Source organism: Podarcis bocagei (genome assembly GCF_964188305.1).
Source record: "Podarcis bocagei genome assembly, chromosome: 3".
Lineage (NCBI taxonomy): Eukaryota > Metazoa > Chordata > Lepidosauria > Squamata > Lacertidae > Podarcis > Podarcis bocagei.
Window position 1 is genome coordinate 79,865,759 of NC_138127.1, and position 144,179 is coordinate 80,009,937.

The 144,179-nt window shown below is 44.3% G+C and overlaps 1 protein-coding gene and 1 pseudogene across 3 annotated transcripts; both read left to right on the plus strand.

Annotated features, from left to right (window-relative positions):
• The first annotated feature begins 4,554 nt into the window (after nt 1-4,554).
• On the plus strand, nt 4,555-5,024 carry LOC308582955 (U6 snRNA-associated Sm-like protein LSm8 pseudogene; annotated as a pseudogene). Its single transcript has one exon. The product of its transcript is annotated as a U6 snRNA-associated Sm-like protein LSm8 pseudogene (transcript).
• A 46,723-nt stretch (nt 5,025-51,747) lies between these two features.
• DUSP10 (dual specificity phosphatase 10) lies at nt 51,748-102,947 on the plus strand. 2 transcript variants are annotated; one of them, XM_081186061.1, is made up of 4 exons: nt 51,748-51,766; nt 54,656-55,495; nt 93,670-94,050; nt 99,537-102,947. In XM_081186061.1, the coding sequence occupies exons 2-4, from the start codon at nt 54,697-54,699 to the stop codon at nt 99,800-99,802; spliced, it is 1,446 nt and encodes a 481-aa protein (XP_081042187.1). In that variant the 5' UTR covers nt 51,748-51,766; nt 54,656-54,696; the 3' UTR covers nt 99,803-102,947. The 2 variants fall into 2 exon arrangements, with proteins under 2 accessions (XP_081042187.1, XP_081042186.1); XM_081186060.1 differs by having other exon boundaries at nt 51,755-51,877.
• The last annotated feature ends 41,232 nt before the right edge of the window (nt 102,948-144,179 follow it).

Genomic DNA, 144,179 nt, shown 5'->3' on the forward strand with positions numbered 1-144,179 from the left:
TCCAAAATATAAGATAAAAACCAAACCAAACATACATACAGCAACAGTGTTTTGTGTGGTGTAGGCTCCTGTGATTTAAGTAATGGGCCCCACCTGCTAGCCTGCTCCCTAAAATATCACTGGTTTGCTCATTTCTGTATATAGGGTGCCTTCATTCTGCATGGACTAGTTGCATAGCGTATATTTCACTATTAATATCTTTTTTCTTAATTGTATTTCAGTTCAACAATTACTTTGATAAAATACATATTTTGTTATGAGCAAATGGCTTCAGATATCCATTAGGTCCATAAATTACTATATAGCATATATTCAACACAAAAAACAGTGACAATTTGTTGTTGTTGTTGTTGTTGTTGTTGTTTTTTAACTTTTATTTTGCATTAAACAGGTACATATAAATATAGACAACCAAACTTACAAAGAAAAATTCCTTAATAGTGATGAAAAAAAACACTACAAAAAAATATCGAAGTACATGACATAGAACATAAGCAACTATGGGAAAGATAAAAGAAAAGAAAAATAGAAAAATAGAAAAAAAAAGAAAAAGAAAAAGGAAGATGAGCCAAAGCAGGAAAGCTCATCTATGTACACTTCCATCAAACTCACAACAGATCATTATTCTTATCAATTATCTCTACCTGCATTCCAAAGGAATCCCTCATCTTGGTATCAGGGAACATTTCTCTATACGGTATCATTCTAAACATAGCCAGATCTTTCTTGTTGAGCCCTTGTCCCCTAAATAATGATTTAAACATTCCCATTCTTCTTTCACCAATTTTTTAGGTTTATCTCTTATTGCATCTGTCAGCTTTGCGAGCTCCAAGTACTCGCACAATTTGACTACCCATTTGACTACCCAATTTGTTGTTGACAAGACAGCTGGACATATAAAGGGCCCCATTACCTTCAGTAGCTTAGGGCTTCATCAAACCTAAATCCGGCCCTGGATGCCCCCATACTGCCCTGACTACATCATTGCTGTGTCCCACTCCTGGACCAGATCAATAGGCAGTAGCGATGCTCCTTCCAAGAGGCCAGGTGCATGGGGCTGCCCTTCCCCACCAGTTGCTCCTGCTTTGAGCCTTGTTGGATCAGCATCTGCAAAATCTCGGAGCCCTCCCAGATCTTGCACGACCTGTTTCTTGTTGTCTTGCTCAAGTTCAGTTCTCCCCAGGCCTTGCCTAGTACCTGATAAGCTCACAGCCTGCCTAGAAGAAGACAGTGATTCACTCCAGCACTGTCCCTGTGTGGATCTAACTTGGCTGTCAGCTTGATGGCAGCTCTGTCCACTGCTAAAGCAATCAAACAGAGGAGTAAACCCGGGCGTGGACCAGGCTTAAACTTAAGAGCTGAAATTGTGGTGTTTTACAGAGTGTTAATTTTTTTACTCCAACTTGTGCCTGAATGCAGTCTTGTATTGTGGCCATCATCCTAAGCTGTTTGGCAACAACTCCTGTTTTTGCTGCCCTAAGTAAGTGACGAAAAACAGGAGGTGGTTTATCAAACTGCAATAAATGATTTGGTGAACCATATTTTGCCGAATGTAGACTGGCCTTTCTCCACCTGGTGCCCCCCCCATATATTGCAGGATTCCAGTTCCCATCAGCCTTAGCTAGTATTGCCAAGGTCCGAGATTACAGGAGCTTGGAGTCCAGCAACATATAAAGGCTACCAGATGCAGCAAGACCAGTGTTGACCATATTCGATTATTCATACTTCCACCTGCAGGGTTACAATGACAACCATTGACTTGGTTTGTATACAGTTCACATTAACTCCTGACTATTAATTGAGTCAGTGACTATGAGATGACGTTCACACTTCTCTGATGTTATACAGTCATACCTCTAGTTACGTACCACTCTGGTTACGTAACTTTCAGGTTATGAACGTGGCAAACCCAGAAGTGTTTACTTCCGGGTTTGCCCCGCGTGCATGCACAGAAGCAACATGCGCGCTTTGCACACGTGCAGTAGCAGCACTCTACTTACAGACTTTTCGGGGTGCAAACAGCACCCCGGAACGGATCGCGTTCGTAAGTAGAGGTACCACTGTAATTAGTATTTAAGGCAGGACAAAAATCCAACCGTCAGAGCAACTCAGTGGCTCATTTTTGCATCTTTAAAGACATCCTATTAAGACATGACTCAGCCAAAGCCCATTTGTGGGTGGGTGGGGGCCTTGGGCAAGGTGCAGTCAGTGAGTCCCCTTCATGACTGGGCTCACCAGCTGTCCCTGCAACCCATTCACTTGCAAAGTCCGTATAACTTCCCAGAGCAGAAGACATTAAATGGAAGATGTTGCTCTGTCTCCTCATTTTATCACTGAGAGGACAGGTGAGCAGGAAATGACAGGAAGGAAGAGGAACAGGAGGAGGAGAAAGAGGGCAGGGCCAAGGGACAATAATAGATCACCTGCTTGTTTGGGGTGGGAGCACAGCTGTCCAATGATGTCTGCTCCTCTTGGCTCAGCATTCACAGCTATCAGAATCAAGACATATGACAAATAATTGAACAAATTCGCAAAAGACATGAATTCCTAATAGCCATGATGGTTTTGCTTTGCCTCAATAGTCGGAGGCGGTAATGCCTCTGAATATCAGTTTCTGGAAATCACAGGAAGATGCGAGGGCTCTTGTGGTTTGGTCCTGCTTGGAGGTTTGACTCAGGCACCTGGTTGGCCTCTGTGAGAGCAGGATGCTGGCCTGGCCTAGTCCAGCACGCTCTTCTTACGTTCTTATGATGGTACTGCAGAGAGAAGGTACACTTAACTGTTCAACGATGTTCACAGCTGCCACGAAATGTTGAAGAAGGGGTTTTGAGATGCTAATTCTCAGCGAGGGCAGAGGGTTTTTGTGTGATTGCAATCAGCACCCATTACATAATCCCCATTGAAGTGTTTTCTTTGGAGGGAAGGAGGGCAATTCAGACTGGGGGGAGGAATACATTGCTGTGGGAACATCAGAAATAAACAAACCATTTGAAAGGTTTGGAGTGCCACAATATTTATAAAATTAGAACGTCCCACTCCTTGGACGCAGCTTAGCTTATGTGGGCAGACATGGTGAATGATGTCAACTGGTATTTATAGCTCCTGCGGCATCTCTGGAGTCCTTGGTGTCATAACATTGGCTTATTAGCCACAAGGTCCTTTATGCAAATCCCACAAGCCGCTTGTCTTACACCCAAAAGATCAACACAACTTTTAAAAGAAAAGAAGAACGTTTCTATGTTTATTTCACAAGTCCTCCAAAAGCATTTGTGAAGCACGAATGCTTATACCTTTCTCCAGCTGGAACATAACAGTGAATCATGACTCATATAGCAGAGAATTTGCTATACCACCGGCTAGAAACATAGGCTTGGTTAGTACATTAACTTAGAGCAGTCACTTTGCAGCTCTGGTGGGGAAGCATCAATACAGATGGACTCCAACCATTACCACAATGTAATGAGTGAAGATGATATGATATTCTGTATCCCCAGCCTTGTTAAATAAATGTTAAGGCTATTCAGGCATTCAAGTGAAGTCATGTGATCTCGGCATGATTAGTAGGGCAGGGTCATTCCTGACTGGAGAGTCTAACCATATTCAGTTGAATGTAGCTAGAAGCTTCCCAGAGACAGTGATACTACAGGGAGCATGACCATGTTGATCCTCCTGGATCTCTTGGTAGTGCCTGATAATATCAAGCACTGACATTCTTCTGGGGCAACTGAAAAGGATGGGACCAGGAAGTACCTTTTTGGGGGGCTCATATCCCTTCTGAAGGGACGTGGGTGGCGCTGTGGGTTAAACCACAGAGCCTAGGACTTGCCGATCAGAAGATTGGTGGTTCGAATCCCCGCAACGAGGTGAGCTCTCATTGCTTGGTCCCTGCTCCTGCCAACCTAGCAGTTCGAAAGCACGTCAAAGTGCAAGTAGATAAATAGGTACCGCTCCAGCAGGAAGGTAAACGGTGTTTCCGTGTGCTGCTCTGGTTTGCCAGAAGCGGCTTAGTCATGCTGGCCACATGACCCAGAAGCTGTACGCCGGCTCCCTCGGTCAGTAAAGCGAGATGAGCGCCGCAACCCCAGAGTTGGTCATGACTGGATCTAATGGTCAGGGGTCCCTTTACCTTTTTACCTTAATCCCTTCTGAAAAGCAATCTCAGAAGGTTGTGGTAGGCTGCTGTCGGTTATAGCTGCCTGGTTCATTTATTTCATAAAATTTATAGATTGCTTGATTGTAAAAACAAACAAACCTTAAAAGCAGTTTACAAAAGATGAAATAAGAAAAAAAAATCACAATCCCACTTTATAATATGCAAAATTTAAAATACTAAAACAGATTAAAATTACCTCAACTTTCTAATCATCTGGGTAGGTCTGTCTGAACAGGAATGTTTTTAGCAGGGACCAAAAGGCACCTGCTTGAGCTCAAAAGGCAGGGAGTTCCAAAGTGTAGATGCAGCCGTACTAAATGATCTTTTTTTTTTTTTTACAAATGTGGAACAGGTATTCTGTTGCATCTGTAGTGGTGTCAATTCCACCGATCAAGGGATTCAGTGGGAGCCGGGAAGGGTTGCCGCCATGACCTCCGCTTTGGAGAACTACATTAACCGTACTGTTGCTGTAATTACTTCAGACGGCCGAATGATCGTGGGAACTCTCAAGGGTTTTGATCAGACCATCAACTTGATTTTGGATGAAAGCCATGAAAGAGTGTTCAGTTCTTCGCAAGGAGTGGAACAAGTAGTATTGGGATTGTACATTGTAAGAGGTGATAACGTGGCTGTAATTGGAGAAATTGATGGAGAGACGGATTCAGCCCTTGACTTGGGGAATATCTGAGCAGAACCTCTGAACTCAGTTGTACACTGAAGAAAGAAGTGTGTATAAAAGGACTTCAGAAATATCTGGCTGTACAAAACTATTTATAGGACGGCACGGCTACTTTTCTTACAAGTTGAGAGTAATTTTGTGTGTTATGGTTTGATATGTATAATAAAGTCTACATTTTATTGGAAAAAAAAATTCCACCGGTCAAAGCACTCGAGTGGGCACAATCTCGCAGATAAACTGGTCCCAAGTTTTAAAAGGCATTATATCTAGAAAGAGGTGCCAGAACTCACCACGAACACCTCCCTTGTTCTCCTGTAATGGCAATGGTGCCCACCTGAGAGGTTCCAGAACTGAGTTCCTGTGAGTTCCGGCTGGAAAATAGCCTTGCTAATAGTAACACCTTGAACCTGACTCGATAGCAAATTGGCAACCCATGTGCATCTCCAAGAACAGAAATTGGCAACCCATGTGCATCTCCCATACCATTTGCCTCGTTGGCTGCCATTATGTCAGGAATTCCTCTACCTGGGCTATAATGTGCATTTGACATTGCCCGAAAGCCCCAGTCTCAGGACAGTTGAAGATATTCCACCCTCCACAACCTTTTAATGGATTTGGCCTTAATTATAGAGAAAATATCTAGTCGCCTCCCCCACATCACGTCAGCGCCAACGAAATCTGATGGCTGACACAGGGGGAGGCTGACGAGACCTGACAGGCCTGTTAGTGTTATAATGATAGGATCTCATTAGGGTCCAGATGATCGTAAAAACAGCCATGTTTTCTGATGGGGGCGCCATGTCAAATTTAGCAGCCACAGCAGCAAGGTTCGTACAGAGAGTACTTTTCAGGCCCAGTATTCTTCGTGCCATATAGTGGCTGACAGGCTGTCAGGATTGTCAGTCACATCATGTTATTGATTCCAAAAAGCCTGTTGTCGCTACAGCCACACTGACACGATGTGTGATATTGAAGCACAGCCTAGCCCACTCGGGTTGGCAGCTTGTACTGCTGTGCTAGTTTTGGGTAGGAGAAGAGAGAGAGAGAGAGAGAGAGAGAGAGAGAGAGAGAGAGAGTTGAAGGACATGAGATGGAAACATGATCCATAAAGATGGACTTGTGTCGCCCTGCTTTCCTGTTGTAATCATGCTTGCTACATAAGATCTTGTTAACAAAGTTTTAGCTATGCTCTGGTGCAACTTCACATCAAAAGCTGAAAAGCTGCCCTCTAATACATGTTGCTACCTCGTCAGTTTCGGCACAATCAATACAAATAAAGTTCAACAGCAGACAGAGCCAAAGGTAGGATCTGCAAGCATAAATCAATAAGATGTTTAGGAGATAAATGGCATGTGTTATAACTCTCTGAAATCCTTTATTTCTGCTTCCCAGAGACCACATCATGACGCCAAAAAATCAATTCAGAAATCTCCTTACTTCACCCCAACTTGGTTCAATGTTCTCTAGAGAGAAACTTTGTGCAAGCTTTAAAAAAAACAACCACAAGGACGATCGCCCCAATCCAGCGAAAGTCCATGAGCATCATTGAAGCTTTCTTCTGGCATGAGTTATCTGAAATTGGATGGGGAATTGTATGTGAAAATTGCCACTTCACACCCATTTCTTTAGCCTCACCCATCAGAGCTGGTGTGGTGTTGTGGCTAGAATGTCAGCCTAGGACCTTGGAGATGGAAAAACAAAACAAAACACGTTTTTAAAACATTTATTTATTTAAATATTTGCGGCACACAACATACAAAGCTACAGTAAGATCAAGAAAAACATCAGTAAATACTGGTTGGGAAAAAGAAATTCACATTTCAATGGCATGTCTGAATTAACACAGTTTCCCCATGGCATCTAAAAGAAGACAGGAATGATTCCTGCCAAGCCTCTACTGCCAGGGAGTTCCACAGAGCAGGGCCTACCACACTAAAGGGTTGGTCCTTAGTAAATGATGACCATACCTCAGGGACATGGGGAACATGAAGTGTCCCATCAGAGGATCTCAGTGCCTGTGCACACTTCATAAATTTAAAGCACATGACTTCCCCCAAGGAATGCTGGGAGCTGCAGTTCCTAGCACCCTTAACAAACTAGATTCCTCAGGATTCTTTGGGGAAAGTCAGGTGTGTTAAATGGATTGTGTGTACAGAACCAGTGATGGAGGTGGAGCATAAGGAATCATAAAGTACTCCAAGCTCAAGTTGTTTAGGGCTTTGTGAATGAACACAAAAAAACCCATGTGAACCTGGCCCAGTAGCAAACTGGCAACCAGTGCAGCTCCGCCAGCAGGCGGTAAGGTGTTGCCAGTAACTTATGAACAGTTAGGCCGCTGCCTTCTGTACCAGTTGCAGCTTCTGGACCAGATATAAGGGCAGCCCCACATATATAAAATGTGTTGCAGACAATCAAATTTATCATAACAAAATTCCTTCCAGTAGAACCTTAGAGACCAACTAAGTTTGTTATTGGTAGGAGCTTTCGTGAGCATGCACACAAAAGCTCATACCAATAACAAACTTAGTTGGTCTCTAGGGTGCTACTGAAAGGAATTTTTTTATTTTGTTTCGACTACAGCAGACCAACATGGCTACCTATCTGTAACTAAATTTATCATAAATAGAGTCTGAGCATAAATAGAGTCTGTTGCCCACTGACAATCCCCCTGGCAAGGGGGTTCCTCACTCAGTGCAACAACACAATTCACGGGCAACAACTTATTCTGCAGCTTCACCTACAAACAAAACAAAACACGGTCAGTTGGCTGATCTCACTCACATAGGGCATTGGCTGGCCACAATTAAATGACTCTAAATCCCATTGCTTTTCATGGGGAACTTAAGCATGTGCTCAGGTTCCTCCCATTGAAATCTGGGAGACTGAAAGTGCTTCGTTTTGGCTGGATTCTGCCCATGCACCATTTGCTGTTTGCTATGAGTTCAGCTGCTCACAAGTCACTCTTCCCTATTCTCTAAAGGTTACAGCACAAACCATTAAGCATGTTTCCAGGATGTGTTGCAAAACTATATACATTTTGTTCTGCTCCCTGAAGATAGACTTCAGGGGACAAACTGCTGCACTGATGATATGTTTGGGAAGTCATTTCAATGCCGGGCTCTTAGAAACCAGCTATTTTCTCTGGATAGAAGTGAATAGCTTAGAAGCTGGACTGAGCAACTGCTAAAGTAATTCCCATCCAGTTCTTTTGTTTCCCGTGCTGCTGCTCTCTCTGTAACAGTGATCTGTAATCTCCGATCCCACTGGGATGCACCAGACTACGGCTTCCTTGGCACTTTTCTCAAATGGCTCTTGCACATTTTGGGGGGAGGAATTAGCGCTGTCCACGGTCAATGGCAAAAGTCAGCAGGGTTGGCCACTTCCTGAGGTTGACACCCTGGTAGGAATTCCCACTGCTGAAAACCGTCACCCCATCTGCCTTCTCCTCTTCCCTGTTGTGGGGCAGTGATGGCAGCAAGAATGGGGACAGTGATGGACCTCAGTGTCTGGGCTCAACGATGGGGGTGGAGTTGCTCCTTCAGGTACACTGGGCTGAGGCCATTTAGGGCTTTAAAGGTCAGCACCAACACTTTGAATTGTGCTCAGAAACGTACTGGGAGCCAATGTAGGTCTTTCAGGACTGGTGTTATATGGTCTTGGCGGCCGCTTCCAGTCTAGCTGTTGCTGGACACCATCATATTTAAGTTATGGAATCTCTCCCATAGGAGGCAGTGATGGCCACCAACTTGGGTGGCTTCAAAAGAGGATTGGACAAATTCATGGAGGAAAGGGCTATTGATGGCTACTAACCATGATGGCTGAGCTCTCCCTCCACAGCTGGAGGCAGCAAGGCTTCTGAATACCAGTTTCTGGAGGCTACAGGATAGGAGAGTGCCCTTGTGCCTGGCTCCTGCTTGCGGTCCTAAGATGGGCCATTGGCCTGATCCAGCAAGCTCTTCTTATGCCCTTATGTTCTCCGATCAGCCCCAGCCAGCATGGAGGGGCACCACTGCCCCATCCTTTTATTAGAAATAATGGTAAAAGATCTTAAAAGCATATTCTCCCAATTAATCTGGGGTGTCAGTGAAAATGGTTTTTTATTTCACCAGTTTAACTGATGAATTAATTAAATACCCTGCCCCAGGGAAAAGTGAATCTCTGTGTGATGTAGTTCACATGGGGAAGTGAAAGAAAATGAGCACACAAACGAGACATAGATTTAAAAGTTCCTTGCCTGCTAGAATCAGGGCTATGGCACCTAAGCAATGAGATCTGAGCTTGGTGCGAATATGATGGTCACCTGTAACTGCACCAGGGCACAATGTGTAATTCCAAGGGTAATCACAGCAAAATGATAGTAATGCAAGTGTCTTCACGATAGAAAGCAGGTGGTTGACAAGGTGAAAGAACCCTCCATTTCTTAGCACTAAATATTAGCTTTCAGGCAACGTTTCTGGCGCACCATTGAAGCATGACCGACATAGGGAAGTGCTGAACAGCTTTCTAGCTATTTGATAGAATTGTTATCATCATAGCTAAACAAAAAACACCCAACCCACATTGAGATGCATGTTCGTACAAAGCAGCTGACATGCTGAGTCAGGCGACTGTTAATCTAGCATATCATTCTCATTTCCATATTGGCCATGTAGATGCTCTGGGGAAGTTAGGCAAGATGACAAAATTAAGCCCCCTGTTTTGTTTTGTTTTTCTAATTCCCAGAACCTGGTACTCACAGATGCATTGTCCCTGAACATCGGAGAGTTTATTTCTAGCTGCTATGGCTGGTAGTGGCCAATAGAACTATTATTTCATCCTTCTTTATAGCAAGCATTTATGAGAATCAATGAGCTGTGTCAATGAATTCCATAGATAGCCAGTGCTGTTTTTAAGAAAGTAGCTGCATAAGAGTGAGATCTGTTCTGAGAAAGCAAACATAATTTCTTATTTACTCTGAATTTTCTTTTCTCTCCCCCTCCCTCTCCTGTATATGTACATTAGTGTGCATTCATATGTGTGTGCATATATAAATCGCTCACCAGTTGTCTTTTTCACATGAGCTATCCTAGCCTCCCCCCACATAAGCCAATGCATTTATTTATTTAATGCATTAATAACCTGCTCTTAAGACAAAAGGGACGCGGGTGGCGCTGTGGGTAAAAACCTCAGCGCCTAGGACTTGCTGATCACATGGTCGACGGTTCGAATCCCCGCGGCGGGGTGCGCTCCCGCTGCTCGGTCCCAGCACCTGCCAACCTAGCAGTTCGAAAGCACCCCCCGGGTGCAAGAAGATAAATAGGGACCACTTACTAGCGGAAAGGTAAACAGCGTTTCCGTGTGCTGCTCTGGCTCGCCAGAGCAGCTTCGTCACACTGGCCACGTGACCCGGAAGTGTCTGCGGACAGCGCTGGCTCCCGGCCTCTAGAATGAGATGAGCGCACAACCCTAGAGTCTGTCAAGACTGGCCCGTACAGACAGGGGTACCTTTACCTTTACCTTTAAGACAAAAGGATTCCCTAAGTGGCTTACAGATAATTAAAAAATTACAGCAAACTAAATATGACATAATAGGCATCACTGAAACCTGGTGGGATAAGTCCCACGATTGGAATGTAATAATGGAGGGATACAATCTATTTCGGAGAAACAGACCAGACAAGAAAGGAGGAGGAGTGGCGTTATATGTCAGGGATGTGTATACCTGTGAAGAGATCCAAGATTTAGAACCTCAAAGCCAAATTGAAAGCATTTGGGTCAAAATTAAGGAAGAGAAGAATAACAGAGACCTCATTATGGGAGTTTACTATAGATCCCCAAGCCAAACGGAGGACATAGATGATGCCTTCCTGGAACAGATGGCCAAGCATTCCAAAGGAAGGGAGATAGTAGTAATGGGGGACTTCAATTACCCGGATATTTGTTGGATGTCAAACTCAGCCAAGAGCATAAGGTCAAACAGATTCCTCACTGGCCTTGCAGACAACTTCATTGTCCAGAAAGTGGGAGAAGCAACAAGAGGAACAGCCATTTTAGATCTGGTCCTAACCAATGTTGATGACCTGGTTAGTGGGGTAGAAGTGGAAGGATCATTAGGCGCGAGTGATCATGCTCTTCTGAAGTTTACTATACAGCGGAAAGGAGCAGCCAAGCATACTAGGACTCAATTTCTTGACTTTAAGAAAGCCGACTTCATAAAACTTAGGGAAGTGCTGGGTGAGATCCCATGGACAGTAATACTAAAAGGAAAGGGAGTTCATGATGGCTGGGAGTTTGTTAAGAGGGAGATAGTAAAAGCACAACGTCAGGCAATACCAATGAGACGGAAACATGGAAGGTGCCTAAAGAAGCCAGGGTGGCTATCTAAAGAACTTTTAACTGAGTTAAGATTAAAAAAGGATGTGTACAAAAAATGGAAAATGGGGGAAACCACCAAAGAGGAATTCAAACAAATAGCCAGCACGTGTAGACACAAAGTCAGAAAAGCTAAAGCACAGAATGAACTCAGGCTTGCTAGAGAGGTTAAAAGCAACAAAAAAGGCTTTTATGGGTATGTTCGTAGCAAAAGGAAGAACAAAGAAACAGTGGGGTCACTCAGAGGAGAAGACGGTGAAATGCAAACAGGGGACACAGAAAGGGCTGAACTCCTCAATGCCTTCTTTGCCTCAGTCTTCTCCGATAAAGAAAACAATGCCCGACCTGAAGAATTTGGAGCAAATGATTCAGCAAAGGAAACACAGCCCAGAATAACTAAGGAGATAGTACAAGAATACTTGGCTAGTTTAGATGTATTCAAGTCTCCAGGGCCAGATGAACTGCATCCAAGAGTATTAAAAGAACTGGCAGATGTGATCTCAGAACCACTGGCAGTCATCTTTGAGAATTCCTGGAGAACAGGCGAAGTCCCGGCAGACTGGAGGAGGGCAAATGTTGTCCCTATTTTCAAAAAGGGGAAAAGAGAGGACCCAAATAATTACCGCCCAGTCAGTCTGACATCAATACCAGGGAAGATTCTGGAGCAGATCATTAAGAAAACAGTCTGTGAGCACCTAGAAAGGAATGCTGTGATCACCAATAGTCAGCATGGATTTCTGAAAAATAAGTCATGTCAGACTAACCTGATCTCGTTTTTTGACAGAATTACAAGCCTGGTAGATGAAGGGAACTCAGTGGATATAGCCTACCTTGATTTCAGTAAGGCATTTGACAAGGTGCCCCATGATATTCTTGTAAAGAAGCTGGTAAAATGCGGTCTTGACTATGCTACCACTCAGTGGATTTGTAACTGGCTGACTGACCGAACCCAAAGGGTGCTCATCAATGGTTCCTCTTCATCCTGGAGAAGAGTGACTAGTGGGGTGCCACAGGGTTCTGTCTTGGGCCCGGTCTTATTCAACATCTTTATCAACGACTTGGATGATGGACTCAAGGGCATCCTGATCAAATTTGCAGATGACACTAAACTGGGAGGGGTGGCTAACACCCCAGAGGACAGGAACACACTTCAAAACGACCTTGACAGATTAGAGAACTGGGCCAAAACAAACAAGATGAATTTTAACAGGGAGAAATGTAAAGTATTGCACTTGGGCAAAAAAAATGAGAGGCACAAATACAAGATGGGTGACACCTGGCTTGAGAGCAGTACATGTGAAAAGGATCTAGGAGTCTTGGTTGACCACAAACTTGACATGAGCCAACAGTGTGACGCGGCAGCTAAAAAAGCCAATGCAATTCTGGGCCTCATCAATAGGAGTATAGCATCTAGATCAAGGGAAGTAATAGTGCCACTGTATTCTTGGTCAGACCTCACCTGGAGTACTGTGTCCAGTTCTGGGCACCACAATTCAAGAAGGACACTGACAAACTGGAACGTGTCCAGAAGAGGGCAACCAAAATGGTCAAAGGCCTGGAAACGATGCCTTATGAGGAACGGTTAAGGGAGCTGGGCATGTTTAGCCTGGAGAAGAGGAGGTTAAGGGGTGATATGATAGCCATGTTCAAATATATAAAAGGATGTCACATAGAGGAGGGAGAAAGGTTGTTTTCTGCTGCTCCAGAGAAGCGGACACGGAGCAATGGATCCAAACTACAAGAAAGAAGATTCCACCTAAACATTAGGAAGAACTTCCTGACAGTAAGAGCTGTTCGACAGTGGAATTTGCTGCCAAGGAGTGTGGTGGAGTCTCCTACTTTGGAGGTCTTTAAGCAGAGGCTTGACAACCATATGTCAGGAGTGCTCTGATGGTGTTTCCTGCTTGGCAGGGGGTTGGACTCGATGGCCCTTGTGGTCTCTTCCAACTCTATGATTCTATGATTCTATGAAAAATCAGGGTTACAATATAAAAAGACACAACACAAACCGAAAAGGAGATAGGGAGGGAGGAGAAAACAAACAAACCTGGACACCAGTTCTAAAAGTTACAAATAATAATGATGCTACCAATAATAAGTGACTGAGATGGAAATAGTTCAGAGTTGTGTGTGAAGCTGGACTCTCAGCTGAGTTGATGGAGTGCCACTGCTTTTTGGTGGTGGAGGCTGGTCCATTAGGCTGAATGAGGCATTGCCCCACAACCTCTGTTTGCCCTCATCTGCCTGCCCTCTTACATCCATTCCAGGGGGCCACTGCCCGTTAGCTCTATCTTCTTTAGTCTCATTTTTGCCCCTGCAGAACTAAGCAAGGAGAGGGATGAGGGCAAAACTTGAATTAGTTTGCTCTGCTCATCACTGGTTCTGGCTCTGCCTGTCATTGACTCTCACTCTTACTACTGTTGGTCTCCCTGCCTTCCACGCTATCAGTGCCTATCCAAAGGGCACCAGACACTGCTGTTTCTCCTTCCCATCCTCCCCTCCCCTGCTGTCTTGCCTCCAGCCTGATGGAAGGCCTGCTGCCAGGTTACAGCTGAGGGAGGGAGGATCCCAATGGTGTTGATCTCTCAGCAGAGCCAAAGGAGTGACCCTGCTTCCCATCGCTCCCTCTATTCATCCATCCTCATGATCATTTCATTGCCCATCCCTAAATTCATCTCAAAACTCATCTTAGAGCCAGAGCTTAGAGAGTTGGAGGAACTGGTCATGGGGAAGGAGTTCTATTATTTCATGAGTACAAATCACCCTATGGATGAGATAACAGGTTCAAGGTCAGCCAAGCCAGTTGCTATGGCAATGACCCAATCGTGACTATATAAGCGATTAAGGCATGTCAGCTCCTTCGGTCTGGGACCTCATGCTGTCTGAGTGTTGGGATCAGACTTGTGAAGTGAGTCGGAGTCTGTGTTGTCTTGATTTGCTGGAGCAACAGATATATTTTGTACTTGTACAAAACTGTATCTGTATCTGCAACTCCTACAAGCTGAATGTCTGGAACCGTATTGCTGAAGCCTTATCTTCTGCAGCAGGAAACTATGTTGGACCTTAAGCTGCCTCTGTGTGGTAACTGGAACTGGGGGCAACTTCTGCTATGTGAGTACCACACCTCAGATTCCCTGCAGACCTGGGAGACCAGGGTTCAAAGCCCTGCCCAGCCATGAAACTCACTGGGTGATCTTGCACCAGGCACAGTCTCTCAGCCTAAGCTACCACATAAGGTTGTTGTGGAGGATTTAATGAGTAGTGGGAGAGCCATGCACATCACTTTGTGCTCCTTGGAGTTGAAGGTGGGATATAAACCCAACAAATGAAATAAATAAATAAAGCATGTATGGGGAAAAATAAAGAGACACAAAGAGCCCCATGCTGAGGCTCTTGAAATAGAAACAGAAGCAGAACAAGAGAGGCAAGCTTCTTCTTCTGAATTAGTGAGCAGAGAGGTGAAACTGAAATAAGGTGGAATGTGGGCTGGGCCAGTGGAGCTGAAGGCATTTCTTCCACACCAAAGGGGGCTTTGCCTAAAGCAAGCCCTCTGCAACCTGTGCATCCTGCCTGTTGACAGGTGACGAAACCTGACTATTGAGAAAGAAGACTGAAAATGCCAGAAGACAAAATCTCACACCACAGAAGGTTAGATTCAGCAGAGATAGGAGGAAAAAGAAACACCACAGGGAAAGCAGCAAGGAGCTATGTCAAGTTACAGATAAAAATAGCTGGTATGGCCATTTCTTCAGCACAGGGCATGAGAGCCAGTGTGCTAAGCTGTTCACTGAGAGTTGGATTTGGAAAGCGAAAATCTTGGGCTTGAGTCCTTGCTTGCTACTGTATAAGAATGTTAGAAGAGCCTGCTGGATCAGGCCAATGGCCCATTTAGTCCAGCATCCCATTCTCACAGTGCCCCCCCCTGAACTTAGGGTCATGGTTTATCTTCCCACTTGCAGGGCCTTGACTGAGGGTCTGTGTGAGTAGGTAGTCCAAAAGGATTCCTTAGGCTTTCTGAAAACTTAATGAACACATCTAATGTAATTGTGGAAATCTGTTGCGCCACTGATATTCAAGTCCCAAACTCCCAAAATTCAAGCTAAAGTCTTCCTCTGAATGTCATTCTTTCGGAGCCCAGAACATTTCCCACAATTTGACTGGATTTTTTTTAGAAGTGATACCTTCTCACAAAGTCTGTTCATATTAGGCTAGTTGCAAAGGCTGCCCTTCGATTCCTTCATCTTACCAGGGAGATAAAGGAACATTCGTCAGTATCAAGCCCTAATGAATGTGACAGACCCTTTTCCAAAGGAGCAGTGACTGTAAATGTAAGATAGGGACATGTTGGCAGGAGGAGATAGCCAAGCTAACACCAAAGGAGTTCCAAAAGTTCTGAAGTCATCTTGTCTGGTTTTAGAACTAAGCATGTTGTAGAATGGCTTTTTTCTGGATGCAATGCAGCTCAGCTTGTTTTTCATAACCTTGCCCTAATCATCGTACACCTGCATGTGTCAAAATAGCTCTCCTCCCAAAGGCTGCAATTGTTCAAAGCAGAATAACCTGCACTCTGAGTGAACAATCTTTCCCTTGGAATTAGCTGAGATGCGTAATGTGGGAGCAAATGTCTCCAGTAGCAAGTTTTGTCTGCCCTTTAAGAAGAGCATGGTCTCATTCTTGAAAAAAAATCTGTTTCCCTTCTAATACCAATGGGACACCTGAAAGCCCTGTGGTTCCTTCCTTGATCATTCTTATCAGACTTCTAGCCAGTTTGACTGATATTCCTGTAAAGAAAGATGAACATGGAGAATCAAAGTTCTGTACCCAAAGGCTGTCAGCAACTGGCAAAGCTGGGGACCCATTTCTGTTCCATTATCTTTGCTGCAGAGATGGAGAATTTGGGCTTGCCCTCAGCTCAGGAAGAGCCTTCATAGGCCTGTGATAGTATGTGCACTACCACCACATACCCTCCAACTGCCCTGAAAATGCTGGGACCATCCCGAAAAACCACCACAGCTTCTCACAATGAGTCCCAATTTCCCAAGGAGTCTTCCATTCAGTACAGCATTTCAACAAGTTACTGAAGGTTCAGATCAGTGTGTCCCTCGACCACATTTCTTAGACCTCTGCCTCCCGCTCTCTCCCCTCTACTCAATATGGCGTTGCTTCCTGCTTCCTGTTTCACTTCATGCCCTTCGGGGACCTAACCTTGCTCACTGCCTTTTCATGGAACTGGGCAAGCAGCAGCAGCAGGGGTGGGCTGGCAGCTGTACACTGGGAGAAAGGCTGCTGCTGCCATCTGTGCTCAGACCCATGCACCTTCTCTTAAGTAGGTGCTTTGGATCTGAGCCATACAGATCCTGAAATCCTGAACAGAGCCATGTTTCAGCAGAAGGAAACCTGGATAATTTCAAGAGACTTCATTCCAGGAAAGTGTGCTGAGGCTGAAGCACTACTGCAGCGAGCAAACTATTGCCATGGCCCTACGAATATCCAAGTTTTGCTTGAACGGTATAGAGAAGGCAATCTCTGTTATAACTCAAAATGCACCTTCTTTATTTTGAGAAACTGGGACTTGTTTACAGCAACCTTGAGATGCATGTATGAGAACGGCTGATCACATTTACTTGGTCATCCTCTGCACCGTGATTCAGAGGAAAAAGTTAACCAGCACCAATAGGGACAGCGATGCGAACGAGGCCATGTCCTTGGCATTTGCAGTCATGCTAAGGCTGAAAGCATGAGAAAGGTGGTTTAGTCTCTGGGGGAAGGACATAGATGGCATTTGCTCTATGTCTCTTGGTGACTTGCCAATGAGCGCTATTAACATCAGCGTCTCCAAAAAGGTCAATCAATCAACCTGTATATTTGTGGGATGCCCTTTATGCCAAGCGCCTCCAGGGGACTTGCTAAAAATACAGACATCCAGCAGGGCCACTTAAAAACAAAGATAGCCAAAAAAGATTAAATGCAAAACACACATACGCATTAAGAGCTGGGTGAAGAAGACCCAGCAATAACCAGCAATTATCTCAATGACTCATTCAACTATATGGCCATATGTGGCTGAATGAGGCTAGAGTCAGATGCCCTTTAAATGTTACCCCAGCTACATGAGAGCTACATTTCCAGGCCAGCCCTACCATTAGGGAGAGTAAGGCAGCTGCCTCAGGCTGGGGCGGGCAGGGAGCAGCAACAAGGTTGGGGGGCAGAGCTGGGTGTGTCATACAGACCTTCAGGTGCAGTGAAGGATGTTGTTCCATTGCCAGTGCTGAAGTAAGAGTCAGCTGCCAGTTCAGTTGACATCCATGTGTGGAAATGACGCTGATGTGTGAGCCATCTTGTCCTTTGTCTTGAGCACAGCCGGTCTTGGACCAGCCGTGTTGCTCTTTTGTCAGTGGCTCTAATGCAGGTATTTGAAAGGCCAGGCACCCTTGTCTATGGTGCAATTTGTTTGTAATGCTAAGCCATAATGCCAAGTGAGTATTCACTTGGGATGGTCGTTATATCTCTCTTTTAATTTTTCTCAGTTTCTCGTTTTCCCAGTTTTCCAATCTTCAGTTCTCCCCATTTCCACATCAGTTTGCAATTGGGGTCAAGATAGAAGAGAGGCCTATAGAGAAGGAAAGGCAGACGAGAGGGGTAACATAGAGGTGGGAGAAAGGAGAAGGGAAAGGAAAAGGAGAGACCACAGAGTTTGTGAATGGGATTCCTAGAGAAGAAGGACAGAAGGAGAGGCTAGCTGGACACAAACAAGGAGCAGGTGGTAGAGAGATGAGAGGCAGCGGGAAACCCTGAGTGGAAGAATCAAGAAACAGAGAGGGAATGGATTTCAGAGTATAACACAAAGATGGAAGGGGGGAAAGGCACTTGGAGCCCTAGGAAAATGAGTGAAGAGACCCAAATCCTAATTCCCCAGCTCGATCACATAGATCATCTGTAGGAACATCACTGGTTGCCCCCCAGATCGGTGAGGCTAATCTGATGTCAACAAGAAACTGAGCCTCCAGGGTCATCAGCCCAGCAAAGTGGAATGCACTCCCAATAGAGATTCAGCAGGTGTATTCTGTGCTTACTTCTAAATGTTTGCTGAACACTTTTTTATGCTTCCAGGTTGTGCAGACAATTAAGGGGGGGGATATCTTTCTGTAATAGTTAGCTGGTGATCTGTGTTTTTAGTTTTTATTATATGTATATAATTGTTGCAGACTGCTTTGACTTTTTAATGAAATTGTGTTCCTGAGCCATTTAAGGCTTTATAGGTCAAAGCCTGCATTTTGAATGACCATGGCTGATTTCTCTGTTCTGAAACCCAAGTCTGCTGTGCCTATGGGAGAAGCAAGACATTCTCTTGGAATGTGAATGCTCTGAACTCTGTCCATCTAGAATCAGGTTGTATATATGTGCAAATAAACCACATATCATAAAGACACCACAGTCTCCTCTGTGCCTCATTGTCCAAAGGGAAACACAGACCCTGGTAAGTGTGCCTGGTACCTCTGGATTCTTGCACTGCTCAGCAGAAATTGGGGTGGCGTGTAACACAACTAAGTCTGTAAAGTGCAAATGCATAATGGAGGGGAGAATTTAATAAGCCCTAGGATATATTTTTTAATTTATTGGATTTATAGCCCCCCTCCCTTTCTCCAAGGTGGTGTACATGGTTCTCCCTCTCCTCATTTAATCTCCCCAAACAAAATAGGTTAGGCTGAGAGGCAATGGCTGGCTGGCCCAGGGTCACCCAGTCAGCTTCATGGCCAAGTGGGGATTTGAACCCGGGTCTAGCACTCTAACCACTACAGTATGTTATACTGGCTTTCTTAGTAACATAGCAAAGCATAAATGACTATATTGCTTTACCCACATGAATAATTTTTCCATGCAATAACTTGCTTGTTTATTATATTAAACAGCCATCATTCATTCATTCTCCCATTCATTCACTCACTCGTTCATTCATGACCACTGCTTTATCACATCTTCTGAATGTTGCCAGGCAACCACAAGATATTACTAGCGCATCTGCTGCTGGCATTGCGTTGTTCCACCTGACCATGTACACATACGTCGCTTGAAGAGGGAAATGTATGTTTCAGTTGAACACATTCAGCTGGAAATGCTTCTGATCTGTATCTCAGTAAAGTCTTTGGCACATTTCCCCCAATTCTGCCTTACCTCTTTCTCGATCCTTTTGAATAACAGCGCTTGCAGATAGACATCCAGACAATATCACAAGACTATACATCAGTCCCTTTTAGATAAAGTTCAGTGGGGGGAATCAAAACTGCTCCCAGGGAAACTTAAATTAGCCGCAAAGCAATTACTTTAAGTGATTGAAAAAATGGTTCCATAAAATCTTATTTAAATGAGTTTTTAAGTGGTCGGTTAATTACAAGGTGGCTGCGCTAGCGATGAGTAAAACTCACGAATCTGAGAATAAGAGAAAGAAACACAAGAGTATTGTCTAAAACATTAGTGGCTCACATTGACTATAACTAAGCTGTAGAAAGGGCTCTGTGAACTGAAAGCAGAAACACTGTATGTATTTATGTAACCCAAGAAAATCTTTAATAAAAACAGTAAAAAACAGTGGATGCATGTTCAAGCTGCCCAACTTTCTGACTAGTGTAGTGATGCCCTGGGCATCTGCAGTAGCTTTTCAAACGCCACTTGAATTCTTGGCCAAGCCTCAATGACGTGCTGGGTCTTTGCCTCATGATTCTGAAAATAAAAAATGGAGATGGTGCTACCAAAACAATGTCCAACAAAGGTCTCACTTTTGGTACTTGCATGCATTAACCTGAGTATTCTCAGGGATCCATTGTTAGATTACGCAAGCTTGTGTTCAGGGCACCAGCAAAGGAGGGGCATTAAAAAATTGACTGGCGATTTTTGGGGGGGAGGGTGACATTTGATATTTCAAAAAGAACCTCAAAATAGTCATAGAATTGTAGATTGCGAAGGGACACCCCCCAAAAAAAAGTTCATCTAGTTCCTTTCACTGCAATGAAGTCATCATGGGGGAAAAAAAACCTTTGTTAGACTTCCTTACACTCCACTACACTTGCATCTCCCATTTTTCTGGTTATTTTTATTACTTATCCCCAGCAAAACAAGAGGTGTCCTACTAACATAGATAAAATTATTATTATTATTATTATTATTATTATTATTATTATTATTATTATTATTATTATTATAATATTAAACTTGTATACCGCCCTATAGCTGTAGACCTCAGGGCAGTTCACAGTTTAAGATTACAATATAAAAAACACAAAATACACAATAAAAATAAGAACAAAGACCACCCAATAATCTCCTTCTACAGCTCATTTAAAAGGACATCAGATGTCAATCAGCCCAAGGCCTGGTGCGTAAAGGTGTATAGTGAAAGCGCCAGCCAAACCTTCCTGGGGAGAGCATTCCACAAACAGGAATAATGTGAGGAAGTCAAATTTTGTCAAGAGGTGCAATAAATCTTTGTTATATTTTTATGATCATTGATAGAATACCATATCAAGGAGTTACATGTAGTTGATTTGTTTTGATTTGTACACTGCTCACATCCAGTAGGAACACCCTCAAAGGGAAGGGAAGAAATAGCCAGTCTGATTATTTTCCTCATTCCCTGCTATGCTAAAGTGACGCAAACAAACTGGTTAGCCTTCTCCTCACCTCATTCACTCCCCAGAGCAAGGAGGGTCTGTCAACTACCCTGGCAGTGCTCTGGGAGATGATGTCATTGCTTTTGCTTTGAAACCAGTCCCGGAGCCACACTCCCCTGCATTCTCCCTCCACTGCACCACCAATAAGGAGGCATCTTCTCATGTAAACTATGCACAAGTGCCTTTCTTGATTAGTGTTTAATCTAGCAATTGCTTTGTGTATTGAGCAGTCTAGGGACAAATTACACGTGACACTAAATGCACCATCAGAAAGCATGTCAGTTTTTAAAAATTGTTGAACAATAGGCATGGGACTCCGATTTTCATCTGGACTGCACCGCATGGAGAGGTTTAACCCTTCCTTCCCCAGCCACAATTCTGATGAAAATTCTCTCCCTTCTCAATGGTGCTCTTAGCCATTGCGAGAAGGGGGCCAGAGCTGCCATTGGTGTCCATGCCAGTTATTTTCTGGGGTGTTTTCTCACTGGGATCATGACTGGGAAGGAAAAGGTTAAGCCTCCCTTCCCCTTGTGCTGTGGTCTTCATGCCTGGGTACTGAAGAATCAAAAATCCCTGACATGCTTTTGGATGACACATTTAGTGACATACACAAGGGACCACGAAAATCACTTTGGCGTAGTTTGACATTTGAGGTTTTGATGTCGATGTGCTGATATAGATGCTGATAAAACTGTGGCAAACGCTTGTAGCAACATACCGGAAAGGAAGTGGCTTTTTGTATGAAACGTGATCTTGCAACTGACTTAATTCCAAATCCCCCAAATATGTACAACTGGCAGTAAGCAGCAACTCAGTGTTGCTTGTGAAACAACAACTCCCAACCCCCTACTGTCCATTTGCTTGTTCCCCTTCCATATGTGTTCTTTCAGGGTAGCCAACAAGTGCATTCTTACCAGTGGTGGGCAAGACTATTTGTCCGCGAAGACAGATGGTACAGTGACAGTCTAATACAGTGACAAGCAAGGGGTTGCATGTGCTCAAAAACATCCAGTAGAAATGATGATGCAGAGGAAATGATGAGAAAGCGCACGAGGAAGTTGCCCTCTTCTTATGTGATAAGGCTCCACAGAAGATCTGATGACCTGTTGGTGTTATGAAGCAGGTCCAGAGCCAGCCCAGGATATTTTGCTGCCTGAGGGGGAAGGATGAGATAGTTCTCCCCATACCTCAAGCTCCATCCCTGTTGAGAAGCCAAGCACACCGGCACTTGAGTCTTATTGCAACAGTGTCAAAGGAATGGTGTCCTCCAATCAATACTGACTCCAGTTTTTGGAGGGTCCTTGAGCAAGAGTCTCTGAGTCAACCTCCTTGCTGCAGCTGTTCCAGGGTCTCTTGTTAGTCCCCCACCCCAAGCATGGTGCCTGGAAGACAATACTGAGCCTTGATGCCATTCCTGCCTTGCAGCAGGCTAGCTTAGGGGGAGCAGGATAGGCTGTGTGGCATACAAAGCTCTGCTCTGCCTCACTGCCACTCCTCATCCTCAGCAACTGCTATGGTAGGACTGGCTCTGGGAAGCCCCCCAACAGGCATGGATACAGGTATTTGCCATGCTTGCTGGGGCTGACGGGAGTCAAAGTTCACCAATACCTGGTGTGCCCAAAGCCCCCCACACCTACACTAATATCAGAAGATGGGAATCTACAGAGTTACTCCAGATAAAACAGGTCTCAATGGTGATCATGAACCTGAAAATGATCCATGAGTACCAAAGTCTTCCCCCACTTCCTCTCTCTGACATTTACGGTATCAAGCACGTTGGACCTTCAGGTCCCAAGAACATAGCACCTCAGATCCACCATGAAGTAGATCACTCACCTCACCCCATGAATTCAGTCCCATTCACCATGAGCATACTCCCAAGAACCCCCTACTCTTGAAGCATCTGACATGCAGTGAACCCTGGCAGAAACAGCACAAGGTTATCCAAGTGTAGCGCAGGCCTTGGACTTTGAAGAAAACAGCTCCCAGCTCTCATCAGCCTCAGCCAGCCTGGGCAATGGTCAGGGAGGAAGGGAGTTGGAGCAGCAATGCCTAGAGGGCCACAGACACAAAACTCACCTGTTCAAATTGCCATTCTATAACTAACACAACTGTCCTTCACTCATTCATCAGCTAGGCTTTATCCTAGGGTTGCCATATTTCAAAAAGTAAAAACCAGGAAACCACTGAAATTGGTGAGCTTTTTCAATTGACTTGCCTAAGCCCACCTTTCAGAAATTCCCCCTGGACGTCAATTCTGCCTTAGAAATCCCAGTAACTCCCCCTGGACATATGGCACCCCTACTTTGTCCAGTGATTGATTCAAGAAATCCTGGCTTTCAACATGGGGCCAGCACTTCCAGGCAACAGGGAGAAGCAACTCCATTCAGGTGGTACAGCAAGGAGGAAGCAGATGAAGGCAAGAAGTCATGTCAGAGAAAAAAATGAGAGCTATCATTTGTGAAGGGTGCCGAGAGATGTTGGGAGACCCTTATTTTCCTCAGAGAGGTACAGTTCCTAGAGTGGCTTAACAATTAATCCCTCTTCCCAGGGAACTCTGGGAATTGTAACTCTGTGAGAGGAATAGAGGTCTCCTAACACCTTTCAGTGCCCTTCACAAATGGCACTTCCCATGATTCTCTGGGGGAAGTCATGAAGCCATAAAGTGGTATTACAGTGCATTAAATATGTAGTATTTGTGGGACCTTATTTAGCATATGTTTAATTTACTCTGAATTTTATATGGATTTTTGTATGCAACCAAGTCTTCTCATCAAGGCAGTTTAGAAGTCTGAATGGAATAAGGTAAAAATGAAACAACAGAACAATGGCTAAATAGCAAGCCAGATTACAGTTATACATATTTTAAAAATACAGGAGCCATGTAATATAAACCTTGCAAGGCAATTTTCAGTGTTATGAAGGATACAAGCTAGACAAAATAACCGAGTTAAGTGCCAGTCATGAAGCAGAGTTTTGGCTTCCTGTTCCCTATTTCCTTACAGCCTTTAACCACGTATAGAATATTGTAAAGAAAATGACTTATGGTTCCTCATCGCTGTTTTGCCTGATAGTTTGCTGTGTTCTCTTACAGTTGGCCATTTGTTATCCATACAAAACAGCTGCACTCTCCTCCCGCCGGCGACTGGCTTACTGTGTCATTATAAACAGAATTGGTGTATTTGTTTTGCTATTCCGAAACGCATTCTGCACTTCACTCACAGTCTCCACAATTGAGAAATCTGTCACTTTGGTGGGAGGCCAAAGAGAAGGGTTTCACAAACTGCAGCTATTTCTTGTTGCCAAAGTTTTGCAGAGAGTCTGTAATCAAAAAAAGGCAACATTTATACACCATTGTCGTGCTCTGATACTTGATACAGTAAATGACAGTTGTTTCCTGCCGCCTTATGTTTTGCCTCATGCATAAAGATCAGAAGAGAGATTCAGTTCATGCGGCTGTGGCTTTTGCAGAGAAACAAACAGAACAAGAAAAGAAAAAAAGTCAGAGATTGCTCTGGATGAGCATTTTTTGTATACTAGGATTGTTTTATTGAATATTTTGTTATCAGTAGTATTTCTGTATTTTTGTAAGTTGCTTCAGGACTCCTTTCAATGTGGGAAGCAATGAACAAGTTTAATAAGCTAAACTATAAACTAAATTGCATAAACCCCTCCCCTAACACTCAATACATAATCTTATTTTATAATAGCATGTTTTAACATGCATACATATATTGCCTGCAAACAATGCATCATGTTGTCTAGGGTATGCTGCCTTCAAGAGAAACCCCACAAGCATTTTGCATTTGTCCTTATTTTGGTATTTATGAGAGATGGAGAAAACCATCTCTCTAACATCCTGATGATGCTCCAATAGGACCGAACCCTAACTTGAGCCTAGCTCAATTGACTGCAGATTGGGAGAAAATCCTAAGAGCCAAGAAAGCTCTGGGTTGTCTTGTGACCTTTGTCCACGATGGAAGGTCCATAGCTCAGTGGCAGAGCATGTTTTAGAAACAGGCATTCAGACACTCAGGAATATTGCCCAAGGATCAAGGGTGAAGAGCCAATGATCTGGCAAGGATTCCTTGTGCCTAGAGAAAACCTCTCTCAATTTTAAGTTGTGGACAAGCATGGCAGAAAACAGGGCAGGGGAGTGATAATCGTTTCCATATTCTGTGAACTGTTCACACCTAAAACAAACAGAGCAGTTGCTGATCTGTGCTTACCTGGATGTGCACGAATGAATGCCTTAATGAAAGGCTGCTGTGAATTGAGGCATGAAGGACAAATGATTTGCACGTTTTTGCCAGTTGGCTGTACCTGGTTGTAAAACTAGTGCAAGGAGACAGGCAATTCAAAGTAAACATCAATTAGAAAGCCAACCACAAGTGCAGTGCTTTATAAATGCAACCAATAATCTTTAATATAATTATAAATATGACATATAAATCATAGAGAGCATGAACTGTTGACTCGTATAGATTTATTCTTGCTTTGCATCTTCTTTACAGATCTGTATGGGGGACAATGAAACCTCAAGATCTTTTTTTTTGGGGGGGGGGGTTCTCTGCAGCACCTGAATTATTCTGTGCTGGAGCTGAAACTACTTACTGGGGAGTGTGTGTATGTTGGTGAATATTTCCCATATGAGGGTGAAAGAGGAGAGCACAAAATGTGGTCTGAAGCTCAACATCAAAAAAATGAAGATCATGGCCACTGGGCCCATCACCTTCTGGCAAATAGAAGGGGAAGAAATGGAGGCAGTGAGAGATTTTACTTTCTTGGGCTCCATGATCACTGCAGATGGTGACAGCAGTCACAAAATTAAAAGACGCCTGCTCCTTGGGAGAAAGGCGATGGCAAACCTAGACAGCATCTTAAGAAGCAGAGACATCACCTTGCCAACAAAGGTCCGTATAGTTAAAGCCATGGTTTACCAGTAGTGATGTATGGATGTGAGACCTGGACCATAAAGAAAGCTGATTGCCAAAGAATTGATGCTTTTGAATTATGGTGCTGGAGGAGACTCTTGAGAGTCCCATGGACTGCAAGAAGATCAAACCTATCCATTCTTAAGGAAATCAGCCCTGAGTGCTCACTGGAAGGACAGGTCGTGAAGCTGAGGCTCCAATACTTTGGCCACCTCATGAGAAGAGAAGACTCCTTGGAAAAGACCCTGATATTGGGAAAGATTGGGGGCCCAAGGAGAAGGGGACGACAGAGGATGAGATGGTTGGACAGTGTTCTCGAAGCTACCAGCATGAGTTTGACCAAACTGCGGGAGGCAGTGGAAGACAGGAGTGCCTGGCGTGCTCTGGGCCATGGGGTCACGAAGAGTCGGACATGACTAAATGACTAAACAACAACAACAACAGAAATAAAAGGTGAACCAAATGAGGTCAATTGAGAGTGAAAGCAGGAAAAAGGAAATGAAAAAGCACCAAGAGTAACAAGATGAAAACCAAGGAACAGGTTGCTTTCTTTGTCGGCGTTGGTTGCCTGTAGATGGAAAAATGTAGACGTAAAATTCACAAGGTTAAAATAGTTCAAACCAAAACCAGGGTTTAAAGGTGCTGAGTTGGAGTCAACTCCCTGCAAAGCAGAATTCACTGCTGAGGAATCCCTGGGAAATTGCCCAACTTCAGAGCTCAGAGAACTCTATCAGTAGCAAGACTTTCTTTGCAAGCAACAGAAATAATGACTTGGCTGTGGACTGCAACTCAGCAAGGACTTTGAAACAATGAACCTTCTCTGGGCTCAGAGAGAGAAGACTACTTGTACCATCTGTAAATAGCGTGCATACTGTATTTTTCGCACCATAGGGCGCACCGGACCATAGGGCGCACCTAGTTTTGGGAGGCGGAAAACAAGAAAAAATTATTCTGAACCCCAGAAGCCAGAACAGCAAGAGGGATCTGGCTTCTGGGATACCGTGTGGCTGTTCTGGCTTCTGGGGTAACCCCGCCAAGCCTCTTCAGGACAGCGGGATGAAGGCTCCCCCTGCCCAAAGAGGCTGCGCAAGGGCTAAAGCAGAAGCTAGGACAGACGCGTCGCTGAAGGGGCACTGCGCCTTCTCTCTCTCTGTGCAGCGCCCCTCCTTCACAGGAAAGGTGCTGCGCAGAGAGGGAGAAGGCGCAGCACCCTTCAGCAAAGCTGGAGAAGGAACAGAAGGAGACCCTTCTGTTCCTCCTCGGGCTTCGCTGGACAGGCGCGTCGCTGCGATGCGGGAGGAGGAACAGAAGGAGTCCCTTCTCTCTCTCTGCGCAGCGCCTCTCCTCGGGCTTCGCTGGACAGGCGCGTCGCTGCGAAGCGGGAGGAGGAACAGAAGGGTCTCCTTCTGTTCCTTCTCCAGCTTTGCTGAAGGGTGCTGCGCCTTCTCCCTCTCTGTGCAGCATGACAGGCGCGTCGTTCAAGGGGCGCTGCGCCATCTCTCTCTCTCTGCGCAGCGCCTCTCCTTCACAGGAGACCCTTCTGTTCCTCCTCCGGCTTCGCTTGACAGGCGCGTCGCTGCGATGCGGGAGGAGGAACAGAAGGAGTCCCTTCTGTTCCTCCTCCGGCTTCACATGATAGGCGCGTCGTTCAAGGGGCGCTGCGCCTTCTCTCTCTCTCTGCGCAGCGCCTCTCCTTCACAGGAGAGGCGCTGTGCAGAGAGGGAGAGGGCGCAGCGCCCCTTCAGCGAAGCTGGAGAAGGAACAGAAGGAGTCCCTTCTGTTCCTCCTCCGGCTTCGCATGATAGGCGCGTCGTTCAAGGGGCGCTGCGCCTTCTCTCTCTCTCTGCGCAGCGCCTCTCCTTCACAGGAGAGGCGCTGTGCAGAGAGGGAGAAGGCGCAGCGCCCTTCAGCGAAGCTGGAGAAGGAACAGAAGGAGACCCTTCTGTTCCTCCTTCGGCTTCCAGGACAGGCGCGTCGCTGCGATGCGGGGGGAGGAACAGAAGGAGTCCCTTCTGTTCCTCCTCCGGCTTCGCATGACAGGCGCGTCGTTCAAGGGGCGCTGCGCCTTCTCTCTCTCTCTCTGCGCAGCGCCTCTCCTTCACAGGAGAGGCACTGTGCAGAGAGGGAGAGGGCGCAGCGCCCCTTCAGCGAAGCTGGACAGGCGCGTCGCTGCGAAGCGGGAGGAGGAACAGGAGGAGACCCTTCTGTTCCTCCTCCAGCTTCCAGGGCAGGCGCGTCGCCGTGAAGCCAAGGAGCCTGCATTCGCTCCATAGGACGCACACACATTTCCCCTTCATTTTTGGAGGGGAAAAAGTGCGTCCTATAGAGCGAAAAATACGGTATGTATGAAATGCAGTGTACGGTGGTGTTGGCCTAATAAAGACAACTCTGCCAAATGGCTGTTTTCTGTGGTGAGCTTAACCACCTGACAAAACTTCCGCAGTGCATACACCCAACAACCCCAACAAAGGCAGCAGGAGCTCAGTGTGGCACATCCACAGCATGGATACAGTGTCAGGAGCATTGGATTGGCTCAGCCACAGCTCCCACCTGCCCCATACAGGAGAGCTGCACAGCCCCACTAGCCGCTGCTGGCCTCATGGCTTTGATCTGAATGCAGTGGGCAGCAAAGGAATGACAGCAGCGTTGAAAAGTTATGGCTTGCCTTCTCATTAATGCCTTTTAATAATCTGACCGTGGCAAAGGCACTGGAGTGGATATGATGCCTGACTTCCCTAATAATAATTAGGAATGTACCGTATTTTTCGCTCTATAACACGCACCTGACCATAACACGCACATCGTTTTTAGAGGAGGAAAACAAGGGGAAAAATATTCTGAATGAAACAGTGGACGTATCATTTTTGTGCTTCATGCTGTGGCCACAGACATGTGATCTGATGGTGAATTTGGGGTGACCCAATGCAAAAATCCTGAGAATCCCTGTGGATCCATGCTTTGTAACCACGTTTTTGCACCATTGCAGCCCCAGGCAACAGTGGGTGCGTGATTTTTTTGGGGGGGGACAGGCTGTAGCCATGGGCATGCTGTGTGCTCTGATGGTGAATTTTGGCTGACCCAATGCAAAGATCCTGAGGATCCATGTGGATCCATGCTTTGTAACCACATTTTAAGTGGGGAGGGAAGGAAAAACACAGAAGGCTAAGAATGCAGGAGAGGGCTATAACGTGAGGAAAGGAAGGCAAAAGTTTCCCCCCACCCACCCACACAAGCCAGCCAGCGTGCGCTCTCTCTCTCTCTCTCTCTCTCCCTCTTTAAATGGAAGAAAGCATATTTGAATGCTGTGTGTCCCCAAAAACAAAAAGCAGGAAGTCAAATCAGAATTTTAAGCCGAACCTGTAGTCTCTCTTCCCTTCACAAACATTGTTCCTCCGGAGCAGGGACAGGATAGAAGGACGGACGCTCTGCTTTCCCTCTCTACTTGCCTGGAGGGGAGGGGCTTTCCCTGCTCTTTGTTCGGACGCTCTGCTTTCCCTCTCTACTTGCCTGGAGGGGAGGGGCTTTCCCTGCTCTTTGTTCGGACGCTCTGCTTTCCCTCTCTACTTGCCTGGAGGGGAGGGGCTTTCCCTGCTCTTTGTTCGGACGCTCTGCTTTCCCTCTCTACTTGCCTGGAGGGGAGGGGCTTTCCCTGCTCTTTGTTCGGACGCTCTGCTTTCCCTCTCTACTTGCCTGGAGGGGAGGGGCTTTCCCTGCTCTTTGTTCCGTTTGAGCAAACACAGCAAGGAAACAGAGAGGGCGGGCAGTAAGACCCTGAGGCAGAATGCAGGAAAGCTGCCACTTGCTCTCTTCAGGCTTCCCTTCTCCCTGAAGCGCGGTTTGATTTTTGCCTCATTTTTCGGCTCCAGGGACCACACATTCGCTCCATAACACGCACAGACATTTCCCCTTCCTTTTTAGGAGAAAAAATCTGCGTGTTATAGAGCGAAAAATACGGTAATCTCCAGCATTTAAGCTGATTGAACTTCATTGTTCTGTACTGAAAACCAGAAGAGGAGAGACAGACAATGTCTTGCTGGGGGCTTGGAGTTCTTCACCAGAAGCTGAACGTGAGAAACACAGAAGGGAAAAGGAATTGTTTCCACTCGCTAGCAGAATGCCTGGAATGAAGCTCAGTGACTAGATCCAGCTCAGTAAAGGCCCTCTGTATATAGAAGAGTGGTTTCTTTTCATGCAAGCCTACAAAATTGGCATATGCATTCCTTATGGCTTAGCAACTTGCTATATGGGGATGAGGCTAGATCCACAAATTTAGGTGTGATGCTAGGAGGAACTTGATTTGGGCCAGATCAGGTATCCTGCCTGAATCCTTACATGCACCTACATAAACAGGCCAAAAACAGACAAAGTTAATGGATGTTATTAATGGAAATAGCTCTATAATATCCCACAGTAATTTATAAAAACACATGTGAAATAGGCTCATGTTGTAGTCCCACCCCACAAAAAAGCCACTGACTGAACTTACAATGCAAAATTCCTCTGTGAAACTGAATCTTCTATAAGTCTATTATGAACTACAAGATAGCGATAGGTGAATTTGTCATGGGTGACTCTGTCAATGTTGGCTTCTTTCCATTCTTCATTTTTCCATTCTTAAGTTCAGACCCCTGCATTTCCACATCTGCTTGTGATTTTTTTTTTAAGTGCTCATGAAAATTCATCAGCAACCAAGTGCACATTTCTCCAAATATGCACTTAAAAAGGTAAAGGGACCCCTGACCATTAGGTCCAGTCATGGTTGACTCTGGGGTTGCGGCGCTCATCTCGCTTTATTGGCCGAGGGAGCCGGCGTACAGCTTCTGGGTCATGTGGCCAGCATGACTAAGCCGCTTCTGGCGAACCAGAGCAGCACACAGAAACGCCGTTTACCTTCCCGCTGGAGCGGTACCTATTTATCTACTTGCACTTTGACATGCTTTCGAACTGCTAGGTTGGCAGGAGCAGGGACCGAGCAACTGGAGCTCACCCCGTCGCGGGGATTCAAACTGCTGACCTTCTGATCGGCAAGTCCTAGGCTCTGTGGTTTAACCCGCAGCGCCACCCGCGTCCCTTACTTGCACACAATTTTCTCCAGTAACCACACTTTTGCAAAGCAGTGTTTCCTAACATAATGAATGTTATTTTCACTAATATGTGCATTTTTAGACACACTTTTAGACATATGCATTTTTGTACACATTACTTGGCTGGAGAACTACATAGAAAATTCAAACAACTGCAAATTTTGAAGGATGGGTGTGTTTTGATGCATGTGTTATTTCAGAAAGTGTGAATTGGATAGGTTCCCCTTTAAATGTGAACCAAATCAAATTTCTCTCCCATCTGTACTATGAGATCTCCATCTGTAGCATGAGATCTACAGATTTATTGTATTTTGTGAGCCATTTGGAAGGTCGAAAAGCACTCTGTAAATACACATATAAATGAATGAATAAAATATGAACCATATTCTTGACATTCTAGAATATATTCTTGGCTGTTTAGAAAATGAAAATGTTGTAAAACCACTTCTAACGAAGATTAAATAAGTATTTTTCTTCTGTATGGTTTACACATGCTGTTTCTGTCTGCTATGAGCCAAACAACCACGCCAATCAACCTGAGGTTGGTCAGTATCAACACATCATTAAAGATCAAACATGTCTACATGTATGAAACTGAAGTAAAGGAAAAGGGAAAGTTCAGATATCACAGAGAGTGGATTTCAAATTAGGAACATTAACAAGATTTCCAATTTAAAAATATTTCACAGGCTGAGAAGCAATTCTACAGATATAGATATATTTAAAAGAGAAAGAAGTGGATTATTTCACTGCCAAAATTAATGTGGGATTAAATTAGTAAGTAAGTAAGTAAGTAAGTAAGTAAGTAAGTAAGTAAGTAAGTACATTTTTATTTATACCCCGCCCTCCCCAGCCTAGACCAGGCTCAGGGCAGCTAACATCAAATATCAAATACATTAAAACACAATCAAACTATTGATTAAAATACAGCATAAAAATTAGAATCAGGATAAAATTAAATGACTGCCCATGAATTATAACCATAGGGGTCGGGAACCTCAAGTATTCATCAGGGCCAGCTTCCCATGTTGGTCCCACATGAGCTGATAAAAGGGCCAAAGAGGTAACTTGCAGGGTCCCATAGAGGGGGGTAAAACTGGGCCCGGACCGGAGGCCAGGTGGAACAGCTCTATCTTCCAAGCCCTGCGGAAGGATGTCAAGTCCTGCAGGGCCCTGGTCTTCTGCAATAGAGTGTTCCACCAGGCTGGGGCCAAAGCAGAAAAGGCCTTGGCCCTGGTTGAGGCCAGTTTAACCTCCTTGAGGCCTGGGACCTTCAAGATATTATTATTTACAGACAGTAAGGTCCTCTGTGGGGCATACCAGGAGAGGCGGTCCCGTAAGTACGAGGGTCCTAGGCCGTATAGGGCTTTAAAAGTTAAAACCAGCACCTTAAACCTGACGCTGTACTCCACCAGGAGCCAGTGCAGCTGGTATAGCACTGGATGAATGTGGTCCTGCAGTAAGGACCCTGTAAGGAGCCTCGCAGCAGTGTTCTGCACCCGCTGGAGTTTCTGGGTCAGCTTCAAGGGCAGCCCCGCATAGAGCAAGTTACAACAATCGAGCCTGGAGGTGACTATCACATGGATCACTGTGGCTAGATCAGCGTGAGAAAGGTGCTTGGCACTGTGAAGGTGAAAAAATGCTTTTTGCTGTAGCTGCAACCTGCGCCTCCATAGAGAGGGAGGCGTCAAAGGTTACACCCAAACTGCTGACGGATGGCGCTGGCACTAATTGAGCTCCCACAAGAGCTGGGAGTTGGCCCCCCAACCCCATGTCGTCCCGACCCAGCCAAAGGACCTCTGTCTTCAAAGGATTTAACTTCAACCGGCTCCCATGCAGCCATCCAGCCACAGCTTCCAAGCATCTGGTCAGTGTGTCCTGGATGGCTGTCCACCAACAGATAAAGCTGGGTGTCATCAGCATATTGTTGGCAACCCAGCCCAAAATTCCGGACAAGCTGGGCAAGGGGGCACATAAAAATGTTAAAAAGCATCGGAGAGAGGATTGCACCCTGCAGCGCTCCACACTCCAAGGGGTGCCACGATGACAACTCCTCCCCTAGTGCCACCCTCTGTCCCCAACCTGAAAGGAAAGAGTGCAGCCATTGTAAAACTGTGCCCTGAATCCTCACATCGATAAGGCGGTGGTCCCAAAGTTCATGGTCAACCATGTCGAAGGCTGCTGACAAATCTAAAAGAATCAGCAGTCCCGACCTGCCTCAATCCAGCTGTCTACGGAGCCCATCTGTTAGGGTGACCAGAGCCGTCTTGGTCTCATAACCAGGATGGAAGCCAGACTGAAATGGATCCAAAGCCAAATTACTGTTGTTTGTAGAGGTATGTGGATGTCCAGACCATGCTGATGCCTTAGGACTTAAGGGCAGCAGGTGTGAATTTGCACTGATTTAGCAAATGTCTAATTCCATTGCTAGCTCCATTCATTTAGCCCAGTCCTTCCCTCTTGCTTCATCAAGGGAGAAACCAAGGAATGCCAACAAATCATAATGCGCTTTCTGAAGCTCCAGCAAGAAGCCCTGCTGCTTCACTGCAAGTTACTTAGGGCAGCACTAATTTATGACAGCTGGAGATGATCCCTCCAGGACTACAGTGCCAGCTGAGAATGGCAATGGGGAAATGCCAACGTCCTTTCCTTTCTCCTGAGATCTGCTCGCTGCACAGAGCAGGAGGAGAACATTTGCTGTAGCTGCCAGCTAGTGCCCGGGTGAGGGCAACTGGGGCCTCACTTTTGCTGGGGACTGCAGCTAGATCCAAAATATTCAACTCTCTCTTCCTCATGGAGGAACTAAATATTTTGACGCATTACAAATTGTTAAGTTGAATGCAGAAGCAACAAATTTCAAGACAGAGCTCGGTTGACAAATATAAACTGGCCAATTAAAAAAAATGTTTTAAAGATCAGGAGAGAACAGCAGGAGAGTAAGTGGGTGTGGGGCAAATGTTCTAGCAGGAATATAGCAGCTCATTAAAAGTTTAGAGATTTTTTTTAAATGAATCCTATCCACATTTATCTTGGAGTAAGGCCCATTGAAATTGTGTGGTCTTACTTCTGAGGAAACAGGAATAAGAGTAAGCTATGTGTTGCATTGGCAGAAAATAATGACCAGACCATATGCTGCAGGAATTAGCCAACATCCCACCCTCCTGATGTTGTTGGACTCCAGTTCCCATCAGCCCCAGTCAGCATTGCCAATAGTCTGCAATGATGAGAATTATGTTGTTGGTCGGCATCCATTTGTCTCAAGAAACAATGGAGTGCACTTCCAGGGGTGAAGTCAAACCGCTGCATTAGTGACCTCCCTGGGACACAAGCCCAGACAGTGTGTATGGAGGTGCTGGGCTGCTCAGATAACAAAACCCCCCTGATGTGGTCCAAAGGAAAGCAGAGCAATATGTTTGGCACCAGCTTAGATGCAGGAGTTGCCGGAAGGAGATGTATAAGGCACTATCTGCTCCAGATTTGTGTTGGGTTTACTCCTTAGCTTTTTCTTCTCCTAAAGATATACCACAAGGCAGAGGAGGCTTAGGATCAGAGGTTTCTTTCTCTGGGATAGGCTACCTTCTCAGGTTGACAAGCCCTATCTTGCAGAAACTGCCTTCTTGACCATTGGACCCGTTCTTGGTCTTGTCCACTCAATTCACTGGAGCCTATCTTCACATGCAGGGGAGGTCCCTAATTCACCAAGGGTTTGAGACTCATAGGCTACCCTCACCTGGTTTAGCCAGCCGCTTGAAGCTGTTTCCTGGAGTGTGGCCGCTATAACATGCTGACAGCTTCTAGGAGTCACAGGTGAGAGCTGAGAGCAGGGTGGGGACCAAAGGTGAACAAACTACAGTAGAATGAGCATGACATGTCCCCCACCGGAGGTACTACCCCTCCCCTAACACCCCATATACCCCATGGGTATTATAGTCCGACAGTACCCCATGTTGGCCAACTCTGCCATATGGTGTGATATATTGTCCAGTATGAGCAAGTCTCACATTTTCTTCTAGTCACATTTAAATAGATATTACCTTTATGATTGCCCATACAGCTGCCTTCTGAAGTTTAATTGCTATAATATATTAGACTTACTGAGAGGTGGGTACAGATGGAAATCAACTGCCGCAGGGTAGAGCAAAGGTCTTGAAGCTTGAAGTGTGATGAAGCATGTGTGTTGGTTCTTTGCCCTCAACATCCCTTTCACAGTTTCTCTCTCTCTTTCTCAGTGGAGATCAGCCTGCAAATGTTGTACCTTGCCCAACAAATTATACTGGTAGTCATTAATCTCCTCGGACCAGATTAATGCTATATTTTACTCAAGGATAGTCCAAAAATGTTACTGTCAAGATGACACACCTATAAACTCATTCAATTGTTTGTTTATTTTACAAAGTGATGAATGGGGTGATGACATCATAAATCCAAGATGGCATGCTAATCTAGAGCTCATCCCCACAAAAATTAATTATATCTCATCGCTGCTATAAACAGTCATGACTCCAGGATTAAGCAGGGAATAAATCATGGATTTTGGGGACCAAAGGAACAGGACCTAAGATACCTAACACAGTCCCTGAGTTTTGTAACACAGTAAGGTAAAGGTAAAGGGACCCCTGACCATTAGGTCCAGTCAGGGACGACTGGGATTGCGGCGCTCATCTCACTTTACTGGCTGAGGGAGCCGGCGTACAGCTTCCAGGTCATGTGGCCAGCATGACTAAGCCACTTCTGGCTATAGCTGTCAAAGTTTTCCCTTTTTTAAAGGGAAATTCCCTTATTCCGAATAGGATTCCTCGCAAGAAAAATGAAAAGTTGACAGCTATGCTTCTGGCGAACCAAAGTAGCGCACAGAAACGCTGTTTACCTTCCTGCCAGAGCGGTACCTATTTATCTACTTGCACTTTGATGTGCTTTCGAACTGCTAGGTTGGCAGGAGCAGGGACCAAGCAACGGGAGCTCACCCCATTGCGGGGATTTGAACCGCCGACCTTCTGATCAGCAAGTCCAAGAGGCTCAGTGGTTTAGACCACAGCACCACCCACGTCCCATCAATGCCTAAGCACAATGGTGGACATATGGGAAATCAGTTTTGAAAAGACCTCTCTGAAGAATGGCCATATGCAGTTAAATCTTTGAAGGGATGGGTTGGTGGCAATGTCTGCAAAATTGACAGCCCTGACAATTCCATATTAGGATCAAGCACAAAACAGCCGTACTAGTTCTGATGAGATCACAAATGGATCTCTGCTTTCAAATGCAGGATTTAAAGGATCAGGACATCGTGGAATCTTTTAGGACCCATGACTTACCAGTTAAATAAATGGAGTGGATGAATGAGCTTTTCCTGATCTAAATATGGTATTGAGAGATGTAGAACGGGTGCATAGATTGCTCCACCCAATACCTCCCCCTGTTGGGAAGCCATAGGATATAATGTCAAAATTTCCCAAATATTTTGTGAAATAATCAATAACACAAAAAGCAAAGGCCCTGGATAAATCAGAGTGTGAGGAAGCCTACATTTTACTCTTTCAGGGTATAAGCGTTAAAATGTCTTGCAGTTGGAGGGAATTCAAATCCTGCACATAGCAGTTAAAATAAGGTGGGGATCTGCTACGTTGCGGTTATCCCTTTCAGCTTATTATTAGCCGTGGCAATAAAACTGAAACTGTCTTCTCATGCTGAGAGGCAAGAAAAACCCCAAAATCATTGGGGCTGGAACAAGGAGAGACTGGAACCAGCACAGCGGGTGAGGAGGATAACAAGTAGGATTGATCCAGAGATCCTTATGACTGGCACCAAAAGAAGAGAAAACCTAAAAGCAACAGCTCCTGAGCTGAAATTGGAGCTCAGGCTACAAATCTGGAACAAGACTTCAGCTACACTCATTTGCGCACGAGTGGAGTTGTCACTTAAAATTAATAACACAGCAGTTCAGACTTGTAAGATATGAGGAGTGGGATAGTATGCTTGGTGACCTCAGATAGCTTCATTCAACTGAGTTTTAGTTTCTCCTACTTTTCTCCAGAGGCTTCTAAAGCAGACAAATACCTGGAGACAATACCTTAGGGATAATGTAGTGCTGTCATGGCCTTGGGCCAGAACTCCTCAGAGGCAGAGTCTTTCAGCAAGTGCAGCTCCAAAGAAGAGATGGATAAACTACCTGGAGTGTTTTGTATTGGCCTGTAGCACAGGGGCCTTCCCCCCCTTCCCTCACTGACCCCCAGAAAATTGATCCTCCACAAATTTCCTTCCCCCTCAAAAAAATACCAATATTGATGGAAAGAGATTAGCTAAAATGTTGGCTGAAAAATCTTCTACATTTTATTCATAAGGACAAGAAATTCAGAATTAATAACATTAGAACACCTTAGGTTATAACTGACATTAACTTCTATTGAGATCCTGATTTCTCAGAAGAGCTTGGCGGAACAGGGACAGATGTCTCAGCTATACAAAATACTTTTGAAAGAAATGATGGGGTCCCAGAAATATTTGAAAATAGCATAGGAGCAGGACTTAGGAAGTGTAATTGACAGAAAACATTGGGACAGATGGTGGGAAACATCCCTGATTTAAATCAGTGTCAGCACAGGTCTGAGAAAATGCTGCTGTCAGGAGCCAGAGTTGGGGGCTGGTCAGCAATAAAACACCCAGTGTCAGTGAATTTAATTCTTTATTCAAAGAAACAAAAGCTGTATAGACCTAGTGATCACAGCAAATCTTCTTAATAGGCCTTGCCCAAGTGAGGCAGTCATGAGGACAGAAGGTCCCTGTCTTCCCAGTGCTCTCAAAGACTCCTCCCCTGGGTTCTTCCCCAGCAAGCTGAGTCTCCACCCTCTTCATTTCTCTGTGTGTTCTGGGACACCAAAAGGGAGGGGAGCTAGTCACAGCAGGAGGGGGAGATTCCCTGGGTTCTTTAGCATCCTGCTTGCTGTCTGCCTCTTGACTGCCCTCTGCTTCTGCCTCTGATTCTGGACTGCTCTCTTCCACATCCTCTTCCTGCTCACTAAACCCTGTTGCCTCTTCAGCTTCCAACACCACCTCCTTCTCCCAGCCTGCTCCCTCTTCTCTCTCTGACCACTCATTGTCATCCCACCACCAGTACCCTGGCTCTGAGCCTTCTTCCCCTGGAGGCTCCCTTGGGGGTTTCCCAGCAGGTGCCTCCCACCACTCCTCTACAGACAGCTATAAAGGCTACACATAGTCTGTACCTTTCTTACTATGTCCTTAGTAAGATAACAAAAAACACTAGCCTACTGCAATGGAGAAGCACATTCCCACATGTGGGGTGTGTGTGACGTGTGAAGATTTTGGGTGACGGTGACCAAGGAAGCAGGCATGATCATTGCTCAAACAGTACCGATGGACCCCAAGATAGCATTGGTATCAATTTATGAGGGTGAGACCAGGGCATTTGTGTACAAAGAGCTGGAGACAATTCATTTTGTAGTGGCTAAACTTCTTCTAGCCCGACACTGGAGACCATTCAGTATAAACTTGCTGGGGGAGTGGTACTAGCAAATTTGGAGTCCCACTCTGATGGGGAAACTGACAAGACATTAAAGGCACGGAGAACTCAAACAATGCATGAGGATATTGTCTCAAACGAAGACAATGACAGCCACCTGCAACAGATACCCTGTTGTGGAAAGACACATAGGGATGTGGGCACAGTAATAGAGCTTAATTTCTTTGTGGACAACATTGTTATGATCTGGTTTTGTTCTCATTGTTATGTTCATCTGAAAAGGCAATAAAACTTTTTAAAAAACAAAACTGTGATAGGTATTGAAAGACAGCCTAACCTGAGAGTACATTTCATTCTCTGATAAACAATACCAAAAATGACTAAATTCTGTATGAGTCAACAACAAATGTTCAAGATTACAAATGAAATAGATGAAGAACACGTCGTTTTTAAAGGCACAAGCGATATCTGCATGCATTTTCAAAATATGCCCCCTTAATAATTTGTATTTCATGAACGTTAACTGTGAGTTTAATGGGGTGTGTATGTTTGTTTGAATAGTGTTGTAGAATGATTTTGGCCCTGCCCACTCTTTGGCCCCACTTACTTTGATTTTTGGCCCCACCCACCACTGGCATGGCGTGCTAGAATGATGTCTACAAGAGGGAAGGTTTCCTATTCCTGTTTTAGGAGTCTACAGTCAACAGTTGATGCAGACTTAATAATCATTACTAGAACACATAATATGATTGTTTTGATTCACATATATTTTGCATTGACCTCCCCCTGCATTTGTCACCAAACTATCTGCAGAGTCAAATAATCCAATATCCAGAGTCCCAATATGCAAACCAATGAAATTGAGGGTGGTGGAATTTTATGGTTACCAGTCCATGATCTACCAGGTGCATCATTAGGTTAAAATGTAGCTGTCCCAATCCAGGTTGGAGGTTGATAGGTGATGGGTGGTGGACTCAGCAGAAGATAACTATACTTACTGGAGTATCAATAATCAATTGATTTTTACACCACCCAAATGCATTTCAACCCCACTCCTTGCTGAAATGACTGTGGATGAGAGGGGAGAAATCCAAGATTTGCCTGGTTACCATTTCTTTGAAAAACTGTAAATTTATATTCTAATTCATTTTCCCACCTCAATATTCCATGTTACAGATGTTGCTATATCTAAGAATGTTGCGGCTAAATAATCTAAATACAAAAGTATTGAAATCAGCAACCTGATACTGGGCATGTGATTGTGACTGGTAAAATTAGTGCTCAAGCCACATTTTAAAATTAATTGAAAACATTTGGTGGAATTTAATATACTGCTAAGTGGGGTATGCATGTGGGGAATGAGGTCCACACACAATGGGACTTTCCTCTTCTTGTTTCCCTGAGCCCAACACAGGCCCTAAATTTATTCTGGTGATTCCCTAACTCTCTAGAACGGGTTAGGGGAAGGGGAGAATCTGTGGTGAGGAAAGATGGAAAAGTCCCATGGCACAAGCGGACAACTTGGTTGAGTTCAGCCCATTGAAAACACCAAATTATTAAATGTGAACACTTTTGCAAAATTTCATCTCAGACTTTGAGTTTCACTGAACACCTTTGTTTCTAATTAATACCTCAGCCCAAAGGGAAATGAAATGGCTACCAGCCATTGAGCTGAATCACCTGTTCAATTAAGCCCATTGAAACTGATGGGAATCAGCTTAAAATCCATGTATCATCAGAACATTTTGTTCCATTTGTCATTGGGCTGATTGCTTCTTGGAAAAGGATTGTGAGGACTGCAAAGCACAACATGGAAATACCATGCGGGAAATGTGGTGACTACCTTGGTGTGTAATCAGAACAGCTATAACAGTTACTTGTGGGGCGGGCATGGTGGGACTATGTGCTACTCCTGAGCTGGAGAAGCTTTGGTGATTCATCTCTGAAGATCTGAAACAATTTTGAGGTGAATGTCACCACCCTGGATTTGCCTGTGTTAAGGATGAATGGAGATATCTCCCACACCAAGAGTTCTTATACAAGAGCAAAAACAGCTGGCAGCAGCACGAGAGATAAGAGGTTGCGAGCATTTCCTTTGCTCCACTGTTGGAGAACTTCATTTCACAGAACCTGAAGCAGAAGAAGACTGACATTTTGAATCCTGAGAACAACAGCGGCAGAGCTGTATATGCTTTGGGGTAGAGATATAAACATGCACATCCTAAACCAGGAAAGGGGATCTGTGTGTGGAAAGAGTTTTCGACACACACTTCTTTCCAATTCAAGATGGAAAGGGCTGCAACTGAGAGAACAAATCCTACCCCTAATGCTTGGAGTATTCACATAGTGATGTCTTCATTGGCTGAACCATGTGAATATCAGGGCCAGACCCCCTGGATGTTCCTCCCGAGCCCCCTGGTCACTTCCCTCTGTTGGAGAATATAGCTATTTGTGCTGCACCAACCACTCAGTGCCTCTCAACCTAGCTTGCTGCTCTCGGGTGCACTGTCCAGTCCCCAGAGCTGAAGAAAGATTCAGCTGGTTGTTTAGTGGTCTTCTCCATGGTGAATGTGGGGAGTGCCATCTTGTCCTTTGCCTCAGATAGTAAAATGTCCTGGTGGGTTTTCTTATTGTATTTGCCTTGTCACTATTACACTCACCTCAGTTTAGTATACAGCAGGTCGCATGAGTTAATAATTATTACGAGAGCTTCGGTCTTGTGGCACTTTTTAAAGCATCTGCAATAAGTGAGGTACTAATAACGGAAGGGAAAAGTTATTCTCAACAAAACATTCATGCTAATGAATGACCCCCCCCCATCATGAAATCAACCACTTCTTAAATAGCTTTACCACCACAGCCTGTCCATAGGGACCACACATTACAGTCTTGTCAGTCACAAGGACAACTGATTGAAACAGCGTCTGTGTACCAGCTTCTCCACATGACAGGGATAAGATATAGTGCACTTGGAAAACTTCCACGTCACTGGCAAAGTTTCCTGCTGATGGCGGCATGGAGATTCTCTGTATCATCTGGATTAGATTCAGAGATGTCCCTCCACAAACTGGAGGTGTATTTGACCCACAGAAGGGTTTTTTTCTTACTTACTTGAAGATCCTCACAAATGAAAACTGATATCCACAGGTGTGCTTCTGTTTGCGCCATCTCTCTTGGGGAAGGTCAAGATGCTTGCTAGCACAGCTCAATCTCTTACACAATATCATGCAACGTATTCTGCTAGATCAAAGGTAGTTGGAGGCAGTGTGCTTCTGAACATCAGCTACTGGAAACCAAAGGAGGAGATAGTGTGCTTGGGCTCAGGTCTAGCTTGTGGGTTTCCCCAAGGCATCTAGGTGGCCACAGTGACAACGGGATTCTGGACCAGCTGGGCCACTGGCCTGATACAGCAGGCTTTTATGTTCTTATGTAGAGGAAGCCAACATGGAGCCCTTCAAATGTTGTTGAACTCCAATTCCCATTACCCCTCTCCAGCATGGCCAACGGGCAAGGATTATGGGGCAGCATCATGTTGACTTCCCCTGTGTTAGAATTGCAAGAATCCCTTCCTCTAGCTGCTAGTACATCCTCTGAGTGGCAAATCACACCACACAGTAATCCTCTAAGACCCTCCAACTGACCTGAAAATACCAAGATCATCACAAAACCCCTTAAGCCCTCATGGCTTCTCACTTTTTCCCAAATTCCCATCAGCACAGCATCCCTTCAGCACGACGTCAGATCCAAGCATCTCTCTTACCCATTTCTTATATCTCTGTTTCCTGCTCCCTTTCCTCCACCACCCAACACTCAATATGATGTCACTTCCTGTTTTTATGGGGGGGGAGTATGGGTCACTTCAATGTCCCTGAGAAACTTTTTCAGTTTCCCCACTCCTCAGTCAGCCCGTCTCCCATAAAGAAAGTGGTGGGTTGGAGAGTGAAGGGGGCAGGGCCTGTCTGTGAGGTCACTGCCATAGCTGTGAGGGGTGCTGAGGGGTCATGGGTGTAGAACAGCAGCCACTATGGTCACTTGGTTCTAGCTTGCTTCGTTCAGCTGCTACATCTGTGTTCCTGCACCAGCCTCTGAGGAGGAGGCGTGGGGTGGGAGTGGGGGTCACTGATTTCCCTAGGTCCCTGTTTTCATCTGAGGAATATTGGAAGGTATGAACCTGCTGTGTACAGAAGCCACAAGGCAGGAGTTTTTCACTTTTCCTCCATGAGACTTGCATAGTGTGGAACCTGGTTGCCTTTCCCCCATCTTTTTGTCAATTACTTGGCTACACAAATAATGGTTATCCATTTTTAAGATGCAGGAATATGAAGAGGCGTTATCACGTTAGCTAATAGGATTTAACCACTTCAGTGCCAAGCAGTGTTACTTAATAAAATGATCATCGGCGTAGGAGAATAAAGTGCAACTTCCTAATCTTCAACCCCCGATATCCGACTCTGGTTACCCATGCTTCATCACTGATTTCCCTCTATTTCCTTTCCTTCTATATGTTTAAAACGGGAATTCTACGCTGACCCTCCGGGGATTAGTTAATTAATGTTGATTAAAAACATGAGCCTTGGCTGAGCTAAATCACATGCAAATTTAATCCTCAGTAGATAAGGAGGGGGGGGAAACCCTCAGAAATAATTTAGTCAGTGTTTAGAAAAGAAATGAAAGTAAATTTCTCAGTGTCAGGGCAAGAAGAGGAAGAAGAAATATTGGAAGAAAGCTTTATGATGACTACTCTAGCAAAGCAGCAGCTTCCATTAAAATAACAGCTTGCATCACTCTGTGTGTTTGTGTGTGCTTGAGAGAGGGGGGAATGTCGGGAGTGCTTTTGTTCAATTTTCTAAATAGCTAAACAGATTAATATGGAGCCGATGCATTAATCATATTAACAACAGACATGTATATAGACTGCTGAGGCACCCCTGACTTGTTCCTTATGTGTCATGAATGATTGACGCAGTGACAACCCAGTGCAGCCTTCTGTCACAGCTCATAGCAGATCGCTCTGCCTGACTTCCCTATAGGGATATACAGCAGCGTTTCCCAACCACTGTTCCGCGGCACACTAGTGTGCCGCGAGATGTTGCCTGGTGTGCCGCGAGATGTTGCCTGGAGGGAGGCGGGCGAGTCGGGCGGCGAGAGGCGGGGCGGCGGCGGCGAGGAGAGGCCGCCCAGCGCGGGGCTCTCGCCGTCTGCCTGCCTGGCTGCCTGCGAGCTCGGCGGGCAGCGCCTCCGTCCGCAGTGCCCGCCTCGCGGCTCTCATTCCCTGCCCCTGCCAAAGCTCACCCAGCCAAGCCGCGCTCTCCTTCCTGCCTCGCTTTGCTGCCTCCTCCCCCCCCCACCCCCAAAGCTTGGAGGTTCCCCGGTAAGGGGGAGGGAAAAAATTGAAACTTACACTTTCGTGCGTCCCTCCCGGCGTGACGCTGCGCGCTGACGTCACGGGGCTGTAATGGTGGTGTGCCTCGAGATTTTTTTCATCAAACAAGTGTGCCTTTGCCCAAAAAAGGTTGGGAAACACTGATATACAGAACACACACTTAGACTGGCAATGGCAATATTTTAAGGCTGGGACACTGATGCATAAACTAGAACAGAAGTATATTTGCAGGACCCTTCTCTGCATCTCTCAAGCAACAACTCTAGGAACAAAGTCTATCACTCACCATGGCAAATGGAGACTGTTTTTGTCCGGAAAAGCCTTCTTATCCTAAGATGGTTTCAGTTGTTCCTCACCCAGTGCACAACCAATGAAGAGAGGCAGCAAAATATCTTCCAGTCAGGTTGTGGCAGACTTGTAGTAGGACTAGCCTCAGGTTCATAAGTTGCCTATGCAATGCTTCTCTTCATGTGATGGAGAAGGAACACACACACCCCATACTCCATGTGGATGACCTCGTGTATCCCAGATGTTTATTATTATTATTATTATTATTATTACAGTGGTACCTCAGGTTACAGACGCTTCAGGTTACAGACTCCGCTAACCCAGAAATAGTACCTCGGGTTAAGAACTTTGCTTCAGGATGAGAACAGAAATCATGCGGCGGTGGCAGCAGGGTGGCCCCATTAGCTAAAGTGGTACCTCAAGTTAAGAACAGTTTCAGGTTAAGAATGGACCTCCGGAGCGAATTAAGTTCTTAACCCAAGGTACCACTGTATTATTATTATTATTATTATTATTATTATTATTATTATTATTTATACACTGCCCTATACCCGGGGGTCTCAGGGCAGTTAAAGCTTCAGGTTCTTATGATTCTTCCTAATGCCCTCCACCATGGGATATATTGAGACTATTTTAACTGGGGAAAAGATGCTGACATCCCAGCATGACAGAAAGAAACAGCGGGGGGGGGGGGGCACGGATGAATGGGTTTTGAGTACAAAAATGAGCCTTAATTTTGCAAGGCAAAATTCCTACGGGAACACAAATTTGTTAACCTGTTCGCTTAGGACAAGCACTCAGTGAAATTTTAGGGCCTTTCAATCAAGGCTGTCTGAAACAACCTGCAAAGGAAAGATAGCAGCCCGGCTAATAGTAACAGCATCTTATTCTCTGCACATACTGTGTATGTTTTTCCTTTCCTTGTATAATGCATTGGTGAAATCAGCAAGCTGATTCCTCTGCAGCCTTTGTCACTCTCCCCCCCCCCCCGGCTAAATTTCCACACACACAAATTGCCTGCCAGCATGATGGGGTTGGGTAGAAAGCCCAAGAATCGCAGGGACCCAGGGAGAGAGTTGGTACTGGCCTTAGAAAGGAACAACACGAATTCACTCTTGGCTTGGTTGGTTAGATCATGGTCTGATAACACCAAGGTTGCAGGTTCAATCCTGTTATGGGAAGGCTGCATAGTCCTGTATGCAGGGGGTTGGACTAGATGATCTTTGGGGGTCCCTTCCAACTCTACAATTCCATGTTTCTATGACAGAAAGGAAAGGGATTCACTCAGACAGTGGCCTCAGTGGTCAGAAGATAAATTGCCCAGATAAGTGGAGATGGGTATTGTGGAATCAACAATATATAATCCCCTGCTGACTCCATGTGCTACTCTACAAGTAACACTGGTATAGAGAGGCTGTGGAGAAGCTGCTATGATAAGGGTAGGTAGACCTCATGCTTGTGGAATTTGAATTGTTTTTTAAACTAGAACCTTGAGAATCACCATTCTGTCTTGCCAGTTAGTTCAGTTGGTTAGAAACCGTGGCGCTGAAAATGCCACGGTCACAGGTTTGATCCCTGTATGGATGGATATTTCTGCATTGCATGATCCATGTGGTCCCTTACAACTCTAGGCTTCTATTATTCAACCAGGTTTTGAATTAAATAATACTATATAATAAAAAAATATTACTTATACCCCGTTCCTCTGGTTGGGTTTCCCCAGCCACTCTGGGTGGCTTCTAACAAGAGATTAAAAATACAGTAAAACATCAGTCATTAAAAACTTCCCTAAAGAGGGCTGCCTTCAGATGTCTTCTAAACATCAGATAGTTTTTTTATTTCTTTGACATCTGATGGGAGGCATTCCACAGGGTGGACACCAATAATGTTAAGCCCAGGAATTTGTTTTGAGTTTTGAGTACCAGAGCTGAATGAAGTTCATGGACTTTATACACAAAAACATCAAGCTTTCTTCATTTCAGCAGTATAATTTAGGGTGGTGGGGAGAGGGGAATTTTATATCTGCTATTGGGAGACACAAATCCTTGCCAATCTACTGCAAATCACCTCAAGATTTTTGTCTACTTGAAGAAGCCATGGTCCGGTCTGAAAAATACAAATATTTAGGTTACAAAACTATAAAAATAAAGAAAAATTAAGTTTGCAAAACAATAATCACCATGTGGTTAGGGTAGATTAACGAGTCAGTGTCCACTTATCCCCAGTATAAATATGACATATCGGCAAAAGTCTGAAATTGAAAGATAACTACATATAGCATGTACACGAAAACTGATTTCAGATTTGAAATCAGCATTGAAAGAACATATAAGAACAATTGAAAAATCTCATGCAACAGAAAATGGGGAAAAAAAATTGTTCCCCAGTGATCAGTTGATCGAGATCTTCCTTCTAACCAGCCTCTGGTGTAAGAGCGCTCTGTGTGCCATCATTGCATCTTCTGGAGCAGACTATACATGCCTTGAAAACCTTGGTCCTATTTTTAAACCTTGACAAGCAGGACAGCTGCAGAAGTGGCTAATTCACACCCAACACAGAGGACTTTGTTATTCACAAAGTACCAGCCACTAGGAAAGGGCAATCAGATATATGCCTCTGGGAAGGAGACTTTACAAATGCATAGATGCAGAGCCACTGATGTTTATTTGCAGGGGGGGGGGGCAGGAATCAATGATGTTTTGTGGTTTAGTTGAGATCAGGGGCTGGCCTACTCTCTTGCTAATTGTGTTTTAATTTATTGGGCATGTTCTTACAGAAGGGATTAAAAACGTACATGCCTTCTGAAAATTGGTATGAAATATTGCACATCATCATTATAAAAAAAACCAAGGTCTGTTCATAAATGTAGGCTTTCATTCCTCAATATGCAGACTCTTCACGCTGCTGGTAACTGGCTTTGAAGACGTCAAGGGCACATCTCAAACTGCCCATAGCTGGCTTGGGCTCTGATCTATTTCGTCCTGTGAAGTCTTAACAGAGGGGTTTATTTAGGAAACCTGAATAAAGAAATAATGTCATTGGCAATAAGGAGAAGCAGATTAGCTTTCCATGAATGAATTTTGGATCACAGCAACATTTCACATCTTTTATAAGTTAGTAACTCAATTCCCCAGTCAATGTAAGCAAGTGAAGCTTTGCCTGGAGTGCAAATAAATAGACAAAACCACTTTTTTCAGTCTTAAACATGGGGCAATTTGCTTTACCTCTGTAAATATTTATCCTTCTGCTTTGTGTTGTTATTTATATATCTTTTCCTCTGCTCTTTTGTATTTAAAGTGGTCTTTTTTGGTCCTACGGTTGGTCCTACATCTTTAACTTGTTTTTATCTTGTAAACCACCCAGAGAACTTCCATGACAGAGTGTCCTATGAATAGTACAAATAGACAAATGATACCCCTTGAAGCACCCATGTTAAATCTACATTTTCCTATTTCGGATACACATTTACCTGCAGTGCAGTGAACAGGGATCTGTCATTGTTTTCGCCCTTGGAGTCTAGCAAGCAAAGAACTAGATTAGTTAACTAAAACCACAGCATAATTCAGCAAGAATTCAATAGCTGGCCAGACCAAAGAACTAAAACCAAAACTGCATCCAGCAAGTAGCTAAATGCAAATATATACAAACAGTATATTTCCTCCCACATTTGTCTCTAATCTTGCCAGAGTGATTTCCAAAATTGAGCCTATGTTTTCATTGTGGGGTTTTTTGTTTTGTCTTGTTTTGGCAGTCACTTCAAATCCCTCTTTAACAGTGCTACCTCCCAAATTATTGTCCATGTGTTTTCCACTTGGTGGCAAAGTCTGAGAAAGATGCACATTAATTCATAATTAAATAACACAGCTAGCCTTTTAACAGGCAAACTGAACAGTCGGTGTAAGCAGTCATTGTATTTGTATATTGTCCTGGAAGCTGCACCTAATACAAAATGCAGTGGCTCAACTGTGTCTTTCTTTTCTGGAGCAATGTCACAGCACTCCTGAAAAAATTGCACTGGCTGCCAATTAGCTAACTAAGATTAAGGACCTGGTGCAGAAAGCTCTTTATTACTGTAAATGGCTATTGTGTTGTTTAATTATGTTGTCCTTGTATTCCAAACTCTCTATGCTGTTTTTAATTATCATAATCATGATGTACGGTCAGTAATTCCACTAGACTGAACTTAGTTTATTCATATGGCCAATGTGACATGTGTGTGTCCAAAAAAGAATCTAAAACCAAAACACGCTGATGACAAAAACAACTAAAGCTTCTTATACCAGGTCTGCTCATCTGTCGCTTGTTGATTGCATTTCTATCACACTTTATAAGTTCTCAAAACACTTTGCAGCAATACCTCATATAGTCCAGTACTTTTTTCTTTTAATTAATTTTTCATTAGCAGATTTAACAATGGTGAAAAGAAAATAAAAAAGCAAAGGAGAGGGAATAAATAAATAATGTCATCAGCTCAAATTAAGGATACCAGAACTTTCATCTTAAATTAAACATGTAAGTTGATACAAGCCACCCAGATGTCCACATCCCTATCCACATATAAATTGACATTTATAGGAAATATGTTCTAATGTGTGGGACGCAGGTGGCGCTGTGGGTTAAACCACAGAGCCTAGGACTTGCCGATCAGAAGGTCGGCAGTTCGAATCCCTGCGATGGGGTGAGCTCCCGTTGCTCGGTTCCAGCTCCTGCCCACCTAGCAGTTCGAAAGCACGTCAAAGTGCAAGTAGATAAATAGGTACCACTCCAGCGGGAAGGTAAATGGCGTTTCTGTGTGCTGCTCTGGTTCGCCAGAAGCGGCTTAGTCATGCTGGCCACATGACCCAGAAGCTGTACGCCGGCTCCCTCAGCCAATAAAGCAAGATGAGCGCCACAACCCCAGAGTTGGCCATGACTGGACTTAATGGTCAGGGGTCCCCTTTACCCTTTACCTATGTTCTAATGTAGCAAGGACAGTGAGGTCCTCAGACCATTGCGTAACAGACAGTGCAGTGCTTATCTTTCCATGCTCAAATTTGGGGTTGCCATATGTCTAGGAAAACCCGGACATGCCCTCTTTTTGGGGCCAGCATGCCCATCTGGGCAGATTTTTACAATTTAAAGGAAATTTCTGGGTTTTTTGTGCTGAGGCTGCCAGGGAAATAGGTGCGTCAGCAACCCTGTGCAGCCACACACCCCTTTCCCCAGCTCAGACTGGCAGTGGCTCAGGCTGTTTTCTTTTTGCTCTTTAAGATAGGGTAACCCTTTCAAAGTACAAGTCTGTTAGGGAGCCCAAGGGCTTGTAAAATCCACCTTAGTCCACTACTAGCTTCCACTGCTCTCTTTGATGTTACCAGTAGGGAGGCAAATGCTGAACTAGGAATGGACATGGAGCGCAGAATGAACTCACAAAAACCCGTACTTATTGACAGATCTTGAAGGTAGGGGTGAAATCTACATGTCTTGACACCCCATTTTTTGGCAAATCATCTCCCACTATTGCAGTCTTGAACCTGGCCAACAAAACCCAGGTCAGAGCTCTTGTTGGTTCAGATGGTGCCAGAAAGTCTAGGAGTTAAAACCAACCCTTGCCCATAGAAGTTATTGCCTCTCCTGTCATCCCACCCAATCAGAGCCAGGAGAATCTCAGGCTGTACACCAAACATCTTTAAGATCCCAAGAATCAAGAGTTCAAAGTACCATTCTCTGCCTCTGAGGTTTCAAGCAGAAAACCAAATTATACAGTAGCAGGTTAGATCAAGAAGGCCAAGGGACTGGTTTAGTACTGAGGCTTAATCCAAGGAAACGTCAGAATGGAAACAGAGGTTTTATTAACAATAAACAGGATAGCAGCATAGAATGGAACCTGTTTACCAGTAGGAGAACAGAACAGGAAAATATGGTTAAGGATGCAAGCTAACCCAGTCTAATACATTGTTAACCATTAAAGACCTGACAAAAGGTACCAATGAGGAAGGTATGGAACAAAAGGCGAATATGGGTAACTTTGTGGCTCAGCAACCAGCGCAGGTCTTCAACAACTAGTCATCTAGACTGTAACTTTCCAGAACTGAGAGTCTCTGAGTGTACATGTGACTACAAAGCTGTGGAATTTTCCTAACTAGCTAACTGGCCATCTTCAGCCAAGACAAAACAACACACAGGTGCGAGCCATGAGAGCACTTGGCAATTAGCCAAGCAAGAAACAGCTTCCTCATGAGCTCAGCTCTTTACCCAGAAGTCTAAGCTCCCATTAGAACCATCCTTGGAGGGCAAGGCCTAGCAGAAGAACTAGGCCTCTTGACAACTGACTTCTCAAAAACCAACACCACAGGTAAGGGGGCTTGATTCCATCTTTGCACCTCCTAGTTTACAGAGGACAGTCCTCTTTTCCATGGGCTGTCCAGACCGAGTCTGATTTAATGATAAAAGACCATTAGGAAGGGAGAGCAGGATGGGCATTGAGCTTGCCTACTCGCAAGTTAGCAACTGTAAAGCAAGACAGAGCAGGCAAGCAAGCAGGTCACTTTCCCTCACTATAATGAGATGCATTCTATTTTTATTTAAATTGCTATGATTATTCCTCAATGTGCATTTAAATTAGCATCTCCAAATTTTGAACAAACCTCAGGCCTCTTATGCATGTGTGATGCATTTCTGCTGCTGCAGCAGCAGTATGTCCACCAACCTCTGCAATTTGAGCGCTGATGGTGCAGGTCTGATTATTGCAAAATGAAGGTTCTGCAGATATATTTAAAATGCAGGGATATCCAGAACATTTGATTTACTGGGCCATTTTATGCATGTCTTGGTAGAAGTCTCCTTGAGTTCAATGGCACTTATTCCCACTAAAGCACACCTAGGACTGCAGTCTCAGCCCATCATTTTGGGTCTCTTATTCAAAGAATTTACCATGAATGGCTTATGCATGCAGTTTGCTCTCTGGTCCGTCCCCTCCCTTCCCTTGCATTCATTATGAAACAGATGGGGGGGGGTGTTACCATATCTAGGCACGTAACTCCTATCGACTCCCCCCCCCCATTTTCAGTTTCTGAGCGATAGCAGGTAAATATGAAAATTGTATAAAACTGCATCGTTTCGGAGAGTTGTTTTTGTTTTTTGATGCGTGGTCCTCAGGTGGCCAACTCAGCAACTAATCACCATTCAAGCTTCTGGTGTGTCGCCTGCTGTGTAAGAAGAATTCAGCGGACGTGAGATTCATTCATTGATTCATTCATTCATTCATTGAAGCCGGGGTGTGGGGGAGTGGATCTTAAAGGGAGAGGAGGCGAGAAAGCGAAGCTGGGGAAATACGGGCAGAGCGAATAAAGATATTTAAGCGAAGGTGCCGGGCGAGGAAAAAAAGACCATTGGGGGAAGGCAGTTAAAAGTATGCTCCATGGACAACTGCGCGCAGGGAAGAGTTAACCGCATCCTCCTGGTTAAGTTTACATGTAAATAGAGAGCAGCTGCTCCGCTCCGGCTCCGGCTGGCCCACTCGTGCCTTTGATTGGCTGCCAATGACATCACTCCATCCGCTGCTTCTGACACAGGACCCGAAGCAGTGGCGGGCGAGCCATCCCTTAAGAGTTGAGTGGCTCCTCCCCCTTGCCCACCCGCCGCCAATCCCGGGCATCCCCGCGAGGGGGGGCTCGAGCAGCTCCTCCCGGAGAGCCCCTATTGGGGGAGCGCGCTGTCTATCCCTCCCCCGGCCACGCCCTTTTCGAACCTTACATTTACTGTGTAGCAAAAGAGAAAGTAAGTATGTTGCTGGTGGAGATCAATGAAGCCGAGTGAATGGGGGCTTAATGCGTAAATCGATAGCCACAGACGAGCGCCGGGTGCTGGAGGGAAATATTTCTTTATGAAGTAAGTGGGAGACTTGGGTTCCTTACGGAGAGGAGCGGTTGTGGTGCGTAGGTCGACCGCGTAGCGTCTCCTAGAATAAATCTGCCCTGTCTTGGGGAAGAGAGAGAGAGATGCGTGTTTGGAAACAAACTGGGAAATGCGAAAAAATGTTGGGGAGCAATGGGAAATAAGGTACTAGCACTGTTATCCGTCCCCGCGCCGGTCTGCGCTTGGAGCCCGCCGACTTGCGTGCGTTTCACCGACTGGATTGTCAGAAACGGAGGCTTTTCTCGTCCGGGATTGCTGCAGTATCTAGGGGGGTAGGGGGGGATCGGAGTGCAGAAGAGGCTCTCCGGAGCAGCATCTCTTGTAGCGCTTCTCTTCCTCCCCCCCTCCTTTTTACGCCTGTTCTGTAAAACGCCTCCCCCCTCCGTGAGGTCCTGAACCAGCTCCGGATCGGTGAGCGTGAAAAGGTGCCTCATTTTGGCTGGGCTCTTTTAACTCCCAAGTCTGACTTCATGGCTTGGCTGGAAATATATTACCTCTGCTGCAGGGATGCAGAGCTCCCCAGATATCTTTGCCATCCTAAGGCAAACAGGGTTCCCTTAGCCGGTCTCCAAATACTTTATTAGTTTCTTTTTTTAAAAAAAATAATCCAAACATTAAAAAACCAAACTCAAACATAACGTTACTGGTCTCGCACGTGATTTGGTTACTAAACTAACCCCTTGTTTTCTCTTTTTGTAAAAAAGAAAAAGGGTACTATTTCCCTTCTCCCGATCTTTGCTTCTCTTATTTCTCAGGAATGCATGGTGTTGTGTTGTTTTTCTCTGTACATTTATTTGTTGTTCTTCACAAACAGAAGGTGGGGAAAGGAAACTTGTTTTCTGTATTTTGCATTTCCTCTCCCTTTATTTAATTCATTTTTTTCTGACTCCCCATAGTTGATAAATGGTATTTCCTCTGGTCACAATTTAAACCCATTCTGCAAATACTTCTCTCTCTCTCTCTCCATTCCTCCTCAGGAGGAGATAGATGGGGTTTTTATGTTTTCTGGTTTCTTATCCTAGGATAGTGACCCATCCTAATGGAAAGTGTGTGTATTGTGGTTTTGAGGGGGGTAGGACATAGTTAGATTATAGAAACAGATAGTAGAATGTAGGGAAGGGAATTCTCATTTTTTAAAAAGTATTCTTGATTTGGGTTAAATTGTGTAGGTTGTTCTTTGACTGGAGGCATCACACGTTTCCACATGACTGTCCCTAATTTTGTGTCATCCTGTACTTCGTCCAGTTTAAGCAAGCTTAGTAAAAAACAAACCACCATCCCTTTTTGAGTCAAATGGGAGTTCTTGATAAGTATGCTTACCCTTTCAGCCTTAAAAGATACTGAGAGGGTGATGTAATAACTTTTTTAAAAAAGTGAGTGTCATTTGACTGACCTCAATTGGACTCTGCCAAATGTCAACGTAATTGGTCATTAAACGAATGCTATAAAACCAATACATATTATGAACTTGCTTGGGGGTGGGAGTTGCAGGGAACTCTGATTTTAGGACAGTGGATCATCTCAGTCTGTCCCTCCTTGTGTTATGGTAGTGATAACTAAGGTATAAGAGCAGGAAGGTTGGGACCTGAATTCTTTGATATTCCAGGCCTGTCATTTTATGAGAGTGTGCTTGTATCTGAATAAATGGCAGTTCCAGAATAGCAGTTCTGCTCATAAGGGATGCATGGAAGCCTCTGTTTCTTATCTCTCATTTCTTTTCAGTATGTGTTCAGATTACTGGCAAACTTCTCTCTCCCCCCCCCCTTTTGGTGGATTTTTACAGGAAGCCAACAATATTGAAAACTGTGCTAGGAGGGAGTTAGAACATCACCTCAGGCCAGATTTGGCTGCCCTGCATTACTGATAATTGTTAACATCACACTGGTCGCTTCTGTCTATTTTTAATTTGCAGAAGGGAGGATAAAGTAAGGGCAGGTTCTTTTCCACAATGAGCTTTCTTCCCTTGGAGCAAGAAAGCCTTGAGTACATGATAGTAGCTGCTCTGCAAGTACCTTTTGGTGTCTGGCCTATGTAATGTGGACTATTTAGGTTAGTCTTCATCGGGCCTGAATATTCTCAAAACATAGATAAAACATCAACATTCTGCAGCAAGTTAACCTAATTTCTGCAGCAGCAGAAGAAAATGATTCAATGTGCATATCAATTAAAATTTGCATAAATTATGCCAATTAAGATTTGCACAATCTCCCGTTTTTTTCATTATTTATTATATCATTTTTTTCCACTTTTCCAAATCTCGCCCTCCCTACAGGGTGCAGAAGCCCTCTACTCTCTGGGAGGCTTATTTAGCAACTTCTCTGCTTTTTTTGATAACTGACCACTTATAGCCCTTAATATATTTTTTTATCAATCATAAGGACTATAAAATAGCTTTTTAATGTAAGTGCAGGCTGAGATGCTGAAGCTGAATTCTGTTAGTGACCAGCAAGCATTTATTGTGCACCCCACAACTGCAGCAGACTCGCAATCCTGGGTTGGAGGCAGCCAATGCGTGGCAGTTTCTGCCATGGCATAAAGGTTGGGATAGATAATTTCCCAGCTTCTTACAGTTTTATGATTCCATGTTTGGTGACTGTGTGCCTTTTAGAATGGCTCTCTCCTTGTTCTATGAAAAACAAAGCATTTGATCAACAATATTTAGAGCATTGCTATCCGGGAATAATGATGGAACTCTTGTGTGTTGCGAGATACTTTCTTATTGTTATTTTATTTCCCTCCCCCTTTTAACAGAGAGCTTGAGTTCCCTTTGACTTGCCATTCTCAGCTTCCTCATGCCTCCATCTCCACTAGACGACAGGGTAGTAGTGGCACTCTCCAGGCCCGTCCGACCTCAGGATCTCAACCTTTGCTTAGATTCCAGCTATCTGGATTCTGCCTCTTCTGCCAGTGAGAGCCACGTGAGTCTCCTCAGCACAGCTGTTGTGTCCCTCAAGGCTGCGAATCTGACGTATATGCCCTCATCCAACGGCTCTGCTCGCTCCTTGAGTTGTGGATGCAGCAGTGCCAGTTGCTGCACTGTGGCAACGTACGACAAAGACAATCAGACCCAGACTCAAGCCAGCACCAGCAGCACTTCTGCCAACGTAGGAACCTCGACCACGTGCCCTGCTAACCAAATGGTCAACAACAATGAGAACTCTGGCCCGTTGAGTCCCTCCAGCGGTGTGGGGAGCCCGGTCTCGGGCCCAACCAAGCAGTTGCCTAGTGTCAAAATCATCTATCCCAATGAACTGGCAAAGAAGATGACCAAATGCAGCAAGAGCCACCAAGGGCCGGTCATCATCGATTGCCGGCCCTTCATGGAATACAACAAGAGCCACATCCAAGGAGCTGTCCACATCAATTGCTCTGACAAGATCAGCCGGCGAAGGCTTCAGCAAGGCAAGATTACCGTCTTGGACTTGATCTCTTGCCGGGAAGGCAAGGACTCCTTCAAGAGGATCTTTTCCAAAGAAATAGTTGTTTATGACGAGAATACCAATGAGCCAAGCAGAGTCATACCTTCGCAGCCATTGCACATAGTGCTGGAGTCTCTCAAGCGAGAAGGCAAGGAGCCACTGGTTCTCAAAGGTATTTATGACCCATATTCTGTTGCCTTTCTTCTCTCCTTTTCTAGGGATGCGGCGATTTGCTGGGCCACTGGGAAGGCAAAGCTCTGCATGTTCTTGTGGAGATAGTTCAGGATCTCTTGATGCAGGAGGACTTGAAAAAGGAAGGACGTTGTCTTGGTACCTTTTTCCATTTCTTAATATGGTTGTGAGGTTAAGGTTAATCCAAAGGCTAGTGGACGGAGTGCCTTTCCTTGGGATTAATGCTCACAATGTGGTATGCAAACTTCTAAGTTTTGCAGGATTTATCCTGGGCTTGATAATTTTCCTAATAGAGATTGGAGAGGCATTTGGTTAAGCCTGTTGTATATTTTCTTTCAGTCTTAATGGTGGTAACTGTTAGAACCATGCCTTCTTCAACAGCTGGTGGGTTATGTGGAGGCGCATTAGCCTACAGAAGCAAATGAGGACATCCTTTTTGGAAATGAGAAAAAAACCTAAAGAATCAGCAACTGTCATTGGCACTTAAACTCTCAGGTCCCTTGCAAAAAAAAACACCCGATAACTTTCATGTTAGCAAAGCTGGAGATGAATGTTGGGAAATGTTCTGGGTCCAGAATAATTAGAAGGCAAATTCGGTAGCATCAGCGAATCTAGGGGCAGGAGTAGAGCTTGACCTTGACGAGAACTACACTGAAGACTGATGAGTCTCTTGTTAGCCACTTCACAGCATGAGCTCAAAGAGGAAGAAGGGCAAGTGACTGAAACTTCCTGCTTCCTTGTTTCCTTTTGAACATGGAAGTGGAAAGCTCTGAAAGCTATGGGGCCCAGGTAGCTTATGGAGATCATGGGTCTTGAAGCTAGTAAGATGAGTTCTGCTCACTGTGCTGTGGAGGTAGTGCAAGTCAACTACAGTTCCTTTTTTTGCCACTTTCTAGTAACATATGAAATAGTCAAGAGTGACTTTGAAATGGAATGATGGAACAGAGTTCCTAAAAGGTAATATAGTTGAGATGGCCCGCTTATGGAAATGGTTATTGATCTTATTGGCCCAGCAACCTGAACACATTTACAGTACATAGCTATGAAGCTTCATTAATGCAATGGAATTGTGAGTGTGTGTTTAGGATTGCCTGTTTATGGGCTTAGCGTTGTGTTGGACAACACTGGTAACTACTACAGTAAACTGTTACCAGTAATTAAAGTAATTGTGTGCCTTTTTTTGTGTGTTCATGTATTAACTAGAACTAATTAGCATCCATGTTTTACTTTAGTGAGCCATGAAGGTTAGCTATGACTTTGTGTGTACATACAGCAACCGAGAACTGCATTAATCTATTGACAGAATATGGTTTTAGACAAACGTCATGCAATAAAACAAGGTCATTGTGATTGAGAAACTTAACCACTAGAACGTCATTTGCAGGAATAGGTGATCATAGATCCAGTGGCTAGAGTTATGGTCACCAGTGTGGCACTTGAGGGATCAGTGGTGTCTTTGAGGACATCTCCTGTTGCTTCTGAGCCCCTCCTTGCTGGTGAGGGCAGGGTACCTTTTTCTTTCCTTTGAAAAGTGCATAGAACTGAAGGAGGAAGTTTAAAGAAGAAATGTTCTCTACTTCCTCTTTCAGATCAATATGCTTCTCAAAACTCAGATTATTACATGAGCTGCTGAAAAGAAAGTATAGTGAATAAGGGGGTAGACAGGATAGCGGGAAGAAGAGGGTGCCACAAGATTTGGAAGACAGACTGGAGAGAGAAGGTTGTGGTGGGGCCCATACACATACCACCACTTGATCCTCATGAAATTGCATCATTTGTAAAGGGTTCCTCCCTGCATCAGATCATATCTGTCTTTTGACTGAAGGTAAAAGACTCAGTACTGCCATGTTTATTTTTATGTCTGTTTTAAATGATCTTATCTAGTACACATTTTTTAATTATGTACACCATACAGACTTTGGTAATTAAGCAGTATATAAGTAGCCTAAATAAATGATGTGAAAACATGGGTTTGAGGCACAGATGGTATGATGCTCATAATTTTGCAAAGGTTCCCCTCAAAGCTAGTACCAAATCATAGGTCACATCTGTGTCCACAGATGTGTTCTGTGATTTGGTGGTTTTATTGTCATCCTCTGTACAAATCATGATCTGTGCCTTGCGTCAATGTATTTGTGGTGCTGGCAAGCACCTAAGCAAATTTTTGTACGGAGCAGCCTACCAGTGTAAGCTTTAATTTGGTGATGTTTCGGGGGGCCTGCCATAAATTCATGCAAATTCTGTAAAATCCATTTTAATTCTAGTGGATCCAGCTTTTACCCAGACCCCATGGAAAAAGCAAATAATCTATATGTGTGTGTTGGCTTTCTCTCTTTTTGTCAGGGTGGTGGATGTGATCCAGGGAAAAGGGGTAGGGAGAATCAACCAGAGGGGGTAGTTTCCATAGCACACCTCTCAAAATTCCAGAATATGTCCACAAACCCCCAAAAGGTTGGCAACTGCTGGACTAGATAACCAAAAAACTAGAGTCTGAAAATCTGATTCACCTGATGGTCTCAGCATTCTTTAGGGAGAAGCCACAGTTTCTTGGCAGAGCACATGTTGGCACTAGGGAGGTCCCAGACCCAACCACCAGCATCTCTCTTTAAAGCAGGGTTGGGGAACCTGTGGCCCTGCAGATGTTGTGGGCTACAACATGCACCAACCCTGAATGCTGCACATGCTGGCTGGGGCTGATGGGAGTTGGAGTTATAATCCTTGTGGGAACCAATGAATTGTGAGCACAATATTGGAATAGGAAGTCTCTGGTTTAAATTCCCACTCAGTAATGATACTCCCAGGGTGACCTTGGGCCGGTCACTATCTTAGGATCTGACTCATCTCACTCAGAACCATGTATGCTACCATGACTTTATAGCAGAAAAGTTGGGATTTGAATATAATAATTTATTTTAATTCTTTAATGGGGAGGAAAAGTAATAGGCCCTTTAATGAAAACCACAATCTCCAGCTTCTGACTTGCTTTGATTGAAGTATGATGGCCCACCTTAGGCAATCGGAAAGGTAGGGGGCACGGCATCATTTCCCCTGTAATATGAGAGCTGCATCACACACTGGGGAAGAAATTTACTTGGTGGTAAAGTGCATGATTTGCATGCAGAAGGTCTGGCATCCAATCCCTGGCATCTCCAGATAGGCCTTGGGAAGACCTTGGCCTGAGATCTTGGAGAGATGCAACCAAGCAGAGCAGACCATCAGGTAGATGGACCAGTTTTCAATTACTTGCCCTGCCCTGCCTTCTGGAGGAATATGTGTAGGCTCAGCATAAGTAGGAAGGGGTGCGGGGAAGAACTGGTGAGGTGGCTTTGTTACAGATGAAGCCTGACTGTTGCATTCACTGAAAAGAAGTGGGATGGCGTTCTGCAGCACTTTAAGCGCTAATAAATGGGTGGTGATAAACAGGTGTTTAGCACAGCTTAATCTCTTGGAGGACATGGCTGCACTTACTGTTAAGTTGTGGTTTGTGTTTGCACACAATATAGTCCAACAGCTAACACCACTCTCCTTATATTCTGAAGACCTGCCAAATTAAGTCCATCACGCAGATATTTTAAATAATATAATAATGATTTTTTTAATTTATACCCAGCCCATCTGGATGGGTTTCCCCAGCCACTCTGGGTGGCTTAAAGCACATAAAAAATGTAAAATGTTAGACATTAGAAACTTCCCAACACAGGGTTGCCTTCAGATGTCTTCTAAAAGTCAGATCGTTGTTTATTTCCTTGACATTAGAAGGGAGGGCGTTCCACAGAGTAGGCACCACTGTGAGAAGGCCCTCTACCTGGTTTCCTGTAACCTTGCTTCTCGCAGTGGGGGAGCCGCCAGAAGGCCCTCGGAGCTGGACCTCCGAGTCTGGGCTGAACTATGTCCCCATCATTTCCACCTTGCGTTCCATGACAGAAGAAAGGTGGGGGTATAAATGTACTAAACAGATAAACAACATGAAGAAGGTATATGTGGAATGTAAATTGTAGTGATAATTGCTGGAACTTATATTAACACCCCATTTGGACCTCCTGCCCTCATACAGACTCATGAAATCCTTTGTATCACCTGAGGAAATTCTACTCAAAGTGGTGACCTGTTTTTAGGCTATGCTTCTGTTATAATGATATATTGTTTGGTGTTTTAGACTATGCCACTTAGAGGTTTCTGAAACATTAAGTGGTGCATGAATGTTTTTAAATGGTTAGTTACTGTATTTGTGTATAAAACCAACATGTGAAGAGGGGGACTGAGTAGCCACACCCTCGAGTAGCTCCTCCTCCTGGTGTCCATACATACAGTGTGACTGTCTTCAGTGATACGGCTTTACATCCATATTCCATATGCACAAAGACTTCTATGCACTTCATCTGGAACACAGAGCCACCAGCAGGATGGGCTCCTTTGCACAGGTAGACATCTGGAGTGAAGCTACTTGGGAATGATCCCATTTAGATATGTTTTAGATGTGAATATCATCTGAGTAGCACAATAATAAGTTTATTGTTCTATGTGCACCTTTAGCTTATGTTGAATCACTAAGGCTATCTATTGAGAACAGAGATTATAGAGAAATAATCCATCTCAAATTACCATCTCTGCTAGCAATCTTGAGACTATAGGAATTGTGAAAGGACACACACAGAGACACAAATTCAAAAATCCATGACTTAGTGCACTGCTGGAATTCTGCCCTAACTATTAGAAAACTGGGGTCCAATAGAACAGTGAATATGTGTATGTGATGGTTGAAATATGACAGGCAGTCCTTAGGAATGAAGTCCCCGGAGTTTCAAAGGCTTAGGTTGCCTCTTAGTCCTTGATTGCATCATTTGGGAGGGGAAAGAATCCTCACAATGTCACCCAGCAAACACTGTTCTGGCCCTGCTCTGAAGTTGGGAGTTTTAAAATTAGCCAAAAGCACTTAGCCGCTTGATCTAAAGAAGCTTTAGAAGAAAAGATTAATTTTTTTCTCCCCTTCTGCCAGCTAGGAAAAATTGTGGGTAGAGATCAAGGGATTAATGCTGCAGGTCTTTTTTTTTTTTTACTTAACGGTGGCCAGAAAAAAGAGTGAGCAGGAAAGGGAGCGATGGCCACATCTCCATACGTTCTTTTTAAAGCAGCAGTGCTTAAAGGCGAGGACAACAAACGAAAAGCCCCTTTCTCATCCCTGCCTTGTTTGGAAGTGTGATCTGGACCGAGGAGACATAATAAGGCTCTGCTTCAGCATCTGTGCTTGCAGTGTGGCCAGAGAGGTGTTTGTTATTCAATTTCACTTGTCGGATGGAATTTTTTCCATCATGCTTCAGTAGCTCTTAATGTCCTGCATGTGATGCAATTTTTGTTTTTAGAGTTTGAACTAAAACTGAAGCTGGGCTCTAAAGCCCCTCTTCCTTTTAATGTTGAGTGAGGCTCTTGCCTTGACTGCGATCCAGTCATAATTTATGGCTGGCCCATCTGATCTTCCCAGTTTATGTTTGTAAACATTGGTTGCTAACTGCCCCATCCAAGTTTGTCCCGCCCCCCCCATCCACTGATCCAGTGCCATGTTCTCCATGTTTGGTGCTGCCTGTCAAGCAGGCAGCTCTCTGTTGCCATTTCAGTGGTACAGTGTCACACAGAGGAGAAACTGATCAGAGGGCCCTGGCCCTAGGGATTAAATTACAGGCTTAATTTACAGCTCTGGCTGGTGACCTCGATCAAATATATATTCCTGTTCTAGACGTCTAGTGCTCTTTTTTTTGCTGGTGCTCTGTGATGTGCAGAAATGTGGCAATTCCAATAGAAGGCCAAGCTGTCCTTTTGTTAAAATACAGTTGAAATGTGTCCACTGGAATATAGATTTGAAAACACCGGTTCGGTTTCATTACATTTCTAGCTTGTTCTTCCTGTGTCTCTCTGGCTGATGGGAATTGTATTCGTAGCAATATGCATAGGGCCACTAGATTAGCTACTCTTTCTCTAAGGATCTCAGGTTACCCAATTCTCTCCCGTGATATGATGTTCTAGGTTAGTCTTTGAGGTAGTGGTTGCCTCCTAGAGAGTCCATAACTGAGCAGGCGTTTGAACCTGGAGCTCCTCATTTTAAATATGAACTGGAGCCTTGGTCCCATGCTTTATACAGTGAGACTTTCTAACAGGGTTTTGAAGGAGAAAAAAATACATTAAAGCACTCTGCAAAATTAACAGCTTGTGCATGCATTATAATGAGTAGATATGACGTGGCCCTGATTCAAGGGAGTCGTGCTTAGGCAAGGGACTTGTGCCTGCAGAGGAGATGATTTTGTTGCTAAAGCTGAGAACCACTGTTTACCCATCACCTCTGCTGGGTGAAATGCAGCACTGGAAAGGGCTAATAGTCATCTGCTTTATTGTTGTATTTATTACCCAAATAATCGTATGGTGGGTTACTACAATTTAAAATTCAGAATTAAAAAAACAGTTAAAACAATGAACAGGGTGGGTCTTCCTGAAACACGTATCTCACACGTGTCAAAGGCCAGAATAAAGAGCCATATCTTCTTCATCATTCACTGAAAGCCACATACAGTAATGAGGAAGCGAGACTCACCTCTATGGGGAGGGAATTCCACAACTCAGGGACTGCCATAGAGAATGTCACCTCCCACCTCAAACTTTGAAGGGAGGCAGAATTATCAAGAGGACCCCCTCTGCTGATCTTAATGCCAGAGGGACTGTAGGGGAAGAAGGGATATGTCAGATATTTTGGGACCGAAGTCATTTAGGGCTTTGAAAACCTGCACAAGCACTTTGAATTGGGAATAGATATGAACTGGCAGCCAATGCAGTTACTTTAGAACAGGGATTATGAGAGTTCTAAAGGCAACTCCAGCCAGTAGTCTGGCCACTGCATTTTGGACCAGGTGATGTTTCTGAGTTGTCTTCAAGGGCAGCCTTGCATAAAGTGCACTGCAATAATCCAGTCTGCAAGTTAGCAGAGCATGGAGCATCATAGCCATGTGTTCTTTGCAGCCAGGCTGCAGTTCTTAAGAGTTAAGTGACATGTTGACCAGTAGGCCACTGCAAGAGCCATGAATGGCTCACAGCTGCTGCTTAAAACAGAAATAACAAATTTGTCTTGAGGCTGAACCTTTCCCAACATGGTGCCTTCCAGTTGCTGTTGGACTCCAACTTCATCAGCCCCAGCCAACATGGCCTGTGGTCAAGGACGATGGAAGTTGTAGTCCAAAATATCTGTAGGGCACCTGGTGGTATACTATAATACAATGGCAGTGACCTTGGGACAGGTGTTATAGATGGACACACTCTTTCCTATCAAATGGATAATTTATGCTGATATTTTCAGGTGAGCCCTCTCTCCCTCCTCCAGTGCACCTTGTTCTGAAATTCTTCATTGTCACGCCTGACACTTATCCTTTCCCTCTTGCTCCAAAGGCATTTGGAATGTTCCTGAGATGTTAGCTATGGAATGTTTTTTTTTTTTTAATTCATGGTTAGTTTTTGTTTCTGACTTGTAAATCACAAGCTTTGATAGAGAGTGGCCCCTTCATAACAGAAGAGTGAATGGTGGTTGAGAGTCCCAAGCTAGCCTGCTGCAATTTTGGGCGGTCTCAGCTGTGCTCCATGCATTTGGCTTCTTAGTTTGATGTGCACAGTCTTCCTCCTCGGTCCCTTTAAGAAGATACCTATCATGTGACTCTTCTAACCAAAAAGCCGTTTCTCGAGCGGATTCCTTTCTTTGAACATCATGTTTTTCTTCCTGCAGCTCCTGATACAGAACTGAGAACAGCCTATGATGCGATATTTGCGAAATGACAACTCTCTTTGAGCAAAGCTTTGCTTTCTTAGCAACTTTTGGAAGGGTTGTCATCCCCAAAGACAAGTAGATGACTCACATTTGGTGTTACTGAGGTGGCTTAGTGAGATTGTACTACTGAGATCATGTTCTACAAACTTTCAGAGCTGTGTTGGCCTAAAAGCAGTTGCAATGCAGATGTAATATTTGCTAATCTCTTACCACGGTTAAGGGACTGGTGCACTCCTCTCTCGGATGACAAAACCTGCCGTTCTTAACTGTGGTTAGTGTTTAACATTTGCATGAGTGCTAATCTGTGGCCAATACGATTTGGAGCTGGCCTTTAATTAGGTTGGGGTAGGGCTCTCAGTGGTAGGGCAACTGTTTTACATGCAGAAAGTCCCAAGTTCATTCCCTGGCATCTCCAGGTAGGACTGGGAATGTCTCCTGTCTGAGAACCTGGAGAATCGCTTCTAGTCAGTGTTGGCAGTATTGAGGTTTGCCAATCTAACTTGTATAAAGTAGCTTCCTGGGTTTTGTAAACCCCATTAAGAGGCATCCCAGTATGTCTTTACAACAGTTAGGGTGGATGTTAAATTGGGTTAAAATGAGCAATGAATGAAATGAGGCATTTGTGCTGGAAAGTGGAAGGGGCAATGTTGGAGGGGCAATGTTGCAGGATCAAATAATTCTGGCTACGGGGTTCTGGAGGATGTTTGCTCATGCAGTCTTCTGCTCATTTAGAGAAAGAATGGAATTATAGTATTATAGTATTAATGGATTGGGAGGGGGCTGTTTTTATACATGCAGGGACCCTGTGCAAGGCTAGCTTCTTAATCTAAGGGTCCAGAATTTCCATAAGGGAAGCTTGCGAATTACTAGACACAGCAGTGTCTTTTTGTGAGAGAATGGAAAGCATAATGGATGAAAAATTCCTGGAAAGCTCATAAATAATCTATGTTATGCTCTTTCCTAGAAGCTGGCAGGTACAGGTGTTGGCAGACCTTGCTGTGTAACACATTGCTACAATTTCAGGGGCCCCTGAATGGATAATATATTAAGTGTTCTCTGCACTGTCCCTTTAAATCCAGCCCAGGCAGTGTCCTCCCATTTTTCTAGGAGGCCTGTCTGTAGAACCCTGCCAAGGAGCTATTACTCAGCCTGATAGGCTACTGTTGAACCTTGACTCCTAGAGCCTGAATCCAGCGGGCAAGGCAAGGCTGTCAGCAGGACATGTCAATGGATGTGGAGGAGAAGTGAAGGTGACCATAAGCTCCCCCCCCATTGTCAGATTCTGAGCAGAGCTGTGGTAGAGCTGCATGCGGAGGGTTCCTACTTCGATTCCAGGCACCTGGGAAGACGTTGTCTAAAACCCTGGAGAGCTGCTGTCAGTCAGTGGGGACAACACAGGAATTGATGACCTGGGATACGGATGGCGCTATGGTTTAAAGCACTGAGCCTCTTGGGCTTGCTGATCGGAAGGCCAGCAGTTTGAATCCCTGCGATGGAGTGAGCTCCTGTTGTTCTCTCCCAGCTTTTGCCAGCCTAGCAGTTTGAAAGCATGCCAGTGCAAGTACAGTGGTACCTCAGGTTACAGACGCTTCAGGTTACAGACTCTGCTAACCCAGAAATAGTACCTCAGGTTAAGAACTTTGCTTCAGGATGAGAACAGAAATTGTGCAGCGGCGGCAGCGGGAGGCCCCATTAGCTAAAGCGGTACCTCAGGTTAAGAATAGACCTCCAGAACAAATTAAGTTCTTAACCCAAGATACAACTGTAGATAAATAGGGTCTGCTGTGGCGGAAAGGTAAATGGTGGTTCCGTGCTGTCAGGGGCTGCCACAGGTCTCAGCTCACAAAAGACCAACGCCAGGCTCTTCTTATATACAAGGAAGTTTATTGCAGTTCATTATTGGTTCCACAACCGAGGCGCGCAGCCCCGAGTCTCTAACGTCAGACATTTGGAGTCCCCTCTGAATCGGTCCCGCCTCTACACCAACTTAAGAGGCTTGTGCTAGACCACCTCTTCCTGTCTTTCCTTTTCCGCAGGGTCTTTTTGCCCCCCTGGGTTCCTTCCCTCCTGCTCTCTCCTGAAGCGGATCCCTCAGATGCCTGTTCCCCCCTCCTTCGTGCTTTGGGGCTAGGCTCCTCCTCCGGGCTTTCTCCATTTCCGCGCGCCTCCACATTTGAACTTGGCGCGCGTTCGCTACCCCTGACCTTCCTCTTGACACTTACACTACTCCCTGTACTACTCTCCGCCTCTTCCGGCAGGACGTCCTCCCCCGATCTCCTTCCCCTGTCTCTCTCCTGCTCCGCTCCGTGTGTCACACTGGGAACTCCCCTCTCTTCCCTTCGTTCCTGCTGGGAAGCCGGTCCCGATCTCCCACTCCCGCTCGGGGTTTCCCTGCTGCTTCCCTGCTCCTGGCAGCTCCCCCCTGTGACCCCCCTTGGCCTGACTAGGGGCGCCCCCTCCTGAGAATCCTCCGATTCACTTGAGAGACTCATGGAAGATCTCAAGTCATTGTCATCCTCTTCCTCACTGTCCTGTGATTCTTCCTCGTCGCTCTCCGTCTCCTCCCTCACCTGTGCCTCCGTCTCTGAACCCCTGACACGTGCACTCTGGTTTCTGCCATGGTGTCCCGTTGCGCCAGTAGCGGTTTAGTCATGCTGGCCACATGAAGATGTCTGTGGACAAACACCAGCTTCCTCAGCCTGAAAGCACGATGAGCTGCAACCCCATAGTCACCTTTGACTGGACTTAACTGTCCAGGGGCCCTTTACCTTTACCTTTTTACCTATAAGGCAACTTTTGAAGTCCCATGGTCCCTGCTTATAGGAGCCACATGGCATGAATGCAGACCTAGTTAAACCATGGAACTTGTCCCACAGGCAACCAACACATTTCCTGCTTGCAGGCTTCCCATAGACATCTTGGTTGGCCACTGTAAGGGTAGGATGCTGGACTAGATGGGACACTGACCTGACCCAGCCGGCTCCTGTTATGTTCTTAATTACCAGGGTTAGGCTGTTATCTGAGCCTACCCTGATGACCCCTTTAAAACTTGTCCACATCTGCCCTGCAGTAAAGCTGTCCATGCTACTTGTAAGGATGCTAGAAGGTGACCATGCTACTGTAAGGAGCGCTCTGCAAGACAGTCTTGCTAGTGTCAGCCTGACTGAGAATCATAGCATTGTAGAGTTGGAAGGGACTATGAGGGTCATCAAACCCCGACAATGTAGGAACCTTTTGCCCACCATGGGGCTCAACCCACAACCCTGAGATTAAGAATCTCCTGTTCTACCAACTGAGCTATCCAGTCAATTATTTTCTCTACATCCCTAAATTTTGGATTCTCTGTAAAATGGGCTAGAACTCCACTCACTGCTTCAACACGTAATCACTTGGTGAGCTACTTCCTAGTTAAAGAGATGCCAATATTTACACAAAGGCATCTTGGGGATGTGTGTGCCATGTTCCTCCCCATAGGAGCACTCATCATGCTCTATCGTGCGCTTTCTCATGTCCTGCCAGGATTTTCCATCAAGGTTCTTGTTGGCTGTTCTCTCCAGCTTTTAGGCCTCTGCCAGGTTTGTTCATATAAATAGCTTTGCCAGGAGCATTCATTTTCTTCCACTGGACATTTGATTGCTTCTTTCAATTTTAAATGAATTATACTTTTGAAATGGCTTTCGAAATGCACATTCGAAATTAAAAATGGTGTGTGAGTGCCATTTTTATTCTTAAACCCTCATTGTGTTTTCAGAATACGTGAAGATTGAGAAGCAGAGATCAAGACGGTCCCCCTGACTTGGGCAAGGCCATTTGTTGTGTGTGTCAAAAATGATTACATTGTTTTTGGCATTTCACAAGAACAGCCTGCTGGATCAGGCCATTGGCCCATCTAGGCCAGCATCCTCTTCTCACAGTGGCCAATCAGATGCTTGTAGGAAACTGGTAAGCAGGACCCAACCACAAGAGCAGATGTCCCTCCTGTGGTTTCCAGCAATTGTCATTCAGAAGCATTGCTGCCTCTGACTATAGAGGCAGAGTAGAGCCAGCGTGGCTAGTAGCCACTGATAGCCTTATCCTCCATGAATTTGTCTGGCCCTTTTTTAATGCCATCTAAACTGGTGGCCACCAATGTTTTTATCACCCTTGGTTCCAGTGTTGGAAACTCAGATACAGTGGAACCTTGGGTTGCGAATGTGATCCATGCAGAAGGCGTGTTCACAACCCCCAGCGTTCGCAACCCGCAGTGCTGTGTCTGCGCACACGCGGGTAAAGATTTGGTGCTTCTGCGCATGCACAAAGCACAATTTAGCGCTTCTGCAAAAGTGCCGAAACCCGGAAGTAACCCATTCCGGTACTTCTGGGTTTGGCGCGATGCGCAACCTGAAAACACGTAACCTGAAGTGTATATAACCCAAGGTACCACTGTATATATAAGCCATGCACCAAATGGCTGCTTAAACCATAGAATCATAGAATCATAGAGTTGGAAGAGACCACAAGGGCCATCGAGTCCAGCCCCCTGCCAAGTAGGAAACACCATCAGAGCACTCCTGACATATGGTTGTCAAGCCTCTGCTTAAAGACCTCCAAAGAAGGAGACTCCACCACACTCCTTGGCAGCAAATTCCACTGTCGAACCAAGGTTGCAGTCACCAAAACGGAATGTCTAGTTGCCATTTGGGGGCAAGAGAGTTCTAAAGTCTTATTTTTCAAATGATGGACTGACTGAGATTATCAGTTTAACATCTGGCTAGTTCAGATGACAACCTTGAGCTAGGTTAAGAACTCTAATAACTTAAAGAAGAAAAGTCACTTGACCAAGGGACAGTCCACATATCTACGGGCCTATTCTGGCCTCCTGCTCAGGCTGCACAGAAATAATAACCTTGTTATGCTGAATTCGTATTTTGCACAATTTGTATATGGTGTTTGTTTGATAATGTGTGATTTGCTATGCCTATTAAAGGATTGACAGACAGAAATAATAATAATAATTTTATTATTTGTACCCTACCCACTTGACTAGGTTGCCCCAGCCACTCTGGGTGGCTTCCAGCATATAGTAAAACATTTTGGTTCCAGAAATTCATTCCAATTGTGCAGATAAAATATAACTGAGAGAATTCTACAGAATGGGGTATTAGTGTGCGAAAACAGTCCAGATCCTATGGAAGGCACCTCCAGATGGTGGAGATGTCAGGCACAATCCTGGAGCCCACGCTTATTCACTTGGTCACAAGTGGTCGAAAGCCAAGTGTGAAATGCACCTGGCTAATTTTGAACACTGCTTGGTTCACTATTCAAGTGGAATACGTACTTGGTCCCCTTTTATGCTCATCTTGAGAAAAACAGGCTGTTTGATGTAGGAAGTCTGGGAGTTAAAACTGAAATTGATGATCAGGGGAATCACAGGCTATAGCCCTTGGACTGTACTATTTCAGACTGAGAGTAGGGGAGTACGCATCAATGCTCCTTAAGAACTACTGAACGAGGAGTAGGCTCAAATACCATCTGCTTGGTTTTTCTTACTGTATATCTCCAGGAGTGAAGAAGCCAGGGGATGGCTTCCTGCTGAGAGCTGAGCAGCCAGGGTGAGGGCCTGGAATATCCCTGAAGGGCCCTGCCTCCCCTGTGGTGACAGCCCTGTTTCCAGACAACAACAATTCCATTTTAGTGTTAGCGTTGGCTGGGATCCAGGGCCACATAATGAATAAAGGGTAGAATTATTATATGGGCAAAGTAACTCTCTTCCCCTCCCCAGCTTTAGTCACAAGCCTTTTGAGAAATGCTGGAGAAGGAGAACACACATAACATTGCAGCTGAGGGAAGGGCACACTTGGGATTGCCAACTTTTGGCCGGCTGCTGCTCTTGTACTTCATCTGTAGACTTGAGGAGGTGGTGATGCTCTGTTCCTTGCTGTAAAAACAGCTGACTTCTGCATCACAGTTGTTGTAAACATGGTTGTTTTTCATTAAACCTGCGGCTTAAGTAAAATGAGCATTCTCTACCTTTCACAGGGTTTCAGATCTCTAAATCCACCCAAGGAGATTCTTACGTCGCCCCTCTTCCAAATCGCTGAATGTTGCCCTTTGTGTTGTCTTAATGCTCACATAATCCCCCACATGACAGCGCCAGCTGCTGATTTTGTTTCGGAATGAGGGCTGCAATGAAGGGCAAACAGTCAGTGTTGCATTAGATACCAATACCCGGCTGGCTGGATGAAGGAGCAAATCAGCACTAAAATCCCCAAATGGGCAGATTAATATTTCATACAAGTCCCTTAAGTCCCTTTCTGAGTGCTCAGAGCAGACACGTGTGCTGACTAAGTCTGTGCAAAGTGATAAAGCACCTTCAGCTTATGTAAAAAATGAGGCACATGCTTTAATGCCTTGCTCTTTTGGATTTCCTCTCCACTGTTTCAGAGTCGAAGCACATAGACATTTATGTTCTGTATAGGTAATTTTCAGAGAATATGCTTTTGAATCACAGAATAGGGACCTCCCAGGGGTCATCTAGTCCAACCCTCTGCAATTCAGAGATCTCAACTAAAGCACCCAGGACAGATGGCCACCCAACCTATGCTTAAAAAACTCCAAGGAAGGAGAGTTCACAACTTCCCGAGGGAGACTGTTCCTTAACATTCCCCCATCATCCAAGGAAAGCATATTTCTGTGAAAAGGGTAAGGATCCTGAAAATGTAGTGGTGGGCAAAAAGCCCAGGGCTTCCTCTGGAAAATATATAGACCTTTGAACAATTTGGTTGCATGCAGAACTGCTCCAAGGCAGAGATGGTGGACTTGTGGCCCTCCAAATGTTTTGGGGCTACAGTTCCCAGCGCCCTCAGCCAGCATGGCCAATGGTTGGGGGAAACGTGAGTTATAGCCCAACGACAACTGGAAGGGCCACATAGAGTTGTAGAGTTGGAAGGAATGCAATGCAGGAATCTTTTCCCCTACATGGGCTCAAACCCGTGACCCTGAGGTTAAGAGTCTCACACGCTACCAACTGAGCTATCCAGCATCCTCAGGTTTGTGCTTCTTTGCAATGGAAGGGGAAATCACCTTGGCGAAAGAGAATAAGGTAACAGATGCAGAGGGTTCAGGGTGTGAGCACAATGGAAGTGGCAGGCCTTTCTGTACTTCTGTTCAGCATGTGAAAGATCATGCAGAGGTTTGCAATCCCTGTTTCAATCCGCCACTCCGTCATTGTAATGATTGACTCTACAGGGAATAGGCTCCAATCCTGCTAAAGTTGGGCAGAAAGTCACAGCTGGGCAGAAAGGAAGAGCAGGACAGGGCTATCGTCCTTGGTCCCTACCTCTTTGGGCTTCCCAGGAACATCTGGCTGATCGCTATGGAAATGTGGTCTGGAATACATAGACTTTTGTACTGATTCAGCAGAGAGCTCTTTAGTGGGAATTAGATATCTTTGGCAGTGATATAAGTTTTCCTTTCTGGGGAGAAAAATCCTGTGCAAATTAGGCTAATTTGCATAGGGTAATTTGCATGGGGTTCCCCCCCATGCCCTGGAGAGTGACCTAGTTTAGCATGTTTGTTTAACATGCATTTTGTAAACAAAGCTTAGAAACGTTGAAGCCACCAAGTCTAATACTGTATTTTCAGTTGGTGCCCCTCTATTTTCTGCCCCACTCCTCATCACGGATGGTGGGCAAAATGAGCTGCTGTGAGTTCTTCCACCAAGAATGTCCACATGGCCTCATGACTGGTTTGTTCCAAACCAGAGGACAGGTCTTGGCCACAGTCTAAAATTCAACATGGAGGAGGGAGACAGGTAAGTATACAGGCAGTCCCACTTTTATGTATGCAACTGCGCATTCACACATTGCACCAAACCAGGAAGTGACCCAAAAATGTCACCAAAAGGGGAGCAGAACGGGGCAGGGCAGAGACAGAATGGGGGGTTTGCAGGCTTTTCAAATATACAGGATTTCACTGATGCACTTGAAATGTAACAACTGCATAAATGGGGCCTGTGTGCCTGTATGCATTTATTTTACTTCCACATGCTTGCGCTTGGTTTTTATGGCTGTGGGGAGTCTGTTCCCAGGCTCCACGGGAAAGGCAGGTCTTGAGGAGGAATTTGATGGAAGGAAGATGTGGTACCATGTAGGTGTACTAGAAGTAGTGAGAAGGGGGGAGAAATGTAGTTCAGTTCACATTTGAAGGTGAACCTATTTGATTTGCCCTTCTGGAAATGATACATGGGCCAAAACAGAGCCATCCTTGGAAATCTGCACCTCTCTGAATTTTGAAATGCAGTTCTTCCTCTAAGTCAGGTGTAGGGAACTGTTGGCTTTCAAGATGTTGTTGAACTACAACTCCCATAATCCACAGCCAGCATGGTCAATGGCCAGGGATGATGGGAGTTGTAGCCCAGCGGCATCTGAAGGGCCAAAGGTTCCGCACACCAGATCTAGGTGGTGTGTTCAAAAATGGGAAAATGAGCAATATAACACCATTAAGACATGGCAGTTAATAACTGGATCAAAATTAAAATGTGTTGAGACTTCCTTGAAAAGTCATTAATGACGGGGCCGTGTGCATTTCATGAGAAAACATATTCTATAAATATGGAGCCACAGTTAAAAAGGCCTTGTACCCATCAGTCCTAACCCCCTTTTACTGATGGACTAGAGTGCAGGGCTTCTGAAACTGGTTGTAGAATTTGCACAGATACATATGGGAGCTGGTAGTCAAAATGCTCTGACATTCAGTTCCCATAAGCATTCTTCCTGCTGCACTCTGTACCATTTTGGAGTTTTAGAGGTCTCTCTAAAGGCAGCCACATGTAAAGCATATTGCAAGATTCTAGTGCACACATTCTCAAAAGTGCCCATCCTTATTAGCCATATAGGATCAGAGGGCTTGGGAGAACCCTAGGATTTGCAGGAGCAGGAAAACATTGGGGAGGGGATCCTAAGGGTTGGGTGTAGAGGGAGGATGACCCAAAATTAGCCTGAACATGCTCCTTGAGTGCAAAATGCTGACTGCTGGAGCAAAAAACTAGGAGGGTGTAGAAATCAAAGGGAGTGTTTTTGGAAAAGGCATGGCTGGCTGGCTGGCTAAAACAGTGAACAGGAATACTCCACGCTGCATTTTGTTGTCTGTCTTGATTAAGGGGGCATTCTCAATCTTTTTTTCTTGCGTTTCATTTCTCTTAGTTAAACTTTCATTAGATCAAGCCCCTTGAACTGCCTTTCCTCTGAAATTCTCTCCATCTGATAGCAATTTCTTTAATTTGGTGGTCCAGATTTAAGATGCGGTGACACCTCTCTAGCACACTAGACTACTACAGTGGTACCTCGGTTTACAAACTTAATCCGTTCTGGAAGTCTGTTCCTAAACCAAAGCCGTTCTTAATTTGAGGCACGCTTTCCCTAATGAGACCTCCTGCTGCCGGTGCCCTTCCACCATTCAGCTTCCGTTCATAGACCGAGGTAAAGTTTACTAACAGGAACACTACTTCTGGTTTTGTGGAGTTCGTATACCGAATAGTTCATAAACAGGGCTGTTCTTAAACCGAGGTACCACTGTACTATTCAGTATTTGATGCTGTAAAGTTAGAGTGTCCTAGTCTCTAATATTGCTCTATTATCGGCAGAGTATTTTGTTTCGCTTAGAGGGGTGTGAACTCTTCCCTGGCAGGAAATACCTTTGATCTTAACTGAAGTATTAGATCTTTCCCCAGAAATTGCTACAGATGTTTCATTTCAGAGGAGCCTCCAAATTTGGCTCCAGTCTTGCTTCAGGGGAAATTGTGTGGCATTTCTAGTTCTGTGTTGCTTTAATCAGCCTGTGGGTTCCTTGAGCCCAGTGGACAAACAAAAACAAAGATCTAGTTGTTCTCTACAGTGACTCGAGTTAGAAAGAGAGGTCTCCTTTAATCTAGAGAAAGGGTTTTCTGAGACCTAGTTAGATATTACATGCTAACATATTTGTTGCATCTGCTGACTTGAAGAGAGGGGAACAAATCTGTAACGACTTCCAGAGGAACAACCATGTTCAGCTGTTGCAAGCAGGATCGAAGGATCTGTCAGTTTATTCACTTTTATCATTTTTCAAATCTTGAATTCGGTTCACCACTTTTCTGCATCAGTTTGTTAAGTCTTTAATGGGAATTCATTGTTTTAGTCTGCATTTCTCCTAACAGGACACATTTTTGAATGTAGAATCATAGAATTGGAAGGAACCCCAAGGGTCAGGTAGTTTCCCCGGTTTACTGCGTTTTTGCATATTTGACTTTTCACAAATAAATGCATTTTTTTTACATACACATTTCCCTAATATGCACAGTGTATATACATTAGTTGGAGAACTGCATCACAAAAATTGGAGGATTGTGAAGATTGATGCAATTTGGTTTTCACATTCTTATGGGATGTGTGAATTAGAGCCATTAATGAATTCAAATGGAAACCAAACTAAGTTTCTCCCCGCACACTCCCAACTATAGCAGCGGGTCTTGTAGCACCTTAATTTATTATGGCATACGCTTTTGTAAACTACAGTCCACTTCATCTGACATGTTAATCAGGAATTGCAGGTCTACACACACACACACACACACACACACACACACACACACACACACACAACTTTTGGGGGACTGTAAACAGAGGTTGGAAAGAAATGAATATGTAGTCAAACAAAAAGAGCACTATATTGTGATTAAGATGAGAGAGACATTTCCTCCTGCTTTTCTTTAATTCGAAGCATTTTTAGCATTGTATACTCCACTCAGTAAATTACTAATATAGCTATAACAACTCCACCATTAATATTCAACATTGTAAACAATACAAAATCATACTGAGATAAGTTTACAGTGTTGAGGGGTTATTAACCTTCCAGAATAAAAACGTCATCTTAAAAATATGAGGTTGGGCATTCATGGGCTTTATTGGGGGAAATTATTTCAGACTGCTGCTACTCCAGAATATCCATCATCCTGTTCTGTGTGAAAGAAATTTCCTGGAATTGTTCTGCCTTATTTCTTCCATTTCTCCGCCATGGAGGAATCCCTACAGCCAGTGGTTCTAAACTACGATGATAAGAACCAGCAATATGGCTTCAATAAGTGCTTGTACCAGCCCAGTGAAACCTAACTGCTTCATTGACCCCAGGCGCAAGATTCCATTGGAGCAACCAGTTTGTAAAAGGCAAGGTCCCGCTGCTTTAGAGACTGAAGATGCTTGGGTAACTTGGAGCAATCACAATCCTCCAAAAAAGTTGTCTTGTGTTGGGCTGGAGTTCAAGGGTTGAGCCTTAAACCAACACAGGCAACTCTGCTTTTCGGCAGACAGAAACATCAACTTGTATTATGTACAATTTAGCACACACAGCACATATTTAATTTATGTATTTTAAAAATATGAATGCCCTAGCTTTATTCAAACAGTCATTCCAAATATACCCATGTTGATATAGCTGCAGGCTTCTGCATCATCCCAGAATTGCCTTAAGGTTTCTTAGGTTTTGCTAATTGGGGGAAAACAGGGGGGAATGTTTGCTTTCATCTAGTCTTAAATGGTTATGTTGACCTCAGCATTGTCATGCAGAAACAAATATCTCTCTGGATATATATTTTAATTAATGTATGCATTTGTGATAGAAGAGGAGAGAACTAAATTCTGAAGTACAGTTAAAGAATAGCAATAGCTCAAAAGTGGGGGAAATCTTATATTTTCTTTCCCACCCAGCATTCATCCTGACCCCCCCCCCCCGCCTTCAACCTCTAGTTGATAGAACCTTTTTTTGCATTCATATACTGAATACGGGAGTAAAAGAAAATGATGATCTTAATTGGTCAGTGCATCCATCTGGCTGTTAACCAGAAGGCTGGTGGTTCAAGCCCACCCAGGGATAGCTGAGGATTCTTGCATTACATGGGGTTGGACCAAATGACCCTGTGTGTCCCTTCCAACTTACAATTCTATGATTCCAAATGAGGAATTGGGAGTTTGTGGTCCTTCAGATGTTGCTGGACTTACAACTCCCACCACCTTTGATCAGTGTTAGAAATTAGCCAGGCACCAGGTGCATTTTGTGACTAGCTCATATCCAGTTGTGACAACGTGGAGATCTCTGGATGCCAGGCTGGTGACTGGGGGGAGCAAAATATCACTTAGAGAAGGACCTGAAATATTTTCCTTGAAGCTTGAATTTGTTTTATTTGATGTGTGGAGAGCCAGTGTGGTGTAGTGGTTAAGAGCAGTAGATTCGTAATCTGGTGAACCGGGTTCGATTCCCCACTCCTCCACATGCATCTGCTGAGTGACCTTGGGCCAGTCACACTTCTCTGAAGTTTCTCAGCCTCACTCACCTCACAGAGTGTTTGTTGTGAGGGAGGAAGGGAAAGGAGATTGTTGGCCGCTTTGAGACTCCTTCGGGTAGTGATAAAGTGGGATATCAAATCCAAACTCTTCCTCCTCCTCTTCTTCTTCTAATGTTGTAAACCACTTTGAGATCAGTTCTTTAAAATATAAAACGGAAGAGAAATGACAACAATAAACTCTACCAGAGGGGGTGAGGGATGGTGCCTAGACATTCCATTGTGGTGGCCATAACCTAGGTTTAAGACACCATTTGGCGATTAAATTATATATCTGAGTTTCTAACACCATCTGTGATTATTGGCGACACTGGCTCAGTTGGGATTCCAGCATCTGAGGGCAATGTTTCCCCACCCGAAGTCTAGGTTTTGTGGAGAGAAGGCACTCTGCGAAGAATGATGAAAGGGCAGGGTCTGGACATGGGTGTAGCTGGGGGAGGCAGGGGGCAACTCTCTCCCCCCCCCCATCAATCAAAATAATACAAATCTGAGGTTCTGCCCCCTCCTAACAAAAGCCTGCCCCCCTAACAAAAATCCTGGCTATGCCCAGGGGTGTGAATCCTTTATAAACTAGCTGCTTCGAATACCCAAAAGGGACTGCAGTGCTATGTCATGATCTACTTTAGGACTGAGTTTGTTTATGAACCTGCCTTTCCAGGTAACTAGCGAATGGAATGGGGGTGGAGGTGGGGAATTGACCTTGCCAGTGGATGGAACGCTCCCAGTTCATTTGTTCCAGAGCGCTGCAAATTATTCACCCTGACAGCTTAACTCGAGGGGTGGATGTGCTTGAATGCTGGCGATTGGGAAAGGGAGGGGCCGTGGAGAAGGCTCCTCTTTCCAAACCCCTTTGAGAAATGGAAAAGTGAAACGGACCCTTTTGCCCTCTGCCACATGCTGTCTGAGCACGGAGAGAAACCGGATTCGTATGAGTTGCATGCTTTCCCACAGTGCAAACATCACCTACCCTTTTTCTCTCAGTGTGCTAGTTGCCGCTGTGTAACTAATATAGGCGCTCGTGTTCAAACTGCACATATTTGGCTGATTAGATAACTGGCTTCCTCTCTAGCAATTTTGCTTGGGGAGTTTTTGGTGGAGAGTGGAATCCAGTTCTGTTCTACCCAAACTCTGGAGTGGATTGCAGCACCCAGAATGGATTCCTCAATTGATCTTGGACGACCACAGAGAAAGCTAGTGCAGCTAAGCTGCTCAGCACATGTACAAAGGATTCCAAGGCATGCAGAGAGTGGTGATATTGTCCCCTGCACAGCACTTGGGGGGTGCTCCAAACAGAGCCTTAGTGTGTAGTCCTCTACCAGCTTAGCTAGTAAGTATGGGGTGCGGGTGGCGCTGTGGGTTAAACCACAGAGTCTAGGACTTGCTGATCAGAAGGTCAGCAGTTCGAATCCGACTTGCTGATCAGAAGGTCAGCAGTTCGAATCCCCGTGACGGGGTGAGCTCCCGTTGCTTGGTCCCTGCTCCTGCCAACCTAGCAGTTTGAAAGCACGACAAAGTGCAAGTAGATAAATAGGTAAATCTGGTGGGAAGGTAAACGGCGTTTCCGTGCGCTGCTCTGGTTCGCCAGAAGCGGCTTAGTCATGCTGGCCACATGACTCGGAAAGCTGTACGCCGGTTCCCTCAGCCAATAAATCAAGATGAGCGCTGCAACCCCAGAGTCGGTCACGACTGGACCTAATGGTCAGGGGTCCCTTTACCTTTATGGGTTCAGATATTCTGAAAAGGTATAGCACTTGGGATCTAGCATTTCAGTGCCTGATAATATCACATAATTGTAGTTGGAAGGGAGCCTGAGGGTCTTCTAGTACAACCCCTTGCAAAGCAGGAGTAGGGATGGCTAATATGGGGCTCTCTGGATTGGTGCTTTTCAATCTTGTGTCCCCAGGTTTTGAACTACAACTCCCATATTTCCTGACCACTGGCTAAGTGAGCTGAGAATGATGGGAGACCCATGGTTGAAGAACGCTGTCCCATTGTACTCCCAGCCTGCCTCAGCCTGCAGGACTAATGGCTGTAGACCCAAAAGCAACAATGACCCTTGTTCTAGAAGGTAGAGAAGTCTTGATTTTGAAGCATTGTGTAATGTATCGCTGCTTTCCAAAAACAAGTGTGTCAGGGTTCGCAAGTTTGTCAAGTCACTCTGTGATTGAAACATTCGAGTGACCAGTGGCTTTGTAAATCCAATTGCAGATGGGAAAACCTCAGGCAAATGTCCCCTCTTCTGGCGTGTGGTTCACAGGTTCAGTTGTTAATCATCTAGATTCTGAGCGATGTCCATGCCTATGTGAAGTGGACTTTCATGTGTCACAGCCGACAATTCTGAGGAGCATGTCATGTTGTAGAAAGTTCCAGAAGTTCTTTTTTTCTGAGGCTGGTTGTGTGACATGTGCAAAATATTTCGAGTGAGTAAAGCATATGCAGCAGCAATGCTTCTGAATACAGTGGTACCTCGGGTTACAGATGCTTCAGGTTACAGATTCCACTAACCTGGAAGTAGCACCACCACTTAAGAACTTTACCTCAGGAATGAGAACAGAAATCGTGCGGCGGTGGCAGCGGGAGGCCCCATTAGCTAAAGTGGTACCTCAGGTTAAGAACAGTTTCAGGTTAAGAACGGACCTGCAGAACGAATTAAGTTCTTAACCTGAGGTACCACAGGATGGAAAAGGCCTCTTGCCCTCCTGTCCTGCTTGCTGGTTTTCCACAGGCATCTGGTTGGCCACTGTGAGAATGGGATGCTGGACTGGAGGGTAATATCAACGGGGTGGGACTATGTATGCCACGTGGAGCTCCTTGGAGAAAAGGTGGGATATAAATGCCATAGACTCATAGAGTTGGAAGGCACCCCAGTGGTCATCTAGTCCAACCCCCTGCAATGTAGTGATCTTAACTAGATCATTACATGACAGATGGTCACCCAACCTTTGCTTTAAAACCTCCAAGGAAGGAGAGTCCGCAACCTCCCGAGGGAGAGTTCCATTGTCAAACAGCTCTTACTGTCAGAAAGTTCTTCCTGGTGTTTAGCAGGAATCTCCTCTCTTATTACGTAATAATAAATAAAAATTAAATGCGTAAAATATACACACTTGCCTCCTCCCCTCTGAGTGAAAAATGTGTGTTATTATGAACCAAGCTTCATGGCATAAAACCATCAAAATGGTGGACAGAGTAGATATTGGCATAAATTGTGCTCAGCTTCTGGAGGGAGGGACATTTAATTATCCATGTGCTTCCTTCACACATTTGATACAGGCTGGGCTTTAGTCAAAATGCCCTCTGTTTCACAGCCTGATTTCAAAAGTAAAACACAGGGCATATTGTCATTTTTTTGGAGGTGTTATGTTGGGCGGTGGAGGTGAGGTGTATGAAGCCAGCTGCTAAGGGCTGGTTGTTTCCATACCCCCTTTGAAGCCCCTAAAGCAATGCTATGTTTATCACATAAGTGGTGTTCACATGCTTAATAATAATAATAATTAATAATAATAATAATTACACCCCGCCCATCAGCAAGTGGACACTCTCATAGAAACACTTGTGCAGAGATTGCTTGTACCTGTGTTCAAGAGTAACATGTGAACAAGCCTATAATGACACTCTGTCATTGTAGGGTAAGAGCTTGGTATCCAGTCCCAGTTTGAGCTCCCCTCTTGCACCTCTGGTCTCCGTCCTGCACCTGAAACGTGCTGCAGGGGAATTTCATACCTACCCACAACCTACATCTGAAGTGAAAGTTCATATAATTCACAGTGGTTCTTGAATCTTTTTTTAGATATGCGTACCCAAGTACAGTTATACTTAGAAAGAGACTATGGTATATAAGGTCGTGTATGATCCTGGAATTTCACCCCCATTTGCTATAAATAAAACCCATGTCTAATCAAATCCATTTGGTGTTAACCCTAACTTTCTAGAATGGAAGCTTAGTGAGGAATGTTGCATTTCAAGTATTAATGGTGGAGATGTTGGGTGTGTGTCAGTGTCTAGGAATTGTAATTTGGGTAGTTGTTAATAAATACTGGCTATATCGTTGAGAAGAGAAGAATCCTGCCAGATCAGGCCAAAAGTCCAGCATCCTGTTCTCACAGTGGCCAACCAGAGATGCCTATGGGAAACTCACAAGCGGAACATAAGCAGCACAGCTCACACTCCCGCCTGTGATTTCCAGCAACTGGTCTTTGGAGGGAAACTGCCTCCGACAGCGGAGGCAGACCATAGCCATCACGGCTAGTGGCAAATGACACACAACCATAGGCGCCGACTCCATGGGGCTTGAGGGGGCCCGAGCCCCCTCAAAAATTCGTTTGGGGGGGCTCTGCCCCCCCAATAATCTCCGGCGCCCTCCAGCAGAGCGCCACCGCCGCCCTCCCCCAGCCCAAAATGCACAGCGTCGGGCTGCATCCATGCCTCCTGCCTTCCCTCCCGAGCAAAAGCTCCACCCAATTTCCGCTCCGGAGCTGATTAATAGGTGCAGCACGCTCTCCCCTATTCGCTCACGAGGAGGCGGCGCCACTTTATTTGCATATTCATGAGCTTATTTATTATTCATGAGCTTTCCCGGGGCCCCCCAATTTTTTTTATAAGTCCGCGTCCCTGCACACAACCTGAGTATTGGAATTGAGTAGGCACTCATGAGTAAGCCTATGAGCTTACTCTTCTGACACTTGGGTAGGAGGAAGAACTGTCCTAATGGAATTTCCTTTTTCCTCCTTTGAAGCTCTCAGGAAAAATGTGGCTCCCAAGGAACTCTTCTGGTTGTCAGTTAGCTGCCACATCTTTCTCCCCCTATTGCAGAGTATATGGGGTGGGCAACCTGTGACACCCCCCCCCCCCAGATATAGCTAGAGTGCAGTTCATATCATCCCTGGCCACTGACCAAGGCTGATGTGAGTTGGAGTCCAGAAATGATTCGGGGGGCCCCAAGTGTCCCACCCCCATTGGAGAGTTAAGAAATACTGACAAGGTTTTTTTGCCGTGTTCATCTGTCGGTTGGATGGGCTGTGGAAGTTTGTACTTTTGTACTTTTTAAAGAAAGGTACAAATGCATGTGTTCTGCTCTGGAAAGAATCTAGATATCTGTTCCATGCCGCGCCTCTGCCACAGCGGAGAACCCTGTGCATTTTGAAGGCTCCAGAGAACAATTATTTGACAGCAGGCAGAACCCTATGCTTTTCAGCCTCTGTTTTCATTAGGTTTTTGGAGCATGTGTAGAACAAGGGTTGCTGTATTTCAAAAAGTGGAAATCCGGACACAAACATTGTTGAGCTTTTTGTTTTTGGCCAAAGTCGTTGAGCTTCTTTTAGTTTTGCAAGATCTATTAAAACACACTTGGTTGCCATAAGTCTGGATTTTCCCGGAAATTAAAGCAATTCCTGCCCAGACACTGTTTCCAATGGCTGAATCCTGGCAATGTCTGGGAAATTCTGGGTGCATGGCAACCCTAGTAGAACATAGCTGTGAAAATCCAAAGCAATGCTTGGATAGTGACCGTAACATTACTGGTGGTGGTGATGAACAACTATCTTCTACTCATGCTGTCTTGACACACGTCTCTTCTCTTATTTAGATCTCGAGCATTCTTCCACCATAGGCTTCGAGCTGTTATGTTATGCAATTCCTGTAGGCCTTTTTAAAAGAGTGGAAACATGTCAGGTTACCCACTTCCTCTTATTGCAGAGGCCTGCCATTCGATTTTCTTTGCTGGTTGCACGCCCCAGCTTTTCAGTGTTAGCTTCCTTTATCTTAAAAAAGCAACCAACGATGAAACCACAATCCCTCCTATAGAGTAAGTTCTATAGTACAGTTTGTTTAGAGTCATCACAGTATTGTTTTAGAGCAGCATTTTTCAACCTTGGGTCCCCAGATGTTCTTACAAGCCCACCCATACTTCTGAATCCTCACCCACTGAGTGTTGCAGGTAAATCTCACTCCCCCAGTTTGCCCAATCATTGTTTTGCAGGCTGAGTGGAGTCTACCTGTGGTGCTGGATAGCATACAGAGGAATGAGTATCAGTGGCCTTACCTATCTGCAGCCCATGCTCCACCCATGGTCTATTCTGGCCATGCCCACTGACATGTGGTCCCTGACCATGCCCCTTGTTGCCCACCCCACATGTAGAGATGAGGGTGCTCCTTTTCTTTGATCATTAAGCAAAGGTTGCTGCTTTTAAGGCTGAAAACTTGTACACATTTCTAGTGTTTTCCAGTCTCATTGAAATCAGTGGGACCACTTCCAAGTAAATATACGCAGGATTCGGCCATAAAATTCTGCCACAAATCTTTGATTAGAATAATTATACAATGCAGATATAGGTGCACAAATGTACTCCATTATTATCAATGTTGCACTTTTACTACTTCTCAAAATTAGTAATGGCTGTATTGGGGGAAATAATTACATCTAGAGTTCTCAGCTCCCTTGATCCCTGCCTGGATGTCTTTTGCTTTCTGAACAACTTGTGTGTGTTTTTCAGAGTGTGTGTATGTGGAAAGGTGTTAACTAAGATAACAAGCTTCCCCCTTTTTCTCTTGGAGGACAAAAGGTAATTTAACTTTGAATTCTGAAAAAAAAAGATGTAGCAAGATGCGTTCTGTGAGCTGGAAAATAAATTTCTGGACCTGTTGGCTGTAAGAATCATAGGAAGGCTAAAGGCTTATTCTAGGTAGGGTGATGCTGGACATAATAATTGGTGATCCATTTCTCTCCCCCTCCCACAAGTTCAGCCAAGAAGCCGAGAATCAACCCTTTATCATTGCTTCAGCCTCCATTGACCTAACCATTCCTTGTTCCGATCTTCAGTGCAAACTGTACAACTAGAATGGAAGTACAAACGTTAGTTAAAAAATAACACTGTGAGTCAAACATAAATTCTAAACCTGGATTCCCTCCCTTTATGGAATAGTTTGACCTCCCTGACCTGACCTCCTTGACCAGAATGCCTGATGGCTTGATTAGAAGAACAATGAGGAATCCGGATTAGTGGTAACCCTAAAGATATATGTAGTACTTTTTCCATTTTCTGATATTGCCAGAGACAATAAGACAGTAACAGAGTGGTTTGCCTTAGTTAAAACCCAAGGGCTGAATTTCCTTAGAGCAAACCTCTCCTTGACATCCCTGGGTGATACTGATGGATTAACGCTGGTGGGTGAAATTACTTTAAAAGTTTGGTGGAGGCTGTAATGAAGACTCACTTGAATTGAGTTTGCCTTGAGCAAGAAGGGAGTGTGTCTTCCTTTTGGAGTTCTGCTGGAGCGTTTCATCTTGCCTTGTGCATAATTATAATTGACGCATGGGGCAACCTGCCTAATGAAACCTGTGCCCTGCAGGTTGATAGCCCTGTATTGTGCATCATCTGTAAAGGTTATGTGGAAGGTAAGCATAATAGTCCGCTTGGCTTCTATCCAAGAACCAACAGGTAGAACTTCAGCAACTGTAATCCAAGAATTATCATGGTTCTCCTTTTTTTAAAAAAGGCTCGTTCTGCAGGACAGGGCCCTAGGCTTCAGTCCCCAAGGCCTGCCCTGACAGCACCACCGACTTCTGCTGTCCTAAACCTCTGGCCTACCTGGTAGCAAGTCAGTATGTCAAGTCCAAAGTTCAGAGTCCCAGCATCAATCCAAGCAAGCAAAGCCCAAAGCCCAAAAGTCAGGAAACACTGTCCAGGGTCAGGCCAAGTAAGCCAAGTCCAGCAGTCAGGATGCAGTCCAGAGTCAAACCTGAAGCACAGTCATGTAGAGGTCCAGGAGAATCCAAGCCAAGGTCCACCAACAGGGGAAGTTGAGCAGACACAGCACCTCAGCTCTGCTTCCCTTTCATACTTTGCATGCTTATTGTTGCATCACGAGGCAGGTGACCCTCACCTGTTCCAAACCTACTTTAGCAGAGGAATTACACACCTTCTCCCAGAGCTAGCAACCCCTACCTGGCCAGCTAGGAAGCTGGGCTGTAGGCCTCAGCCTCTTAGAGCACCCCTCCTGCTGCTCCCTAGGCCTTAGAGCCTGCCGTGTTTGTGGAGACAGGGTCTTCTCTGGATCTGGTGGTGAGTCCTCCTGCTCCGGTTCCTGTGCTTTGACCTCCATCCCCTTGCCACCCTCAGTCACCCAGTTTGTGCTTCCTTCCCCAACCCTTCCTTGCTTCAGCATGTCCCAACCCTGGCTACACACCTCGCCAGGATCCTTTCCCTCCTCCCCATCATCCTCCCAGTTAATGACATATATATTTTGTTCTTCTCTCACCACCTCTGGCAAGTACAATTTTGTATACCTGGTGCCTATGCCTGGAAATGCACTTTCGAATGAACAAGTAAGGCTGCAGTCCTATACCCTAAAAGTCAAAGAACCTGTATGTTGCTGGACTCCAAACTCCCACAAGCCCCAGCCTGTATGGCTAATGGCCAGGAATGATGGGAGGTGTAGTCTAGCAGCATCTGGAGGATCAAAGGTTCCCCATCCCTGCAATGCATACTTAGGAATGAACCGCACTGAATGCAATAGGACTGATTGCCTGAGCAGAGTCAGCACACGTGAGTGGCTTACAGAACATTTTTTTCATATCTCCCCACCTTAACATTTTTGTTCGGTGATGACACTTCAAATTTTAGCCCTTTAAGCAAGGACCAGCGGGTGTTTCCACATTGGCTTAAGCAATTTTTCATACTCTTACAGAGATCAGTATCCCGGAAAGGTCCCAAGCTCAAAGTATATTCCTGCTGTGTGTGTTTTGTTTTTCTGTACTTTAAATGACATTGCCTTATCCTTCAACCATCTCATGCTTTGAATCAGTTTTGACATAATGTCCTCTGCTCATTAAAACCACAGAAGCCATTTAATTGTTGGCTTAGTGGAAAAATACATAAGGCTGTCATCAGCTGTTGCTCTGGCAAGGCTTTCTGCAGCAGTATAAATAAATGAGGTCACAGTTCTTAAACAGGCTGTACTTGCAGGACCTCACAAGTGTGCACTCAAAACTGTGTGTGTGTGTGTGTGTGTGTGTGTGTGTGTGTGTGTGTGTGTATTTATATGCCTACATTTTGAAATTTACTGCCCCAATGTTACTTATTTGATACCAGTTTTGGAAATAACCGTCTGGTGCGCAGAGCTCTTTGCCATTCGGAGGCTTTTAAATCCCCAGACTGTCTGAACTAATGCAATCTGTACCATCTCCTGTCAATCATCTAATATTGCTCAGCAGCTGAACTTCTATCTTGAAGTCTTAACTTGTGCAGTGATGTGACTCTAAAAATAAACATGGGAGAAAAAGATGCACTAGGACAGGATCCACACACACAAAGTTTAGTTGTCCTTTTAGTTTTGAAACTGATGCATGCAGCCATTCATTCTCCTCCCCCCACAAAACTCCATGAAGGTACAGGGTTGTGGTGTTGTTGCTGTTATTGTTGCTTTGTGGAGAGTGGACATGCTTTGGGATTCCTACTAGAGCATTCTGTGTGCTGTCAGCAGAATACAGCAGCTATTTCTAAATTTGCATCTATACTTACAATATCAACTGGCATGTGCAATTTTTGTGCAAATCTCTGTCTTTTTGACAAAGTGCAAATGGCCACCCTATTACTCTAGGTCAGCCTGCCTGTGAGCTTACCAGCTTGAATGGGCATATAAACCCAGTTCCTGCCTGTGTTAAGTCCAACACCACCCACTTTATCACTCCGACCATCCAGACAGAGGCTCTTCTGAGAGTGAACTAAGCAAAGCGTTTGTGAATGAACTGTCAGGTTCAGCAGCTTCACTGCTGGAGGGAATAGATCTGACGTTATGAGGCTACTATATTATATAAATTGTTATATAAATTGATAGCTCTTTTTTGTTTGAGCCACAAGAAGATCTCTCCGGTCTGAATTTCCAGAGAGTGGGGAGGATGAACGCCACCCAATGTCAGGATAATGTTTCCATGTTTTCTGCAGCTTTTTTTTTTAAAAAAGGGTGATGCTGGGGAAACTTCAGAACTTCCAAAATGGCCTGCTGCCTTAAGTGGAGAGTATGAACAAAATAGCATAGTTTTCCAAACTTTATTCCCCTCGCACCCACTCAAAGCTGCCATCATATAAGTAAAATAAGTATAAGTTACTTGTACAGTATAATTCCGCATAGCACTTCCCCCCCTTGCTTTAAAATGGTACTGTTTTGCGATAATCCCAGCCAGGTTCAGAGGCAGGCTGAGGTCTGGCATTTGTGAGATTATTGTTATCATTTGTTAAATTTTTATACCGCTCTTCATCCAAAATTCACAGTGCGGTTTACAACCTAAACACAAAGAATGCCCATTACAGTGGTACCTCGGGTTAAGAACTTAATTCGTTCTGGAGGTCCGTTCTTAACCTGAAACTGTTCTTAACCTGAGGTACCACTTTAGCTAATGGGGCCTCCCGCTGCTGCCGCACGATTTCTGTTCTCATCCTGAAGCAAAGTTCTTAACCCGAGGTACTATTTCTGGGTTAGCGGAGTCTGTAACCTGAAGCGTCTGTAACCTGAGGTACCACTGTACGTCTAAGAGCTTTACCATATCTGCTTTACATAGGACACAGAGAAAGGTTGGAGGCAGCATGAGAGGATTGGCGGTTGCACCCCCAAGAAACTGAGCCTTCTTTATGCCACCCCCCAACACAACTTGTTACTGATCATCGTGATCATTTACTAGCTTTGGTGAGGATCTTTTATCCTCAGCGGTGCATTCTAATGAAGACATAGCTGAACTGGTATAAACCAGAGTGTGTTGCAGAAAGTCCTTGGGAGAAGAAGGGCTTTCTGGTGGTTGGTTAACTTGCTTTTGGGTGAATTAAAATAAATCAATGGAGCTATAAAACATTACACAGCACAGGCCCCAAGGCCTTCAGGAATGGGCTATGCTGAAAACACATTTTTTAAATATAAAGTTCATCAACTGTCATAGGCAAGGACGGCAACACTTTTTGGAATATCAAGTGCTTGTTTTTCAGGCTCGGAACTTATATTTTAATGCCATCGCTAGATGTTAGTGAACTTTGCAGCACATATTCCATGATCGTTGTTGATGGGCTGTGAGGCATTGCTAGCGGAAAGGATCTGATAACTTCTTTTTCTGATTCTGCATAGATATATCCAAAAGATAGCTTCAGATAACTGGGTGGTCTCTGTGAGCTTGCTTGCAATAATGTCCAAGCAGGATATAATTTTGGTTTACTCTCTGGCTAACAACATGATGACACAGATATGTTTAGAAACAACAACATACTCTGAACTCAGCTACAACCAATGGATTGTGTCTTAAGTCATACTTGGAGCAGATAAACTGAAAGAGTTGATTTTTCAATGGGACAACTCTGAGTTTGACTTCATCAGATGCAACCCAATAGTTCCCAGGTGCATGTTTTGGCGGGGACTTCAATACATATTGTTACTGATACAGTCAGATTCCAAAAACATTAATCTTTCCATTTATAAATAAATGTATGCTGAATGTAAGCCTTTATGTATCTGCTTTAGCCAGTTTTCCTATTTCCCCCCCTCCATGCTTTAAGCATGGACTGTCTGAACCTGTTTACTGTTGTAAAACCTCACATGTACAGTATGTAAAAGAATGGAAGTTTACAACCCCCCTCACCACGTCTCTTCCCCCAATCTTATACAGTCATACCTCGGAAGTCAAACAAAATCCGTTCCACAAGTCCATTCGACTTCCAAAATGTTTGGAAACCAAGGTGCGGCTTCCGATTGGCTGCAGGAAGCTCCTGCAGCCAATTGGAAACCACGGAAGCCACACCGGATGTTCAGGTTCCAAAGAATGTTCGCAGACCAGAACAATCACTTCCAGGTTTGCAGCGTTCAGGGGCCAAAATGTCTGAGCTGCAAGGCATTCGACTTCCGAGATACGACTGCACTGTATACAGTATCAAAGTATCATATTGAATAGGAATGGTCTGAAAAAAAGGACTTTATCATCAGAAAACAGACAATGTGAGTAATTTTGTAACCCAAGAAAATCTTTAATAAAAACAATTTTAAAAATAAACTTTAGTCCTTCCTGGGTAGATTTTATCTTTTGCAAAGCATTTTGAAAGTTGTTTGCATCCCCCAGGATCCTGACTCTGCTACTACAGCAGATTAATTTCAAGGGGTGTCCAGAGCACTCTCTAGTCCTGTTGTGCCGGATGAGTTTCAGTTAGTAAGGTTTGTGCATGTAGACAAGGTGCTTGGATCACTCAGGATGACCCCCTGTGCTCTGGACTCTTGCCACTCTCGGCTGGGACCAGGGAGGTGGTTAATGCCTCCCTGTGAGAGGGGATGGTCCCTGCCTGCTTGAAGGAAGCCAGTAGTCAGACCACTCCTTAAGAAGCCCTCCCTGGATTCAGGAAATCTAAAGTAACAAAATGCTTGTGAACCAGGAATGTCTCCACAGCGAGGCGGGATGCCTTCCCCATAGAGACATGCCTGGTTCACAAGCGTTTTGCTTTAGGTATACAATTGTTATACTCCTTAATAATAGAATAAAAATGTCTATTTCTATTGATTTTATTGATTTTCACTTTTATTTATGCAAAAAGTGGCTTGCATAAAAACAATACACGCCAGTGAAATTTCCTTAAAAGCAAGAGGGAAATAAAATGCAGTATCTCAAATCAAACAAACGAAATGAAACAAAAATAAAAACGGTAAGAGTCCAAGAAAGCAGAAGTGTTTAAAGGTCACGACAGTCTCTAACTCATGAATTACACAAGGGCGGACTCTACAGAGGGTTAGGCCTCAGGAGGCGCACTTCTGCCTTGTAGGAAGTCACAATGGGGTGGTCGTTGAACAACCAGTATGGTTTCCCCAGGGGGTTTTAAAGACTAGCCTGCTCTGTATGGGGAAAGGAGGCCTGCTAGACAGTAGCTGAGGCATTCTTATTTACCCAGCTTTTTTAAAATAACGTGTATAGTACTTCTGTGTTTCTGTTTTATTCACTTCTGCTTATGTTGTTGCTATTTACTGTTGTACACTTCCCTGAAATAGAAATTTGGAATCTTCACTGTTGATTTAAAATGTTTATATGCTGCGGCCTTCATCAGTTTCTATTGTTCATAATCGCCTGCCCTCTCCCATATTATGGTTGCAGGTGACTTTCCTGGCCCTATGCTTTTTGGAATTAGGAAAGGGTGTTTTTGTATAGGCTTAGGCTTGACTATTGGCTACCTCTTATACTGGTATCCCTTTTAAGGTGGCTACTTTCCCTTGCTTGCTTGCCATTTTAGTAGAGAGAGAGGAGAAATTTGATTTCACTTTGCCTTTCAAGGTGAACCTACCTACCGTAATTTGCACTTCGCAAAACAATGTGAAACACACTTGTCTTTTATTCATTCATTTATTCATTCATTTTATTTGTATGCTGATTTTCTACAAAAAAAAAATGCTCAAAGTGGCTCACAACAAAGAAGCGGGGATGCATTTCAAACACTACAAAAACCATTTCATAATAACATAGCAAAACATAAATATGGCAACCTACCCAAAAACTATATTTCAATACTGTAAATATAACAAGATTCTTTAAGCAACATGCAACATCCTAAAGCAATAAGAACAAGGGAGCTTCAGTTTGACCTTAGTCCTAGAAACATCTCTCCCATGTTGTTCCTCGCAGTCTCTCTCCCGCAGCAACCATCAAAAAATCAAACTCCTTTTGGGTTTGCAAGAAATGTGTGTATTGTGCACCAAAATGCAAATGTTAGGGAAAATAACATAGAATTTTCTGCAAGAAATTTCCCCTAATAATACATTTTTGTAAGTTGGAAATGCTCTTATATTTCTAGGAAGTACTGAAGTTGTATTTAAGGTTGCTCCCTCTCTTTGGGCAGAGGCTCTGTGGTTTTTTTAGGAGCTGCATAGCAAGGAAAATGAATCAGGAAAGTATAGAGTTAAGAAAGTCTGTGCAGATTGAAATTTGCCATCCTGCGGCTGTTAAAGAGATGGAGCTTCTGTCCCAATTGGCTGGTGCCCATTGGGACTAGTAGGGCAGAAACTAAGGGTAGATTGAGTTGGAGCCAATGACAGGCAGAGCCAACTAATTCTAATCTTCTCCCCCACCCTCTTCCCTGATGAGCTCTTACAAAGTTTGTTTTAGCACTGAAACTAAAGAGGAGGAAGCTGTCAGGCTGCTTGTAAGTAAGCAGGCAGGTAGGTTTGAAGCGGACTGAGGGTAAACGGAGGCTACTGGGCCTGTGCCCCTTTAGCATTAATGGACCAGCCTGCACTGGCTTCCAGTGTGTGTTGAGGGGAGTGACAACCCTACTTCCCCCAAAAAGAACAATTGGGTATGGTTAAATAAGCACTGAGAGTTAGTAGAAAAAATGTTTGCAGCTGTGGTTAAAGCCAGAGTTGTGATCTATTGATGCTACTAACCTTTCTTGTGTAATAAGGGAAGACATAAGTAAAAATAGTTATCCAACTACCTTTGCTCTGAATTGGGGGAAAGGGGCCACAAAGGCCTTGGATGTAGCCCAAAGCAAAATAAGCTCACTTACTCCAAACTTTCTGAAATGCCTTTTCTGATTCATAAGCGAGCAAACAAAAATGCCAAAAGGTTAATCAGATCTCTAATCTGTCCATCACCTCTTTAGGTAAAGGTAAAGGTACCCCTGCCCGAACGGGCCAGTCTTGACAGACTCTGGGGTTTGTGCGCCCATCTCACATCTTTTGGCCGGGGGCCAGCGCTGTCCGGAGACACTTCCGGGTCACGTGGCCAGCGTGACAAAGCTGCATCTGGCGAGCCAGCGCAGCACACGGAACGCCGTTTACCTTCCCGCTGGTAAGCGGTACCTATTTATCTACTTGCACCCGAAGGTGCTTTCGAACTGCTAGGTTGGCAGGCGCTGGGACCGAGCAGCGGGAGCGCACCCCGCCGCGGGGATTCGAACCGCCGACCTTTCGATCGGCAAGCCCTAGGCGCTGAGGCTTTAGCCCACAGCGCCACCCGCGTCCCTCTCCACCCGCGTCCCTCTATCACCTCTTTACCTGTGTTCTTATTACCTTGTGTTCCTCTCTTAAAATAACCGGTTAGTGTTTGATTATTTCACATGGTGTAAAAGCATCTCCCTTAAAGTGAAACGCCCTCCCATCAGGTGTCAAAGAGATAAACAACTACCTGACATTTAGAAGACATCTGAAGGCAGCCCTGTTCAGGGAATTTTTTAATGTGTGACATTTTAATGTATTTTTAATCTTTGTAGGAAGCCGCCCAGAGTGGCTGGGGAAACCCAGCCAGATGGGCGGGGTACAAATAATAAATTGTTGTTGTTGTTGTTATAAAATATAAGTGTCTTATGTTTGGGGGGATCTTAGCTGGAATGTCTAAAGGTTTTTATTCTGGCACATAGGCTTATAGACAAGATAAGAATATAAAGAGTTGTTAATAGAAAGTCTCTTAGCTGCCATAGTTTGAACCTTTGCCTTTTACCAAAAGCAATTATTATTATTTTTCAACCTTCTTTCCAAGAGTTACATCACTTTTTAGACAAGGTGTCTCTGGTTCTTGCAATTTTCTCTTATCTTTGTCAGTTGCATAAAGCTACATTGCTCTTGCATTAGTGCCTCATTTCACATGCCGTTAGTGAAAGCTTAACCTATAATCACCCATGTGTACACAAGGGATATAGCTGTATTTTTCCTCCTCCCTGTTAGGCAAATGCTGCTCCAACCACCTGTTAGCATTACATCACTGGCTCCCAAGAACACAGTTGTACCAAAAGGCCTGAAACAAAGTAGCTCTTCTTGCATTGTTTGCACTCAAAGAGCTGATGTCATGCCGAGCTGATGTCATTGTATGTCTTTGTGTAATTGCCATGGAAACCAGGCAGGTGGGGAGCCTGAGCTGATGTCATCTCAGAACGAGGTGTAGAAAGTTCTTAAGCTTCTGTTTTTCTCTTCAGATTTTGTGGAACAGCGTTAGACAACAGATTGGAAAATCCCAAAGTACGTTAGGACAATATTCTTTTAAAAAGCGTATCAGTCTGGGGTGCATTGGTTGAAACCCCCTCACCCTTCAAGTGCCCTCTCTTTGAGAAATCATCTTTTATGAAGCAGAATAATCAATTATGGAACTACCTAAGGAGTGTTACCATTTCACAGGCAAAACAAAAATGTTATTGTGGAATCTAAATGGATCATCTCCCTGATTTGAGAGAGGTGGGGCGGTATTTATTTAGCCCTTTCCTGCATTTGAAAAAAGTGCTATCTGGGAAGTGAAAAAATTATAAAATACCTGTGTAATACAACCGTGTGTGTGTGTGTGTTTAAAGTTTGAAAAACTATGTTTTTGAAAAATAGTTTAGCAGTCACTGGAGTGCATTCAGAATAGGCATGCTTAAAATATATTGGGTGATATCCACTGTTAGTAAGACTCAGAGTAGACCCATTGAAATCATTGGATGTAGGCGAGGCTGCGTAGGCACTATACATTTAAAGCAGGCCATTTTAAACAAGCATGGCTTTCACCAAATAATCCTGGGAAATGTAGTTTGTCCAGGGTGCTAATTGTCGTTAGGAGACAGTACTAGAAATCTCTAGAAATCTCTCAGCATCCTTAACAAACTACAATTCCCAGGTAAGTATTGGGAGTATTCCACTTTTTCTGTGTGCCAATTAGCTACCAGTGTATAACACCCTACAGTTGGGGGACCAGAATACCAGAAAGTTCATCTCACCCCTTATATACTCAATCAATCAGTGCACTCGGAAGTCGAGAGCCTCCTGCAGATGCCTTTAGGAGATCCTAGAGTTTGATTGAAAGCAAACCTCCAAATCTAATGGGTAAATCATAGAAGGGACCCTGAGGATCATCTATAGTCCAGCCCCCTGCAATGCAGGAATATGCAACTGGCCCATACGGGGATCGAACTTGCAACCTTGGTGCCATCAGTACCATGCTCTAACCAACGGAGCTATCCAGGCTCTACACAGTGTATAACTCAGAACTTTAGTGTTGAGGCGCCTCCCCTCCCCTTTGGAATTTCCGCTCTGTTAAATATCACATAGGTGCCATCACTGAAGACCATCTACTGAAGACCATTGTCTTCCAACAAGCCTTTCAAGTAGAAATATTTCCAAGTCTGCATCTATATGACTGGGAGTGGCTGCCAAGACCATATAACACTGGTCCTGAAAGTCCTACATTGGCTCCCAGTACGTTTCCAAGCACAATTCAAAGTGTTGGTGCTGGCCCTTTAAATCCGTAAATGGCTTTGGCCCTGTACAGTGGTAACTCGGGTTAAGTACTTAATTCATTCCGGAGGTCTGTTCTTAAACTGAAACTGTTCTTAACCTGAAGCACCACTTTAGCTAATGGGGCCTCCTGCTGCTGCTGCCGCGCCGCCGGAGCATGATTTCTGTTCTCATCCTGAAGCAAAGTTCTTAACCCGAGGTTCTATTTCTGGGTTAGCGGAGTCTGTAACCTGAAGCATATGTAACCTGAAGTGTATGTAACCCGAGGTACCACTGTATACCCGAAGGAGTGTCTCCACTCCCACTGTTCAGTCGGGACACTGAGATCCAGCTCCGAGGGCCTTCTGGCAGTTCCCTCACTGCGAGAAGTGAGGTTACAGGGAACCAGGCAGAGGGCCTTCTCAGTAGTGGTGCCCGCCCTGTGGAATGCCCTCCCATTAGATGTCAAGGAAATAAGCAACTATCTGACTTTTAGAAGACATCTGAAGGCAGTCCTGTTTAGGGAAGATTTTAATGTTTGATGTTTTATTGTGTTTTTAATACTCTGTTGGGAGCAGCCCAGAGTGGCTGGGTAAACCCAGCCAGATGGGCAGGGTATTAATAATAATAATAATAATAATAATAATAATAATAATAATAATAATAATAATGGAATTGCAACATTTTATCATTTGTGTGCTTGTCTGCCTGGGCTCCTTAGGGTAGACGGGTGGGATATAAATATTAATAATGATGATACTAACTAAATAATATCTCAGGTTCCTGACCTCCTCCTTTTTAAAATCTCTCTGTGCTGCAGGTGGACTCAGCAGTTTTAAACAGAACCACGAAAACCTCTGTGACAACTCCCTCCAACTCCAAGAGTGCCCCGAAGGCGGAGGAGGGGGCGGTGCTGCTGCCGCGGTGACCTGCACGCTACCTCAGTCCATCCCGACCACCCCAGACATTGAGAACGCCGAGCTCACGCCCATCTTGCCCTTCTTGTTTCTTGGCAATGAGCACGACGCTCAGGACTTGGAGAAGATGCAGCGGCTGAACATCGGCTACGTCATCAACGTCACCACTCACCTCCCTCTCTACCATTACGAGAAAGGCTTGCTCAACTACAAGCGGCTCCCGGCCACAGACAGCAACAAGCAGAATCTCAGGCAGTACTTCGAAGAGGCTTTCGAATTCATTGGTAACTATCCTAGCAAAACGGCCGCAATGGCTGCTTTGGCGGCGCAAATGCATTTAGTTCCGGGCTGACAGGCGTGGAACTGATTATCTTTGCCCAAGGGGGTGGGAAGCAGCTTTATCATGTTGTGTTGTTGTCTGAGCATTTCGGCGCTTGCAGAACTTTCCATCGGCCTATGGTAGGGCTGCCAAAGAAATCTGGTCGCTTCCCGTGTTTTATTATTGTTTTCCGGGCCTCTTTGTACATTATGCAGCATAATGACAGCTGGGGTAGCTCAGTTGGTAGAGAATGAGACTTGCAATCTCAGGGTTGTGGGTTCAAGCCCCACAATGGGCAAGAGATTCCCCCATTGCAGAGGGTTGGAATAGATGACCCTTGGCAGTCCCTTCCAACTCTGATTCTGTAATGTGCATGTGTGTTTAAACTTGCAAGATTTCAGGAGCACACCTGTGTTTTCTGGAGGGGGCGTGCTAAATGGGCAGCTGCTGACAGCGCCCATTCTCGTATGAGCCAGATGTTTGCAAAACACCTGTTTCTCACATTCACACTTTGGCTGCCTTCGGACATGGGGAATATTGTGTTTGTATTCCTGATTATAACGCTAGCATTTCTGCACCTTGCACACTGCAGTACCTGTTATGGAGTAGCAGTGTTTTGATGGATATACCAGCATGTCACACTAAACATCATTCCCAATAGTGGCCATGGTGTGACACAAGAACAAACGTCATTGGACAATGTTGCTCCTCCCACGCCCTTTCCACACATGTGTGCTTCTCTTCAGGAAAGAACAGTATGCCAGTATAACATCCCAAATTTCATCACTTCACTTCCATCATTTTCTTGGTTAAGGTGGCTGCAAATGGATCTTTTTCCTGGAATTAAATTGCATGGAAACGAGTGCCCCCAGCAACCTCCTGCAGCCTCAGTTATACATTGAAGCTTTGGGGGTAGGAAATGTGGCTGCAAGAGGGAGGATAGAATGAGAAACATAGGCTGACATAAAAGCCAAGCCATTGGGTACTGGTGGCAGGAAGATCATGTCCACAGTCACACCTGCAGTGCATTAATCTGTTGGCAACTCATTGGTGCATTGCATTAAATGTGTGGATATTAGTGGGGAGGAAGCCAGAAACATGTGGACATTATGAGTGGGGCCAATGGGTGTGATCCTGCTTCCACCTCCACATATGACATACAGTGGTACCTCGGGTTAAGAACTTAATTCGTTCCGGAAGTCCGTTCTTAACCTGAAACTGTTTTTAACCTGAGGTACCACTTTAGCTGGGGGGACGCAGGTGGAGCTGTGGGTTAAATCACAGAGCCTAGGACTTGCCGATCATAAGGTCGGTGGTACGAATCCCCACAATGGGGTGAGCTCCCGTTGCTGGGTCCCTGCTCCTGCCAACCTAGCAGTTCAAAGGCACATCAAAAGTGCTAGTAGATAAATAGGTACCGCCCCAGCTGGAAGGTAAACGGTGTTTCCGTGCGCTGCTCTGGTTCGCCAGAAGTGGTTTAATCATGCTGGCCACATGACCCGGAAGCTGAACGCCGGCTCCCTTGGCCAATAAAGCAAGATGAGCGCCGCAACCCCAGAGTCGGTCACAACTGGAGCTAATGGTCAGGGGTCCCTTTACCTTCACCTTTACCACTTTAGCTAATGGGGCCTCCCGCTGCCACTGCGCCGCTGAAGCATGATTTCTGTTCTCATCCTGAAGCAAAGTTCTTAACCCGAGGTACTATTTCTAGGTTAGTGGAGTCTGTAACCTGAAGCGTCTGTAACCTGAGGTACCACTGTACAGTATAGACAGCGAGGAGTTTCTATGAACACCCCAGTGCACAGAAGGTGACATCAGTGGGTATTCTAGGGCATACGCTGAAAATAATAATAATAATAATAATAATAATAATAATAATAATTATTATTATTATTATTATTATTATTATTATTATTATTTTATTATTATTATTTTATTTGTACCTCGCAAATCTGGCTGGGCTTCCCCAGCCACTCTGGGCGGCTTCCAACAAAGATTAAAAATACATTAAAATGTCACACATTAAAAACTTCTCTGAACAGGGCTGCCTTCAGATGTCTTCTAAATGTCAGGTAGTTGTTTATCTCTTTGACATCTGATGGGAGGGCGTTCCCGTTTGGCTTTACCTTTCAGAGTAAGAATATTGGCTAAATGGGTTGTAGAAATAGGGGATTTTGCTGCCAGAAGATGTGGCGATGGCCACCAATGTGAATATTTCTAAAAAGAAGGAATATACCAATTCGTGGAAGATAAGGCTATCAATGACTGCTAGTCATGGCAGCTCTACATAGGAGATGGATTGAACAGCCTAACTCTTTCTCATTTCAATCTTGATGGTGCTCAGACACAGGCTCATTTTGTTCTGGGATGGAGATGATAGATAGATGATAGATAGATCGATAGATGATAAATATAATCCACATTTAAATTTTGTGCATTTTGTATGCAGAATGCACGCTTTTTAATGCTTCTCCAATCTGTAACATATGCAATTTGCTTGTATCTCTCACACAAAAGTTATATTTTTGTGCACATAATCTGCACACAAGCTACACTGCAACATCTAGAAAAGTACATAATTGACAGGGGATTTACATTCTGATCTGCCTGCACTTTTGGGAGCACTGGATCACATCAGTCTGCTGTGAAAAGCAGACTGAACAACTTATTTCCCCATCCCTAACTGTATACTACCTTTGGTTTCAGAGGCATTAGGCCTCTAAAAACCTTTTGTGATGATCAGCAGTGAGAGAAGCCAGTTGCCCCCATGCATGTCGCGCCTGGGGGCTTCCCAGAGGCATCTGATTAGTCACTGTTCGAAGGAGGATCAGCCTTTGGGCTGATCTGCTGTGGCTCTTAGTCAGTTTTCCTATCCTTCCTATCAGGGAAAAATAATTTGGTGGCTTTCTTCCTAGAAAGGTACCATTTGATATTACTAATCCTAAATTCTACTACAGTAAGAGATACGAATACAGGATTTCTCCCATTTGAAAATTTAACTGCTTTTAACCACAACCAAAGGAGATTGCAAGCCTTTCTCTCTTGAAGTCACTGATCTCACCAAATGACAAAAATGTTTACTCAGTGCCAGAGTTCTGAAATCCAGTCGAGCAATTCCTTTTATTTGGACCAACCAAAACATCACAAAAATAGTGAGCAAGCTTTTAAAGTTCTTTTGTTATGTTTTTCCTCTCCCACCCCCACCCTGTATAGACTTTGCATAGACATACAATACAATGATGAAGAGTTCTGGAGAACTCAAAAGCTTGTTCAATGTTTTGAGGCCCAGTATTTTTTCCTGTTTAACATACCGTTAATACCTTCTTGTGTTTATGGCAGATGTTCATAATAAAGGAAAGCAGAGGCAGTGTTGTCTTTTTGGAAATCTTGGTCCCTTTTTGCATCTTTCTTTTACCACTGTGTCATAAATATGGGAGGACAATGAAATAGAGGGCAAAAAATGTCTACCCTTGACTGGTCCTTTTTTAACCAATGCTTTTACAGACTGTCTCTTAAATACCACTTAAGGCTATACGATGGGCAATTCTATCTATCTATCATCTATCATCTATCTATCTATCTATCTATCTAAATTAAATTCTTACACCCCACCCTTTTCACTTTGGTAACTATATCCTAGAGCTATGCCTGCATGTTGATGAACATATATTTCTTTGTCTTGACTTTTTAGTAGGATAAATATTCTGTTAAGTAACTAGTCAGAGCTTAGCTTTGCCCTAGGGACAGTTTAAATTGGATCTGCAAAGATCTGGGTGTCTTAAATAGATTTTCTCCCTGCTCCCAAAGCAGGGTTTTATGAAGGCTGAAATAAAGGCAGAAGGCCTGTGGAAAATCAATGTGTGTCCTTCCCAAGAATCAACCTGAAGCACAGTCTGGTTCCGTAAGACAAGCCGTGCTGGATCAGGCCACCAATCCACCTGGCTTAGGTCACTTTGAAGGTCACTTTCACATGACCTTTTCTGCAGCTAAAGATATATGCAAATATGGAGAAGCACACGCTCAACACATTAGGAACTGCAGGTTTGCTGCAGGGGAAATGTGGCTTCCCAGCATTCCCAGGTTCCTGTCCCTTAATGTGTGAATTGGCCCTTGCAAAACTCATGAATGACAAAAACTTAACAATTTCGAAACAAAAATTCTGGATTCTATGTGGTTTCCATAATTCAGCTGGCTTTTGGTGAGCCTTGGATAAAAGGCACACATGACTTGCTGGAGTGTAAAAAAAAAGATGAATATTTCCCCCCTACCAGATCAGAAGGGCTATTGGGAGAAAAGGTTGTGTGGGGTGGGTCACCTGTGGCATGTAGAACGAACCACATCTGCCACCCAGAATTTATCTAATAATGATTTTCCCTTCCCTTAAGGCAGCACTTCATTTTTCCTTCTTGCTGTTCCCTGTGTTTCAAGAGAAGATCAATGTGAATGTGTACCCAGGATGCCAACTTGAATAAAATATTGGGGGGGGGGAGCAGGCAAGTCCCGCCCCACACAACTGATAACAAGACCTGGCACATGCACACTATTTGAATTACAATGCCCACCAAGTGGGAGGGGGGCTCACATATTTTATTTGACCCCTAGGAGTTGGCTCCTATGGTGCACATACACAAATACCCCCAGAACAGGTGCATTCCACACCACGACATTGTGTTTTAATATAAAATCAGCACTTTTTGTTTTATTATATAATTGCAGTTTCCCAGATCTAAAGCTCCCCCCGTCCCCCCTGGCATTCCACAATGGTTGTGTTATGTTGTTGAACGAAGAATGTGCACTAACGGAGGCCATTGTGACTATGGTCCAGACACCACCCCAAAAATGTGCATGAACAAAGTGGTATTAAAAAAAAGTGGGACTTGCATATTGCAAATGATGGCAATGGCATGTCTAACATATTCTCCAGTTTGTCCTGTCTGTGGGTTCACTTGGTATGGTGTGAAAGCCTTACATCATTTGGAGGCAATGCACCTAGTTTTCAAAACCCGCTGTTTATTCTGGTCATGTGAGCACATTCTCCCTGATGTCAGGAGCTGGTTTTGTAGCATATTCTACATGTCCAGCATTGTTAGGAGTACAAATTGTATAATATAATGTGTGAGTCCATAGAAACGTGCATTTCTCTAGGGAGCAATATTTTAAAAATGCATTAGCCTGGAATTGGTAATAGCAAGAATAATCTACAGATCTAGGGAGGGAGAGGGGCACAATGATTTTTGGCCACTTCCGAGTTGCAAATGAGAGAAATTAGGTGCATAGGTGAGGTTCTAGCCCAGTAACCTCTGCAGGGGCTATAGGCTTCCCAACTCTAAGTGAGTGAATCTCTGGCGGCTGCTTATTTTGAGGAATGCATTAGGAGCTCAGGTCTCTTGACCTCTGGCTTTCACTCACCGAAGTGAATGTTTACATTTTATTTCTGTGCTTTTTTTCCAGAGGAAGCTCACCAGTGTGGAAAAGGCCTCCTCATCCACTGCCAGGCCGGTGTGTCCCGCTCTGCCACCATTGTCATCGCTTACCTTATGAAGCACACACGGATGACCATGACTGATGCCTATAAGTTTGTCAAAGGCAAGCGACCAATCATTTCTCCTAATCTTAATTTTATGGGGCAGTTATTGGAGTTTGAGGAAGATCTGAACAACGGAGTCACGCCGCGAATTCTCACGCCAAAGCTGATTGGGGTAGAGACTGTCGTGTGATGGCAAAGAAGCACGTGACTAAAAAAAGATGTTTGTATTCTTCACTTGACATGGACTTGGAAGGCTTGGATTTCCCCCGTTTTTTTTTCCTTTTTAGCTTTATTGAGAAGGGTTTATTATAAGACAAAACTTTGGACAGGAACCTTTTTGAAGAAAAGGTTTTAAAAATACAAGGACTTCACAAGCGTTGGGCAAGATACCTTTGGAAGTCCCTTCTTGAAAAGTGGATGATGTGGGGATGCTTTGAAGAAACCAGTTTTAAAAGTCTCCATGTGTGTAAGAGAGAAACTGGACACTATATTTTTTTTTCTTCCCTTTTTTGTTATTCAGCTACTTGTAGAGATTATGACTAAGTAGTCTGTGCAGGTTCATAGACCGAAGACAGCTATGTTTCTTTCCCAAAATAAAATACAACCAGCCAAAATAAAAAAGCGAAAAGACAACTAAAATCCACGGGCGGCCTTGAGTTTGCAAAGGCTTTGCTAAAGAAACCCTAAGCAAAATGCTTGCTGGTGCAAAGAAGATCAGAGCAGCTTAAAACTATCTGCAAATCCCTTCTCGCCCTCTTGACTAGAGAAAATCTTTTTATTTGCTGTGTTTCATCTTCTGGTACTATTTTTCTATTTGGGGGTTGGGGGTAGGCTAACACCAAGGGACTTGACCATTTTACGCCATATGCCTTTACTGGCTTCTTGTGCAATAATAGTTTTGAGTAATGGAAAGAGTTCTTTATTTTGAGTGTTCAAACCAGTTACAGCTGGCTGCCCATTAATAATATTAATAATATTTTTAAATAGCATAAAGGTGGCTGGCTTGATTTAGAAGAAGGTATACAACAACAAACAAAGCAATTATTTTTTTCCCTTTTCCGATTCTGGGTATAGTGCCATACACCTTGTTAAATATGTATATCAGAATGTACAAAGATCAAGAACAAGCAAAGTTTATTTAAAATATTTTTTCGCACAAAATACTGGTGTGTTTTTCTGTTCATGTAAAAAGTTTGATTATAAAAATGAAAACTGTTTTAGAAATAGTGCGTGTGTCTCCTTTCCCTTATTTCTTTCGTGAACGCCCCTGTGTAGTTAGCTTTCCACTTGCAAGAAGCAGCAGGGCATGGTGCGGTGGTGGGAGGACAGATTGTGGCACAAGGGCGGGGAGTACTTGCCATGCAGATGTTCCATGTGGCTCCTATCTCATCTAACTATGGCCTTGGTCCAGTGAAACCATGGTTTGTTGGACAAAGAATGCATATGATGCCCATACACTTCCTTCTCCCTTTCTCTCAGGGATAGGGAACCTGTGGTCCTCCCAATGTTGTTCAGAGTCCAACTCTCGCCAGCTTGGCCAATGGTCAAGAGCGATGGACAGTGGAGCTGGCAACATCTGGAGGACCAAAAGTTCCCCAACCCTAACTTCTGGGGTTTCTTAAAGAACAGTTTCTCAGACTTAATAAGAAATGACAGGTTTTTTTTAAAGAAAAGTCATAGATGCACAACAGAAAGGGGGGAGGATGCATGTTAATATAACTCATTTTCAGTCTGATAAACCATGGTTTAATCTTGTCTGAAAGTGCCTGGGCAACAAGTTGATCTGCATGTAGAATTGGCATACCCCAAGCATATCCACCTGGCCCAGACTGATATGTGTGTCCAGATGCTCATACGAGATGGCAGCTACAGGGCACACTAGTGAATGCTGCTTTTGTGGCTCCCATGCAGTCTTAAACAGGCCTTGAGTACTCTGTAGTACAGACATCCAATGCCATTTTGGGTCAATTTTATATTGCTCCCATTCTCCTTTTTCACTGCAGGTTTATTCTGCAAGCTGCCAACTCCAGCATTTTCCAGAGAGCTGCTATTTTTGTGATGAGTATATGTGGAGCAAGGGTTGATTAGCTAGCTAGGTAGGGAAAATATTGATTATTGTAGGCTACACCCACCTAGGGTTTTTAGCTAGTGGTTTTTCACACATCGCTAACACTTGCCAAGCACATGCACTGATCCCTAGTTGTCCGCATACCTGAAGGGAGAATTTCAAAGCATATAGTCCATATGCTTGAATGTTGAAGGTATACTTTCTGGATGAGACATAGACATAACTGGTGGTTAAAGACTTGCTTCCTTCTTCTCTTCTCCAGTTCCCTTCAGCAATATATCACAGCTTCTCTAGCCTACATATAGTAGGAGTATTTAAAATGAGAGTCATCATAGCGTCCTCTTTTCTTGCTCTTCAAAATATGGCAACCCTAGGAGGTATCCATGCCTCCATTTTAAGTATTAAGAGATGAATCAGTAACATGAGGGAATTCCTCAGTAATGTGGGATTTCCTCTTGGTCAGCAGCCTGCTAACCAATTACCATTTTGCACCACTTGGAGCATTTTCCACATTTTAAAAACAACATGATTCAATTGCATTTGCTAGAATTTCAACTGGGGAAACAGCAGGATAGAAGCAGAATGGAGGCTCAGTAACAATCCATTCCATGGAAAACACTGCAGAGCCTTGCTTTCCCCATTCCTCCACTAGTTCGCTGACTAATTTTAACACCCACATGGAAAAGGCCTTTTGGTGTCCAGCTCCTTGTGCTTTTGAATAGTTTTTTGTGTTTGAGCTACAGCTGACTTCATTTGCCCACCCAGCCTTATTTTATTGTTTTGGCCATGGTCACATCAGTGTGAGATGCGGCTTATAAAGTGGGCATTTATCACTGATCTCTCATTTAGATGTGCTAGTCTTTGCTCCCTTTGCCAGTCCAAAGCTTGGATATAATCCATGGTAAAGTTCTGCTGCTCGTGCCATTAAAATGAGTGCTTTTATGCAGTTCCCGTTCATTTCAATGGAGCATGCTGAAGAACTTCCCAGTGAATTGTGCCTCCTATTAGTATGAATTTGGAATGATTAGAGAGATGTTCCAGTTAGATGACCTTTGTGGGATTTTTGTACTACAGTGAAGGCTCCCCACCCCACTGCTTCAGATCAAATTCTGTACAGGCAGAATAAAGTGAAGTGAGGTGTGTCAAAAGAACACTGTGTATATTGACCCCAGATGTGTAAATTGCTGTGCACTTTTACTCAACAATGTTGTTACTATACATATATTTTCTTGAAATTTTATGCCTTTATTAAACTATTTTTATACAAGGATTGATTATTTTTGCTTTCTCTGAATGTAGTAGACTTTCTGTCTTGATTTTGTTTCTCCTCAATACAAAGAAGGGCCACAAGTAGATGGCTCCCGAGCTTTAGGAAAAAATGATGAGAGAACATTTGACTAAAATGAGCTGGCTAGTTTCTAGGGCTGCTTCTCCAATTCTTTGTACCCATCCTGAAAAAGTTAAAAATATTGGGCTGCATCAAGCTCCATTTTACTGGAACTTGACCCACTGAAATTGATGCACGTATGTTAGTCATGTCCAGCGGGTTTCTGCTGAGTATGACTAACATTGGGCACAACCCATTAAACTTAGCACATGCCTCTATATCATAATAACTAAAATACAAAACACACATTTCATTCAACAATTTGTTAAGCATATGCTTAACAGCACGTAGACTAAATTTCAGAAAGCGTAAAGAGGAAAGGGCTCTCCAAAGTTCACAATGGTTATATTTACAGTGTCTTTTTATATGTATGTAACTTGGCCAATAGTAAGGGACCACATACCTCTTAAGCACTCAGTGGTGTGCATTTTTTAGGTTGCAAATTTCCAGAATCTTCCAAATGTAATTCTAATCCATTGGCAGACTCTGAATACCATGGAAAGTTCATGAGGATGGTTTCTGTCAGGGTAGACAACACTGAGCTAGGTGGAGCAATGGTCTGTCTCAGTAGAAGGCAGCTTCCTAGATTCCTAACTGATGGAACCAACTGCAACAAGGTGTGGTGATACTAATTTAGGAAGTTCCTGCTGGGGTTGGGCTAGATGACCCTTGGCATCCCTTCCGACACTACTATTCTCTGATTCTGTGAGGATTTAAAAGGGGATTGTAGATAAAGAAGGGAAACGCTTCTAGCCATGGTGGCAATATGAAACCTCCAGGTTCTGAGGCCACAGACCTCTCCATGTCAGTGCTGGGAACTGAACCTGGGATCTTCTTCAGCTGAATCAGTTGCTCTTGCCACTGAGCTGTGAGCTGTTGCGCACCCTTCTGTGGGTAAACAATACTCGGACAATCTGAGTTTCTTGATAAAGAGACACTAAAAATCCTGCTTTGGCTGCTCCCTCTATCCTTTATGAAGACTGTTCCGTGACTGCTAAGAAACAGCCCTTTGCCTCGATAAACAAAGAGCGGTGTGCATGATTCTGCTCCCAGTTTGATTACCCTATATTTATAACTCGCCTCATTTTCCATGGAGGCCTACAAGAGGCTGGGCTCTGATAAGCTGTCGTTCTCAGCGCAGAAACAGCCCCAGAATAGTTCCAGTGTGTTGTTTCTAATTGCAACGGATGAGCAGACTGGCTCATTAATCCTCCCCTATCAGCAGTGCATAACTTGTCTGCACCAGAATAGCCCTGATCTCAGCAATCCTGCATTTCAGCCTTGGGCTTGTGTGTTCAACGTATTTGGGAAAGGCAAGTTTCCACCACAGGCCCAAGGGGACTTCTAGTTGACTGAGCTGGCTTTATATATAGTCGAGGCTGTGCATCAACCACCGAGGTTTATGTCATTTCGTAAGAAAATACATCGGTGCTCTTTAAGTTTGCATTATTTAGAGGAATCTTTTCCAACCACATTATTTAGCAGATGTCTTTTATTTTTCTTTCTTTTGGAACACGATAGCAAACCATGCTCTGGGTTAGAAAGGGGAAAGCCGAAATATTTTATTTTTCTCTCCTCTTCTCCCCACACTTCTTCCACTGTAAATGATATAACCACCTAGATATCTGCTGATTTACAAGTTCCCTTTTTATTTTTTTTATTTGTATTGATCTTTTCGAGATGGACTGCTGGTCAAATGGGTATTGCAGTCTTTGCTGCAGTTACTGGACCAATACCTTTTAATGTACAGGGAGCAAATTTCATGCATCTCTTGTAGATAAGGCTCCTAGAATTGGACTGCTCCTAAAGACAGTCTAGAATAGCAGCAGAGAATTCAAAGCAGGATGCACTGATTTAAATTAGGGATTGGGAACCAATTATATTATTTATTTGTACATTTATATCTGGCTTTCCCCCCAAGGAGCACAAGGCGCCACCCATGGTTCTCCCCCCTCACCATTTTATCCTCACGACAACCCTGTGAGGGTAAGTTAGGCTAAGAGACAGTGACTGGCCCAAGGTCACACAGAGAGCTTCAGGGCTCAGTGGGGATTTGAACCCTGGCTTTCCAGCAATGCTGCAACCACGGCAACAGCATATGACTTTTGTGTCCCTATGTCTCTCAGCAGCTAGGGGAAGAAGCCTAGAGGGAGAGAAATAGAGGGGAATGCAATGAAATAATATAAAATGGGTGCATGCAAGGCAAAAAAGGTGGAGCAGTGGCAGCGGGTGGGGAGAGAAGGAGGTGAAATGTACATTGATAATGTTGTCTATAAGAATAAAAGAAAACTATTATAAATTCGTTTGGAGATGGTATTTAACACCAGTCAGATTAAATCAAATAAATAGGGAATATTCGGTGTTATGTTGGAGGAGATGCCAGGAAACGGGGAATTATGTTCACATGTGGTGGGGGTGTAAATATGTACAATTTTTCTGGCAAAGGGTGTTTAAGGAGATAACAGAAATCACTGGGTTAAAGCTGACTGAAAGTCCAGAGGTAGCATTATTATCAATTTACGATGGGGTGGAAGTTTGGCAGGCTATAGACTTGCTTACAAATTTATTGACAGCTGCACATGTTATTATAGCTAGGAATTGGAAGGGGCAAGCAGAATATAAAATGGAAGAACGGTATAAGGAGGTGTGAGATATAGCTATTAATGATATATTAACGTGCTATTAAGATAGGACGGGGAATATGCAGGAGAAATGATTTTGAGGAGATATGGAGGGTGTTTGTAGAATTTGTACTGTTAAAACGGAAAAGGGTCAAACTGTCACAAGAGGTGTTGAAATTTTGGGAGGTTGGATAGTTACAATGGAATGGTATCGGTGGTTGGGGTGCACATTTTTATTCTTATTTATGATTATTACTTTGTCAAAATAAAATAAAAAAATTAAGAAAGAAAGAAAAGAATGAAATAGCCATGGGAGTGGCTCACCTCAGCATACAGACCCTGACCACATTCACCCTAGACATTTAAAGCACTACAATACCATGTTGACTACTTTCGGCTGCATTACAGATCTGAATCTAATAGTCTTGTTGCGGCCATGTTAGCTGAATGCCAATCATCAGGAGGGTTAAGAGGGATTGAGAACAAAACTAAACCGATAGGAATCTCACTAGACTCCCTGTACGGGTTATCAGAAAAGGCTGCATTTGAGATCATTAAACGTAGATTCTTAGACAACGAATTTCAAGAACTTAGTAGCCGAATCAGGAATAGGGACTGTGCATGTCTGGGAATGGTGCAATGTGAATAGCCAACAGCGACTTATCTCTCCCATTTGACCAACCTGAATCAACACAGGGCATACATGCTAGCGAGACTGAATGCGCTACCTTCAGCAATGCTAGAGGGAGAAGTCCAGAAAATACTCCTCACAGAAAGACTATGCCCCCGTGGACTGAATGGTATAGAACCAGTCATGCATGTTCTTTTGCACTACCTGTTGTATCACACAGTTCGATCTATGTTCATTAATCAGTTGGTTGTTAGCAGGCAGTGGCTCTCAGACAAATGTAAGGTAACCTTCCTAATGGATGGGTTCCTCAGGATGGGGATAAGATGGAGATAGTAGCCAGGTTTCTGTAACACGCAATGAGGATTCATGAATATTATACAGCAGTGTTTTAACTGTTAGGTGTAGATGTTGCTGAGCGGTTTTACTGTACTGAACCTTTCGAAGTTTTGTCTATGTGCCAGTGAAGGTTTAGATGGATGGATTGCCTAGTCATGGTTCTCCCCCCAACCACATCAAAGGAATCTGAGTCTGTTAAGGGTGCTGAGAGTTGTTAAGAGATCCCCTAACAGAGCTACAGTTCCCAGAGTTCCTTGAAAAGAAATATTACTGGCTCTCAAGGCAGAGCATAGCCACCATTCCCAGTAGCCACCGAGAGCCCTCTCCTCCATGAATTTGTCCAATCCTCTTTTAACAGATTTAAAAGCTTTTTACAGCTCCTGTGGATCTGTTCCTGTTTGCCAGTGTCCATGAAATGTACCAGGAGAAAGGAGGGTCCTAGTAAATGCAGTGGGAGCTAGGGAAGCTGGGGCCATCAAATATTGAAGATCCTTTCCCTATTTAGAGGAGAAATAAATAATTGAGCACACGCTTGAATTATGAAAAGAATCCATTGTTGCTAATAAATAAATCACGTAACGCCCCTCTGAAGTGTTGGGTTGGCTGTAGCTCAGGGCTGTGCGCATTCCATGTGTTCAAAGAGATGGCCGTGGAAAGGCAGAGTCAGGCATCAGAAAGAGAGAGAGCGCGCAAAAGAAGACATATATTTGCATACAATTTGCACATGCTGGTTTAGACATCAGGGCTGTTATTTTAAACCAAAATAGAATGCATCTTCCCCATGGTTGGCAAGACTGTGGCCAGGTGACATCTTGTGTACCTGCTCATTCTGCCGCCTGGGTCCTAAAGACACCCCTTCTCTCCCTTCTTTTAATAGAGGGTCCCTTTAGTGAGAGGAAAACAGGGCCATGGCACAAAATTAGATGTTGTTTTGTCAGAAGGCAAACAAGCACGTGAGAACCACGAACTCATATTCCAGTTCAAACCAGCACTGAATAGGTCAGAAGGCGAGGCCCACTATCAGGTTACTTCAATGCCAGCCCCTCCAGGAACTCTGGCCACATTCACACACTACATTTAAAGCACTATGTTGCCACTTTAAATAGCCATGGCTCCCCCCCCCAAAGAATTCTGGGAGTTAGGCTCTTGAGAGTTGTCAGGAGACCCCTATACCCCTCCCAGGACTACAATTCCCAGAGTTCCCAGAGTTTTCTGCTTGCCACATGGCTGATAAAATCCCAGGTTCCCTGCCAGAGAAAGGTAATTTGAGCAAGACTTGCCACCCCATTGGACAGCATTGCGCTTCTGCAATTTGTGAGGCTCCACCAGTGTGAATAATTCAGATCTTGTCAGCATGGTGCCTGCAGGTACCAATATGCCCACAAGTACCTGCTACAGTGCACCCAAAAGGTCTCAGTAAATACCCCCTCAGAAATCCACAGTGTGTGAATGAATGTTTGCTCTTCCAGTGTGGTTCCAGGTCCAGACTCTTCTGTACTGGACATGTCCCCTTGAACATGGCAACATTTCTTTGGATACCAGGATGCACTTCCTCCCTTCCCTTCTGAACAGAGGAAAAGTGCAAAGAGCTTCTCTCTGTGAACGGGTGTTGCAGTGGCAGATGTAGGGGCCTGGCTATACCAATTTGTGATCCTGTCTCTTTTTCTGCTCTTTTAGATGTGGCAGCCATTTTGTGGCCACACAACCCATGATGGCCACCTTGTGAGTAGTGTCAGCATCGCCCTAGAGAGCCAGTGCACCAACTGGACTCATGCACCTCAACCCCGGCTGGGCTAGGCGAGCTGGGAAGCACCGCCAGAGACCTCCTTCTCACAGGAACAGGTCACAGTGCTGTGGACTCACAGCTTAGAGCTGAGAGCACCGGATTCACTGTCTCAATAATACAGTCGTTTCGCAGCAGAGTTTTGCAGAGTCTTGCAGAGTATAAACCACTCGGAGAGCAGCTCTGTAGAATATCTTCCTTTTATTCTGTAACTACAACTATGATACAAAACTATATACAGAGCTGAATATTCTAAGCATAAATCAATGCTACACTGAGAGTCTGCAGCTGCACTTAGCAGCAACCTTATCTCTAGAATCTCTGACACTCTCACTTTCTCCGATACACTGACTGACTGTCTCTCACTCACACACACACAATGATATGTTGCTGGGCAGAATAAGTAGATAGGCAGGACACGCCTCCTCCTCTCTGGAGAGTCAGCAGAGACCATCAGGAGATCATCAGGAGATTCTTGGGTATGGGAGGGGTGAAATCTCTTCAAGTAGCACCTACAGCACTATTAAAATGTCTCCACTGGCCCAAAGTTGTTGGCAAATGATGGAGTAATTAATCAAACCCTTAAACATAAGCATTTCAACCTTTTTGAATATGGGATTGATCTACCCCAGAGGTAGGCAACCTGTTATGTACCGTATTGAAGTTCTCACCCTGGGCCCAGCAGGGGGATACTGTAGATAGTTATGTAAATAAGGGATTGAAAGTGACGTTCAGTGATTGGATAGTTTTGGAAAATTGTTACAGTTACGTGGTACTGGAGTTCTATATAAGCAGGCTGACTGAACCCTTCAGTTCAGTTCTGTTCTGGCCTCTGAATAAACAAGAGCTGTTTGAAGAATCGCTGTGTCGTCTGATATATTCACCCACAACTTAACACAACCTAAGGCCCATGGGCCACAAGCGGCCCCCGGGGGTCGTTTAACCAGCCCATGAGCCACCCCCAAACTGAGCCACCCACTCGGCAAGTCCCCACACTCTGCACTAAACCGGCGCAGCACGGCGTGGGGACTCGCTTACACGGTGCAGGAAATCACATCTGCGCATGCTCAGACGCCGAAAATTGTGTCTGTGCAGACACAGATGCCGGAAATTGTGGCCCACGGAGGGATCTCTGCTGGAGTGAATCAGCCCAGGTGAGGTAAACCTTGCCGACCCCTGATCTACCCCCAAAACACAATAAGAGAGGCTTCACAAACACACACCATTTCTTAAACTGCCATGAAGGACATTTTATGCCTCAACCAGACATGTGTCAGAACACATGAGCACGCTATTATGACCATTAGTGTCCTCAGACCTTTTATGCCTCTATACTGTGCTTAAAAGCAATCATGCCTTTTCGGGATAAATTAGTTACTTTATGGGGGGACTCTGTGACCCTGAGCTCTTTGTGTAGATTAAAACAAGGTGAGGCTTTCTGTGAGACTTTGGAATTAGGCACAGATGGCAATAAGTGGCATAACTAAAAAGACACTGGAGATTGATAGAAGATGATACACAATGAAGAAAGGTGGGTAAAAATGAATGCTGGAATGTGAGTGTCCAAGGAATTTTAGTTCAGTTATAACTAGGGATGTAAGGCATCAATTTCCATTCTAACCCACGTGCATCACATGCAGTGTTGTTTTTGTTCTGCTGCAGTTCGGTTTCCTGCAAAACCAATGTTATTCAACTTGCTATACACTGTCCTGCAATTTTTTTGATAATAATTTTTATTAGTTTTCAATTACATTTCAATAATAGCCTCATTATAACAATGCCAAATTATAATACAATTACTAATACACAATCATTCAAATACCAAATTATATAATTTAGGTGGCCGCCTGCGTGCTAGAATTGATGGTTTCATGATTTACTTTATTTCTGCATTTCAGAATCTTATTAATTTCAGTTACACTCCAGTCAAAATAACAATCCCTTATACAACAACTGCAATATTAACAACTTCCATTCGTATTGACACATTAAATAATATATAAATCTACAAGTGAGGCACTCAAACTGTGTCCTTCTTCCTGTGTGTGACAATCTTTCTGTCCATGATGTTTCTTCCTGTCCTTGTAAAACGTTATGTCTATCTTTTCCTGGTTGTTGCTGTTCTCCATCATACCTTGGGCAGAGCTAACATCCCATTGTTGTTTCAGAAATTCTCCATTGCTCTGTCCCGTGGTTCGTTGTTTTGCAACTTTAACATCAGCTGCAAAAATCACACTGTCCCAATAAATAACCTGTCTTTGCCATTTTCCCTCTCAGTCTGTGCTGCATTTTTAAAGAATTTGTTATCTAATTCCACACCGTTCATTTCAAAGGACATGCAATGAAGCCTTTTTCTCATGTGCCAATAGGTTGCCTTTCAAGTTCCTTTCAAGTGCCAAAATAGCTTTCCATGTTATCATTCAAGTCTCTTTCACTGACTACACCTTGCCATTAGTGTGTTCCCTAGCTATCAGGATCCCTGGGGGGGGGGGGTGTCTTTTGCATCCAATGGACACGCTCCACCTCTGAGCTAGGGACCCTCCTTTTCAAGCTAGCTTCATTTTTAAAACAAAGAAAAGGGAAATCCTATGTCATCACTGCAATCACAATTTGTTGCTATTCTAACTATGCTTTCAATGATTTTTTTTAAAGACATGGTGATTTGCAAAATAGCCACCTTCAGGTTCACCTGTGCAATCTTTGTGGGTCTGGGTACGAGCTTGTTCTAGTCACTTCTTCAGTTGCCTTCAGTTAGTAGGACTTCTCTGGAGTCAATATTCAAAGCATTGCAAGCAAACTTTTGTTAGAGAGAAGAAACTTGTGCCAACTGCAGTGCTTCTCCTTGACTGGCTGACAGTTGCAGTCTGAATTACACGGGCATCAGATGGGGGCCTCCTTAAGTCCTGGCCTTGACAAAGCAATTATGGAATGAACTGCTGACTGCACTGCACAGTTTTGATAGATGGCATCTGCTTTCTCTCTGTTCCGGGGGATGTTTGGGTGCAAGATTCCATCTATTTTTCAAATCCAATATATCATGGCCATGCTGTAATCATGCAGAAATCCTCTGTGAAACCAGTGCGACAGTGCGACAATGCATCCTACTGTACAGAGGACAGCCCTCTATTTGACGTGCTGTCTGAATTAAAGATAAAAGAACCAGGAGAAGGGATGGCAAGGGCCTTGAAGTTACCCATCAAGAATTAACACCTAAACAAGCAGACTCGGCAGGCACCCAGGTCACTTCTTCACAGTCTTCCCCACTGTGGTGAGATATATTCCATTTCTTTTTAAGATATAGTAATCATTTAGGGAGGGGGATGGACCTGTGAGGCCACTCTAGATGATCTTAGCATCGGGGCTGAATGTGGCTTGTGTGTGGGTCCATTTATTCCTCCACACACACACACACACACACACACAGAGAGAGAGAGAGAGAGAGAGAGAGAGAGAGAGAGAGAGAGAGAGAGACTAATACATTAATGTGCACCCATTAGGACTATTATGACTGGTTGGTTTTGAATGAATAATAGTTGATGAATCCTAGCCCATTTATCTCACTCTCATTGGCAGGCTCGCAGCATTCACAGGGCGCTGCATCATTCCAGCAACATTAAAACATCACCCATCATTTTTAATAGCAACACAAAGGCAAGACGATGAAAAATGCATAGTACTATATATGTGGTTTTGGCTGAATGATAACTTGGAAAGGGGGTGGGGGTTGCCTTCCTTTGATTAATCCCACATAGGGCTTTTTTCATGCTGATATTAGGTTTTTAACGGCAAAAAAAAGAAGAAAGAAGAGAAGATGGCAAATATCAAACAGAGGGGTGAGGATATATTCACCTTTCTCTGACAAAGGTGAGGAGGAATCTGCCAGATCAAACGCAAGTGTAAAGCTTTGTTTATTTAATTTGTGCATTTATACCCTGCCCCTTAGCCTAAGGGTACTCAGAATGGCTTTCAAAAATCAGTACTTAAGATGCTTCCTGCATTCCGGCTCACAATCGAATAAGTCATGGCACACAAGAAAAATGGAATGGGAGGGAAGAGGAAAAAGCAAGCTCAAGCATAAATTCTTAAAGCTACAGTTCTTACAGTGCAATTATATAGTTTTCTTCAGCAGATTCTGGCTGCCTAGCAAAGCAACAACTCCCTACCAAGATCAGGGGTGGTTCTGGCTGTCTTGCTCTTGACAAAGAGCAGCCCTGTCCCAGAAGGACTTTCCCCACTACATCACCAACAGAGCTGCTGTCAATGGCCCAGCCAAGAGATGAGGACAGTTTCCGTCACACAATTCTCTTAGGCAGCTGATTTAATGGCAGTTAGATTCCCTTCACCCTCACCACTATCAGTGGAAATTCACTGAGATGTGATGAGATTCTAGCTGCAATTAAGTCAGGAATGAGGAGCCTGTGGCCCTACAGATGTCTCTGGACTCCCAACTCCCATCATCCCCAGCCAGCATAGCCAACAGCTGGGGATGATGGGAGTTGTAGTCCTACAGCATCTTGAGGTCCACAGGTTCCCCAATCCTGGTTTAAGGCTCATATTCATGGCCAGCTTTTGGTGTGGTAGATGTTTCTCATTCACCTTAGACTTCTTAGGGTTGAGTAAAAAAGAAGGACCTGGCTAACTATATTGTTCAGACCTTTCTCCAAGCTAAAGGTAGACCCCGTAGGCAATAAATATATAAATTTGTGTATATCCAAGAAGGAAGGAAGAATGATAACTAGTAGTTAAAAGGAACTGCATGCCTGAAACACTACAGTGGTACCTCGGGTTACATACGCTTCAGGTTACATATGCTTCAGGTTACAGACTCCCCTAACCCAGAAATAGTGCTTCAGGTTAAGAACTTTGCTTCAGAATGAGAACAGAAATTGTGCTCCGGCGGCACGGCAGCAGCAGGAGGCCCCATTAGCTAAAGTGGTGCTTCAGGTTAAGAGCAGTTTCAGGTTAAGAACTGACCTCTGGAACGAATTAAGTACTTAACCCGAGGTACTGTAGCACCCTGCTTGTGGTTAACGCTTAGCTGGAATGAAATATTCAACGCAGCAATAGAGAAATTAAAATAATTATTTATTTGTCAGACAAATAAATGAGAGGCACAGTGGTATATGGTTACCAAGCTCTGGCCTGGCCTCCTGCCATTATGGCCAGCACTTATATTCCCTTAATCCAGCCCCCTTTGCTCCTCCTTGGGCTGCCTCTGTCCAATCAGCCTGGTTGGATTTCCTATTGGCTGATTGCTATATCCAATCCTAAAAGATACACCCACATCCTCCTGTCCTTATAAGGAACACAAACAGCTATATATTGTTACATCTATAAATGACAAATAAGTAGTAATATATCTTACATGTGTCTCAACAAGGAATCTTAATTACCAGCTCACCTCTTGCCCTCCCTGCCCTATTGCCTTTTAAAACAAATGGTTAATCTTAAATTTTTATCTTAAACATATGTCAAGGATCTTGAGTTTCACATCAACATTGAAAGATATCCTTCATTTGAAGGTTTCTAAACAAATGTTCTGACAGCTAATATATCTGGACAGCATTTGATGGCGTCTTCTTGTCTGGCAAGAGGCTGAGCTCAATGGCCCCTGTAGTCTATTCCAACTCTAGGACTCTATGATTCTATGAAATAAGAATCTAACATCTAAATTTGTTACTTTCTAAATCCTTTGCATAGTTACATTTAAGCCAATATATTTAAGCTAATATATTTCATACATTATCATAGGTAACCTTTTAAAAGGAATAAGGCCTTTTTAAAGTAGAGAGAGAAAGAGAAAAAAAGAAGAACTCAGTTTAAAACAGTTTCAGAAGAAGGCTCTTCAGTTTACATCCCCCCCCCTTCAGCAAGCTGCTTTTCCCATTATCTGTTTAAGGAAGAAACAGCTTTAAAAAGACTTCCCAGCTAGATGCTTTTCCCCATTCGCCTCTGGCTTTAGAAAATACAGCTCAAGGTTTAAAAGAGGCCCATGGTATCATTTTACTATTTGCCCATTCCTAATTATTTATCTCTGCCTTTGTTATCTTCTGTAACATGTAGGGTCAATGTCCTGCTCTTAGTCTGTATTTTCAGCTTTTACGACTTTGAGAATTGTTTTCTGCTATCAATCAAGGGGCCCCTTGTCTTAGGAGAATGGCCAAGGTTTTCTCTGCCTGGCATGAAACATTTGAAAATTAAGCCCTCTTTAATATACAAGTCCTGATCAAACATTAATAAAATGCAGGCTTATGCCTGATGCCTCATTCCCCCCTTTCAAGCTCAAGGACCTTCATCCCAAGTGTCCTTGATAGCTTGACCTTCATCATGTTCCTGAGGTAAAGCTCTGTATAGGGCCATGATATGAGGTAGAGTTTCATTTGAAACCATCTTGCTAATTGTACTTCTAAAACATGAAATGATACATGGCATCATACATAAAACCATTACCACTACTGTCAAGAAAAACAAGCAAGACAATAGTATCCCTTTGAGTCCTGTGACATTAGGTAACCAATTGGTGAGCCATCCCATATCCCATCCTTCCCATGTTTGTACTGGGACATGTGCTATATTCTCCATCTTTGTGGCCAACACACGGATTGCCTCACCATTATCTGAAATGTTAAAGCAACAGGCATTCCCTGTCAAGTTCAAGACTCCACATAGGCCTCCCTGCTTGGCAAGTACATAATCCATTCCCATTTTCAGCTGCAAAATGGCGGCTCTACTTTCATCCAACTGTTGTGCAATAAGTCTCAAACTCTTGGCCGTTGCATTGGTTACAAGTTCCACTACTGCTTGCAATCGAATTATTCTGTTTAGATTATAAATAGGATCCCGTGCCCCTTGTATGAGCTCACCAGGATTCCAGGAGGCAGGATCATAATAGGCTATAATGCGCTCTGGTGGCCAATCATCAGTACCGCTCCAACTTTGGGTACTTCCTCCTGCTATATGAGAAATATCAGCGTTTCTTCGTGTACGCTTGGGCAAATTAGTGGGCATAATCCACATTGGTGGTAATACCCATCCCAGAAAACAAGTCCCACTCCATTTGGAGGGGAGTTTCTTGTATGCCCATTCTCCACATATCCACCACAACCATCGGGTCTGAGGTCTTTGGTACGTGGAGTACAGAAGGCGAAATAGCAAAAGAGGTAGAGAGTTCACAGTGCAGTATGTTAGATTGCCTTTTTCTGTCACAGTTATGTTCCATACCACTTTCCATGCATGAATAAAAGGAGGTGCACAGGGCAAGGCATCCCGAGTTCGATAGGTAGTATCGTGTGCCCAGGTATTCTTAATATTATCCCAAGTATAGTGACAATGAGAAGAGCCTATCATGGTAGAATCAGCTGCATTTGATGATCTATGTACACAGAATTCCCCTTGTACAGGTATAACTCGTAATGGTTTAGTTGAGTTCCATCCGGGGAAATTCTGCACTTCTGTCTGGTGTGGTATTTCGCTTACCATACCAATGGCATCTAATGGTATCGGTAATAAGGGCATACCTCCCTCTGAATCATCTGGCCCGAGAGAGCAAACAAGGCAATTGGTCCTATTTGCAACATTGGCTACCATTTCAGCTAAACCTACCCACATATTGTGGTCATGGTGGAATCCATATTTAGTCAATTTGGCCAGATTCAAGGACCCTTCCCCTTCCCAAGGGATCAGGATTAATAGAATCATGTTGATGTCTAGCATATGCATTCCTTCCACAAAAGATTACCTTATTATGATAGCAAATAAATATTAGTCCCAATATAATTCCCCCAGTGACAGAAATGGGGAACCACCAAGACCAAAACATATATCCCGAGGATCCCCAATGAGTAATATCTCTGATAATTGTTCCACAAGGGGGGGGGGCAGTCAATCAATTGTGGGGCAGTCAATCAATTGTATAAGAGAATCTTTCCTTTCACAATCGCTGGTTCAGATGCTCCTCAAGCTTCAGGCGTGCGCAGGTCAGCCAGCTTCCAGGTTGTGGCTGCAGCAGGCCGGTCGTCAAATGTTGCCCGTGACCTAGCCCGTTCCCGGTAGGGCTAGATACAGGGGTTTTTGGAGAGAGTCAGTTTAAGAGGATTAGAGGGGTCACCTTTGCACGTCCAACTGCCTTCGGACTTCTTCAAACGGGAGTGATGAATCCAGGGGGTCACCTCAGCTACCTTCACCGCTGTTGGAGTAGAGAGCAAGACGGTGTAAGGTCCACGCCACTTAGGTGCAAGTGGATCACGTTTCCACTCTTTCACCCATACGCTATCGCCAGCCTGGAACTGATGAATCGGCTCGGCAATGCTGCACGGCGTGCGCTCGAGGGCCCACCTGTTAAGAGAAACAAAAACACGGGAGAGAGATTGCACTTGTCCCTGTGTCACATGGTCTCCTATTTGTTTAAGATCAGCTGAAATATCCTGAACAAAGGAGGGCGGTCTCCCATACAGGAGCTCAAAAGGTGACAACTTAAGTCTTTTTGTGGGTGCACACCGAACACGAAACAGTGTTATGGGTAACACATCTACCCATCCCAATCCCGTTTCCTGGGTTAATTTTGCCAATTGGGTTTTCAGAGTCCGATTCATTCTTTCAGTTTTCCCTGAACTCTGAGGCCTATAGGCTGCATGCAGTCTCCATTTCACTTGTAGGACTCGACATACTTCTTGTACTACTTGATCAATGAACGCTGGCCCATTGTCACTTCCAATGCATCTAGGTAATCCAAACCTCGGGATCAATTCAGTGAGGAGTCTCTTAGTTACCTCTCGTGCCTTTTCAGTTCGGGTGGGAAAAGCTTCAACCCATCCGGTAAGAGTATCTACAAACACAAGGAGATACTTGAATCCCTTAGAAGGGACCAGCTCTGTGAAGTCCACAATTAGGCTTTCCATGGGGACATATCCCACATGTTGGATTCCAGGAGGTTGTACCGGTCCCTGCCTGGGATTGTTTTTAGCACAAAGAACACATTTCTGTGAAATGCAAGTTGCTAATTGTGATAGGTTAATAATATACAACTTCCGACTGAGACTCTCTCTGGTTGCAGTACCGCCAAGGTGAGTAGATTCATGATAATTTCTTACAATTGTGCCTGCTAGATGATGAGGTACATAAATCCTATTGTCTGGCAGGATCATCCAACCGTCCTTCACAACTGCTCCTTCCTGTTCAGCCCACTTCCTCTCTTCTGGGGTATAGTGAGGTTTAACTTCTTCTGGAACTACCTCTGGTATGAGGGCTGCTATAAATCCTCCCACAGGCTTTTGGGCTGCCTCTCGAGCTGCTTTGTCAGCAGCATGATTTCCTCTGGTTATTGGATCCCTTCCTCGTCCATGACCTTTGCAGTGCATTACAGCAATCTGTTCTGGAGCCCATACTGCTTCTAACAGGGTTTCTACTTCAGGTCCATATTTCAAGGCTTTCCCGTGGGCTCCTATTAGACCTCTTTCTTTCCATAGAGCACCATGTGCATGCAGGGTTAAGAAGGCATATTTAGAATCAGTATAGATGTTTGCCTTACATCCGGCTGCCAATTGCAGAGCTCTAGTTAAACCTATAAGTTCAGCTTTTTGTGCTGAGGTGCCAGCAGGCAAAGCTTCAGCTTCCACAACTTCCTCATTGGTGACCACAGCATATCCTGCTCGTCTGGCACCTTCATGCAGGTAACTGCTACCATCAGTATAATATACAACATCTGGATTTTTCAATGGTTCATCTTTCAGATCGGGTCTACTGGAATAAACTTCATCCATTATTTGGAGACAATCATGTGATTCTTCATCATCTACCTCTGGTAGGGGCAGCAAAGTCGCTGGATTGAGCATATTCACTACTCGTAGATGAATCCTGGGATTTTCACACAATAGGCCTTGGTACCTAGCCATCCTTGGGTTCGTTAGCCAATAACTACCCTTATATTCCATGAGTGTCAGAACAGCATGAGGTACATTCACATACATCGTCTGGCCGAAGGTAAATTTATCAGCTTCTTTGACAAGGCTGGCAGTGGCCGCTACTGCCCTTAGGCATGGAGGCCATCCTTTTGCTACTGAGTCCAATTGTTTTGACAAATAAGCTACTGGACGGTTCCAACTTCCTAATCTCTGGGTCAGGACTGCCGCTGCAATCCCATTCTGTTCATGTACATACAGCTGAAAGGGTTTTTCCGAATTAGGCAGTCCAAGGGCTGGGGCCTCCATAAGTCGTTGTTTGATAACTAAAAAGGCTTGTTGCTGCTCAGGTCCCCATACGAATGGGTCCTTTTCTGCACCTCGAGTGCTTTCATGTAAGGGTTTGGCCAGACTGCTGAAATCAGGTATCCATAGTCTACAAAACCCTGCTGTTCCCAGGAATCCTCTGAGTTGTTTCCTTGTGGTAGGTTCCTTGATAAGGCAAATAGCTTCTTTCCTCTCTGGCCTCAATGCTCGTTGTTGGTGTGAGATGTCAAAGCCCAAATATTTGACCTTTTCTAAACATAACTGTGCCTTTTTCTGGGAAACTCGGTAGCCAGCTTCCCAGAGCAAGTGGAGCAGTTCCTCTGTACCTTCTTTACAGGTATCAAAATCCTTTGCTGCTAGTATAAGGTCATCTACATATTGCAGAACCACCTTTTCTCCAGGTATTGAGGGGTAACTTGTTAGATCCTTCGCCAAGGCAGTACCAAATAAAGTTGGGGAATTTTTGAATCCCTGGGGCAATCTCGTCCAAGTTAGCTGGCCTTTTGTTCCTGTCAAAGGGTCTTCCCACTGGAAGGCAAATATAGGTTGGCTCTGTGGTGCCAGCCGGCAACAGAAGAATGCATCTTTCAAGTCCAATACAGTAAAAAATGTTGCTTCTGGTGGGATCAAACTCAGCAGGGTGTATGGGTTTGGTACATTTGGGTGCAAGGTCTCGATAGCCTGGTTTACGAGCCTCAAGTCCTGCACTGGCCTGTATTCATCTGTCCCAGGTTTTCGAACAGGCAAAAGGGGTGTGTTCCATTCTGATTGGCAGGGCTTAAGCAGACCATATTTTAATAGGCGGTCCAAATGTTTCTGGATGCCCTCTGCTGCTCGCCGGGGTAAAGGATATTGCTTTACAGATACAGGGGTAGCCATAGGTTTTAAGGTTACTACAATTGGAGCTATATTCTTGGCCATTCCTGGTGGGCTATTTTCGGCCCATACTCCTGGTGGCACCTGTAGAGTTCGGAGGAGCTTGTTTAACTCTGTATCCAATGTGGGTTGGACTTGCAGGGCTGACATTAGGCGCCATGATTGTTCCTTAGGTACTGAGAGGGAAATTATTCCTGCTGCCTTTGATGGCAATTTCATTTCTGGACCTCGAGGAGTGAAGGTGATTTGGGCCTGCAATTTGGACAGCATATCTCTACCTAAGAGAGGTATTGGACACTCAGGTATATACAAAAACTGATGGGTTAAACGATGTCCCCCAATCTGGCATTCCAAAGGTTGGAGGAAAGACCTCTTAGCTGACTGACCAGTGGCACTTTTAATGACTACACTTTTGGATGCCTTTTTCTGCAATAGTTCTGGGAGTACTGAGTATTCAGCCCCAGTATCAATTATAAAGTCTATTAAATGGCTTCCTAATTGGATCGTGACCGTGGGCTCCTGGAAGCCTAACTTTATGGAGTCCGGTCTTTCCTAGTCTTGGGTAAAATCCTCCTCTGCCAGTCCAATGACATTGTCCCTACTCCGTCCTTGTCCAGGTCTCTGATATCTTCCATCTCGGATCATTCCCCGTCCCCGTCCCTGGTTTCTTGGGCCGGAGCCTGGGCCTGGGCCTGGGCCTGGGCGTACTTCTTCCAACCTCAGGGGTTCAGGACACTCCCGCTTCCAATGACCCTCCTTCTTGCAATTTGCACATTGATTCCTTCCCAGTGGTGGATTCCTTCCCCGCCCTCTTCCTCCATTTAAGGGGCGGTAGTCTTGCTTCACTGCTGTGGCTAGCATTACCATCTTTTCCTTCTGCCACTTCTTCTTCTCTTGTTTCTCAGCCTCATCCCTATTCCGATAAACTCGGCGTGCAATGGCCATAATTTGGCTCATCAGCATCCCTTCCCATCCTTCGGATTTCTGAATTTTCTTACGAATGTCAGAAGCGCACTGGGCCACAAATGTAGCAGTAATCATTCTGCTGTTTTCAGGGGCTTCAGGGTCAAAAGGAGTCCATATACGATAGGCTTCTTGCAGCCTCTCTAAAAAGTCTCCTGGACTCTCATTTGGTTTCTGTTCTACTTCTGAGACTTTAGACATATTAGTGGGCTTCTGGCATGCCCTGCGGATACCTTGCACAAGCGTCTGGCGGTAGGTGGTAAGTCTGGCCAGGTGAATTACATTGTTTGGATCCCAATTAGGATCTTCCAAGGGAAAGTTGTCTTGGAGATGACGGTCAATATTATAAATATTTCCCACTCTGGCCTGCTCACGCAAATATATCTGTGCCTTTTCAATTATGTCTCTCCTTTCCTCAGTGGTGAACAGAGTATTCAGGAGCTGGCGGCAATCTGTCCAAGTAGGACTATGAGTATTTATTATTGAAGTCACCAAGTCCATCATAGCCTGAGGTTTTTCTGCAAAAGATGGGGTGTGTGTTTTCCAATTCATCAGATCTGTAGTCGTGAATGGAATATATTGCAGGGTCGAAGTTCGAGGTGGCCTTGGTCCAGGTAGCCCGTTAACCAGCACAGGCTCCTCAAGTGCATCAAATACTCTTCTGAGAGGGGCTACTACGTGATCTTTCTCTTCGCCTTGCTCTAGGGGCCTCAAATCATAGGGGATGGTATTTGTCCCAAGGCGTTCTTTTAGCAGCTTTATACGCCTGGCTGTATTGCTTGCTGACCGATTAAGGTCTCCCTGTAACTTCTGTAATAATTCTCTAGGACTTGGATGTACAGGGGTTTGGGGTAGGCAATCAGTTGTTTCACTAAAAGAGACTGTAGATGGAGTTCTACTGGGACTCACAGATGGAATAACCACTTCTGCTTGGGCTTTATTATAGGCCTCCAATGCCTCCTGAAGATATTTATCATAATCTATCAAGGAATCAAGTTCTGTGACTCCAGCCCCATTATTCATTCCACTTTCTTGCCTTGGGGTTACAACTGGTGGAGTGTTTGGATTTGGCTCCCTTCGATGTGGAGCATAGGGTGGAGGTGGAAGCAGCTCTTCCTCTGGTCCCTCAAAAATGGGTTTGAGTTTATTTGGCAAGATTCCTTTCCTAGCTTCGGCTTTTACAGCCAATAATTTGCATCGTTGGACTTTGCATTCCCTTATCCATGGAGGATTTTTATTTAATGTGCTCAGCCAGGAATCTATATATGAAAATTGTTCTGGGCACCCTCCAATTTCTTTGGCGATGTTAGACCAAAGTTTGCTTACTAAATTTATATCAAAGGTTCCTTGAGATGGCCATTCAGTATTTTGCTTCGGCCACTCTAATTCACATAACGTTCTCAGGCGCTCTGGCGTCATTTTGACTCCATATGCCCCTGAGAAGGCTTTCTTAAAATTATTTAACATACATTCAAGAGGTGTATTTTCCCCTTTTGAACCCCCAACTCCCATTGTATGGCCCTGTGAAGTATCCACTCAGTCACTCACACACACGCTTTGTGGGTTTCCTTGCCTGGTGAAGTCGCCTTACCAGGAACCGAAGTACTGCCCACTCCACACTCAGGTCAGCTACAGATTGCTCTGTACTTTCTCACACATACAATGCGTTAGATACTTCACCACACACTACCTCCCATTCTTCCCTTTTCCCCCACCAGATCACCATCTGATGTATCCAACCACCTAGCGTACTCAGTTCCCACTTACTGAGACGCAGAAGTTTGATCAAGACTTCTCTTCCTCCCAATTAATTGGAGGGCCAAAAATCCCTTTGTGCACTTACCCCTGGTTGGTTCCGTTTCCCCCCCGGTCCGTCGCCGCCAGTGAGCAGGGTATCAGACAGACGAGACTTCTGCGTTCCCCCTGGAAAAATTTACCAGTGCGCGCTTGGGTAAGCAGTTTAAAGATCCTCTCTCTTGTACCCTGCTCAGTAGAGCGAAGGGGCTGCGTTCCAGCAGACCACTTATCCGAGTCACGGCACCATAAAATGTAGCACCCTGCTTGTGGTTAACGCTTAGCTGGAATGAAATATTCAACGCAGCAATAGAGAAATTAAAATAATTATTTATTTGTCAGACAAATAAATGAGAGGCACAGTGGTATATGGTTACCAAGCTCTGGCCTGGCCTCCTGCCATTATGGCCAGCACTTATATTCCCTTAATCCAGCCCCCTTTGCTCCTCCTTGGGCTGCCTCTGTCCAATCAGCCTGGTTGGATTTCCTATTGGCTGATTGCTATATCCAATCCTAAAAGATACACCCACATCCTCCTGTCCTTATAAGGAACACAAACAGCTATATATTGTTACATCTATAAATGACAAATAAGTAGTAATATATCTTACATGTGTCTCAACAAGGAATCTTAATTACCAGCTCACCTCTTGCCCTCCCTGCCCTATTGCCTTTTAAAACAAATGGTTAATCTTAAATTTTTATCTTAAACATATGTCAAGGATCTTGAGTTTCACATCAACATTGAAAGATATCCTTCATTTGAAGGTTTCTAAACAAATGTTCTGACAGCTAATATATCTGGACAGCATTTGATGGCGTCTTCTTGTCTGGCAAGAGGCTGAGCTCAATGGCCCCTGTAGTCTATTCCAACTCTAGGACTCTATGATTCTATGAAATAAGAATCTAACATCTAAATTTGTTACTTTCTAAATCCTTTGCATAGTTACATTTAAGCCAATATATTTAAGCTAATATATTTCATACATTATCATAGGTAACCTTTTAAAAGGAATAAGGCCTTTTTAAAGTAGAGAGAGAAAGAGAAAAAAAGAAGAACTCAGTTTAAAACAGTTTCAGAAGAAGGCTCTTCAGTTTACATCCCCCCCCCTTCAGCAAGCTGCTTTTCCCATTATCTGTTTAAGGAAGAAACAGCTTTAAAAAGACTTCCCAGCTAGATGCTTTTCCCCATTCGCCTCTGGCTTTAGAAAATACAGCTCAAGGTTTAAAAGAGGCCCATGGTATCATTTTACTATTTGCCCATTCCTAATTATTTATCTCTGCCTTTGTTATCTTCTGTAACATGTAGGGTCAATGTCCTGCTCTTAGTCTGTATTTTCAGCTTTTACGACTTTGAGAATTGTTTTCTGCTATCAATCAAGGGGCCCCTTGTCTTAGGAGAATGGCCAAGGTTTTCTCTGCCTGGCATGAAACATTTGAAAATTAAGCCCTCTTTAATATACAAGTCCTGATCAAACATTAATAAAATGCAGGCTTATGCCTGATGCCTCAGTACCTCTGTACTGCATGAGATCACTCTGGTTTCCTGATTATAATGCTCCCCCTCTTTTTGCCACATAGTCCCCAAGGATCTCATGAGGGGGCTTCTTATAAAACAGCAGCTAGCTCATTAGATGGGAATTTACAAGATTCACTTTTATGGCTCCATCAGTCCAAAGGATATCATGCTGTATATCTTAGCTATTGAGATGTTACAAACTTCAGACAAACGCAGGCCCTTTTCTAAATGCTTGTGTTCTCACTTGAGAACAACCAGCTCTCAGCATAGACAGATGGATCCCGGGGAGAGCTTTGTAAATAGTGAATGTAATGCTATGGGCATATACAAAAAAAGACAAGACTCCATAGGCAGAGCTGAGGGACACAAAATGGTGGGTGGCTCTTACTATGAACAGCATTTCCCAAGGTCTCCTTCCCTAGGAATTCCATTCAATTTGCATCTAAATGCAAACCAACCTGATTCACACACTTTCTAGAACAATATATGAACCAAAACACAGCCCTCCTTTGAAATTTGCACTTCTCTGAATATTGTGATGCAGTTCTACAGTCCAAAGTGATATGCACAAAAATGCAGGTACTGGAATAAAGTGTACATAAAAAGTGTATATTTGTGAAAATAGCATATAAAATGTATTCTATCAGGGAAACTGCTTTGCAGAAAGCGTGTACAGTGGTACCTCGAGTTACAAACGCCTCAGGTTACAAACACTTCCGGTTACAAACTCTGCTAACCTGGAAGAGTTAGCTCGAGATGAGAACTTTGCCCCAGGATGAGAATGGAAATCGTGTGCCCGCGGCGCAGCAGCAGCAAGAGGCCCCATTAGCAAAAGCATGTCTCTAGTTAAGAACAGTTTCAGGTTAAGAACGGACCTCCGGAACGAATTAAGTTCGTAACTAGAGGTAACTCTGTATAAAAGTGTGTATGACTTAGGGTCATGATGGTAGAAGGATGCACTTGTGATCTAGAACAATGCTAGGAGCTTGACAGGATAATAATAAAATAATTACTATTATTTTAATTAATCAGTTAGATTTGTATACTGCTCTTTGCCTGCAGGTCTCAGGGAGGTTAAAACCTAAAATCACAATATAAAAATGCAAACTACATAATAAAAATGAAAACGAAACCAACCCAATAAACCCCCAACACATTTTAAAAGGACATTGGCTGTCACTCAGCCAAAGGCCTGGTTAAAGAGGAACTTTTTTTACCCCCTGGCATCTCAGAGTTCTCTAGCCACCAGTTGCCTTTCCCTCTGAAAATCACAAACAACCTGATTTTTTTTTAGCTTGACACTTACTTGTCACTGGAGAATCAAGAAGAAGAAACTATAGCAGGTGCTGAATTATGGGTCACTTGCAATATCTACCTGAAATACCGTACCTACACATTGTCCCCTGCTCCCACTCTCCCTAGTGTAAATATTTGGTGGTGGGGGGTGTATTCTTGTTCCATTATAGTGAGCAAAACATGTCTGATATAATCTTGGGGAGAGCTAAAACAGTCTGGCTTGCACCACTGACAAACTGCAAATTTTAGCAAATGCGTAATTGGGCTTGGTTGAAATAGAAGGGCCTCATAATGATGTCAGGTGCTCTGAATTCTTTCTCATGTATTTTTAGGCCTGCCATAAACACACAAAGTCTAACTTTTCATCCCAACAGCAGGAGTGTAAACTTTTCTGACAATTGGTTGTGTGTTGGCTTGAAAAGCTAGGTCAAGTAATTGAATTAATACGCTCCATTCCTGGGCAGTCTGGCAAATTAGTCGAACTCTTTTCAAGTATAGTCACTGGGATTTAAGGCCAAGGTCTGCTGTAATGTAACCTGTTGTCTACTTATCCCCAGATGGACCCTTGTGTAATACATAGCAACAGTGCCCTCCTTGTATTTAGTAACCTGTATCATCAGAGGAACTCTCTCTGCTGTCAAAGGTTAAGAGAGGCAAGGCTTTCCAAAGGGTTTCGACTGGCCTTAACTGGCTTCCTCACAGACACCTCCCTTATAGGCAGCTATAGAAAGCCAATGTGTCATCAGAGAAAAAGTCAGCTATGATTCAAGAGGGGCGCTGGATACGAAGGAGAGTGAAAGCCATAGTCATAAGGGGAAATGGTACGTAATCATAGAAAAGGAAGTAGAATAAGAACGTGGGAGTTGTGCCCCACCAAATGTTTCTGGATAACCATCATGTTATAGCAGAGTAGCTTTTTCCAACTGGAAACATCCTGCAGATATTTTGGAAGGCAACTCCCATCACCCCTGACCACTGACCAAGTTGTTGTTGTTTATTTAGATCCTGCCTTTTCCCCAGCCCAGAACTCAAGGTGGCTTATGCAAATTAAAAGAGAGATAAAATACAAAAGAGAAGTGTATATAAAAAGTAATTATATATCGTTGTTAAAAGGTAATTAAACTCCATATAAAGTAATTCCTACAGTAAACCGCCCTTTGATCTGCTGATGAAGTGGTGGTATATCAGCTTAATAAACAAAATAAATAGATAAACTGTAATAGAATTAAAACAACACAAAAAATGAATCTTTTAAGAAACAGATAATAAAATCAGCACAGCACTATTAAAGCCCTTTCCTTAAAAAAACAAACCAAAATCATTCAGTTCCCAAAATCCTTTCGAAATAAAATAGTCTCCACCTGCCGGTGAAAGGACAATAAGGAAGGAGCCAGTCTAACTCCTCTAGGAAGGGAGCTCCAATGTTTGGGAGCAGCCATCTTGGCTGTGGAGTCCAATAACAACTGGGGCTAGCAGAATCCTGGTCTAGAAGAGACTTGAAGGTTTTCTAATACAGCTTCCTGCCCTGGAGCAAGATCCTGCCTGCACAATAACGACTTACAAATCACTTAGGTAATGGGAGTATATCATTTATCATGGTCAGGACTGGAATGAAAAAGACACACATATCAGGTCACATAAGGCTTGGTGACCAAGGGAGGTTCCAGAGATCTGTACCTTAGTTGTGAGGAATCTGCGGTTTGTCATCCCCACATAAAGGCTGCATGGAAATAAGAGTGTGTGAGTGGCAAGTGCTTCCTGTTCTCTGTACTTCTTTGTAATATCTGACATCCATGCAAATCTTGCAACTTCCCCTGATGGTGATGTACACAAGGTCCTAATGCGTGGACAATTCAGATATCTCACTACAGGGGAAGAAATGAGAGCTCCTCTGCAGATGCTGCAAAGACGCACAGAAAACAGGAAGCATGAGTCACTTTCTTCCCTGTGTTTCTGATGTATAGGACCCACCCTATTCCTGTGACTGTCGTTTGTTTTAACTGTTTTTAATTATAAATTGTTATAACCTGTACTGAGACCTGCTGTGAATGATGATGATGATGTTCAGGAAGAGTTACATTGTTTCTGTAGCCCAAATGGTAGGTAAAAGGGAAAGGGAAAAGACCCCATGATGGTTAATCCAGTCGAATTCGACCATGCGGTACAGCACTCATCTCTACTTTCAGACCAAGGGAGCCAGTGTTGGTCCACAGACAGCTTTTTGGGTCATGTGGACAGCATGACTAGACCGCTTAGAACAATAAATTTAATAATAATAATAATAATAATAATAATAATAATAATAATAATAATTTATTATTTGTACCCCGCCCATCTGGCTGGATTTCCCCAACCACTCTGGACGGCTTCCAACAAAGATGAAAGATACACTAAAATGTCACATATTAAAAACTTCTCTGAACAGGGCTGCCTTCAGATGTCTTCTGAATGTCAGGTAGATGTTTATCGCTTTGACATCAGATGGGAGGGTGTTCCACAGGGCGGGCGCCACTACCGAGAAGGCCCACTGCCTGGTTCCCTGTAACTTGGCCTCTCGCAGTGAGGGAACTGCCAGAAGGCCCTCGGAGCTGGACCTCAGTGTCTGGGCAGAACGATGGGGGTGGAGACGCTCCTTCAGATATACTGGACCGAGGCCGTTTAGGGCTTTAAAGGTCAGCACCAACACTTTGAATTGTGCTCGGAAACATACTGGGAGCCAATGTAGGTCTTTCAAGACCGGTGTTATGTGGTCCCGGCGGCCACTCCCAGTCACCAGTCTAGCTGCCGCATTCTGGATTAGTTGTAGTTTCCGGGTCACCTTCAAAGGTAGCCCCACGTAGAGCGCATTGCAGTAGTCCAAGCGGGAGATAACTAGAGCATGTACCACTCTGGCAAGACAGTCTGCAGGCAGATAGGGTCTCAGCCTACGTACCAGATGGAGCTGGTAAACAGCTGCCCTGGATACAGATTTGACCTGTGCCTCCATGGACAGCTGTGAGTCCAAAATGACTCCCAGGCTGCGCACCTGGTCCTTCAGGGGCACAGTTACCCCATTCAGGACCAGGGAATCCTCCACACCTGCCCGCCTCCTGTCCCCCAAAAACAGTACTTCTGTCTTGTCAGGATTCAACCTCAATCTGTTAGCCGTCATCCATCCTCCAACCGCTTCCAGACACTCACACAGGACCTTCACCGCCTTCACTGGTTCTGATTTAAAAGAGAGGTAAAGCTGGGTATCATCCGCATACTGATGAACATCCAGCCCAAACCTCCTGATGATCTCTCCCAGTGGCTGCATGTAAATGTTGAAAAGCATGGGGGGGAGCACAGAACCCTGAGGCACCCCACAAGTGAGAGCCCAGGGGTCTGAACACTCATTCCCCCCCCCCACTTTCTGAACACGGCCCAGGAGGAAGGAGCGGAACCACTGTATGACAGTGCCTCCAGCTCCCAGCCCCTCAAGACGGTCCAGAAGGATGTTATGGTTGATGGTATCAAACGCTGCTGAGAGATCCAGCAGAACTAGGAAACAGCTCTCACCTTTGTCCCTAGCCCGCCGGAGATCATCAACCAGTGCAACCAAGGCAGTTTCAGTCCCATGATGAGGCCTGAATCCCGACTGGAAGGGATTCAAATGATCCGCTTCTTCCAGGCGTGCCTGGAGTTGTTCAGCAACCACTCGCTTAGAACTCCAAGTTTTGCAGAAATGCAAACAAAATAAAAAATCAGAAAGCTATTCCTAAATTTGGAGGGAGCCCTAAAAACACTCTCATGAGGATTGAGCATGCTCTGTGGCACCAGATGCTAACTATGTGTAGGAGGTGAATGGAAAATGGGTGGGAGGCATGAGGAATCAAGTGGAGTGGTCTGGATTCTGAACAGCAGCACTCCATCCTGAAGCAACTTTGTGAGTCCCACATGTGTTCTATCCATTTCTAAGATGGCCTGGTGATCTAGACCAGGCATCCCCAACCTTCGGCCCTCCAGATGTTTTGAACTACAATTCCCATCATCCTTGACCACTGATCCTGTTAGCTAGGGATCTTGGGAGCTATAGGCCAAAACATCTGGAGGTCCGCAGGTTGGGGATGCCTGATCCAGACTGTTTTTCTGCTTCTCGGCCTACCTGCTGCAGTCATGCCTATTGTGTAATTTGGTTGATACAACTTGTAGACTTACACTTTTATCCATCGTGGAGAAAATATGCCCCCCATTTGGAGCCTATAAAAAGGGGGTCATTTTAGCTATCTTGGGGTGGATTTTGAGGGGGAAATGCCATGAAACTCAAGTATTAAGGCATATTCAACTGGGATTTATTTTATTGCAGGGCAGGGTGTGTATCTCCAGTTAATTGATCCAGCATATATGAGGCTCAGAAAACACAAGGCATGGTTCTCAACGGCTCTCCTTGAAGGACATGGGAAGTCCTTGTTTGGATTCCAAGTGTATAAAATCCACACTCAACCCAGCACACATCTTCCCCTCTTTCACGTACCTTGGGTTGCACACTGAGGCATCAGCTCAGGAGCTTCTGTGAGGACAAACAGAGCAAAAAGATTGCTGGTTTTGGTTCATTATTAGCTTGTTTGCTTTGCCTGCTGACTCCTTGAAAGTAAGTTGCAGCTGAGTCGGCAAGGTCAGCCAGACATCCACTATCAGTCAAACCAATCATAGACATGAACTTCATAAATGTCTTTCACTTGCAACCTACAAGTTGGACAGGTTATGTGGGTTTTCAGTCTATTTTTAACTCGGCAATCTGTCATTGGGGGCTTTATGGAGCTCTTAGCTACATGCCTCAGGATCTGTAATGCAATCGCAGAGTATATTATAGGATTTCCTCTGCCACTTTTTAGAAACAGCAGGTGCAATTCAGTGTGGATAACAAAATGCAGATACCATCAAAAATGCATTGCATAACACACCTAACCTTGGAAGTATTTGCTCTATCAGATGAACAATAAACAGTGAAACTACAAGCTATTGTTTACAGGTACTTTACGCTTACAATTGTCTACTGCTAGAATGGCAGCGGTCATAATAGCAAGGATATTAATTTGCTTGTTTCTTTTAAAACTCTATTCCATAGAGGGCCTTCAGAATCAAAGAGTTGGGAACTGGGGGCGACTGCCCCATGTGCTAAGCCACAAAAATGTAGGTGGCAACTTCTCAGTGGAATACTCTTAAACTCTGGATTGACTGTCCTCCCAGACTGGCCATTGGTGCTCCCTGTTCCAGCTGAGAATGGGCAGGAAGGCGTATAAGTTGTTTTCCTGAGCTATGGTGTATTTCAGTATCCTTAGCTATCCTTTAATTCTGACTTCTAACTTGCTTCTTGAGCCTCTCCCTTGAATCATCATTCAGCCTTGACTCTTTGTGCCTGATTACTGGCTTTATCCCATAGGTCTTTGTTGCCTGTCAATGACCACACAAAACTTTCCATCAATTCACTATTCTATGCTACTAAAAGTATGCCTATACTATATTTTTATACACAATCTTATAAAAGTACCACATATCTGAGAGAACACCTTCTCCCATACAGACTTACTTATGCAGATCATTAAGATCATGGTTATGCAGCATCCTGTAGACATCCATCTGGCCACAACCAGGAAGAGGACCTTTTCTGTGGTGGCACCTGCCCTCTGGAATAGTCTTCCTCTAGAAATAAGGCATGCACCACCATTGGATCAATTTTAACATTTCTGTCCAGTGTCGCTTTTGCTGTGTATTGTAGCTTACCATTTTGATATGGACACCAAATGGAGTGGATATGAACTGGATAGCTCAGTTCGTTAGAGTGCAGTGCTGATAATGCCAAGGTTGAAGGTTCGAGCCCTATATGGGGCAGCTGCATATTCTTGCATTGAAGGGGGTTCGACTAGATGATCCTCAGGGTTCCTTCCAACTCTATGATTCTATGAAGCACAGTTTAATGTTTCTCTTGATATGAATAACAAAAGAACAATTGTGCTTCTCTTGTGCATATATATGATGCCCCTGATTACCTGAAAAGATTTTAATGAGAAACTCAATCAAGAAAGTTATATGAAGCTGCCAACCAACAGTCCATTGATAATAAGTATAAGGAATTTTGATTGTACTATATTTGCACAACAGGGATGGACATGCTAAAATTATGCTTAACACTGGAATCCAGGAAACAGTATATTTTAATCCCCATTTTGGCCCATACACTCACCCACAATCCTGACACCAGAAGCCTTCTGTCTATACAAATAATTGCCATGGCTAAACGGGACTGTGTTGTTTCCAAAAATGGGACAAAACAGCCTTTTTTTAAACCCAGGGTTATTTTCGCCATGAGTACCATGCTATCCACCAGCTGTTAACTTTGTTATGAGGAGAGCATCAACCTCAAGAACACGAATCTAAACAAAGCTACTATCCCAGCTATATTGTATAAAAGAACAAAGTCCACAGCGATGGTAGTAAGAAGATCGCTTGGACGGAGGATTGCAAATGACAGTGTCTTTTCTGTAAGTAGATAATCAGGTATCTGAAGTCAAGCTGATGAATGAGGAAAAGTATAAATAGACTCACAATCTGATCCTATTCCTCTCTTCAGCTGCAGCAAATACAAGCCAAAAAAGACCTGTCAGATCTTGGCCAAGCTCCAGCGCAGGCTGGAGTCGGGGGCTTGCACAAACAAATGATGCTCAAAAGGGCCTGAGGCATGTGATATAGCCAAATATAGGCTCGGCCTGGGGCAGGAGGGGGGCCAGTTTCCAGGGTAGGACAATATGGTTGCTCAATGCAGCAATTGTTTGGTCAGAGAAGTGTTTCTCATCTTGTTTCAGAAAAGCATCTCCTCCTTGCAGAGGGCAGGAGTTGTGAGCGAGAGCCATTTCCCGCATTGGCAGGGGCGTTTCGGACCCTGCCCAGCTATCCCGGCTGCCGTGCCACGCCCCCGGGCAGCCAACCAATCAGGTCGAGGCTTGGGGACGGGGTATAGCCGCTCAAATGCGGCAGCGCTCAGAAACTGCAATTTTTGTAAATTCAGCTTAATGCAAACTGAATTGACTTTCTCTCCCATCACTAATATCCAGTTTTTAAAAAGGAACAGGTAATGGACAATGAGAAAGATCTGCCAGAGATGTTTGAGCCCATCTAGTCCAGCCTCCTGTTCTCACAGCAGCCAACCACATGAGGAGACAATACTGAACCGCATAGATCTGGCTTAGTAGAAAGCAACTGCCTATGTCTCTCCACATTTTGTTGTTCTGAAGGACACCACAGCCATAAAGCGCCTTGGCTTTCACCTTCTTCTTTGTGTTGTGAACAAGACAGCTGCTGGTGGCATGGTAGGTATCATTCACTCTTGTTTTATATAGCAAGTTTGGGCTCGATGAAGTTCTGAAGTTCTTTCTGCTCAGCTTGCAGGGCTAGCAAGACAGTGCTTGTCACAATGCGAGAAAAGTGTTGACCTTCAATGGACCACCGAAATTGTAGGCTTGACATTGTGTCGCGGTACAGTAGCAGAAATAAGACGTTGGCCATTGATCTGTTGATGACAGACATAAGTGCCCCCATAAAGTGAGTGCTCTCTAAAAATAGAATACATGTAGAAAGGGCTTCAAGTGCCTTGTATCTGGGCTTCTTATAAGTAGGTCACAGATGACCAAGGGAATAGAATAGCTGCTGCATTGCTACCGTCCATGAAACCCCAACAGTGTAAGACAACCCATATGTCAGAGTCGAGCTAGTGAAAGAGGTAGGGGAGAATAAACTTTTCTGAGTTAGGAACCAGCGTGAAAGACAAGAACACCTCCAAGAATATAGGAAGAGTCCTGATGGATCTAACCAACAGTCTAGCATCTTGTTTTCTATACAGTGGTACCTCGGGTTAAGAACTTAATTCGTTCCAGAGGTCCGTACTTAACCTGAAACTGTTCTTAACCTGAAGCACCACTTTAGCTTATGGGGCCTGCTGCTGCTGCTGTGCCACTGGAGCACGATTTCTGTTCTCATCCTGAAGCAAAGTTCTTAACCTGAAGCACTATTTCTGGGTTAGCGGAGTCTGTAACCTGAAGCGTATGTAACCTGAGGTACCACTGTAGTGGGAAATGGAAAGACCACAGGAAGGTAACAGCCCCCTCATATTAATCTTGATAGGCAGGGTGGAATTAACCACTCTGATGCTCAGGAAACTGATGTGGTGCTACAGAAGCCTGCTAAAGGTCAGGAAACTACAAGAAGGAAGCAGCTGCATGAACAGAAGTATAGTGCCTCAACCAAGGAATTAATAGTTCTGCTGCATTCTGTCTTGGTCAGACCGCATCTGGAGTACTATGTCCAGTTCAGGACACCACAATTTAAGAAGCTTATTGACAAGCTGGAATGAGTGCAGAGGCGGGCAATGACAGAACCATGGAATCATAGAGTTCATGTAGTCATCTAGTCAAACCCCCTGCAACTCAGGAAACTTTTGTCCAACGTGGGCTTGAACCCATGACCCTGATATTAAGAGTTTCCTGCTTTACCGATTAAGCTGTCCTAAGCCTTATGAGGAACAGTTGAGGAAGTTGGGTATGTTTAGCCTGGAAAAGAGGAGACTGAGAGGAGCTATGACAGCCATCTTCAAGTATCTAATGGGCTTGTTTTCTCCTGTTCCGGAGGGCATGGCTCAAACCAATGGCTTCAAGTTACAAGAAATGAGATTCCAACTAAACATCAGGAAGAACTTCAATAGTGGAACAGACTCCATTGGAAGGTGGTGGAGTCTCCTTCCTTGGAGGTTTTTAAGCAGAGGTGGGATGCCCACCTGTAACGGATGATTTAGTTGAGATTCCTGCATTGCAAAGGGTTGGACTAGATGATTCTATGAAACACTCCTGGAACTCCTCAGGAATTTGGTGCACAATTCTAATACTTTTAAAATAGACTCAAGCTGCAAAGCTATATAAGAGGAACGAGCCATAAAGAGCTGCAAGAGGAAGACCTTCAGAAAAAAGGTGTTTTCTTTCTATTGTTGTTACTCTTCGAAGCTTTTTTAATTCCATCAGGGTGGGGGGCAAAACAAAAGCACAAAAAACACCACACGTGAAGTATGATAAGATCTGAGATTTAGCTGTTTTGTCAGCATAATATCCCCAGTTATTTTCAAGGGTGACCTTTGTTTCATTAATGCATCCTATTGCAACTTGAAAATTATCTTCTCTCCAGCTGTCCCTTATATGGGCCACCCTAGATTCACTTGACAATTATTTGATTTTTCACATTAAAAACCTATATTTTTTTCTAAATCAATTTGAGGGTCTTTGAAAACTATTACAGGGACACATAAGAACAGCTGTGCTGGATCATACCAGAGGCCCATCCAGTCCAGCATCCTGTTTTCATAACGGCCAACTAGATGCCACTATGGGAAGATGGGAAGCCTGCAACCAGATTTAAAACTATACCACGGAGCAGCCTGTCTCTCCTGTATCTGGGAATGGTTGATATTACAAAATACAGATTTGTTAGATTTGGAAGGCTTTGACAATTGATATGGCTGGCATGCTTAGAAAAAGAGTTAATTCAGTCTAAAGAGAAAACACTCACTAAAATGTATAGACTTCTCCTTGACTGGGAAGTCAAGGAGGAGGAGGTAAAATATGTGATGGTCAAATGGGCCCAAGACTTTGGATATAACATTCCAATGGAGGCATGGGAAAGATTATGGAAGGAGGACTTGAGGTTTACTGTATGCTATACTTTGAAAGAAAACTTTATGAAGATGCTGTATCATTGGTATTTAACACCATCAAAGTTTGCAAAAATGTACAGTGGTACCTCGGGTTACATAGGCTTCAGGTTACAGACTCCGCTAACCCAGAAATAGTGCTTCAGGTTAAGAACTTTGCTTCAGGATGAGAACAGAAATCGTGCTCCGGCGGCGCAGCAGCAGGCCCCATTAGACAAAGTGGTGCTTCAGGTTAAGAACAGTTTCAGGTTAAGAACGGACCTCCGGAACGAATTAAGTACTTAACCCGAAGTACCACTGTATAGAAATATCTCAAGCAGTTGTTGGACATGTGGAGAGGCGGAAGGCTCAATGTTACATATGTGATAGAACTGTAGGAAACTAAAGGAATTTTGGGAAACAGTATACAATGAGCTCAAAAAGATACCGTATTTTCGCTCTATAGGACGCACTTTTTCCCCTTCAAAAATGGAGGGGAAATGTGTGCGTCCTATGGAGCGCAGAAGCCATAGCCCCGTGACCCTCTCCCAGCTGGAGAGGTGGCGCGCGGCTATGGCAGGAGCCTCTTTAGCCGCACACCACTTCTCCAGCCGGGAGAGGGTCGCGGGGGGCTTCTTTAGCTAAACAAGCCCCCCGAGACCCTCTCCCGGCTGGAGAGGTGACGCGCGGCTATGGCAGGGGCCTCTATAGCCGCGTGTCACCTCTCCAGCCGGGAGAGCGCGCGCACGGCTAAACAAACCCTCTCCCGGCTGGAGAGGTGACGCGCGACTATGGCAGAAGTCTCTTTAGCCGTGCACCACCTCTCCGGCAGGGAGAGTGCGCGCGCGGCTAAAGCAGCCCCCCGCGACCCTCTCCCAGCTGGAGAGGTGACGTGCGACTACGGCAGGAGCCTCTATAGCTGTGTGTCACCTCTCCAGCCTGGAGAGCGCGCGCGGGGCTATGGCAGGAGCCTCTCCGCTGCGCGCCTTTCCCCGTTCCCCTACCTGCTCTTTGGGGCTGGTGGTGGGCTTCCCCCTGCCAGCCCCAAAGAGCAGGTTGAAAGGAACCTGAAGGCTGGAGAGCGAGAGGGGTCAGTGGGCACCGACCCCTTTCGCTCTCCAGGCTTCCAAGGTAGCCACCTGAAGGCGACTGAACGCACCTTAAACGGCACCTTGTTTTAGAGGGGAAAACAAGAGGGGGAAAATTCTCCCCCTCTCTGCGCAGCGCCTCCTGCCGCTTCGCTGAAGGGGTGCTGGGCAGAGAGGGGGAGATTTTTTTTTTCTTGTTTCCCCCCCTCTAAAACAAGGTGCGTCCTATTGTCCGGTGCATCCTATAGAGCGAAAAATACGGTATTTAATATTTCCTTTACAAAAAAACCTGAAGCCTTCCTTTTGGGTATAATGGGCACAGATATTCCAAAAACGGTGAGGAAGATATTTCTGTATGCCACAGTCGCAGCAAGAATTCTAATAACCAGAAATTGGAAGGAAGATTCAACTCCAACTAAACTGGAGTGGCAATCGAAACTGTTAGAATACACAGAAGTAGCAAGGATGACAGAAAAACTAAGGGACCACACAGAACAAACATTTATGAGAGAATGGGACATGTACAGAAAATATTTCAGGGAGCATTGTAAAAACCTAAACTCATTGGCAGGTCTGGAGTGACCTCTGAAGGAAAGTAGAAAATCCTAGGAATTTCAGAGATTTGAGATTTGATTTGACTGATAAAAGATAAGTGTGATGTGCAAAAACCACTTAGGACCCACAATGGGGTGATTGGACATCATTATGGAAGCTATGTATGATGAAAGTATTTTATCTTTTGGGGGGCTCCGCTAGGGGCGCCACGGAAGATGGCCGACAATACCATCTCTCCAGCTCACGTGAGGTAATTAAGAGACTGAGATGGGAGTAATCAGCCTCCCAGGTTTCTTCCCAGTGGAAGGGAAGATGCAGTCTCATCCGCGGCTGCCCACAAACCACCCCCAAGTTCGAAAAGAAGGAGGGTGTGGGGGCACTGAATGGAAAGCCCTCGAGCAAGCTCAGATCTCCTGGACGCTGTCTCTATGAGCACTCCAAGTTCCATTTCTTAAGATAAAAGATTGGATATAAGATTTATGGACATGCTTCGAGCGAAGAAAATGTATTTTATCTGCTAATTAAGCCAGCCACTGAGATGCTAAGAGTGACAGATTGGAAGAAAGATAACATCAAAGAACAACAGCTAAGCCGGTATGTTGAAACAGAACGGAAAGGAGGGGGGATAAAACTTTTTCTTTTCCTACTACGATACTACCTAACAACCCCCCCCCCCCAGAAAAACCGTCTATACTACTTATAGCAAGTGAGATTGGAAAATATAAACTGTGTGGAAATAATAATATTAACTAAAGCCTTTGTTTTTCAAAATATTTGGAAGAAGATAAAAGACTCTCTTGTGACGCACTATTTAATCGGGATCCGCCATTATGAGACAGACTGTGTTGCAGAGATTAATAGTTATAGGGGGAGGCGAGCTCTCACTTTCTTATTATATCTGCATCTCAAGTTCGATTTGGCACACCTCCCCTGGAAAGACTAATGTTTGGTGCAACCTGTCTGAGAAAATTAACGAGCAAACGCCTAGATTCTATTTCATCGGAACTGAGATAAGATGGCGTCTGCCACCCAAGAAGGACTTTTAGATGGATTCAGCATAAATACCAGCGTGTGAGGACATACTGCAAATAAAAGACTCACCAGCTGCAAGAAAAAAGGGGGGGGAGAGTCATACAAAGTTCACACAGAAGCATAATATTGCTCATTTCAGCTCGCCTGTGGAAACAACTCAGAGGCTATGAAAGAAGATGGATAATAACAAAGAAGATTTAAAGAAGGGACTAGTGGACACTCAAAGCAGTAGAAATATGAGATGATTGGACCCCACTGAACTTGAAGCATGGGAACTCCCAACAATAAAATTATAATTTGGCAAAATATGTGGACTTTATGATATATATTTGTATAATTTGGAATGTTTAATGTGATTTGAGGATTGTTAAAATGGAAAACTTAATAAAAATTATTATTAAAAAAAGAAAGAAAGTATTTTATCTTTTGTATATTTCTTTTGTGTATTATTCTTATGTTGACTGTTTGTTTTCTTTTTGGACTCAATAAAGAATTAAAAGAAAAAGAAAAAAGCCTGCAACCAAGACCTTAATTCAACAGCAGTCTTCCCACTTTCAGTTCTCAGGAACTGTTATTCAGGGACATCATTTCAATCCATTAGGTCGAGTCCTACCCTCTACAGCAGCAGAAAACAAACTTGCTCCATCTTCCATGTGAAGGACCTCCAGATATTTGAAGATGACTGTTGTTGTTGATTAAATTTGTATCTGAAGATCCCAAGATGCTTCACAACATAAAAATACAAAATGCATACTAAAACAAGAAAAGTGAACCAATAACCCCGCTCCCACAAAGACATCTAAAAGGCCGCTGAGTGTTCAATCAACCAAAAGCCTGGTTGTAGAGAAACATTTTTGCCTGGCTATCATGTCATCTCTCAGTCTACTCTTCTCCCTCAACTGATCCTCATAAGGCTTGGTTTCCAGGTCCTTTTTCAGCTTGGTTGCCCAGGGTGCCTGCTTCAAGGCATATCTTGTGCTTGCATTGGCCTTTCACTTCAGGCTGGAAGACAGGGAAACCTGCTGCCTATACACATGCACGTGGTGCCAGCGATCCGCCATCTAGATTCTTGATCATTGGGTAGCCTCAAGACATGTTCCTTGTGATGCCCCCGACCAGCAATACACTGTTGACTTTCACATGCATCCCAGGACACAGGCCCTGTTTTGTTTTCTCACAGCTCACTACCACAGCCCAAAGGTCAGATTGACAGTTTTACATATGAAATCCAACCTTCTCTTTTTGAAAAGAGCTGCCCTGAAGGCATCATCTCCATGTCGTGGAAGCTAAGAATAAGCAGCCAAGGCCACGTGATACAATATGTTCTACATGAGAAGGCTTCACATCACAGCAGACAAAAGCATAATTGTTTGAATGGTGTTGAACTCTGAGTATTTACTGCTCCCTTGAAAATCAGTCACTACCTCTCTTTGTTTACAGTATTGTTTGCCTTTGGATAAGGCCCTCAGGCTGCTCTAAAAGAACCTAGGCCAGTGAAGAGAAATAAAAAAAGGAAGGCTGATCAGGGGAAGAACCAAGACATTCCATTTTTTATTGGAAGAGAATGGCAGCCATGTTGGTTGCCATAATCTTGTGTGATTTTTCAGCGTGACTTTGGGGCCATGATTTTGTGCGGTTCTCAAAAACGTGTGTCTTCGAGCACCTTGCCCAGAAAAAGTGCTATTTGGGGAGGAAGCCACAAAAGAGTTGATTCCAGCTAGCCGTAGCCTGCAGAATTAGGATAATTTTAGCTGAGGTTCTTACAATATGCCTATGCTTGGTGTAGCAGGGAAGACTTTGACCTGTGGTCACCTGTATGCCTGCTCAGTCTGCTGTCCAGGTTGTAACTGCTGACGGACAACTTCAAGGCCCCTCCTGCTGTCCCTTCTTACATTTCTTTATCTTGAAACCACACTTGGACAGCCCTTCAAGCAGAAAGCACCTTCAGATAAGAGCACTGCTCTTTGTAAAGTAGGACACATGGCCACCATATTCACATCTCATTTCAACTGCAAGCCAGCACTGCTGAAGTTCCTTCCAACTTACATCTCCTTAAGCACTGGTTCCTGGCTTCGATACCCTAAACAGTTTTATTGTTATCCAGGAAGTTTGTTTTTTCCCCAAATGTTACCGGCCAGGAGAATATGATATAGATTTACTAGCAGCAGGTGATGATTGTGTAACTCTGCTGTCAGCCAAGTTCTTCCCCACCCACCTGCCCCAGGAGTGGAAATGGTGGCTCCCGCAGTTCTGAGAAGAGAGAACATGCCAGAGGGGTTGGAACTGGCCAAGAATTTCTCCCCTGCCATGTGGATTCCTTTCCCTCACATTCATTCAGGGTCACATTCATTGCATGCACAGCGACAATTATTTTTTAAAAAAGTTGTTTAAAACATTTAAATCCCAGTCCCTCCATTTATTGTGTCTTCAGGCACTACTAAAATGAAGTTCTCTTTTGTAATGAATGTGAGGGAAAGGGAATTCAGATGTCTACATGGCTTGAGATCCAGTTCTTGGGTCACAGATCAGCTGACCAAGCCACTGAATCATCCAGAGCAGGTTTTCCCAAACTTGCTTCTCTTGCTGTTTTCAGACTACAACTCCCATCATCCCTAGCTAGGAGGGCCAGTAGTCATGAATGATGGGAACCATAGTCCATTGGCCATGCTTGCCAGGGCTGAGGGGAGTTGTAGTTCAGCAACATCTGATGACCAAAGATTCCCAACACATGCTCTAGGGCAGGATTCCTCAACCTCAACCCTTCAGATGTTTTTGCTCTACAACTCCCATGATCCCTAGCTAGCAGGACCAGTGGTCAGGGATGGATGCTGGGAATTGTAGTCTCAAAACATCTGGAGGGCCGAGGTTGAGGAAGCCTGCTCTAGGGTCTTTCCTAGTGTTGTATCCAATGTTGTCGCCTTCCTCTCCTCCCCACCTGCCCTTGAAATCTGCTCAAGGGGTTTTGGGGGACTCTCCAAAGCATATTTTGGAGGCACCCAGGGGAGTGGGGCTGCAGGGGAAAGTAGATGAAGGAGACGTTCTCTTCCATGAGAACAAGTCCACCTTTGCAACACTGGATCCCACTCCAACCAATTCATTCATTCATTAGCTATAATAAACCTGCCCCACCAGGGGCTCTCTATCGTTCATTTGTTCATTTAGTCATTTAGCCTTATGCCAAGTCATGCCATTGGTTCATCAAACCCAGTGCTGTCTGCACTGACCAGCAGAAGCTCTCCAGCATTTCAGGAAGGAGTCTCCTCCAGCCTTACCTGGAGACCCTAGGAATTGAATTTGAGACCTGCATGGAAAGCACATGCTCAATCATTGAGCAATACCACCAAACATCTGTCTGTTCAGGATATGGGATGAGGTGCTATTTAAGGCTGTCTTCTATTCCCAACTCATCTACGAAGCTTCATAACTGACTTTGTCCAATTTAGGGCTCACCATTTATTTATTTTTTATTTACTCACAGAAGGAAGTCTGGATGAGCCCTTGCGGCCAAACCTACCTCACAGGGTTGTTGTGTGGATAACACAAAATAACTGCATGTATTTTACCCTTCGAATCCTGAATGAAAGCCAGTATACAAGTGGGATTAATAAAGGCGTAATCCCACATTACAATATTGCCTGTGTGGATTTGAGAGACAGACCTTGAAACCTGGACTCTCTTGAAATGACTACATATTTCCAGTGCTGAGATCTGATGTGTCTGTCCTCGTGAGAGCATGTTCCTTAGATTTATAACCATTATCAAGAATGTGGTCATTGTCACAGAATGTCATTGCAGCCAAATAATTATTCTTCTAAATGCTCCCTAGGAAGTGCCACCCAGAGACATGCAGCTTGGATCCAATTAAACATATGGGGCTCGCAGTTCAGATTTAATTAAATTATTTCTCATTTTACATAAATGAAATTTCCAGCCATAACGAGTCAAGTGATTATTTTTATGTGGCAGGTCATTATCTGCACATTTAGGGCTGGATTCTGTCCCTAGTTTAAACAAAACAAAAAAAAGACCTGTTCCTGGAAATGTAGAAGTTGAAATCTGCAATAAAGAATAATAATAATAGCATGACCTGTTTTAGACCTCTGGGGATGCTGTAGTCATTTGCTGTCTATTTTGGTTTAAATCAGCAAAGGTTATGTTATGGCTCCTCCAGTGAATCATAAAATGTAAGTGCGAGCAAAAGTCTGCACCCTTCTTTATGCTGGAGATGTTCCAGATGAGACTTTGGAACCTGTCTAGTACTGAATTCGGTTTGAAGCAAAATCTAGAGCAGGATATGGTTCGCCCAGAGAAGGTCCAAGGGTTCAATCCCTGCCATCCACAGTTTAAATGATTAGGGAGGAGGTGACGTGTCAGACCTCTGCTTAAGACCACCGGGGGGGGGGGCAGGGAGGTGGGACACTGTCGGTCAAAGTGCCCAAGAGACCTGTTGTCTCTCGTAGGGTTCTTCACTGCTGGTGTCCATGTTAATGTGTGGCTATTAGGGGCTGGAGTCATCTGCACAGGCAATTGCATCGTGTCCTTACTCCTTAGTAATTGTATGATATCCTCTTTAGACAATCCACACATGAAGGAATTATCGTTGTGATATAAGATGTGGCAAGGGGAGTCTTCTCTGGGTTTGGTATTCAGACTGCTGTCCTGTGTTTTCAACTAAGGGCAGGGTTTGCTGATATAATTTGGTTTAAATTCTACACAGTGATAAAAACTTACTAAAAAAGGGTGGGGGGGGGTTGCAAAGAGCTCTGAAGGGATCACTCCAAATTTGAATACATGGGAAATAAAATGTTAAATGCATTTCAGTGCAAGTTTGCATTCTCAGATTGATTTATTTCTGATGTAACTGTAGACATTTCGATGTCTTTTTTTTAAAAAAATGTTGCTTTTTAAAAAAATAGTAAGTAGTTTCTCAGTAACCAGTTTACTGAGTATTCCTCCTCATTTGTTTTAGAGAGATCAGTTGATTTGGGTTATTCAATGAGCATTCATTCTGATTGTTTGTGGGGAGGTTAGATAATGGGGCATCAAAGCAAGAGATTTCCCAAATCTTCAAGTGCATTTTCCTGCCACTTTCCTCATTGCAATATATATATATATATATATTCCTTTGAGGAGGTGAGCTGGTTGAATAAACCTCCCAATCAATGATAATTGCACAACCTGAATTTGCCAGGATGTGACTGAACCCCACTCAAAGTAGCAGCAGTCTGGAAGTGTCCTAAGTAAGCCCGTGGAACCCTTAAAATTTGCATTCTCATAAATAGATAGGTTGTTGTGTTTTTTTTAAAAAACACCAAAACAAATAGTGATGCAGACCAAAGAACATAAGAACCTACTAGATCAGGCAATGGCTCACCTAGTCCAGCATCTTCTCTCACAGCGGCCAACCAGGACCGAAGCTCAACAGTTTCTTCCTTCTTCCAGTTTCCAGCAGCTGTATTTCTGCTCTCACTGTGGAGGCAGAGCTTCAGCCATCCATGTGCTTTTTATCAAGTTTAACTATACGGCTCATCAGAGTCCAGGCAAGCCACCTCTTAATACATCCCTAAAAGGTGAGAAAGTGTCAGCCTGTGACCAAGAGTATTGCACCTTCTTTTCCATTGCTTTAATCAACGCTCACAAGTGCAAACTGTATTTGCCAGACACTTTGAAGTATAGTGAGCATACTATAGCCAGCAGATGCCCAATCTATTTTGTATTTTAATTAAAATAATCCCAGTATTGGGTTTTCAGCCATTTCAAAAATGAAAGGGGGTCTTAGAGAGACCAAAAAAAACCCTCTACTTCATTGTTGACAGTGCAAAGGAACAGGAAATTAAAATTAATAGTAACTCACAGGAGTGCTCAGATATAAATTATAATACTATTGAAATTTAGTGCATGCCCATATATTTTGAAATGACCCATTTCTCTGCTTGATTGATGAACAATCTGCAAAACTCCTAATTGGGTAGTTATTGAAATTAATGGCAGGTGTTTCTTAGAGGGTCTCTAAGGATTCCTTGTAACACATTTTTCATGGTGTGTTTACTTTGGCCTTTTGCAAAGACAAGCTGCAGTGACTTGTTTTAATTATTTGGCAGCTTTATATCATAACTTTCAGGGGCATTAAGGCAAGGCCTCAACCCTGGGTCTTTGCTTCAGCCTCGGGATCTGTTGTCCTTCCTTTTAAAAAACTAAAAAAAATGATTGCATCCTTTGCTTGTACATCACATCTGGGTACACTATAAAGTACAGTACTGATAAGACCCCAGCCACCTTAATATTTCATGGATAAGAATTTCATTCAAGTTTCTGTCATGTATCAGAGTCCTTTCAGTGGCTGGAATAGATGGACCGTGGACCTGATCCATCAGAGCTCTCATCACAGGCCCCTAAAGATGGTAGCCATGGTGGCAGGAATATAAAAGACCTCTCTGAGCCTCTCTGATGCTCTGCCACCAAAGGAGCCTCTTCAAGTACAAGTACAAGGAAGGTGGTTAAAGCCAGAAATAGGGAACCTGTGGCCCTGAAGATGTTGATGGACTGTAGCTCCCATCATCCCTGACCATTGGCCATGCTGGCTGGGGCTGGTGGGAGTTGGAGTCCCACAATATCTGAAGGTCCACCAGTTTCCTCAGCCGTGATCAAATAGTGATGAAGGAAAGATTATTGCAGTACGATTCAGTTTCCTAACTCTTTCCTCT

What these genes read in the sequence shown, in the direction of transcription:
- DUSP10 (XM_081186061.1), top strand. Translation starts at nt 54,697, where the DNA reads ATGCCTCCATCTCCACTAGACGACAGGGTAGTAGTGGCACTCTCCAGG. An exon ending in GGAGCCACTGGTTCTCAAAG is followed by an intron (nt 55,496 to 93,669) that starts GTATTTATGACC and finishes TCTGTGCTGCAG; the next exon opens with GTGGACTCAGCAGTTTTAAA. An exon ending in AGAGGCTTTCGAATTCATTG is followed by an intron (nt 94,051 to 99,536) that starts GTAACTATCCTA and finishes CTTTTTTTCCAG; the next exon opens with AGGAAGCTCACCAGTGTGGA.